The 144179-nt window shown below is 46.0% G+C and overlaps 2 long non-coding RNA genes and 2 gene segments (V, D, J or C); all 4 read right to left on the reverse strand.

Annotated features, from left to right (window-relative positions):
* Positions 1-6427: 6427 nt before the first annotated feature.
* Positions 6428-73860, reverse strand: LOC101827462. The segment is given in 5 exon segments: positions 6428-6911; positions 7492-7599; positions 8337-8381; positions 9692-9949; positions 73751-73860. Coding segments are annotated over 4 exon segments (486 nt in total).
* Positions 73861-86035: 12175 nt separating this feature from the next.
* LOC110343820 lies at positions 86036-103313 on the reverse strand. The segment is given in 5 exon segments: positions 86036-86726; positions 88281-88394; positions 88731-88796; positions 89252-89530; positions 102343-103313. Coding segments are annotated over 3 exon segments (423 nt in total).
* A 37975-nt stretch (positions 103314-141288) lies between these two features.
* On the reverse strand, positions 141289-142211 carry LOC121137827. Its single transcript, XR_005875102.1, has 2 exons — positions 142153-142211; positions 141289-141800 (listed from the first exon to the last, which is right to left on the reverse strand). It is a non-coding gene; the product is annotated as an uncharacterized LOC121137827 (long non-coding RNA).
* Positions 142212-143822: 1611 nt separating this feature from the next.
* LOC121137825 overlaps positions 143823-144179 on the reverse strand; it is a 2036-nt gene continuing 1679 nt past the window's right edge. Inside the window, exon 3 of one of the 2 annotated variants that reach the window (XR_005875098.1) lies at positions 143823-143973. This is a non-coding gene — a long non-coding RNA (uncharacterized LOC121137825). Of the gene's footprint in view, positions 143974-144062 lie in introns of those variants that run through there. The other variant, XR_005875099.1, reaches the window with a different exon arrangement.

Raw genomic sequence — 144179 nt, forward strand, 5'->3', positions numbered from 1 at the left:
TGCCCCGCCCCTGTCAAATTCATGGCCCCTTTCTTTGATTTTGATACAAATGTGTACATACATGCATGATTTCAGGACTGACCATTTGGTAGTTGCCTGTCCCTGGTTAGGTTGGGCCTGGGCGGTTCCCTCCTCCTATGCTGTCTATCTGTCTGTCTGTCTGTCTGTCTGTCTGTCTGTGCCATCTTGTCAGGTCTTGTGTTGGCAGCCATGTTGGTGAGACCCCATGGTGCAGCTCCTCTCACGTTTCTAGGAAAACTGACTGCCTGTTTCAATGCTTCTTAAAAAGCCTTTTGCCCCCTCCCCAGCTGTGTACGGGTGTGTGAGAGGACCTCTTTGCAGGAGCCCGTTTTCTCCTTCCGCCGGGTGTGTACTGGGGATCAAACCGAGGTCACCAGGGTTGACAATAGGTGCCTTTGTACAGAGCCATCTGCCAGCTTGCCTTTTGGTTTTTCCTTATCACCGAACTTTTGACTGTTAGGGTTGGCAAGATGGCCCGGTGAGTACAGACAGACACCTGCGCAGTCCGGGTGACCTGAGATTGACCCCTTGATTCCATGTAGAACAGAGAACCGGCTGCGCTGGAATTGTTCCTGACCCCCACATGCGGACCATGGCACCCCCAACCCTTCTGTCCCGAGGCGAGAACAGTTTGTACGCGGGGAAAACATTGCCTCAGCGGGTGAGCCCTGTCCGCCCATGCTCATTGGAGGGTGCAGGGCTCTGTTTCGGCATTCTAATCTAATTCTGAAGATGAACCAAGTTCCCAAGAGCGTGCACACAGTCACAGAGGGATCACTGGGCCAGAGCGCCGGGTCTGGCGCAGGTCCCTCGCCCAGCCCAGGCACTACACACCTGCTGCGTTTGCGGGGAGTCAGGGCACCGGGGCTGCCCGCTGTGGCCTTGTGAAAGCCAATTCACGTGCTTCCTGATTCGTAAGAGGCAGATAATACTCTGCCTATTGTGCAGGCTTGTGGACATCAAAGGAGGTGATGTTTGCTTTGGTGTTGCCGCTGCCAGCTGCCGTCACCTACATCTGCAAGGAGAGGGAAGGACATCCTAGAGTCGGTAAAAATAGTGTCTTGCGGTCTCCTCCGACAGCAGCCTCTTAGGCTTCCATCCGGGTTCCTCCTGCCCAGGCTGGCCGTGAAGCTCAGCAGCTGCTCCCACCACCGACACGCAGCTTTCTCTGACCCACGTCCCTCTCATAAGCACTGCCCCCCCCGTGTGCCGCCTCTCATAAGCACTGCCCCCCCCCGTGTGCCGCCTCTCATAAGCACTGCCCCCCCCCCCGTGTGCCGCCTCCAGCTATGGCTTTGCTTTTTCTTGGTTGATAACGTGGATGTTTCAGAGAGAGGGTAGAACCGGACAGCTCCACAGCGGCTCTCAGGAGGGCTTTGAAACTGTGATGCGGTGGCCTCTGGAATGGGGGTTACGTTCCCACTCCCAAAGCAACCGCACCCTGGGCTCCTCTCTCAAATGTGGGAAGCCCTTGGGGATGATGCGGGCCATCTTGGCCTGAGGGGGGATGCTGCTCAGAGACCCTGCCTGTGGGAGGTACTCAGAGACACGTGGGTGGCAGCTACTGGCTCACGGAGTCCTACAACCAGGGAAGCCCCTAGGTGCCAGGAGGGAAGAACGGTGTCTGCTCGGGGGTGATGCGGTGATGGGGGGGCAGGGAGTGCTGGGGGGGCCTGTGGACCTGACATTTCTCCATCATGACTTCCTGGAACCTGGAAGCCATGGAAGGAGTGACAGACGTGCATGACAGGGAGAAGCTGCTGGGGTCACAGTAATGGGAGAAGCGGCCGTCGCTAAGTGGGGACCTGATGAGCCCAAGCATACCTGGACGCTGGGTTCTGAAGTAGCAGCCCGCTTTTATCTCAGCATGGGGGAGCATGGGTGCATTTGACCAGACACAGTCGATCTTGCGTGCAGGGTATGGTCCATCCCTCTGCTCACTCTGGCATCTCACTTGCTTTATGTCTGCCACGGATTTCAGTTCGCTAGGCATTAGCATACCCATTATGTCTCAGTCCCTTCAACAACAGTGAGGAGGAGGTGGGCATGCCTTTCCGTCTCCAAGTGAATAACGAAAAATTGAGACAGAGAGAAGTTAAAAGCCCCAGGAAAGAAGGTTAGGGAAGGACAGTAGGACAGTGAAGCTTAGAGGTCAACCGCTGCTCTGCCTGCCCCCTGCCTGGCCCCTGCCCCCTGGCCCCTGCCCCCTGCCCCCTGCCTGCCTGAGGAGTGCCAGTCAGAAGCCATGAAATTACAGCCGCTGACGTCTCTTACACTCACACCCTGCCTGGACCTTGGCCTCAGGCGCTCGGTGGAGGTTCATTTATACACACTGAAACGCAGCAAACTGAGGTTTTCAGCTTGATACCCCAGTGTGCCCCTCACAGGTCAGCAGCCCTGAGTTCCAAACCCGTGTGCCCCGTTCCCACCATTCCTTTCTCTCTAGCCCGGGACGCCGGCGTGTGGTGAGTGTCTGCCATGGGCTATCCCTTTGGCCTGTTCTTCAGCTTCGTCTGTATGGTGTCACAGAGTCCCTGAAACAGGCACCCTGGGTGAAGGAAGCCTTGGTTCCTAAACTACCTAAGAGAGAATGTTGGTACAAAGTGGGAAACTGAGGCTGTGGCGTCACAGATTACACGGACTGAAGCCATGGATTCTGCGCCAGCCAGCTTCCCATAGTCCATCTGCCCGTGCCCTCCTGGCTTCCGGCAGGGTGGCTTCTCTCTGGCTTCCTCTTGTAGGTGGGTCTCACAAACCTGGGCAGGCAGTGCCCCCTGCTGCCTGAGTGCCTGACCCTAGACCCTCGTGGAGCGCAGGATCACACAAGTCTGGAGTCCAGTGCACAGGGCAGGGGCTTGTGAAACGGCAGTCATCTGCCATTTTATTTTCCCTTGGAAAGAGTTTTTCCTAGGCTGTGGGCATTTTCCTTATCCAGAAGAAACAGACCAAGGGAGAAGCAGCAGCCTTTTTGGTGGAGTACTGCTGCCCCCGTGTGGGCATCTTGGGACACTACAACAGAGTGGCACACCAAGCCTGAAGGTCTCAGGTTCTGTGACTTCCATGGACCCTGAAAGGCAGATGTCTGTCCACCAGGGCTATCATCACTCCACACTTAAGTGTCAGCCTGGAGTGGGAACAAGAGAGTACGGGGCTTCTTGCGGAAGGTATCCATTGGGGAACCGGCCTTAGCCGTGTGTGTGGGCAGATGCAGCAGCCTTCGCATCCTGTCCCGTGCAAGGTGGGCTGGACATAGGCTTTCTCCCTTACACTACGTGTGTAGAATGGTCTGATTTGAGGACAACAGAGGGCAGGGGAGGGGGATTTCTAGAGTGGAGAAGCAGCGGTTGCTGGGTACGGGTGTTAGCACCAGGGCCTGCGAGCCCCTCCCAGGGTGCCTTGCGGCCTTCTTTTTGCACCTGTGGTTGGGCTGCGGTGTAACGGCCCGGCCTACCTCTTCTGGGCACGTGGCCTGGAGAGATGCTATCTCCAACCCTGTATTTTTAACTCTTCTTTCCAGAGGATGTGGTTCTGCGGGAGAGCTTCAAAGGGTCCCCTGTTTGCCCCGTCAGCAACCATGACGTCACGGAAACGGGAGGAGGCTACTCAGTCCCAAACACCTGGAGGGAAGTGGGAAACTTTTTCCATTTCCTGTTCTACTTTTGGCGACTGGGTAACCATTTCAGGGTGCAGCTGTCTGCGTGGTTCCTGCATGGGGTCCTGTGCCCTACGTGTGTGTGAAAAGCCCCCGGGACTGGCCGCTCATGCGGCTTTACACGAGGCGGGGCTGGTGGTCCTTCCCACTGCCCCGGTAGCTGCTTTAGCGAGAGTAGGGTGTTACAGGCCTCTCGAAGCATCCCTTGCAGAAACAGCCTTCACTTCCTGCCCAGGGCAGGGTGGACGGGACATAGCCATTCCCTCCTTGTACTAAGTGAGCCCAAAGCCCTTCTTCCCACGTGTTGCTCGAGGGGAGCAGGTTTGGGGGGAGTCGTGTGGGTCACAGGAAAAACTGAAGCGAGCATCAAGCGACCTTTGACCCTCAGTGTCAGTGGTCGTGTGTGTAACCGGAGCCTGCTTTTCCTAGGCACTGTCCTCCAGGGCGCAGTGGGCGCTTGCCCGGGTGCCCTCATCAAGAGGTTTCATTATTCTCATAGCTTTTGCCGGCTTACTCCATTCCCGGCAAAACTGAAGCAGTGACTGGCTTGGTTTCTCCTTTCTTCCCTCTCAGGCTCGGTCCCCTTCCCAGTGACTACTTGTGGGGACCCTCAGTGGCTCATTCGTTGGTGTCTGCCGGGTGCCGGGTGCAGCACCCCCCCATGTCTCCTGGGAAGAAAGTGATGTCAGGGTTCCACATGAGGTTTGGGAGTCGAACCCTATGGTGTACCCCAAACTAAAACGAGACAAAGCAACCCTCTCCGCGTCAGGTGGCTGCCTGAGTGGTGAGACCTGAAGCCCCATGACCCGGCCTGTCCACTCTCTTTCCTGTCGCCTGAGCTGGGACTCCAGTGGGGGTGTGGGGAGGTGGGGCAAGTCTCTGGGGCAAGCTTCAAAACACAGTTCCAGTCTTGGGACAGGAGGGGCCCGTTTTTCTGCCACCAGAGCTGGTCTTTACAGCCCTCGAGGGAGCAGGGCGTTTGTCTAGACTCCATTTCACAGCAGGCCCTGGCTGGGGATGGGTGCCTTCCCTCTGTGAGTTGCTTCAGGCTGGCCAAGACGCAGCGGCAGTTTTGTGACCGTTGTGTCTTCGTTATGTCTTCAGGGTTCCTCAGTAGCCCTTCCTTCTAGACTAAGCAGTGGCCGGCCTAGAACCAGCCATGAAGGAGTTGCTGACTGCTCACGACACCTGTGTTCAATCCCTGTGGAGACAGCCCCAGCTGTGAGGGATGGTCTTGTTCTGATTGGATGGACATTTCTCTGGGGGTGAAGTTGACCCTGCTCTTCTGCCTGCCTGCCTGGGCCTTGTCATAGCCTTGCTCCCAGGGGTATGAGTGGATGGTCACCCCTGACTCATCCCTCACTCTGGTCCTCAGGTAACCATGGGTTCAATGACCTCTGGATGTTGCTGTCTGGTGGCACCGGGCTAGTATGGTCCAACAGAGGCCTGGGCCTCTTTCAAGTCTAGGGGAGGGGTCTGCCACATGGCCACAAGGTCCCCTTCAGCTTCTGCATAACTGTAGCCAATTTTCAGGAGCATTCCTACGTCCCCAACCACCCACACTTTCTTTGCCTGGATCTTTTTTTTTTCTTTTTGTAGAACAAAGTGAATTACCACTTTAGGAGGGGGAAAAAAAGACAAACTAATTTGCCCTAAGTTTTTTATGGTTGATAAAGGCTTGCTCTCCTAACCTTCCCAGGGGCATTTTCATTTAATACAGGGAAGAGAATGGTTTAATTAAAAGAAATTCCCAGTGGTAGTTCCTGGCACGGTGTCAGACAGACGGGAAGGGGCTTGGGGAAGAGGCCTGGGAGCCTCTCCTCCCATGTGTGTGCGGGTGGCCCTGTCATGGTGGTGTCCCCTGAGCCTTTAGTAACCTTAGAGGCTTCTGTGGCGATGAGGCAGTTTAGCAACAATGGGATTCCGTGGTTGCTCCTGGAGGGACTTTCTGCCATAGGTAGCCTCCAATCCCACCTGACACGTCACAGGCGGTGACCCTGAAGCTCAGAGTAGGGAGGGGCGCGCCCTAGACCACCCGTTGAAGCTGGTAGCCCCGTCTCTGTGAGAAGCAGGCTGGCTTAGGCTAGGAGGATTTGCATACTTGCAGCTGGTATGGTCTTAGACACATGGGTGAACCATGGAAGGACTGGGTGGTGGTGGTGGGGGGGGGACTCCTGGGAATTAGTGAGTGCTCCTTTTTGGTCTTGAACAGGCAGCTGTTCATTGGTCTCTGGAGTGCATTCCTATCAGAATTCGCCCCCTTGAGGGAAGACTGGCAGCAGAGGCTTGGCAGAGAGCCTGGAGCTCTGAGGCCCCAGGGACTTTCACTTATGCTGGGGGTGAGAGTTTAAGACATCTACTCCTCTTGGTCAAACCCCAGCCTTGGATTTGTAGGGTACAACACAGTTTCAGCAATAAGCCAATCTGAGCATGAAAGCAAAAAGAACGTGTCCCTGGAGGGCAGGAGCCAGTGGGTGACAACGTTGGGGGCACTTGTCATTGTTGGCTGGTAAATTTCAGCTACAGGTCGGGACACCCCCTCCCCTATTGTTGGCCTGTTATGACGAGTGGCCGGAGGCGTAGTAGGCATCTTGTAAAGGAACCTTTCTGGGCCTTGGCTCAGTGGAATGTTTAAGAGTTCATTCTGAGACGAGGCTGGGCAGGGTGATAGCACAGACTTGGGTTTCTCTCTGCTGGACTGGTGTTGAGCTGTGTGAAAATGCCCCCAATAAACCCAGTCACATAGGGTCACAGTTTCTCTTCTGAGTTGTCTTTAATGAAGTCATGGACAGCAGGACCATATACAACAGGGCTCAGATACACACAGTAGCAGGGAGGGGCTAGACAATGAGATAGCGTTTTCTACATCTTGAGGAAAGAGTGATGTGTGATTTTAAAAAGCAAACCAAAAGCATGTTCTTTACAACATTCTCCAGGAGCTGCAGTCCAAGAGATTCTACTGGGAATCTACAGGGGGTGGGGTGGGGTGGGAGGTGATGGTGAGATTGGGGGTAGGTCTGCATATCCAGGGGGAGTCGCAGCTTCCTGTGAATGGCCAGCAGCATAAGGGAGCAGCCTGGGTGCGCGTAGCAGCTCGTCAGCAATCTCCGGCACAGGTTCAGGAGATCCAGTTGGCCTTCTTTATGAGGTGGGAGGGCTCCTTTTTGCTTGAAGAGGGAAATGAGGGGTGGTGAAGAGGAAGGGTCTCGGGAGTCCAGCCTCCTTCAGTCTTGCCAGCCTGGAGTGAGAAAGAGCAGAGGTCAGGCTGGGTACCAGGACTGGGACTCAGGAGCGCTGTGGGGAGGGCTCTGCTTGGGGCCGTGCAAGGCGCCTGGGAACCTCGTCAGGGTGGAAGCATGATAACTCTAGCCAGGCTTAGGGATCACAGATATGGCGTCTTCAAGGACTGAGAGCTTGCTAGGGGAAAGAACAGAAGAAAAGGGTTTCCACACTGACGGGCAGGGGCAGAGGCACGAGGTACATACACATCAGAGTCGTAAGTTTTCTCCCCCTTTGTGTGCCCTTGATGCGACTTGGCCTCACTTTCTTCGTTTCTAAATAAGAATAATCAGAGCTGTTCCTCAGCTATCTTAGGAGGGGTTGGCTCAGCTGAGGGTGCTGAAGGGGTATGATTTGTGACACACACTTCAGGCCACCGGTGTCACAGCAGCTTGTAACAAGAACAGATAGAAAAGTTCTGAGGGTTCAGTTTTAGGATTTAAAGGCAGATTCCCGTGGGGGGAGGATTTGTTCTCAGGGCTGGGTCTTCTCCTGAGCCCCCCACCCTAACCCTTCTCCAAGCTTTGATGCCTCCTTACCTCAGCTGGACCACAGCCGCAGCGTCATGAGCAGGTTAAATCCGGCCACTTTCAGGAGGAGGATGCGGAGTCCCATCACTGACAGGTTTTGGAAGTTTAGGTTCATATCTGTGAAACCAAGAGGTCATAGCCGTTAAGGGTATGTGCACGAGAGGTCTGCATAGCAAGGCCCTATGAACTTTCCCAAGATCTGGGTAGGCTGGGTGTGGGTGACTTCAGCTCCTGGATTCGTGTCTCTAAGCTTCTGCATACATTCTAGGGCAAAGGTACTTGTGCATTCCTCCAGGGCAAGAACACTGTCTTTTAAGAGAAAAACCACCAAAAGGACTTAGGCCATATAATATTCTGAGGCCCTGTAGGCTTTGGGTTGGGGTTGGGGTAGAGGTGCTCGGAACATGTGTCACACCTCAGTGAAACCATAGGGGTGATGACTCAGTAATGAGGGGGCACTGAGACCAGACGAGCCTTAGGCTGTGTAAGTTCTACTGCCTTTCTAGAAAGGATCTTTCCAAGATGTAGAGGGACAGTGTCCTCAGAGTGACATGGTTAGTTCAGGGCTGCTCTGAAGGGACTCACACGCTTCACGGCTGGACAGTGGCAGCTTTCTTTGGCTAGCCTTACACAGGAGGAGGCTTGGGAGGGCTCACTGGCCTAGTGAAACAAGACACACCTTGCTAAGGACTTAGATTGGAGAATGAGGCGAGCCGTGCTGGAGGGATTCAAGACAGACCCTGGGCAGCTGGGAGCAGGTTCAGAAGTGCTGTTCCCGTCCCCAGATCCACCCCTATGCACTGAAGGTTATCATGTGCTCACTGCATGCAAAATGGGGCAGGTCTTTCTCTTACCTGTTTCAAAGCTTTTCTCTATCAACTTGGCATCGCAGGGAACGTCTAAAAGGAAAAAAACAAAAGAAATCGTCTTAGCATCTAAAGCGTGCTGGCTCTTCTGTGATGCTTTGGGAGAGAACTAGGGGGACATATCGCCCAGGGGCACCTCATGGCACAAAGGTCCTGATAGGACAAATACCCGGACTTCTGGGCACCCTTTCTTTCTTTCGACAAATACTGGCTCTGCGGAGGGGATGCTGCGTACCATGACCACAAAGCCAAGACAGCCAGCTCCTGGACTTGGCTGTGTTTCAGTCCAGAGACCAGTAAAGACTTGGAGACATATTCGCAGTGACGAGGGCTGTATATTTTCATGTATTGCAGAAAGTTCTGATGCCCAGTTTTTTTCCTTTGTCGTCTCTTACTTAGTACCTGATCCCACTGATTCAGAGGCTGCCGCTTCCCTTGATGCCCTATTGCCTTTTCATCTCTGGATGGTTCTATCTTTGAAGCCCGAGTAGTGTTGGCCACTGGAGTCCCTGCTACCACCTGGTAGAGCTTCCATCGTCTCTCTCCTGCATTCTCTTTCTTCTGCTGGACCTACAATCTACCCTCCACTCAGAAATCGGCCTTATATTTTATTGTATTTAGTGGTTTTTGGAGACAGGGTCCCAGATGGTCCAGGTTGGCCTTGAACTTGCTGTGTAGGTGAGGATGACTTTGAACTTCTGACCTTCCTGCCTCTACTTGTGATCTGGCCCTTATTTACATCTCTCAACTTTCCCTTGTTCTCAGCATTCTCCTTCCTGGGGCTTTGACAGGGTCTTTTCTGGCTTAGGCATTGCTGATCCCTCCTTTTCTAGTTGTAGTGTGATAGCATTTCCTCAGAGCCCTTCTCTGAGGTGGTTCTTCCCTCAGCTGAAACTTAATGCTTACATCAATTACAGCCCGACATAACTGGCTTGTCCCTCTGCTGAGAGACTGTCTTCCTTGATTAGAATGGTGTTCCCTAGGGGCAGCCCCTCATCTGAATTCTCATGTCACTGTACCCACACACTCTCAGCAGACAGAAACCAGGCAGCCGGGGGCAGGGAGGGCATGGAAACTGCCTGGGAGGACAGTGACTGCAACAAGGACAGGAAGGCCTGTGAACTCAAACCCGGGAGACCACTGGCTGGGCCAATGCCCTGTGCCATGCTCTCTTGTCTGCTTTAGGGCCAGGGCCTTTGTGGCCTGCTAGGACAGGCTACTGGTCAAACAGGATGTGGATTTTGCTGACAGCTGATGAGCACAGGACCCAAAGCAGCTTTTAGACAGCACAGACTTGAGCTGGGCCTCTCCTAAACTGGGACACAGCTTTGGGCAGCACGCACCTGAGCTGGGGTGGGAGGCCTCCTCTTTGAAGGCGTCTTTACAGTTGAAACCGTTTTGGTTGCTCCAGACAATGACCGCGTTGCTCTTGGAATCCATAGACTTCATGTCCAGCACAGTTTTGTCGGAGACGAACAAGTCAGGGGCCACTCCCTTCGTCACATTGACTTGAGAGCTGAAGTCGGTGAACAGGCAGATGCTACTGTTCTTGAACTTAGAGTCTCTCAGCTGGTACACAGCTGGCTTTGGGTCCTGTATATCTGTAGGCCAAGAGGATCGACGTTAGAAGGTGCTCCCTTTTTACTTTTTGTGCCCTAACCTAGGCCAGAACTCAGATGCCAGTGACCGGCAAGAGCAGAGCTCTCTGGGTTGGCTGGTACCGCTCTCAGGCTTTCTTCCGGAAGTGAGACCTTAGAAACCAGCAGTTCGTGATGGACTCGGGCTTAGGGACAGGCACAAGTCCTGAGTCCTGGCCAAGCTCTCAAGCTCTTGGTAGTTGCTCTCCACGAGGTCTGGAAAACCAGAACGGTGGGGCCACCAAACCATCTGCCATTCTCCGACTTAATGGCATCTTCAAAACCTCAGTTAAGTCTAGCCAACAATTTTGCTCTGGCAGGACGAAAACAAGCTTAGGAAAAGGGGCCCAGAGCACCAAGCTGTTCATCGAGAGTGCTCGCCCCCAAGTAGGCTGGACAAGGTGGGAAATGCCGGCCTGTGATATTTAGACACTAACTTGGAAAATCTATCATATCGCCAGGAGACTTCTCTCTTTGGTAAATGTTTTGAGTAACAAACCAAAAACACCCACATCCAAGCCTTGACTCTATAATTTACCACTGACAGCCTTGATTAGATCAACAGGCGGCCGAAGGCTCAGAACTTTTACCTATAAAATGGATATGTTGCCTCACCCACCTTTCCAACCCAGGCTGTGCTGAGAAATGACTATTTCTCCAAATCAAACACACAGTACTGCCTGGGTTTCACCATGAAAACATTCTCCTGAGCAAATAAATCACACTGTCCTTTCCAGGAAGCGGGAGTGGGGTGGGGGGTGGGGGCTACCGGAAGCCCTTCCTCAGTGCTGAGACAAGTCTTTACTTTTGTGTTTAATGTGACTCTCAATGACTGGCTTCCCCACCCTTCCACCTTCAGAGGAGGAAGCAGAGGCGGGCAGGCCAGGAGGATTTACCACAACAGCCCACCTAGGGAGTTTCCAGCAGGGCTGGGACAGGAACTTCCTGCCCTCCTCACTCCCACAGCTCTTCACTGTGCTTGGAAGTTTAGACCTGAGTGATGCTGTCTGCTCACTGAGACAACCAGGGTGGCCTTGGCAATGCAGACTTCCAGCTGGATCCTGAACCAGAGAAGTCAGGGCCGGGCCTAGCTCTAGGACGCTGAGTCAGGACAGCGCCGTGCTGCCTATGCGCAGCTGGGTGGGCGCCTTGGTCAGACGCGGGGCTTTAGCCCCTTCAGACAAGCGGAGAAGGTGGCAGCACACGAGCTTCCTAGTTTTTAGCCCCTTTCATTCCAGCCCCATAGATATCTGCTGCCACCTTACCTTCCCACCCCACCCCAAAACCAGGATCAAATCACCTTTAATTGGAGGTCTCTGGGGTTCTGTCTCTCAGAGCCCTGTGGTGAGAGACATCCCATTCCTACCTCATAAGAAAAACACATTTTACCACTGAATGGCATCGGAGGTCACTTTAGCAGGACTGGATCAATTTTTCAACTACAAGTTCAGCTTTCTAGATCCTAACCTGTCATCACAATTCAAAACGAATACAGAAGGCCATGTCTGAATGTATTAGCGCTGTAGGTCCCCAGGGACTCTGCAGTGATGGAAACACCCTCGCCACTAAATCTGTGCCCTGTCGTTAAGCACTGGGAACCCAGAAACCAGAGCTAGCAACACGGATGTGGGTCCCATTCAGGCTTGGCATCAGGAAACAGCACGCGGGCTTTTTGGGAAAGACGACACATCTACGGGTACACCCCTCCTAGTGCCCCCTTACAGAGAAACCGGTGGTTGCCTTCCTCAGAGACTGGGATTAACTCTCCTAGAGTCCGATGAAGATGGAGAGAGGAGTCCCTGGCTACCCATGGAAAGAACTGATCCCTCCCATTTCACAGCAGACTGCATTCTAAATTGGATTCTCACTTCTTGTGGCTGGTCCTGGTTCCAATTTCTGTATTCTCTGGAAGGTTCTAGCCTTCCTTCCTCCCTCCCTTTCTTCCTTCCTTCTTTCCTTCATCTTTTCTCTCTCTCTCCCTTCCTCCATCCTCCCTTTCTTTTTTTGTTTTTCTTTAAGGCAAGGTTTCTCTGTGTAGCCCTGGTTGTCTTGGAACTTGCTCTGAAGATACGCTGGCCTTGAACTCACAGAGATCTGCCTGCCTCTGCCTCCTGAGTGCTAAGATTAAAAGGGTGGGCCACCACCGCCTGGCCTGGTTAGTATCTCCTTTCTGTTTTGTTCTCTTAGTCCATTTTTATTATCAAATTTGCCTGCACAGGCCAAAAGGCCTGCACCTTGTTTATCCCAAGATCAGATCTTCCTTCTTGTTGCTGGGATTCTGCCTCCTACCCCTAAAAATTGTATCAGTCTGTCAAGGCCCAACAAATCTTCTAACACAGAAACAGCCTCTGTCTAGGGCACCTTCTACCAGGACTTTAACCCATCTGAATCCGTTTATCTACACCACCAGTTGTGGAACTAAAATAGTTTGTAGGTTGCTCAATGTATAATAGTTCCGAAGCTTTGGTGGTTTTTATGCTGTTTGGGGACAGATCAGACATCTATCTTAGGCTTTCTTATTTTCCACCTAACATTATCAAGAATGATAGCTACTTAGAAGGCATTTAAAAGTGTCCATTGGATGATTAAAGTCATTTTTTAATGAGTTTGACCTAGAGAAACACAGATATTTAAGATTGATAGTGATGCCTTCCCCTCTTGCAGACCTCTGTAAAACAATTAGTACAATGCCCCCAGTAAGCCTCACCCTGTCCTAGGAAAATGGCCATCCCCAGGGAAAGGATTAATGACACTGGCCTACAGGGTTGAAATGGTGCCACCTGGGATGACTCACCAGATATGACCGCCACTTGGGTCCCTTTCCCGAATGTTAATTTCCCACTTAGTCCTCCAGCATTCACACTGCAGGTGACACCTTTACAAAAGCTTAGGAGACCTGCCCATTCGTAGATGGAAGATGCTCTGGTCCCTCAGGTTGGAGAATCATAGTCTTTTTGTTTGATTTTTGTTTTTTCGAGAAAGGGTTTGTCTGTGTGGCTTTGGAGGCTGTCCTGGAACTCACTCTGTAGACCCACCTGCCTCTGCCTCCTGAGCGCTGGGATTAAAGGCGTGGGCCGCTACCACCACCTGGCTGAGCCCACCGGGGTCTCAGGACACTACCCTAAACTTTCCTCAAGTTCTTGGTTTCTTACAACTTCTATTTACCAAGGAAGCTGTTGCCCTCTCTTTATAATAATATAAACCTTAGAGGCAAGGCCATGACAACACACCAAGGATGTATTACACACTCTCCCGGTGAAGAATTTCTTGTTGTGTGCGGGCGACCTTATGATGTGGTGCTATCAGTTTGTTTCTGAAAGTGGAAACTGTTAAATACAGCTCGTGAGGGTGGGGCTGGAACTCATCCAGGCCCGTCATCCTCCTTGTCCATCTCCTGCTCTACCCTTATTACAACATGGAGCACACTGGCCATTCAGTCATTTTTACCCTTGGGTGAGGGTTCTGGGATTCAACTCAGTTCTGAGAAAAGTCTCCGTGAACTGGTGTCCCATTACCACAGTCATTAGCTAACCCAGGAGTTTAACTACCTGCTGCAATAAAAGAGAATTTGTGTTCGCCATTAACCCATCTCTTCCTCCCCAAGGGCACTTAGCTAATTTCCCCGAATGTTCAGGTTATCTGGTGCTCATCTTATCAGCTTCACTTCAGCACCAGTATCTGCAACTCTTTTAATTTCTTCCCTATAAATTATTCTGTTCAGATTTTCATTTATTCAGTTGCTCTTGGCACCTCTCTGACTTCAGTGGGAGAACTGGGAACACTTCAGGCCACCACAAGAGCCTGTGGGAATAAGAAATGATGCTATGTGCACCCCAAGTTTGCTAAGGATGACACTAACTAGTCATCACATCTTCTCGCTCTGGTCATGGGCACAGTCGTACTCACGTGGGCGCACAGTCAGTCTGGTCCCTGATCCAAAGGTCAGCGTATTGAAGCCACCATAAAACACACAGTAGAAGGGCACTTTACAAGAACTCTAGCCTGGGCTGGACTGGTCAGGATGCGGTACTTGCCTCCTGCCTCAGTTTACCAATCTCCCTCAAGTCAGCCTTCCTTCGATGAAAAAGAAGTCTCGCCACTGATAATTTTCCTCAGGAGTAGTCCCAAAAACCTTCCCGTCAGCCACCCCGGAGCCAGTGGGGCTTTCCTGAAAGGCAAGTACCCACTCTGGCTTCTACAATACAACTGAAGATGTAAGAGGCAGCTTGGAAGAATGCGATGGCTTCATTGTGAAATGATTTCTAAAGCACACGTCGTTTTCTTTTCTGACAGGGTCTTGCTCTGTAGCCCGAGGCTGACCTTGAGCTCCTGATCCTCCTGCCTCAACTTCTTGAGTGCTAGCACTATGGGTAGGCATGGGCCACCATGCCTGCTATGAAATGAATCTTGGGAAGATTGCACTGGCAACACATGGAAAACATTGGCACGGCTTAGCGACAGGACAGGTGTAGGAGGGCCCTCCCCTAAGAAGACGGTGTCTGTTATTCGAGGGTGCGCACACACTACAGCCGTCAAATCGATCCACAAGAGCACAGGCATGCCTCTTCCTGGGGTGCCATGATACGGACTGACTCCGTATGGGGCACAGACCCTAAAGTCTGAGAACAGTGTAGACAACGAGCACGAACTCTCATCGAGGACGCCGCAGAGCCCAGTCCTTCTGAATTTGTGTGAAAAAGGGATCCCAGAAAGTATGGGAAGTGTGCAATGCATTCCAGTCCTGAAGACTGACAATGCGCACTCACATTTTAAAGTCTGTGAAATCTTACAGTAAAGTAAGCCAGCGCTTCTCAAGCTTACTATGTAAGGTTAATGTTACTATTCATTAATCTGTCTCTCTCTCTCTCTTGTGCGTGCATGCGTGTGTATATGTGTTTAATATCTCCTGTGTGCATACATGTGCTTGTGTGTGTAATATCTCCTGTGTGTGTGTAATATCTCGTGGTGTGTGTGTGTGTTTAATATCTCCTGTGTGCGTGCATGCATGTGCTTGTGTGTGTAATATCTCCTGTGTGCGTGCATGCATGTGCTTGTGTGTGTAATATCTCCTGTGTGTGTGTAATATCTCGTGGTGTGTGTGTATGTGTTTAGTATCTCCTGTGTGCATGCATGTGCTTGTGTGTGTAATATCTCCTGTGTGTGTAATATCTCGTGGTGTGTGTGTGTGTGTGTGTGTGTGTGTGTGTGTGTGTGTTTATTTCAGTCTTTGGCTGTGCCTTCCCTCTCTTGCTGTAGGACATTAAGATTCCATTCTCAATGCCAGTCTAATTTTCACCGCTAGGCTCTCTCTGCTCTGAATCAGCTTGTTCTCCTATTCACTCCTGCGGCCACAATTAGGGGCCTCGCTGCTGCTGATTGTTCCTCTCTGATCATTATGAAACGGCTTCATTTCCTCCCACAATTGCACCTAGGCAGTAGGCTGCATCCACTCTGTCCCCTCCAGCAGCCCAGCCAGCCTCAGGGATCTGTACACACAGACAGGATGGTGTCTTCCCAAGGATGGTATTACCTGCCGGGAATAACATAGCTTGGAAGCCTTTTCCAAACATGCATTCTTGAGTTTCCTTTCGCGGTTTCCTGCACACTTGGGAGCTGTGCATTTCAAAGACAATTCTGACCCCAAATGAAAACATTTCCCCAGCGAACCTCTTTTCCCGGTGGACCCTCAGACGGACACACAGACACTGCGTCTTTATCAACACATTTTACTTTTCTGCTAAAACCCATTTGTGCTGCACCCTCATTACAGACATTTTTATCCCTTTGCCTCTAGACTCTGGTTCTCCAGAATATGGTGGGCTTTCTAATCAAGGTTAACTGACACTTGGCAGGGCAGAGGCTCTTGATGAAGCACAAAGGCAAACAGACCCACAAGGAGGAGCCTTCCCTGGAGAGATGGGAAGCTCCCCCCCCCAAAAGACATTCTGGCCTCTTGGCAATCTAAATTTCTACTCCTTGCTGCACCATACTCCATGTGGGTGGACTCTATAACCTCCCTGTTTTAAAGGTCAAACAATTTTCTCTGTTGGGGAATACTTACTAACGCCAAGCCCAACATGTTTTAAACAGTGATTTCCTCTTCTATCAGGCACTTTTGAAAAAAAATTTAGTGTGTGTGTGTGTGTGTGTGTGTGTGTGTGTGTGAAGGTCAAAGGACAATTGTTTTCAGATATTACCTCTCATTTTCTACCATGTGGGTCCCAGGGATTGAGCTCAGATCACACAATCAAGGGGCAAACACTCAAGCCCAGTGAATCACCCACCCTGTTGGCCCAGGAGGCATTCCTATTCCTAATGGTCATTTGCAATACTTACACCCCAGGCTTTGTGCTGAGGTATAGCAGTGTGAGAATGAAAGAGACTATGGCGGGAGGATGAATATAGATATGAAGCAGCCTGGGTAAGAGGTTGGCTATCGCCTTTTGTATTCATTGCAAGCCGTTTGTGTCTCCCCAGAATCTGTGATCCTGGAGGTAGAGACCCTGTGTTTCCTCATCTTCCCTCTTCCTTCCTCTCATCTAGCATGATGGATGCCATACCAGAGTTCCTCAATAAATGGCTAGTGCATGGGTAAGCCCTCTAAATATTCTCTTTCCAATGCAGTCCTGATATTTATATTCTTTTGTTATGTCTATTTAACTTGTCTTAAAACTTTTGTAGGGTCTAATTTTCCAACTCTTGTATTGTCTTTGGCAATTGGAAGGCTTTATGCTCCTCCTTTTCTCTCATCAGAGTATGGAGTTTCTTTAGAGTGTGTCCAAAGTTCACTGTCTTTGGGAAATTTAATCCATCATCTTTTATGAAACTAAATGGTAACAAAAGCAAAAATAAATCTTCTGTTTCACTAAGTCACAATTTCTTCTCTGATAAAGATCTAGAAACCACAAAAGAGTATCCCAGTAATGATGGAAAGGTTAATTCCCCTTGGCAACTATCTTAGAAAATACACGATTAAGCCAATGGCTGGGAATTTAGAATCCAAATCAACCGAATCTTAGGAGGAAACACACAGAATTAGTTCAGGAACCACTGGTTCATCATCTAAGAAAGCAGAGGGACTTCCCAAGGCCAGGCACTTACTTGGATAAACTTGGAGTCTTGTTCCACTCCCCAAAATGAGCTGGCCTCTACCTGTGCCCACCCTGGTACAGCACAGTACAAGTACCTGCCCTCTGCCTGGGCTGCTGCCAGTGGCCACTCAGAGCCTCTTAGGAACAAAACTTTTACGTGGCCCACTTCATGGTTTTAATATTAATTCTGCGTTCTTTGTAGGTTCATACCCAATGGTCCTAATGTTTCTGTTTCCTTCTCTTACGTACCTGCATCTTGTTAATACAAACATGACTCTATGTATGCCTCCAGAAATGCTGAGTCGCTATGCCATGGATTCTATGGTCAGAGGATTAGGATGTGCAAAGGTTGGACCAAACCTCCTCACCTGGGGAAAAATTTATGCCCAGGTGGCCTTTGAGGTGTGGGGTCTTCCTTCACACAGTACAAGTGGGGTGGTGGCAGCTGGGTAGTGGCTTGACCAATAAATAATAAATCCTGTAGTCAAGTAGATTTCACTTAACCTTAGTTCTGTTTTTCTGAGTGGTGTAATCTTAGGCAACTTTCTTACCCCAGGTCTCTGTTTCCTTACCTATAAAATGGGTCTAATATCAATCATCTACCAGAGGATGGATGAGTGTACTGGTCTGAGAAGTACCAGTCATTGGTATGCCAGCATGTTGTAAGCAGTCCCTAATGATATTATTATAAATCCCATCATGCTTTACAAGGAGAAAGGGATGAGGCTTCTTGTAGCCAAAGGAGACCCATTTTTGTTCAGGGTTCCTCAGCATCCTGGCTGGGAATCTGTGGTCTAGGAGGAAAGATGTCGTTGACTGGACAGGAGATGGTGAGTGTCTGAGGGAGCAGGAGGGTAGACTGTGTGCTTGCCTAGAAGAGAAGGTCTCGAGAAGCCTGACAAGAGTAAAATCTCTCCTTTAAATTCGGAGATTTACCCTTTGGAGCAGAGTCCTTATTCACTATCCAGCCCAGCTTCACTAGACCCCACACCCCGACACCCCGGCACCCCGGCACCCCGGCACCCCTACACAACAGTCACTCCTATTCAGCGAAGAACTCCGTTGATGAGTGTAGGTCACTCCACCCTCTCACAGTAGGATGTCCTTCCCCAGCTCAGTCTGTTCACAAGGGCCATTCTGCAGTACTCACAAGGATGGACAAGGAGGCTGGTCCCTCTCCCAAAGGTAAGTCGGTAGTTTCCTCCTGAGGTACACAGTGAGGAAAGCCTTTGATGAAACCTGTCTCCTGGGACCTCCCTCTGCTATCAGTCCTGCTGTGTTGGGACAGCAATCCAGGGAAACACTGGCTACACTCCTATGTTTGTCAGAGAGCTCTGAATCCTGGCACCTAATTGGACGGATGGGTACCAAGGATGGATACTGGAGACGTCCTCATCCCCAGCCCAGTTACACTGAAAACCTACCATCCCCTTGTCAGCATAGAAGGAATGGCCTAATACCACCACCACCAACCACCTTGTCTCTGGGGAGACAGTCTGGTCTGATTCCACTTCTATTTTTCCAGGGGCTTCTGAAAGTGCTCTGAGCCTGGGGACACCAGGGGACTTTAGACAGCATTTGCTGAAGCACCCTTAAACTTCAGTCAGGGCTCTCTTCCCTCTGTCCCAGTTTTCCTTCCCATACTCTGACCTTTTCCATTCCCGCCCTCCTCACCATGTGAGTCCCAGGCATTTGATTCCTGCAAAACCCTGTCTGAGGAAGGCTCCCGGCAAGACTAAGGCCCTTCCTGTGACCTGGGCTTTTATTCTGTCCTCTTTTCAGCCTGCAGATAGGAACCCAAGGCCATCTGATTTTCTTTATTTCCGGTGACCCTGATCCAGACAGGCCCCTGATTCTGTGAAATCCTAGGTCAGCAGAGAAGACAGTTGCAACTTTTGAAAGACACAAGGAAACAGAGCTCATGCTGCCTACTTCAGAGACGGGAACGCTCCCAGAAGTCACAGCCTAGGCTGCAGTCTGAGCCTGAGGAGGGTGCTTCACCCGTCTTTGGCCCTTGCATGCTTCTGGCTCCCTGCTGATCTCCTAATGTGGTTGAGAGCTGTCAGTGAGGAGCTGTGGGGCTCCACTGAGCTCAGGGTGAGAGACAGGGCTTCCCAGGACTCTGCATTGACCTGGGGCTCCACTGAGCTCAGGGTGAGAGACAGGGCTTCCCAGGACTCTGCATTGACCTGGACCTCAAGCTGTCCGAGCCACAGCAGCAAGTTGTCCCCAAGATCCCTGTGGCCCTTATTTCTGTGATCCACTGTTCATTTTGAAACCAAGCCTCAAGGAATGGTGGGGGAGGCTTTCTAAAGAGAACGGGGGCTGCTGATAGATGGTGGGAGAAAGCGGGATAGTTGAGGCGTAGGGCCACCCGAGAGCCTTGTTTGGAGAAAGCGGGATAGCTGAGGCGTAGGGCCACCCGAGAGCCTTGTTTGGAGAAAGCGGGATAGCTGAGGCTTAGGGCCACCTGAGAGCCTTGTTTGTGAGCAATAGATCACAGACGGATGGAGCGTGCTCTCCACTGTCCTGCAGTCAGGAGCAGGACTTGTCCAGCACTACGGTAAGGAGAGGGATGAGAGAGGAGGCTGTAGTAGAGGCCACTTACGGAAGAAGTTCCTAACTCACTTACTTGGTATCACCACTACTTGGGTTCCTGTCCCCCAAGTTAGCCTGTTGTTTCCATTGGCCCACTCTGAGAAAGGGCTTCACAAAAACGACCAAGTTTGGGCTCACATGGAGGATATACACCCTTCACAGTAGCTCTGAAGCAACAAGTGATCGTGAAGAACTTCCTGCAGTGGGTCTTATGAAGACACGAAGGAGCCCTTGTAATGAGAACAAACAGTGCCGGCCTTCACTGCATCCATGACCTCCATTTCCCTCAACACAGCCACCAATGATCATCCCTGCTTTTCCTCATCTGGGAAAAAGCAGAGTCTTTACAAAGCTCTGTGAAACGCTCTGCTTCCTCTGTGGACCTGGAGGGAGCAGGCAGCCATTTCCTCACCTTTACCTGCTACCCTTGCATGGAAGGGCCTGCTCTCTTGTGGATACATTTATTTTGCCATTTGCTAGGAAGAACAGAACCAAAAATAGGTGCAGCCCACTGAGCTGGGGCACATGCTAAGAACACGCATGGGCATGACTCAGAGCTGCCATGCTCGATGTTCCGGGGACCGAGCAAGAGCCGTGGGTGACTCATGCTTGACTCATTCCTGTCCTGTCCTCATCTCACTCTAGGTATTGATTGCTTTTTTGCCCTAAAAGGTCAGACATCTTAGTACAGAAGAGACTTGAGTACCTCCCCAGAAGCTGTCTGTCTCCTGCCAAGGAGTTTGAGGTGTCTGCTGTTAACCCTGTCCTACTTCACCTCAATTTGCTAATAGGACTGAGGGCTTTTTTCTTTTACTTGTTTTTATTTATTTTTGACATGGGAGTCACTATGCAACTCTGGATAGCCTAGAACTCACTATATAGAAAAAGCTGGCCTTGAACTCAGAGAGCTCAGCCTGCCTCAGCCTCTCAAGCATTGAGATCAAAGCATTGAGATCAAAGCATTGAGATCACCACCACACCCCAAGACTGAAGTTCCTGAGATCGGAGGTCACATCTCAGTTTTCTTTGTTTTTGAATCAACTGTGGTCCTTGGTTTGTTGGTGACACTCAGTAATCATCTACTAACCTGAACTGGCCTTATTTATCTATTTTTTGTTTGTTTTTTGGGACAGGGTTTCTCTGTGGCTTTGGAGCCTTTCCTGGAACTCGCTCTGTAGACCAGACTGACCTCACAGAGATCCATCTGCCTCTGCCTCTCGAGGGCTGGGATTAAAGGCGTGTGTCATCACCCCCCCTTCTTGAACTGGCTTTTGTTGAACATTATTATTGGGGCACAGAAGTCAGTTTAGGAAGAAACTGAAAGCTAAGTACACTCTGAATTACAAAATCTAAGGGCCTAGACAAGGAAAACCAAGGAAGCATTTCTGAGAGATAATAAAGAGACAAGTACAGCAAGGCACTGTGAGCAGAGAGATGGGAACCTAATGAGTAAACAAGAATTCACTCAAATCACTCCAAGGAAACAAATGTCATCCCCCTGCCGTAGCTCGACAGTGATTCCCGTTTAAGGGTAAAAAGAATAATACAGCAGAAACATATACTCTGAGTCAACAGCTTTGCCGGGCTCAGAAATAAGACGGTCCTAACGATGATCACTTGCACACCCGTACACCAGCTGCAAATAGCAAACAGCAAGTTGCTTTCCATCCCTCACCAGGGCTCTCTGTGACATAAATCCATGCAAGGTGGCACCTGTAGCCGGGCCTGGGATCCCAAGGGCACACGCAGGTTTGTTACTAAGTGTTCCAGGGTCTGTGTACGTACACCATAGTGGCGCGGGGCATATCATTTTAACCTTCATTTTCTTAAGTCTATTGGAAGATGAAATAAGGCAGAATCCAATAGGAGATCCTGCTCTTACTAGTATCCAGCCTAAAAAGCCATTCATGCAAGTAGAGTTTTCTTTCTAGATAGGACCTACGGCAATTTTCTCTATTGCCTTGCTCTATTTATTATATGCTGTTTCCAGGTATTACACTCATGATACTATATGCAGTGTAAGAAGATTGTCTACTTATTTAAACAGCACACAAAGCCAAGGGTAACTCCCTATCTCCCCTCAGAAGACAAAGACAGAAGTAAGTGAAAACAGATGTCCTTCCTTCTGTAATATAAATCAACTTACTCATTGTACTCACTTGGATCAACCAGCAGTCTTGTTCCTGTCCCAAAGATAAGTTTGTAGCCTGTATTGCTCACAGTGATTTATCCCGTGACAAAAATGGGCTATTTCCTTCACTTGCCACCTTCACGACACAGTTGGGCACAGACAGGCCTGGGAAGCCCATGGTAAGTCTTTAGAATAAGGCTTTGTGTGTTTTCTGTTCACGAATGAAACTTGAACTCAACCTGCAAGATGGTCATTCATTCAACAGTGGTCACAGAATATGGACCCAGACCAGGGTCCTAGCTTCTAGACCCAGCCTAACTTGTGCTAACTTTTAGAAAAATGATATTAGATGATTAAAGCAACTCTTCTGGGTCTTAACTGCCTTTCAGGAAGAAAATAAGGTTCTGAATTAGATGATTTCCAAAATAAGAGCTAAGTGGTCTATGACCTAGCAACACCCAAAGTGCATTTTCCTGTAACTCACAAGCAGCTAGGCACTTTCAGCCAGCTAACCTTGGCTGCTGTGCCTGGGAAGATAGAAGGAAAAATGAGGGGAGGGGAGAGAGTCAGCACGAGGAGTGCCTGCTGCTCCCTTTTTCCTTCTCCCCACCGGGGCAAGCTATCCGAAGAGCCCTGTGCCCTCCTGTGCTATGGAAAAGAGAAGAGAGCCCTGTAGAATGGGAGCAGCTAAACTCATGTATTCCCTACCCTCTGCGATCGGCATTACCTCTCATTTGTAAGTGAGTCACAACAAGGCCTGTGACAGCATGAAGTAGAAAGGACAGGGTTTTCAGATCAGACAGGGTGAGCATGTTTGAATTTGAGTCTTTCAGATAACTAGCCATAGAATTTGGGGCAGTAACTCCTCGGAGCCTCATCCCTCACCCCCATAAGATAGAGAATACTGCCCCTTACCTTACAGAGCTCTACACTCAGTACTGTATCTAACACTATACCCGATTATCATAGGCACTGATATGATAGCTACTGTAAGTTCTGTTCCCTTGTTGATGACTATGGTGGTGGTGGTGGTGGTGTGTGTGTGTGTGTATGTGTGTGTGTGTGTGTTCTGGGGATTGAACTCTCATCATCAGGCTTGTGTATGAAGTGTTTTACCCGCTGAGACAGCTCATGGGCCAGTTATTATTGTTAATAAGCGGAGTTAGATTGATTAGTGAGGCTATTCATTAAGGTTACATAATGCCCCCCCTCCAATTTGTCTCTGAAACATTCCTAAATCCATACTCTTGAATTGCATGAGCTCTAGGTTCCCAAAGGAGGGGGCTTCTGGACCACAGATGTCTGCATCACTTATCTCCTGGACAAGTCTGAGGCTCATAGAGGAGTGATGATTTGTTCACTATTACACAGCAAGTTAGTGCTAAATCAAATTTAGCTTCTTGTCTGAAACTAGAATCCCTGGGCTCCCTTGTTTGTACCTCACTGATTCTTTGAGGACAGCAGTTTGTGTAAATGGGCACTTAGTTTCTAGAGTGAATTTGGCTTAGCTTATTTGGGGCATAGGCAAAAGGACCTCGAACATTCTCAATGGTAGAGAAAGCATAAAAGGCCTATTAGATGGTGGCCATGTAATTTTCCAGCTTTCTCTGTCCACTCAACTCAACTTAGCAAAATTTTCAGGTTAAAACTCTAATGTTAGGCAGCGCTTCTGTCAGCCTCAATTCTTGGGAGAAGTCTTAATGGAATGCTAAATTCCACCTCAGAGAAAATGTACTCAAGTCAGTCTTAAATACTATCTGGAGATTACAATCTTAATACTTTGGCATTTGATTATAATTAATTAAAAATGAAATACAATGACAACATCACATCTTGTCACCATTCACCGTTCACCCATTCACTGAATACACTTACTCAGGTTCACTCTTAGCTGGGTTCCCCTTCCAAAGATGAGTTTTGTTCCTTCCCAGCTCCCACAGTGTCTGAGGCCTCACAGTAAACAGTCTTCCGTGTCACCCCTCTCCTTGTTTACCCTAACGACTTGGAAAAGACCTGCGATTTAATATAACTGACCCTTCACAACCTCAAAGGGAGCAAATTCATAGAGTGTTGGTGGAAAGGGGTAAGAAAGGCTATTTGAGCTCAAGTGCCAATTTAACAGAGAAAGAGAGAGAGAGAGAGACAGAGATAGAGACAGAGAGAGACAGACAGATAGATAGATAGATAGAGACAGAGAGAGACAGACAGACAGACCGACAGATAGAGAGAGAGAGAGAGAGAGAGGAGAGAGAGAGAGACAGAGAGAGAGAGAGAGGAGAGAGAGAGAGACGAGAGAGAGAGAGAGAGAGAGAGAGAGAGAGAGAGAGAGAGAGAGAGAGAGAGACTCTTCAAGCAAGAAGGCTGCTGTGAGTTACATTGCTAGTTGGCAGCATAGAATAGAGCATGGATCTTTCTGATTCTCAGTCTAATATTTCCCCCCTTTCTCTACATTCTTGAATGCCCTGTGCCATTTGATTCACACCCCCTTCCCTTTGGCCTGGAAATTCTGATGTCTCTGGGTGCTCGTTTCAATTAAACAAATATTGATCAGATTTATAAAAGAACCATATTAGCTGTTGCAAGGTCTGCGAACAATCTTTCACTTTTCTTTTTTCGAGACAGGGTTTCTTTGTGTAACAACAGTCCTGGCTGTCTTGGAACTTACTCTGTAGATCAGGCTGGCCTTGAACTCACAGAGATCTGCCTGCCTCTGCCTCCTGAGTGCTGGGATTAAAGGCGTGCGCCACAACCCGCTGGCACGATCTTTCACTTGTAACAGTGGATATTCTTAGTGATGAGTTTCTGTGTTACAGACGAAGACTGTATAGCTAAATTTGCAATACAGAAGGTAAGAGGACTATGAAGGATGCTCAAGGGAAGGAATGCACACTCCAGGCTTTTCACCGGAAGCTAGGTTATTTCTAGAGAGACTACCCTTTCCTGATTATCTCGGGTCTTCGTCTGCGCTCCATCCCGTCCTAGTGACTTACTCTACTATTACTTATAGCTCGTCTCTTACTTTTTTGTTCAGATGAAGAGCCCAGGAAGGAACAACTTTAAACTCACACATTGTCAACCAACAGAACAAGGATAGCGTAACCCATGAAATACAGCCAGAATGTGCAGAGGCCTTAACCCAGACAAAGGGACACAGGGCAAAGATGAGAGCAGCATTTACCTGGAGAGACTAGCAGCACCGTGCCCTTTCCAAAAGTGAGTTTGCTGTACCCCGAGCTCACACTGTAGCAAACCCCTACACAAAAATGGCCTGCAGCACAGGGCTTTTCAGCCCGTGATTTAGCTTGGAAGGAGAAAGCAAGCTCATCTTTTATGGAGAACGTATGATGTGCCAAGAAGATTAACAATCACATGCATGACATCACCCCCCTAGGATGGTGACCTTGGACATTATTACTCTGTTTAATAAGTGAGGAGCAGGAGACCCAAGGCTAAGCAGACTAGATGACCAGCACTGCCAATAAACATTAAAATATTTGCATCTACGTGATATTTTAGCAGAGGACTCACAAATCTCAGAAGACTCCCTTTCATCATTCCTTCTAGTGTGGGATTGTTCTCTCTCTCTCTCTCTCTCTCTCTCTCTCTCTCTCTCTCTCTCTCTCTCTCTCTCTCTCTCTCTCTCCCCCCCTTCCCTCCCTCCTATTTTTGTTTTGCTAGAACTAGTGGAACTCAAAAAAAATCCTAGTTTGTCCTTCATTACAGAGCCATTCCTTGGAACATAAAAGCATCTACCCTTCCCATTATTCCTCTCTTAGCCCACTTACCAGGGTTGACCAGCAATCTAGTTCCACTCCCAAAGGTCAATTTATAGCCACCACCGTCTCCACAGTGCTTCTTAGTCAATCAAAAACAGCCGTGGGCACAGCCCAGCCTCAGAGCTGCAGCTTTTCGTCTGCAAACAGGCGATACCTTAGCTCTCTTTAACACTCCACCAAGCACACTGGTCGTTTAACTCAAACCTGGGGCATTTGTGGCATCAAGTTTAACAAGTTGCTTTCTGCCCACGTCTCTGGGACCTATCACCATCACACTCCCGATTTTCAACTCTTTTTATCTAACAGAACCCTTCCCTCATCTCCACAACTGTTGTTTTCAGATTCTTGCCACAGTGTCTCCCTAACTTTAGCATCAATTGGCAACTTCATGAAGTAGTGTCCCCCAGATCATTATAAGTCAAGATTACCCCACCCCTGTCAACTCATCCTGCGAGCTAGGGGCTTACTCAAGCTGCCTTCTGCCTTCAAAGTCAAGTGACCCCCTGATTACATAACACGACACTTCACACTTGCTGAATACAAACAGACAAACACCAGCCCTCTGCTCTGGCTTTGTGAATCTGCTCTTCAACATTTGGCCCCACAGGCAACGTCTTAGCTTTCTTTCCTATTAGAAAATAACATGGGCGGAACAACACTATTAAATGTTAAGAGACAGATGAGGGATCCAATAAATGCTTTGCTCCAATCTCCTGAAAATGACCAATAAAGAGAAGGTCTATTGCATCCCATTATGTTTTCCAAGTGCTACCATCTCAGAGACTACAACTCGAGGGAGAAGGAATGATTCAGATAACGGACTCACTTGGGATGACTTGGAGTTTTGTCCCAGTTCCAAAACGCTGGTAAGTCCCAGAATTCACACTGCCAGAAAGGTCTTTACAAAATGGCTCCTTTCCCTTGCCTTCAACTTACTGCAGTTCCGTGAAAGAGAGAGGGTTTTTAACCAGTGCCCACGGCGACAGAGCCACATGAAAACAGCCCCCGTACAAAGAACACATATGGGCTCTTCATCAAAGAGTTCTACTGTCTGGCCCAGCTTTAATTTTTTTTTTGTTCTATAGACACGTATTTTATATGTGGGTAGCACTTCAGAATCTATGGAACAGTCTCACATATATTAACTCACCTTTATAATAACTCACGAGGTATTATTAAATACTTTCTTTTTACTGATAAAACTGGCCCGGCGCTCTAGTCAAACTAGATTTAGAGGACCTGGATGTGTTTGCTAAGCTGCCCTTTCTTTAGGATCAGCTCTCTGAGCTGTTGGTTCTTGGGGAACCTTGCTGACTTCATGCTCATATCCAGTTCTCCTATGCAGGGGCGCACCCGTCTGCACGAACCGTTAACTCTTTGACACTTGCAGCTCACAACAGGGCAGCAGTGTCAGGGGGCCTCAGTCACCACACTAAGCCTCTCTTTAGTGATGTCTTGTCCCACTCCCCAAAGTGAATCCGCTGTAAATCATAGTCCTGGGCTGTCTGACGAAGATGCCCAACCTGCTGTGATCATACATTCATGTGATCAGCACACAGCTGTCCTCCCTCATGGGAGCTCTGCTGGGGATTCCTCCCTTTGATTAATGGAAGAAAGCCTAAGCCACGGAATTAAACCCGGGAAAGCCTCTTTTCAGGGCTCAACAACAGTGGTACCATAGACGCAGCTGAAAGCCTGGGAAGGAACCAGCTGGTAATTCTCCAGACAATTTTGAATTGCACTGCTTTAAAAAAAGATTTGTAAAATTTCACTAGGTAGTTCCCCCCCCCTAGTCAAAGGCTGCCCCTTCTTATTCCCACTGTAACCTAGGAACCAACTTTCATTTTTACCAGTGGTTAGCAAATTGTATTCATCCCTCTAGTAATTTTTCTTCCATAATTTTAAGCTATTAGATAATTATGACATATAATTAGGCAGGGGGATGGAGGGATGCATCCATTAATAATATTCAGTCGCTTTGCTCATTAAACCATAACCCTGCTTTACGTAGGTGGTATGAAAGCATGCAGCCATCTGTGTGACATAGGCTATGTGATACAGGCATTACAACCAATGGCTACCAGGTACTTACTGGAACTGACTGATACCATGGTTCCCTTTCCAAAGACCAGCGATGTGCCTGCCTGGGAGGCACAGTGAAATGCGACCCTACAAATTCCTCCTGTGCTCACTCATTCAGACCTAGCCAGACACAGTAGAAATCATACTCTGTCCTCACTGTTGGCCAGGGTCTTGAGTTTTCAGTGTCTGTGTATGCAGTGACAAAACCACACGCTTTTGAGAATGGAAGGCAGGTTGGTGGTTGGATCTTAATTCACACAGCAACTTAACACTAGTCCCTGAGGAAACAATGAAAACAAATGTATAGATTGATGAGGCCAGGTGATCAAACGGCATGCATTAAAATCAGGTTGGGTAACGGGATATTGAGCAACCAGGCAACAGTGTGTTTGATGGCTTGTTAGGCTGGTGAGGCAGAAAATTTCTCTCTGGAGACACGGAGGAGTTAATCATTACCTTCACTGACAGACAGCAAACGGAGGGCAGGAAAGATCAAAGCTTGGCTCTGAATTATAGTGTGTCAGTGAGGGACATTTACATCATACCTCTTTCTGCTGATGTACTAGATGCGAATATCACCCAAAAATGCGTTCTAAGAAAAAGATAAAGACGGACAGATGGGCTAGGGAGATAATTCAGGCACTATTATGCAGGCATGAGGACCAGAGTTGCATGCATTGTGTGCATGTGTGCATGCGTGCAATCTAGCACCAGGAATGTGCAGACTCGTGGGGCTCTCTGGCATTCTAGCCTTACTTAATCAGCAAGACACTTTGTCTCAAAGACCGGCATAGATGACCCCCAGGAACAACATCCCCTGACCTCTGACTTTGGCACGAATGTGTAAACGTGTATGCACATCCATGTGCAGGAGAGACTGGGATGCTAACTCGGAAACTGAAAGATGTAGCCTTGGCTATTTAGGGCATTGTGATAATCAGATGATGCCAAGTGGAAGAAAAGGTGGCATTTCTGAGCATCCTTTTTCTCTGATTGGGATTGGTTTGGCTTCTGGAAATAGAAAGTATCTCCATTCTGCTTGTAAATGATGTAAACTATTGCCTGCTTCCCTAGTCAGTCTGGGGAAGGCACAGAGTGCACCTTTTTCTGTGAAACCTGGATTAATGGAGACATTTGAGAGCTCGCTTACCTGTCCAAAAAGCTTGCCACTTGTCTCAACAATGAAACCAATTCAGAATCCATAGAAATACTTACTAAGATGCACCTTTAACATGGTCCCCCTTCCAAAACTCATCTTCTGGCCACTTAAAGATGCCACAGTGATCTCCTTCACCACAAAAACCACATGGTGCCCGAGCACAAAACCCCCCTAGGGTTCTTTTGCTTGGCTGAGATATAATCCTATGATAAGCACACATTTTGTTAAATTCAGGAAAAATATCAAGCTCTCATGCTCTCTCTAATGGAAGGAGACCCCAGGAATCACTTAGTACACTCCACCAAACGCGTATTTCTCTACGAAGTGATTGAGGTTGTGAAGATCTCCAGAAAAGGCCTGGTCATTAATTCTTATGATTTCCCCCCCTCACAACTGGAAAGCCTCACCTTATCTCCAGATTCAAGTCTTTCTCAGCCATAGCCAGAGTCCATCGAGCTTGTTCACTCAACTTACCCTCAATGGAATTTTGCATAAAAATATAACTTAAATTTCACGAACCATCTGCCTAACCATACGGTTCCAAGGCCATTTCACAAACATTATCTCAGTCATGGAGTCCTGCGGGGTAGGCAGAGCTGGAATCATGGAGTCCATGTTACACATGAACCAAATCTTAGAGATCTCAGCAGACCTCATAGAGGCACAGTTATTAAAAGGATGGACTGGGCTTACTGTTGTTTGGCTGCTAATCGAATGCCTGGCACTCTGTGCCCCAGCTGTCCTCTTGCCTCTCAAGTACCGTTTCTGTCTTACTCCCCCTTCCAATCTAATAAAAAGCCCCTCCCCAAGAAAATAAATAAAACGAAACCCTTCTAGCTCAACTCCTTTTGAAAACTCGTTGTCTTTTTAACCCTTACCAATATTTCAGTTATGATAATTGAGAAAAATGAGACCCAGAGGAGATAAATCAGAAGGGTAGTTACAGAGGCTACAGCTGGGTACACACAGCAATATATTGAACCTTAGAAAATGTGGGTCCATTGTGAAAGTGTCTGAGTCACTTACTGCGAACAGAAAGAATCACCTTCTCTGCCTTTCTCTGCTTCTCGGGACAGTGAGACAGGCTTATTTTAGGAAATCTGATCCCAGGATACATCAAGATAGCAATATCTTTTATCTGCACGGAGTTCACCTACACATTTACCCACACTTACATAAGAGAAATGCTGATCAGTTTAAAGTCGAGTTTAACACAGATTAATTTGGGCCTAGCTATCATACTTCACGTAAAAATTGATGCCCAGGCTCCTCTTTCAAGTTTGGGAGTGGAGTTGTGGTTCAGGTCCAAACACTTACCTGGCTTGACTAGCACCCTGGTTCCTTTGCCAAACGTTAGCTTGTTCCCTGCACCGTAGTCACACAGTGATCTGCCGCCCAGCAAAAACACAGGGACCAAGGAAACCACATTCAGCAGATACCAGGCGGAGGATGTTCCCTATGCCTAAGGATGGGGACTTTCAGCGTTCATGGCAAACCTGTCTTCTCCACTGTACGCACCCTATGTCGAGATGGAATGGCTACCCACGGGCACACATTTAAATCTGACCTGTTTATTTATTTGATCATTTCCCAGCTTTGGCAGTTCAGACCTTGTTTTCAAGGGTAACAGGTCTGAATCATAACCTCATCCAGGAGCCCGTATGACTATGTTTAATACATGAGGGAACCAGGAACTCTGGAACCTTCAGAGTCAGGCTGTTATTCATCTAGAATGGAAAGGCCAAATGTGCTGGACAATGCACCTTCTAACCGAGTATCTCCATTTCATTGGTGCCCAAGGAAGAGGGAGACTTTAGTCCCGGGTCTGCTGTGTACTGTGTCTCAGCTTTACTCCTCTCCCTTAAACTTCAGACCCAGAGAAGGTGGTAAGCGGGCACCTTGGGGGATGTGCAGAAAGAATACGACACAGAGGTCATTCTCCACAAACAGCAGTCAACAGGGCCTCTCACAGGGAGATGGCTAAGAATCACAGGACCCAGGAAAAGCCAATCCTGTATGTACAACTGTTCTTCAGCTGGCAGCTGGGCTTGCCTGTTCTGGTTGTGGGCTTCAGTCACATGTTGGTCACATGTTGGTCACGGTCCTGCCCAGGGGTTTGGGGATGCTTCAAACCTTCCCAGCACATCTGCTCTCCTACGTTCCCTTTGGTAGGAACCACTATTTTCCTCTCCTGGGCTCCTACCAGGGACTTTAGGCTGTCTTGGCCCTTCTCTCTGCTTTATCAAACCAGACTGCCTGGCTGGGAGGTGGTGATGGAAAGAAATACTCCCATTTCCTTTTTATTTTTTGGTTGAGAATAATGGAATTCATTTGTCTCCACAGTAATTTGTCCCTGGAGTAGAAAGGACCCCACTCACCAGGCAGGACTGTCAGTTGAGTTCCCACTCCGAAGTACAGCTTCCCCAAGGATGTGCCTCGGTCTACACAGTGCTAGCCCCCTTTACGCAAACTTGCCCCTGGTGTTACCCATCCTTTCTCTCCGGCTTCCATCCCTTCTAAGCAGCCCCAAGGTTGTGCCCCCCCCCAGGAGCCAGCAGCCTAAGGTAGACAGTCTCAGAGGCCACATCTTAAGGAACAAATGATCTGTGGTAACAATAGTCTTTCCGCCTTCAGAGTCCTCTCCTATCAGAAAGCAATTACACAGCTTTCTGAGAGTGTTTAAATTGGAAGGACCTTCGCTCCCCTGGTCCTATTTCTCAGTCTAAAAGGCTGCTCAGATACTAGGACTGACATTATGCTTGGATCCTATTCCAAAGCTGAACTTGTGGAAACTTTGGCAGATCAGAAATATCCTCTGCAAAATCACCCCGCTTCCCTCATTCAACCTCTGGTCCTCCTTCAAGCCGTTCCCTTTCTCTCGTTCTTTTTCATCTCTAGTACCTCTTTTCCCCCATTTACTGCACCGAGAAATCATACTTCATTATCTTTTAAGTGTAAAAAAAAATCTCTGTAGGCTTCAGCTTGCGAACAATTTGATGGCCTATTTCTTGGCTTTCAAAATAATAAAAATAGAAGAAACAGGTTTAGCTCACTCCTTTTCCTTCTACGCTAAAGTCACAGGAGTCTTAGCATTTAGAGTTGACAGAATGTCAGAGCTGATTGAGTCCAATGTCTAAAATGTCACAGAAATCCCTTCCACAATGTCCTGCGCGTTGGCTCCGAGGACCCAGAGTGAAGATATTGCAGGGATGTCTCCTGACTATACAGAGTACCCTGCCTGCCTACAGCGCCTCTACCTGTTCAGAAGCTTCCATGGGAAGCTGGGACACGTTTTCATCTACTGCTTCTGATTTTGCCTTTGGTATCAACCCTTCCCTTATCTCCATAACAGTTCTTCATATATTGGGAAAAGCCATCGTCTAAGATTCTTAGTGTGGCCCAGAGACAGCCACAACAAACACGTCACTGTAAAGACTTCACTAAGAAGGAAGTCCATTTTCCAAGGAAGAAGTGTCGAGGGAGGGAAGAGAGGCAGAAAAGCTAGGGTTCTAGCCCAAAGGGAGAATGCATTTTGAATTTATTTACTGGTCATCAACCTTACTTTCCAAGTGAAATTTCTCACGCATGTATCCACCACTCTGTTTCAAAGCAACCTGGATTTTTAACATTTCACTTACTGCTCTTACAGTCATTTGATTCCTGTCCCAACATGAGCTTGCAGTTATCAGAGCCACAGGCTACTTCATCCTGGGCAAACCTAAGCAAGACCCTGGCTATGAGAGTTAGCTGTGGGCACATGTAGGCCTGCCTACTGGTCTAGCATGGCCCTCCATTGCCTCTGTACCATTTGGTAACTATTTCAACTTTACCCTTGAAAGTGGGAAAATGTCTGCCCCAGAGGGTCATCAAGGGGGTTAAATGAGATAAGGTGCAAGGGGCATTTACTCAGGGGTTTTGTATATAGCCAAGTTTCAGTAAATGTTAGTTATGGGATCATTTATGAATGCATACAGTATGCTATATCTGCTTTATGAAATCCTAGGTTCTCAGAGGTACTTTAAGTTATATCCATTTTTTTCTGTTGTGTGTTAATTAGTAAAAACTGTGGTTTCCCTTACATTGGGAATTTTCGTTATGCAGGATATCAAGAACATACTTGTCTCTTTCAGAATGTTTATGGAATTTGTTTATCCATATCTGTTGAAGAGATGTAGAGACAAGGAGCACTAAAATAAAACACTGGGCAAGGACCCAAAATAAAAAGAATTCAAAGCAAATATAGACTGAGAGGAGGGATTTAGCACAATGAGTGGGTTAGCATAACTTACTTGGTTTTACACTGAGTTTGGTGCCAGATCCGAAGTAAAATGCATTGTAATTATACACAGTGTTTAGCACTATTACAAAAAGTCCTCTTCCTCAGAGAGAGGCTCCTTATGAAACTGTGACTAACCAAGTTATGCGAACATAGAAAGAAGCCCACCAGTTCTTTGCTGTTCTACAGAGAAGTCAAGGAAGAGCAGTGAGGAATGAGCGGAGAGGACACATTCATTACCACAGACAGGCAAGATAAGGGCAACTGATTTTCTCCAGTGTTCATCGATTTCTTCTCTCTAGTTCTCTACTTGGCTTCTTTCTGTGCTCTGTGCATAAAGAATTTGGAGCACGGATGCTGTGAGCAAAAGCTCTTTACTCCTTGCCTTCCTAATCATCAGTGAAAATTCCCCTCGGGTGGACTAGTCTGGGAGGAAAATCTAAACTAAAGGCAGAGTCTTTAATTCCAGGGCTAGCTGAAGCTTCTCTTTTAACTCCAGATCTGGACCTGAATTGTTCTTGGCAATTGGCCCTGAGCTTCTCTTCAGGACAATCTGAGCCTTGCAAGCTAGCTGGGGGGGGATTTTGCAGATGCAGCCCTACCAAGACTGCACGACCCTGTCTGACAGAATACCTTCTTTATACAACCACCTGTATCTTGACATCCATACTGACAGTCCCCTTCTACCTCCATGAAAAAACTCGACATTTCAGTTTGGTTTTGCTTTCTGCTTGCAGATTCCCTTCAGGAAAACAGAAACAAAGAAAAAAGAGGCTGCTGTGTTGGCTGTCATTTGCAAGTCTAGATGAAACATTATTTATGGGCAAAATATTTTGCTGACAATCTCAAGAGAAAGGAACCCTCAGTGCCAACAGTTGCACACCCACGCTGTTTGAATTTAGACGGATCTCAACAAACGAACACAGTTAGGAGGAATAAAATAGAGGTGACTTCAGCCTAAGCCAAGTAATTATAATACTTAGGCGGCTTTGAAGCACAAGGGGCTTGCTAGCTCTGACTTGTAAAAGAGATAAGCAGGGTGTTACAGGAATGCTTTGCTGGTAGGGCACCGAGGACCACAGAAAACAGAGCTTAATTTAAATATCTTAAAAAGACACCGTTGTATGAAAGGACCTGTGTACCATAAACTGGAATTTCTAAGCTAGAAACGTAGCTGCCTAACTTGGTGAAGGTTTTTAAGACTGGGTAAAGCCATCTCGTAGCATTTGGTTTGGTTCTAGTGGAAATACAGTGAGTGTTGGAGCTCCCCTTACAGTCTACAGGCGTGGTCCAGCAAGTCTCCTCGGACGGCCTGGCTTTTGCCCCGCTCACTTCCGTGGAATCCCGTTCAAGCTTCTCTTTCTACGTGGTCTTTGGTGACTGACTCTCTTCTCTCTTACCCTCCCCAGTATACTGGCTGGTGACACTTTCTCATTCCTATCCCCAGGCTCTCAAAAGAGTTGTTTCCTGATCAGTTCGTGTAAATAGGAATTAACTGTAGTGACCTACCAGGTATAACTGTCAGATGGGTTCCAGATCCAAAGGTGAGTTGCCAGCCTCCACTAGAAGATGCACCGTGATTTGCCCAAACACAAAAACCTCAGCAGAGAGGTCAGGAGTACAGTGTAGAGTTGTAAGTTCCTTCCAAGAAGGTCTTCATCCTTCAGTCTAGGCTGGCTTGGAGTAATCAAATCACTAATCTACACACTCTAAATGAACCCTTCTTTGTCTTTCTAATTATGGCATTAGAAACTCCATAGGAATTAGATCCCTTTAGGGGAATCTTTGATTTCCTTTTTTTTTTTTTTTCACCACAGAGTTCTGAGCATCAAATATGGTCTCTAAACTCTATACAGTAAATGCTTTTTGATTTTTAGATGTCAAACCAGCATGCAGATTTAAAGAAACCCACAGAGTTAGAACAGAGAAATCTCCACTGTGGGCACCAATAAGATATGCTTGCAGAAAACTGCCCTAAGCTTCTAGAACCTTAATGTAGTGGTCATGGAGCTGGCATCAAATTAATTTGGTTCCTTCTTTCATATTGAAATAATTCTTTCAGGGCCAAATTACAAGAAAATTGCTAGCTTTTAATTTCAATTTTAGGCATTTTATTTCCCATTTCCATATCTGTGTTGACTTTTAGGCCCCAATGATTTTTAAAACTTCAACAAAAGTCACTTTTGATATTTCCTAAGGTAGTAAGAATAGCATGCAAGGATCATGCCCAGGAAGGGCCCGGATGTGCATTGGATCGATGGAGGACACAAGGGGATCCATGAGCAGCAGCTAGTTCTGTGAGGCCATCGTCACATTAGTTCTGATTCCTGCCTCCCTGGCATTAGCATGAACCTGACATGGGGTAGAGGCACAAGACCATCTGTCAGAATTCAGGCCCCAGACTTAAGGTCCAGTCCCAGCTCAGCCAGAGAATGGTTGTGTCATGACGATTGGTGCCTTCTCTGGGCTCGATTTTCTTATAAATGGTGACAGTCCGAAAGGATGATTTCGGAATCTCTGCTCAGTGAGTCTACGTCACATGGACTTTTGGCCTAATGTTCCAGACACGGGAAATATCCTTCAGTACTCACGAATACTTTTCAGACTTTGACAGAGACTCATCCCTTACTTTGGTCAGTGATAATTATTTACAGAAGATTCATTCTAAACATGGACGTAACCTCAAAGTGAATAGTGCCTCAGAGAGCTCATTAAGGAATTAGAAATCTTGTCACTGATGACTGCACAAATCCAAGGCTATGATCCCAGCCAAAGCCCAAGGCAATCCGTCATGTATCCTTAGTCCCAGCACACGTATTCTGGAAGTAATTCCCAGAGACATTCCTCCACGGCTCACTTGGTATGGAGCTGTCAGACCCTAACCAAGGAGACTCCCAGCCTCCTCTTTGACACTCATTCTCTCTCTGTAGGCATTCTTTATATAGTGTGTAATTGAGTCAAAGTCCTTAATCCACAGACATTGCTTAATCCAAGGATATAATTTTATACTTACTGGGCTTGATAGATAACTTGGTTCCCTGTCCAAAGATAAGCTTTCCTCCCTGGTTATAATTCACACTGTGTTACACACCCTGTCAAAAACACATCCAATCTGCCTGAACACATGTCTAATCCTCCACCCCCAAATCCGCAGCCGATTGCTCCCACGCCGCAGCATGAATCATGGCAACATTTCTTACTGTAACTTTTTCATATGAGGGAGAGTAAGAGTACTCACACACAGGAGTCTGATAAGCAATAATGAGGAATCTTATTTATCCAAGAATGTTTCTGTGGAATGCCAAAATGGTGTCTCATTTTTGCTTAATGGCTCTGGATATTGTTGTTTGGGGGAAAGGGCTTCCTTCCCAATGTGTTTCTCAAATGCTTACTCGGAAAGGAATGGTACGCAAAGGTTAAGATGAAGGGATGCTAAGGCTTCATGGAATCGGGCTTACCTGGGGTGACCATAACCTGGGTCCCCGTTCCAAACTGCAGTTTCCCAAAACCGGTAGTTGTCACACTGTGACAAACCCTTCTACAAAATGGTTTCCCCGGAGAAGACAGCTGCTAAATGAAGACAAACTGCTCTTAGGGAGACAATCTTCCTACAAAATGGGGAACTGTGCAACGTGGGATACAGGCATTTCCCTTCTCTTTCAGTTCCTCTTTTCTCAAGACACCGGGGACGACGTGTGCCCAGAGGCACACTCTCTGAGCAGCACGCCAGAGAGAGGCATCATGGGGTTAATAAAGCCCGCACTGCTTCGAGGCTCTGCCATGATGGGAACCCTCGCTTCTCAGAGCTTATCTGACCCCAAACCCCTTCCTTAGTGCCGCCGGAATGCAGCTACAGCGGGTCTCAGCTCTCTGAAAGTGCCTGTGGTTTGGATTCTGGAGCCCAGTGGAAAACTTGTATCAGTGCCAATTACTGAACTCGTTTTGCCTCAGTTGTTAAATCTGCCAAGTGGGGATGACTATGCTGGAGTGTACTGCCCAGCAAGACTCTGCCACTGGAGTTGATTTACTGCAAGTCTGGCAGCGTGGACAGACCCCCGGGGCTGGGTTCTTGGCGAAGCCCTTGTGAGATTCTTCCCCATTCCACCCTTGCCTTCTCCACAGACGAAGAAGGTGACAAGATATTGGGCTTTTGTCTGCCCATGTGCTTTTGATTCAAGGAGGCCCTGCCCCTGGGAAACAGACCGTCCTTTTGGAGATAGTCTCACTTATCGCATAATTCAAAGTCTTTGCCACTTACTTGGCTTCACGAGCAGCCTGTCCCTGTCTCAAAGGCAGAGGAGACACTTTGTCCTGCACAGTGCTTGCCTCAGCATCAAAACCCAGCTCAGGTCCCCCCCCCCCGCCCTGGCCCCATGAAGCACCACAGAGAAGGGAACATCTATTGCAATTCCTCCAGGGTTAGTCACCTCCAATAAGTAGACTCTCCTTCTCCGTCCTTCAGCCCTTCCTGAGATGACAGTGGACCTCTGGCCTCAGGTCCCTCCAGCTCACCTCTGTATCTCCTGTGCCTCTTCTCTCTTAGGCGTACCTACAGGGAAGGCTCACCCCCTCTCCCCATGCCAGCCCCATTCATTGTGTCTTGTCACCTAGGCGTACTTACAGGGAACCACAGATAATCTGGTGCCAAGACCGAAGGTCAGTCCCTTGGCATAGTTATTTCCACAGTGCTTCAGTGCTCAGCAAAAACTCACTAGCACTTCCTCTCTGCACCCCAGGGCATCTCAGCACCACAGATGACTCAGGACCTGGAACCTGCAGCTCTGGCTTTAGAATAAAAAAGCAATCCCATTTGTCTGTTGAATCCGGAGAACAAAGGGAGTGTGGGGACCAAACAAGCAATGGTTCTAAAACCTAGCCCAGTAAGCCGTGTATGCATCCTGAAGGCTGGAGCTCTGCATTAATCAGCCTTGTATTTTCACAGAGAGAGGCTCTGGAGGCTGCAGAAAGTTTAAAGAGGTTCTCTCATTCCTCCAAGTGCTCGAGGCAGGGCTGCACTTCACTCACCCCTGATAGGAGGTGTCTATCTCCTCTCAAAAACCCTCTAGAGAAAGCACTCTGGCAATGACTCCTGACAGCTCATTTTCACTGTTCAAAAACCTGTTAAGAAGGTTTTACCGCTAACGTTACTCCCTTCTTGCAGTATCAGCTGTATCTTATGCTCTGTGTCCTGGCCAGGCTGGAGAACAAAGCCCCTCAGTCTTATCTAATACATCCTTTCTCAGACTTAGAAACGGGACTGTACCCACCTGGCCCTCACCAGTTTTCCCCTGAAACAAACGGTTCTCACTGACATCCGTGGACTGTGCCGAGCCTACACCTCTAGGCTGGAGACCTTTGTCAGAGGCAAAAGTTTCAGAAACTAAATTTCTAATGAGCATCACCACCCAGAAGAATAGGACAAGGACAATTTGGGACATGTCACCCTTTCTCTAAAGTCTCCCTTGTTTTTTGTCATATGGAAGCCCCCTTTGGGAAAGAGGTCAGGTAGGTGGGTCATGCAGCTCTGCAGTGGAAACCTTGCCCCTGCCTCTGACTTTTATTGAAGTGAGTCAGGACTCCTTCTATTTTCAGTTTCAAATCCCATGTGAGGAATTTCCGAGAACAGGCTGACAATTCTCCACCCTCCCTTCTATTCCATCTCTGCTCCTGATGCGTGACAGAGCCTTGACAGAAGAGCCCAAAGGGTGAAGCCAAAGCTCTGCCATGTATCAGAGATGACGTGTGCCATTATTATTAATGGCCGGGGCTTAATGATAGCTCCCTGCGTTTCTGGGCACTATGCTAAGTATGTGAGCTGTATTATTTCATTTGATCTTCATAATAATTCATCGGGGTAGATGTATTCTTATCTTCATATTGTGGATGGAAAAACTGAAGCTCAGAGAGATTAAGGAACTCGCCCCAGATTACTCAGCTGGTTAAGGAGTAGAATTCAGCATTTTTTTGTCTGCAGAGATCATGCTATACTGCCCAGCCCATCATTGCTTCAGATTAAAATGTCCAGAGGGGCCATAGGACATTTCACAGGAGTCTTAGAATTGAACTAAACCTCGTGTTTTATGGAAGATATATATTTTTCTTAACGCAGATGTACAGAGTCCTCCTGGTTCTTCTCAGTTATTTAAATTGTAGCAGTGGATCAGAACTAAATGGGAGAAAGTACTTTCTGGCATCCAGGGTTGCTAGATTTTGGAAATGATTACATACAGAAGCCTGAGGACTTTTTTGCTCTTAACCTTTAGACAGAACCAAGTGTGTCCCACATGCCCAGGGAGCCTGCCAGGAAGTCTGGTCAAAAGCGGTGGGGTAGTGGATTCCCTAGAGCTGCCTCCTAAAGTCCTCAGTGGCTTAAATATTGTTTATATCTTTATTCCCTACCCCCCCTCCACTCCTACCTCATTTTAAAGCAGGGAAGAGAAACAGCTCTTTTTTGGCCTGAGGAAAGAACATTAATAAAGAGCCCAAGCAGATGCATAAGATTAAAGTCTTTTTCAAACTAATGATTTGATTGATTTCCCCTAAAGGCCCCGGCTAAGAAGAAGGCAACTTACTGGGCTTCACCGTGAGCATGGTCCCATCCCCAAAGGTTAATTTGCCTGTGTTGGTGGTACACAGTGCTCCCTGCTTTTGCAATAACCTTGACTGGAGCCTCTAGGAAGACAGGTGGAGGTGGGGGAGGGAGGCAGGCAGGAAAACAAAACCTGAAATGACTGCCCATGGCCAAAACAATCTCCTTGTAATTAGGTTAGAGCGTGGGAGGAATACTGATAACCAGCCACTTCCCGGCTCCATCCTATTTGCCATAATTTTCCTTGAAAGAAAGAGTCTTCGAGAGAACTCCTCCTGGGAAATTCGCAGTGGCTACTGCCAGTCTCTTGGGGCTGAGTCTTGTTACTCCCACAGGCCTTCTGTCCGTTTCCATCCAGCTCTTGTCTCCCCTCCTCTTTGCTTTCCCTGCGCCTCCCCCCTCCTGGTGGTTCACATATTTTCTCAGGGAGCGACTACATGGATATTAAAAGCCCAAGTACAATGCCTCAGGGAACATGCACATTAATAACCTTGTTTTCCAACTGGTGTTCCAAACCGCACAACGCAAACCAAGCAACGAAATCACCACCTGTGTTTTGACGCCTCTGCGTGACGGAGGGTGGGCTTCTTTCAGAAAATAATTAGCTCGCAAGAGGGACTTACTTGGTATGAGTGAGAGTTTGGTGCCTTTCCCAAAAGTGAGGTGGTTACTTCCACTGCCGGGTAGACACAGAATTTCCTTTCTTTGCAAAAACCCCTCAGATACTGAGAGACTCAAACTCCACAGCATAGGAGCCCAGGGAAGAAACTGACACTGAAGGAAAGGGCCACGGTCAATATTGTCTTTGTCCTTGCTTGGAGTTGTTCACAATAAGAACATTTTCTGTATTACTTAGGAAAACGAAAATGTGTTACTAATTAAGCATTAACTAGAAATCTGCAATGGATTTAAAAGTCACCCCGTGGCCCCTGACGATCCTTTCTGTACTTCTCAGGTTAAGGGGTCTCAGGTTCTCTGTTCAAGGCTTCGGACTCCTGGGGCTCCGGAAGGGGACTCCCCTGGGATGTGTGGGTGGTCAGGGGAAGTTAAGGGTGTTGAGACACAGCTCAGAATAGGGTCCTGTGCTTGCCCACAGCCCTCTGACTGGAGTCTGATTTACAGTAGTATGACTGCTGCATCTTTCTGCTTAACCCTAGTGACTTAGCCCCTAATAGACCCGATCTCTTTCTCGTGGTTGAACAGAGGACCTCATGTATGCTATATGGACTCCTGAGCTACACCCCCACCCCTAACAGACCTTTGTTGGGGGCAAAGGCATTCCTAGGAGCACCAAAGAATCACTGGAGGTCAGAAGCCATTGTTGATTAAGACTAGAGCTGGCTAGACAGTCAGCCATAGAAAGTCTTGCTTCCTTTCCTAAGACAAGCTCCCCACTTCCTGGATTCCCACGGTGACCATCTTCCTGCTCACCCCCATCCCGTTACCCCCCCCCCGTGCCTGGCCCTGTATTTTTCTTGGGTCTTTCTTCTTGTTAATCATTTTTTCCCGGTAGAATCGTCCAGAAATCTCCCCATTTAACCATAGCTGTTATTTTCCTTTGAGCTCTTATCTCTAACCCTTATAAATGACAGTCTAATAAAAACATGTCTGGCTTCGCCTGTCTACCCTGACCATAGAGTTTCCATAGGCAGAGCTGTGATCCAAGAAGGCGTTTCTGAGCTCCCCGAGAATGTCCAACCCATTGTTAGCCTGAGAAAAACATCCCAAAGGAAATCCCTGGTCCTGGCCTTATGTTGAGCACTTTGCTGTGTCTGAATGTATCACAGACATGAAAAGGAGGGGCCACGTCTCCAAAAAGAAACAATTGGGAGAGTGGTGAAGAGTGAAAAGACTCCATGTGTGTGTTACCCTTGGCCAGCAGCTAATCTCTGCTGTCTCCAGCATCAAAGTGGCTCTTAAAGAAGTTGTGTCCTGCCCAACCCTGGAACTGGGGACACCAGGAAGCATGGGGGCAGAGCCAGGATACCAGGAAAGGCCAAACACAGAAAGTATACCTTTTATAAAGGATGGGGGAGAGGCTGTGGGAGTCAACAAAACAAAACAAAACCCAGTGATTATTTTTAGTTGGAGCCAAAAATCATATTGAATGTACAGTCAGCTGGGGACAAGTGGGGGTAGGGTGGAGTGGGGTGGGGAGACTTGAAAATGGATTCTGGACAAAGTTTCTAGATTTCCCCTTTACTCCTCACACTAGGTAAACAATGAAAAAAAAAAGATCTTTGTGTTAGGTGGAAGAGGTAGAGGATGTGGTGTTTGACTAGCTGAGGAGTGCCCTGGACCCGAGGGCTGCCCCCCCACCCCAGGTCTCAGAGTCTAAGAAACTTTTCCCAAACAACACTCATCACACCTCAGGCTCAGGGGGAGAGAATGTCAGAACATTAGAAAACGGAGCAGCACTTACGAGGGAGAACATGAAGCCGGGTCCCTTTTCCGAAGACGAGTTTGTAACCGTTTGAGTCACACTGTGATTGGGACCATACCTAAAACTTCTGGTGACAGCTTTTGGGAAAGCTACATATTCCTTGATAGACATTTCACCTTCCTGGGACTTAGCAGATCCCACATTGCCTCTTTTGCTGTAATAAACAGTCCTCATTATCTATTTGGTCGTCGCTCTGTGTCTCCTCGTTATTTTGCCTGAATTTTATGCTGCTTATTGACCTCGTTTGACACCGACAGTGAATTGTAAAAGCAGCAACTCAACAAACTCCTTTGGGATATCAAACACAACTCTGTTATTGCAGGCAAAAGATACCTGGCAGGCAGCCACCAAGCTAGACAAGGCTGTGGACAGGAAAGGGCAGCTTGGGTGGGTCTCACAGCTGGAGGTCCACCGAAAGGAGCTGCTCTGCCGATCTCTCACCTCACACATGTGTACACATGTATCTCAGCATGAGATGTAAGCTTGGGAACAAGCCACATCACCAAACTCTCAGTCCACTCTCCTCGAGTCAAGCAAATATGTGCTGTGCCCATTATAGCCTTCCGTAGCAGGGGACAGTGGAGACCATCCACTTTGGCTCAGAGGGATTCCTGATTTTGGAGAAATGTACGTATGTAGCCCTCGGATATTCTTTTGCTACCAAGAGATGCTCATCAACTCTGAAAAGACCCCTGCCTGACACTCAGAGAACATGTTCTATTGTCTCCTCTTTCCCCTCCTCGTCCTCCTGAGCCCACAGATGCTCCTCATCACAGTCATGGAAAGAGACTGACATGGGACCCTTAAACTATCATCCCTGAAATAAAGTTAGGAGCCAGCGACTCACTTCTCTGTCTCTCAGCATTGCCCTCAGCAGGATGCTAGGAGATAAACTACCCTGGTTTAAATCTCCTTGATCGCTCATTCTAGACTCACAGTCATAGCCTGTTGTAGGCTTTAATAACCTGGCCAATCAGTTGGATAACACTTGCCTCTTAGTATTTACTGCCTGACATTTTTGTGGGTCTTAGCTCCTAAAATAGCAGCGTGGAGAAAACTGACATCCTGGGAGCACTCCTAGGGGTGCTAGGCTTCTGAATGCCTTTCTCCTCACCCCTCCAATGGGGTACATATTTATTCTACAAGGAAGCCTTGACTATTGAATAAGAATCTTGTCATGTCTGCCACTTTGGCCATGACGGATTTCCTTTCAGATATTTACAGAACACCCTGAACAATCATTTCCTCATGGGATGGCTTTTTAACCCCCCCCCCCATTTGAACAGTCAGGCTGCATTTTTAGTGGAATTTGACTTGCTTGGATAATGAGACAAGACATGGACATTTACCAAAAGAGGACAGTGCAGGGATTTCCTGTTAGACTTTTGGAGAATAAATATGTGTTAGACATGAGAGAAGAGAAGGTGCGTTATAAATATTATTAGCATTGAAAATGAGATAGATGCTCATTTTTAATACAAGACAAGTTTTGTGGGCAAAATCATAATAAACACACAAATCATTGCAGAATATAGTTTTGGAGATACCGAGGTTGTAAATAACTCATGGTTTCAGTATCTGCCTGGAGAAAGGAAGCTGAGTTACTATATTAAAGGCGATTTGGGATGGTCTCATTTCCCATCCATTTATTATTATTGCTGTATTCTCAACTATCATGAATGTTTCATGTGTTAAAATGAACATTCACTTTAAGAAAGACATTTTCTTTTATAATAAATTAAATGTCTGCTATAGTCACAGCATTTACTTGTTTGGCTAAAAATAAGTAGAACATGAACACTTACTGGGCTTCACCACCAGCTGAGTCCCATCTCCAAAGAAGATTCTGTTATTGTTATTCCCACAGTATTTCCTGCCTTTACTGAAACCCTTGGCAAGGCCCAGCCAAACACACAGCATCACAGAGAGCAGACAGTCAGACTCGTTGTGCTCTGTTTTCTTCTTCTTTGTTTCCGGAAGTGCCTTTGCTCGTAGGAAGAAAACGAGTTGTTCTACTACACAAAGCCAACCATTTCTCCTTTAAAAAGACTAGATATTTCTAAGCTGAAATCTACCCAAGCTGAATCAAATAATTGGTTTAAGATTCTGTCTGTTGTGTGGGTTCAGTCTTGGATATGCAGGTATATTTTGGAAGAAAAATTAAGATATGGCCTAAGGAAGCAAGTGCCTGGACAAGCTGATTGTACAAACAACTAGAAATGGTGTGTATTCCTGTATCCACAGGGATGTTCAGCAGCCACAGAACCATCTGAACTCACTTCTAAACTTGACCTAGTTTCCATGGTCTGGCCCCTACTTACTGGTCAACTTATTCTGGAGCCTTTTCAATGTACAATAATGCTTACTGATTGTCTACATATTTCCCTGGAGAAATTCCACCATGGGCTGCTATGTGGTTTCAGCCAGAAAGGGTTGGGAGTAAAAAAAAAAAGTCCATGATTTCTCACAACCTTAGAAAATGAATTGAAGAAAGGAACATCTTCCGTTCTAAAAAGGTTTGTATAAGAAAGGATAAGGGTGCCAAGAGCTCACTCATCTCCAACTCGTACTTTGGCTGGACTTTAATATGCATGAAGTCATTTTATTAAAGAGAGAAGGTGAGAGTCCAGGCAGGAACAGCAGGGCACTGACTTTCTGGGTTTAAAGTTGGTGCTCACAGCATTTATAGAGTTTGGAGAGAGGGCAACTTTATCCCACTCCCCAGGTAACTGATGCTGATACATCAGGGCTGAAGAAACAGTTCAGAATGGATTTTATTGTCCCTTTGTAGTCAGGGAGAAACATGTGTCCGGAGTGAAGAGAAATGGCTTCTCCCAGGCAAAGTGGAAAGTGAGCAAATGCAGGGAGCATTAGCCGGACCACAGTTCAATGATGGAGTTAACTTACTCCAGCCTTTGTCTCCCTCCCCTCCCAGGAATCTCACCAAAAATGACTCTGGAGTCTCTATGGGAAAAAGATAGAGCTTAAGGAAGCTGACAGGGAATTTTATGAACAAATCCAGAGTTTGCTCGACACAGCTGATCAGTGGCTAGAGAGCATGACCCAGAAGCAGACGCTCTGTAGCACATAGAGGAGAACAACTTCCCACAACAGAGTTTACACCCTTCCTAGGGTCGATCTTAAAATGAGCACAATCTCAACCCTGCCCTGGATGATATGACAGATCCCCCATGGAGGGCCTCACCATCCCTGGGGAGTGGAGTGGGGATTGGGTAGGGGGTTGGGGGATGGGGGGGCAGGAGAGAAGAGGTAGAGGGAGCTGGGATTGACATGTGAAGCAAGCTTGTTTCTAATTTAAATTAAAAAATAGCACCATCTCCTCTTCCCTGACTGAAGCTGCCATTCAGTAGAATGGGGGCATTTTTCAGAGTCCAGCATATTGTGACAGACACAGAAAGGCACAGCAGGTAACGAAGCCAGCCTTAGCCCTCCTCAGCAAAACTTCCCATTTGCCACAGGAAAGGTCTACTACAGAAATCTCATTATTCACGTACCTGGTTTGACAGAAAGCAGAGTGCCAGTCCCAAAGATGAGTTTGTTGCCACTACCCCCATAATTCACACAGTCCTCCAGAGCCTTACAATAACCCTCAGGGAGGACCATGGAAGATGGAGTTAGAAAAGCACTGTGCCCTTTCTTGTCAAGAATGTCTTAGCACCACCGTGGTGGAAGTCAAGAACCAGGGACCCTTTAACCTCCTGATTCCAGTAACACTGCCTTTGCATGATGTCTTTGTGGGGTTTGAGCTCCAGCCCCAAGCCCCGAGTAATCAACAAGTGACCAAGAGCTTTGTAGACATGCTCTCCGCGCAGGACAGTGGTAAAAAGCAAGGGTATCAGGAAAGCCACAGCCACACTACTTCTTACCTTTATCTTTGCCTTTTCTCTTTCTTTGAATTTATTTTCCTAGTGGCAAGGGCTAGCTTGTCTTTGGGGAAGAATTCTAAACATACCAGAGGGAATTAGACATCGCCTAACCATTTGGCTCTGCTATTTTAGAAGGCTAGACAAGCATTATTCATTCTGGAAGCAAGTAGATTAAACAAGGGAGTCGGTGGCTGACATTGCCTCTCTCTGGGAGTGAAGACCCCATTGGGCTGAGTGCATTGTCTCCAACAGGCTGGATTGTTCTTAAAAATATAATTTGCATGCTATACTTCATGTATTATTCAGCTAGTGCCTTCTTTCTTACTGTCATGTATCTGAGACTTACCTGCCTTTATAATTAGCTTGGTCCCAGAGCCCCAGATCAACCGATAGTTGCTATCCACACAGACACAAGAACCTTAACAAAAACATTTGCTGTCCTTCTGGGGAGCCTATTAAAGATAAAGCCCAGATAAAAACTCCAGAGTGGAGCACATAAAACAATGTAGGAATATTGACTATTGAAGATTATTTGTTCATTTAATTACATCTGATTCCCTTGCCCATTGCAGATCCAGACACAGATGACAAAATCAAATGACTAACCATCCAAAGTCAGTCTTGGTTTCTCTGCATATAAGGGAGGCATAATTCACAACTGTTTTCAAATTAGAGAAGCTGAACTTACTTTATCTTCCCTGATATTCTAAATAAAATTGTAAATGAGAAATAGATCATTTTCTTGGCATCCTAAGGCAGCCAACTCTCTAGTGTCTCATTTTCAGAAGAATTGTGTTCTCAAACAGATTAAACAGATTTGTTTACAGAAGGTTGTATCTGAGAGAAATGGCAACCTGTGCTTCCATGGACACAACAGCCAGAGGCATGGAGAGTGCTTGCAAAACCCAATGCTAGGCAGGGTGGCCTGAGCATACCAGTTAAGGCTGGGGATTTATAGAAAAACCTTTCAAATAGTTTCATAGTTTCAGAACTTACTTGGTGAAACTTGTAATCTGGTCCCCATTCCAAAGATGAGTTTGTTGGTATTGGAGTACACAGTGATATCAAGGTCTACAAAAACTCCTGACCCCATGTTCTCTCTGTTTCTGGTACCAAATGGCTACCAGGAGTAGGGCTTTGGGGTACAGTAAAGCTCCATGTGCTAAGTTTCATTTCCTGAAAATGCCCATGGCTTGTGTTTATTATGTTTCTAATTAACAAACAGAGCTCGATTGATTCACCCTGGGAAAGGGGCACCTCTCAAGCTCTACGCCCAGTTCTGAGCTTTTTGGCTTGACTTAAATTATTCAAGTCTTCTGCTCATCAACTTTTCTGCCTCTGGAATATGTTTGATGACACGTGACCCTTTTGATTTTATTAGAGAATGTGAAGATAAGAAGGACTGCTGCTCCCGTGGGTTACAGCACTTCCATGGGTTAATGCATTTTGAATAATGTGAGGAGAAATGTGATTGTGCAAGTCAGGGTACTGCTAATCTGAATAATGGAATATTTTGGCTCAAATGTGTTGTCAAGGCTACTAATTCCAAAACTTTCTTAGGGAGAAATAAAGGAGAGTGCATCTGTCTTGTGTGCTGTGGTGTGTCTTTCACAATACAGTTGGCAGACACAACCACTTTCATCCACCAGAAAAGATGATCTTGGAAAAAGGCCATAGAATTCTGAAGTCTAATGATGAGAGAGAAGACATGACTGTCCTCAAAGAAGTGATGAGCATAGATTAAGTACCTGAATAGGCTACTCCCCTTGGCTGTTGGCAGCATTAAAAGGAATTAGTCTAAGTTACTTTAAAAATGAACTTGACCCTTTTAATAGTTAAACTTGACCTTTTAAATAGTTAAACTGGCTGTGTCTGTAGGTCCAGAAATTGTATCCTGCCAGAGAGCAGCTATAAACTCATGGAACAAGAGAAGACACACTTACGTGGTTTAACAATCACTTTCGTGCCAGGTCCATATTGCAGCGCACCCCCAAAGCCTGTCTGCCCACAGTGGCTGAATCTATTACAAAAACCTCTTCAGAGCCGCACAGTCCAAGGTGGAAGCTGAAACTTCTTAGTCCTGAGATGACTCGGGTAATCTTGAAAGAGGTGCTATTCCTTATTTGTGGGGCTCTTCCTCCTCATGAACCCATCCAGTCTTCTAAAAGTCACCTAGGAGCCATGACACTGTAGGGGCTCTGCTGAAGGTCCACCAAAGAGGACTCTTCCAGGTCCCCAAGCCATCTGAAGATCGTTCAGGGAGCCAGAAACTGCTCAGAAATAAAGCAGACTTGCTAAAGAGTCAGGCAGTGGTATGTTCTTGGGTAGCGGCTAGGGATGGTAGACAGAAACTCATGAAAAAAGGGTCACATAGGCGTTAGAGATGAAGGGACCAGAATTGGAGTAGGGGTTGTGGGAAGAAGACGACAGTAGGACACTAAGAGCTGATGACGCCTAACTTGCCATTCCTTTCTGTGGGATACATGTGATTTCTGGGAGCAGCTGCCCTCACCTGTTTCGATTGTTCCTCCTGGGCAAGCAGTAAATGCTGCCGAGGAACCCACACCTCACACGCTGGCCACCTCCCGTTTTGCTCCTGTGTTACCAGGCTGTCTGACCAAGTGTTCTACATGAGTGGCTTGGAACTGCAGCCACAAAAAGACACTCAGAATCTGTTTCTCTCTTCCTAATTAGGCTGTCAATCTGTTTAGCTAATAAGTCGTATAAAGTGCTTTAATCTCTTCCATGGAAAAGAGTCATATAAATGCAAACTAGCAGCAGCAAGTCACGTGGCCGGCCGCACATCTTTTCTTTGTGTGAAGAAATGCTGTTTGGATGGGAACCTTTCTGTGAGGGGGGGCCACGAGGGGGAGAGTGGTGGGGGGAACACAGCAGCATTTGTTTTTATTAGGCCGAGTCTATACGGCACAAAGTAAAACAGATTCGGCAATTATTTAGGTAATGCGACAGTCAATTCAAGCAATGTGAGCTCAGAGAAGTTTGCTTAGAGGCGTGCCCAATTATTTGGATCAGTTACTGGCATTAATCAAATTATCTGAACATTGGAGGTGTAGGGACATGCACTGACAAATGCACCCTGATTTGGCTCTGATAAGAGGCTACTATTTTATAAATGTAAACGTTAGAACTGCCTAGATATTTGCACCTGTTCTCTACTTTCGTGGTATGGTTGGCACTTCTCACTTGTTCTTAGAATGCCTATCTTACAGACTGCAAAGGTAAGAGTGACCTTCTCCCCAGTGAGTCTTAGCAGGTGACTGCATGGAATCTCATTTAGTAGCTCATTAGTCGTTCAGGCTGTAAGAGCCCATTACAGATGAAGGGCTTTTTCTCAAGTGGTAAAGGACTCACAAGGAATAATGGCTGGTGTTGCTCTAGTCCTAAAGACGAGGCTGTTTGTCCCGTGTTCCCTCCCAGTTTAAAAAGCACCTTCTTACTCTGCTGAGTGTGCTCCGTTACCCTCTAGATGCTCACCAGGGACATGCTATACATAGTTGGACCCCTACTTACTCAAAACCACTCAATTGAAAACATGCTGTATTATGTTTCTTTTAACAACAACAACAACAAAACAAATCCCATCACAAACAGCCTCCTGCTTTTTCAGTGGAAAACTGGCCAATTTTCACACTATTTCTCCTTGTAGGACAGACAGTGCTTGAAGAATTTTGGAGGCTACAGTGGTAGCTTCTTCTTTAGAATACTATTATGCTAAAAAACAAAACAAGAGCAACCTTTTCTGCGAATCAATCAGACTTACATTCCCTCTACCTTAGCTAGGAATTTCAGAGCCAGCTCACTGTGACCTGGCCACCTTGGCCATGAGTTGAAACCAAACAGGCAGAGAAGGACCTGCTAGTTACTCTACGTGACTTCTCCTTCATAAAAGGAAAATAAAACCTGAAATCAACAGTTTTTAGTTAGACTTAGAAAAGGCAATGAAGACAAAAAACAAAAAACAAAAACAAAAACAAAAAACAGAGCCTAAGCCATAGTTGTGGCTCACGTGGGAGCGTTCAGACCCACCTGGTTGCACATGTAAAGTTGTCCCTAGCCCAAAGATGAGTTTCCAGTTGTTGCTAGTTACACCCCAGTGCTGAACTTTACAAAAACTGTCAGTGGGGCGCATCTTTATCTTTCCTTCCTTTTCTCTAGCTGTCTAATGTAGCCACAGTGAAAAGATACTAAACTATGCTTAGCACTGTAAAAACACCTCTAGACGGTTAGCCATCAACTTCACGGTGTCTTGGAAAGCGGTTATCACTCCCACCCCATGTTACAATTGGAGAAAATGAGGCATTGAGAGAGCAACAACCTAGTTAGACACAGCAGAAGGGGGGGAAGGGCCCCAAGGTGCTCCTGAATGTCCTTGGAGGGAACAGCTTCTCAGGAAAGGCCAGAGCTAGAGCGAAATCAGCTTCTTCTATGTTACATCTAGCAAGGTCACAATAAGGCTCCAAGTCACAGAGAACACAGGGCTGTAAGATCTCTGGGGAACCTTTGATGGGCAAGTATTCCCTGCATGGTCACTGACTTGGAGATGCTCCCAAGTCTTGAGAATTCCCAGAAGCACTTGGCTGGTGAGAAACAGTATTTATCAACAGCCCAGTGCAGGATGAACAGTCCAACTTTCTCCAACATTAGTGCTCCCTGGCAGCCCTTCTGAGGTGAGACAGCCTCGTTTCCCTGTTAAAAAAGAGCCTCACCCTTCACCTGCCTTCCTACCATAGCTTTCTTGATTCCTGATCTGCTTATTTTGATTATGCAGTCAGCAAGAACCCGGCTTCAGCGGGCAGGAGAGAAATACTAGCTAGAAGCGGACAGTTTAAACATTGGGACTGGAAAAGAAGGCGGCTCTGGGATTTTTCAAACGGTACAGACAGTTAACATGAAGACTCACTTGGATTTACTGCCAGACTTGTTCCCAAACCCCAAATCAGCTTACGGTTGTCACCAACATTACACAGTTATAGAGAGCTTTACGGAAATGGAGCAGCCAATGAGGACTAGGAAATCCCTTTCAATCCCCAAATCTGGATGGCATGCTCCTTCAGCTGGCACCCTGGCCAAGGAGGTCATGGGGAAGACAGTTTGTTATTGTGGTTAGCTCAGGGTACGGGCAGGGTGGAAGGCTCAGCTGAGATTAAACAGTATCCTTCCACCTCCAGCCCAGATGCTCTCTGGCCAGCGCAGCAGGGAGCGGTGCTGTTTTGACGAAGCTGCTTCAGGATTCCCTGGCTCTGGTGCTCATCTTCCCTGTGTTAAGTAGTCTTTAGGTTCTGAATGGCTCAGATGAAAACGACAAGGAATCTAATTTCTCCAGTGTACTTGTTCCTACACCACACAACTATACATGTGCCCAAATATGCTTCACCCATACCACACAGTCTCTAGATTAATAGGAAAATAAGGCTGAGTAGAGAAAGCAGAAAGCTGGGCTTAGTGCTATGGCTTCTTTATGAAATTAGAGTCCTCGTTATTGATTCAGTAGAGATACTCACGGGGTTTGACCATTAACCTTGTTCCCCCTCCAAAAGTGAGCTTGGCGCCTGCATTGTTATTCACACAGTGATCTTCAGTTCAGCAAAAACCTCCTACGAACTGAGCTAAGTTTTCCCTAAAGATCTGCTGGAAGGAGTGATGCTGCGAACATAGAGAATATTAAGTAATTGTCACAGTAATAAGCTGGCACAGAATCCTAGCACCAGCTTGGGTTTCAGGTCTGTTTCCGCATTGGACAAGTGAAGGGTATTCTTCCTGAATGTTCTAAAGAAGGCATTCTCACTCCCAAGCCCAGAACATTGACTGTCAAAATCCTAGTACATCTTCAGAATTACTTTAGATAGTAATTCTCCAGGGTTCTGGAAATCGTATACTTTATTTGGACAAAATAGGAGCAGTTTATGTCCATGGTACCTAAGACTGTCACCACAGCGAGAGGGATGGAAGGAAACTGTCACTGTCTCCCTGGTAAGAGGGGTCAGAGTGTTGATCCACAGGCATTTCGGACCACAGTCCACATCTAGCTCTTGGTATGTCTAAGAGGATGGCTTGCTCCTTCAGCACCCCGAAGGATAGTCAGTCACACACAATTCTCTGCCTTGGAGTTTGCCCCTGGGCTCAGATGCTCTTGGTCCTCTGCTTAAATGGTCACCAGATAAAGGACTTTCTAGCTCTTATGATCCTTGTACTAGGGGAGACTTCTCCATTCTCATCATCCCTTTCTAGGAGCCCACAGAACTCAGCAACTAGCCTGAAATCATTCCCTTATGATTAAGTAATTTCTTCCATTCTCTCTAAGTGCCCTCCACCACGGAGAAAAGAAGAGTAAGTACTCTTCCAGTTTTAATATAATCTGAAGGAGAATCTGAGTCAAAAGCTCCATGGTACGATACTCATTGCCAAGTGTCAGCGTGGCCTCCTCCATCCTCCTCACATGGGCCAATTTCAGGGTTCAGTGCTTAACAACTGGTAATCAGGAATCTCTCTCTCTCTCTCTCTCTCTCTCTCTCTCTCTCTCTCTCTTCCTCACTCTCTCTGTATATAAGAAACACAGAAATATATAGTAATGCAGGAACTCATAAATTTCTGTCCTGAATGTAGCCAAGGACCATCAGCCCACAAACCCCTCTTTATTCCCTCACACTCATTGCGGAAGCTGCTATTTCTCTCCCTCCCTTCCATTTGTCCACGGAATCCCTTACTCTGGCCTTCTTAATATTGAAATGAAGTTTACAGTTTGTCACTTGTGAAATTAGGTCTGGTGACAGCTGTGCTGAATTTCTAGGCTACATGATAGGAAACTCAAGTGTTTACAAGCCTGTACGAGTCTGAGTGGGGTATTAGGCCAGGAAGTTTGCTGTATGGACATAGGGCACAGGTATGGGTCATGCAACTGTTCAGGGGAAACAGTTTGCCAAGGGCAGACAGTTTACAAAGGGGAATACCTGGAAATCAAATTAAAGGTCAGGAAATGCCCAAGTTTCAGAGGATTTGGCAATGGATATGATCAAACCCTGAGATAAAACCATGGATGCCCAGACAAAGCCCTAGGTTGAACAGAGAAGAGAGACGTAGCAAGGGACAGGAAAGGCCAGTGAAAAATGCGGACTGAGAATATCATTATGAAAGGAGAGCATGAAGAACATGGGCTTTCTGGTTTAGAAGTCTCTTGTGGTCTCAGACGTTGCTTTCTGTTTGTTGTTTTACGACAAAGTCTTAGTGGTGTAGTCCTAGCTGGCCTTGAACCTGTGACCCTCCTGAACCTGACTCCCAAGGGCTGGGATTACAGATCTGTACCACCAAGCCTAGCTTCATTAGCATTCTTCTCCTGAATAATGAGAAGTTCATCATCATGATTCCCTAGAGCTCCTTTAACCCTTTCTGTCCAGACTCGAGGAACCCAGAGCCTCTTCAGAGAACAGTCATTTTAACCTCTATCATTGTTTGTGATGGATATTTATTTTGCTTACCCTGTCCCTCATCTGTACACATCAACAGTTTAAAATCAAGTCTGTTTTGCCTGTACTACTTACTTGGTAGAACCTTCAGTCTGGTGCCTGCTCCAAAGACGTATTTGTAGTTTCCTGTGTTAGCCACAGTGCTCTTTGTCTCTACATAAACTAAGGTAAGGGTGCTGTTGTTAAAAATTAATACCCAGCACTAGAACACAGTAGGTACTTCTTCCCTGAGAAGACTCAGTATCATGTTTTCCCAAAAAGGAATTTAGTTGACATTATATCTCAGTCTATATAGAAAGCCCTTGTTCTTTTTGTTGGGTTTGAGTTTGCAAAACTCCCTCAATTTCATGCTACTATCCTGTGTGTTCATGAAGTAAGTAAAGAGGCTGAGTTTTAGCAAATGTCCCAGGACTCAAACATCTAAGCAATTTCTTGAACTCTGTAAACTATTCTCCCTAGGATTCTCTCTGAGAGTCGGTGTATGAGCCATAAAACAAACCACTGACATTTTTCATAGACGGACTTCATTTTAGATTCCAAACAGTATTGGCAATTAGCTGGAGTCCCTTCTTGATTGATGTCTGTTTCTGAAAGCTTTTTGACATTAACAGTAGTGAAATCTACTTCGCAAGGATGAAACCATCATGGGTTGGCTACGGGAAGAAAAGGCTGTGTCCTCTGAGGGCCATTTCAGAAGAGGAAATGGCTAGTGGAAAGTGCAGAGCACTTTAAGCTGGGTGCTTTGACTGACCACTCACCAAAATGTACAAGTGCTGCTGTCAACACAGAACCCTATGACTGGATTATTTCACACACTGAAAATAATTGGTGAAATATCACAAAAACATGAAGTGGCAGCCACTTACATAAAAAGCGTGTCTGCATGGAAGGTACTTACTTCTGTAATTCTAGCAGAAAAAAAACAAAACAATTAATGGAAACCCTACCAACCCGGAAAGGTGGGTAGCCTGAAAATCTGCCATATTGCTTCCATTTACTTATCTCTATAATGCTCTCCCTGACAAAACACACCTCTCAAGTCTGCTGCTCCATCACAGATAACCCTGTAGAGGTGGGAAGCCATCTCAGCCACTGGGGTCCTCAGTCTCTCTCATAGGGTCTCCTTAGCCTAGACATACAGCGGTGAGATTGTCCTAGCATGAAGAGGAGGGCTGTGCACGGAAAAACAAGCCTATTGATGTGACAAAGCTAGGGTTGTCCTCTGTCTAGAGGAAATTCCATGGTTTGGCCATTTGCTTAGAATGAGAAAGCCAGGAACTGCGGCTGTCCTCTGCCCCCGCCCCCATCCTCAGTCCATTTGCCTTCTTTGTCAGTTTTGCTTAGATGACATGGCATAGACCCGACTGGGTCCTTGTCACTTATCTGTTGAGGACACGCTTCCCTGGCTAGGCACCGCTGCTCCAGCAGCCTCCCTTTTCATTCGTTTGCTTCTGTCTCTATCGCAAAGCTTTTCTTCTTATCTCTGCCTTTTCCCCAAAGCTGTAACGTGCTTTGTGGACCTTCGAGAGACACACTGATTGCAGTATTAGTATAATTCATCAAACTGCCCATAGACCTGATAACCAAATCCAGCCTCCAGGGAGACATGTATTCATATCTTGCTCACACATCCGACATAGTTAACAACTGCATGCTAAACGAAGCAATTAAATTTAGCTGTGTTTCAACAGGCCCCAGTAGATTTCTTTCCAGAAAGGATAATTAGTTAGCCACAAGAACTTACTGGGTGTGACCAACAATGAGGTGCCTTTGCCAACATGGACCTAGTGTTTGAGACCCACAGCACATTCTCTTGGAAAAAAACCCCTCATTAATTCTCCACTCTTGGTGTCTTATAGAAGCTAATATCTAAAACCTGGAGTCATAGATCATGGCTCATGTAGGAACCTCTTCCACGAACCATCACTGAAACCATCACTGTGACCCACAGTGCGATGGGCCCTTACTCCTGAGGAAGTGCCATCCCGGGAACGGGTGCTTTACTTATGAAGCCCAGAGCTTGCTTCCCTCTACTGTAGGGAAGTGCCAGTCTGGACTGAGAACCACCGGAGAGTGGACAAAAGTAGTTCTGTAGGATTTATGGGGGATACCTTATCCCCTCTGAAGCACATATACTTAAGTTACATGGCCTGGTGCAGGCTTCTGAATCTTTAACACTTACTTGGTTGAACAGAGAGTTTAGTGCCTTTCCCGAAGGTTAGTTCTCTTAGGCTTCCTCCAGAATTCACAGTCATTTGGGGCCTTACAGTAACCAGCCAGCAGGAAGGACCAAAAGAGACCTCATCTTCCCCTCTAGTGGAAGCCTCACTCCCTGCAGCCTTAGTTCCCAGGCTCTTGGCAAGCTTAGAACATTCTCTAAAAACAACATTTGAATTCTGATGGGCTTCTCTTGCTTAAGACTTACAAAGACAATAGAAAGGTCAGGTAGAGGTGGTTAGCCTAGGGGTCAGAGAATGGAAAAGCCTAGGGGTCAGAGAGTGGTAACTTTCCGGTGGGTAACACCATGCCTCCTTCACAGGCAAAGTGTTTACAAAGAATAACAGTAGCAAAAATCAACCAATAATCAATCAACCAGCTAATCAACAGAGATGACTGCACTTCTCCAGTGGAACCAGATGCAGTTGCATGGCCCTCAGAAAGGGAGTGTGTGTGTGTGTGTGTGTGTGTGTGTGTGTGTGTGTGTGTGTGTATTGAGGAAAACCTGACTTTTGAATTGTCTAGTTTTAATTTTATCTTCCATGAGCATACATAAATCACCCTTAACATTTCAGTACATCCTGAGCTAAAGCAGAAAGAAAGCAGTGACATTAATTACTTCTTGACCAAATTCTTGGAATGGCCAGAATTCATTAGCTAACAGAGGTCCACAAGAGAAGAAGTATTAAGAAGTTATATGAGTTCAAGGCCAGTTTGGTCTACACAGCTAGTTTCAGGATAGGCTCCAAAGCTACACAGAAAAGCCCTGTCTCAAAAAAACCAAAGAAAGAAAGAAAATGTAGACACCGATCGCGGAGGTAGTGATGTGTGCTCACTGCACAGAACAGCAAAGCCACCCATCCGTGTTGGCTTTGGGATGGGCTCGGTCCTCTACTTACTTGGTTTTACTGTTAGTCTGGTTCCTGCTCCAAATCTTGCAGCATTGTTGTTATTGACACAGTAATACGCACTCTAACAAAAACGTCCTGGGAGACTCTTGAAGTCATCTCCTAGGTAGGGACAGGGGACAGAGGAACTGACAGGCCACACTCTACAGGAATGCCGTATTTCTACAGGACTAGGGTTATTTGTCACACGTCCACACTGTGAGTGCCCGTATTTGTCAGTGCATTCAGCACACCTAACTGGAGCTCAAATTGGTACTCTGAGAGCTAATCAGCTTCAAACGGATCCCTGAACTCTACAAAAAACAAAAAACATACAACAAAAAAACAACGTAGCCAAGATATCATGCCCAGGTAAACAGACTTTTTGCTTGCACCAAAATTATACTGTTTTCATCTGAATTGTAGGTTAAGAATGCTCAAACTCATCTTCATCATTTTGTGTTAATTAGCATCAGTAACTTCACGACTAGTAAATAACGAAGATGTAGCAGTGCATTGGAGGAAAAAAATCTGTCATCTGGTTCTGCTCTCAGAGGGTCAAGGTTTTGCTTTGACTCCAAGAGTCCAGTGAGGTGAGCCCTCCCAGAAGGCCCCTGCACGAGGAAGCAAGCTTCCCTAGGGTCTCTCTAGAGTGCCCATTAAGAGATCACAGTAGCCCATTTCCCCCTGTTGTCATTCTCACCCTTGGGGAGTTGTCAGAGTGACTTGCTATTCTCTACTTGAGAGCACTTTCACCCTGTTGCTAAGTGACAAAGTCCTGTGATAAATTAATTTCCAGTTCCACTGTTCCAGGGAAAACACACAGCACAAGGAAGCCTGAAGAAGCCTGAGCAGAGGTTACCATCACAGACGGAAATCAAGACAGAAATTAAGATAGTATGAATAATAATTGAAGGCTGGTGTCCTCTTTGAGGTTTCCTCCCACTGGAAGGCAGGGAGGACTATGCCCAGCCAGGACATCTCTTTAATACACCTTCACTTAAAGGAATACCCAGAAGTTACCTCATGGTTCCTAGTACCTACCAAGGCTGACCTGAAGTCTTGTTCCAGTTCCAAAAGTGAGTTGCCTGCCACCGCCAGTGTTTACACTGTGAGACACTCCCTAACAGAAACCCCAAGCTGGACTTCCTAGCCAGTTTCCATTGCCTGTCTCAGAGTTCTCCCATGGCTTCTTTCCAGACAGGCAGCCCTGGGAAAGCTTTCCTGAACTCTGAAGTATCAACTCCTGCGAGGGCAGAGGACTCTGGTCAGATAATCGCTTGATGAGCACATCCTGCCGGCTACCCTTTTGGCCCCAGTTGGTCATAGGCACCGGCTGGTTGATTAAAACCAGGGAGCTGTCAAGTTCAACTCCGAACACATTGGGACTCGAGTCCTTTGCCCTCTCTCTTCTGGGTTTATGTTAATGGATCTGTCTTGTCATTTTTGATGAGTGATTCAGCTGAGAAACCAAATGATTAATAACTGCTCTACTTTAGGTCCCTAAGTCAGGCTGAGACGAAGCCACAAAGACAGAAATGGAGACACAATGAGTCCCTTTGCAAAGCTTCCCATGGAAACAGTTTTCATTGCAGACATGCTGCTGGCTAACTGGCTGATGTATCTTTATGTCTCAGTCTTGAGTGCATATCTTTTGTCTGTGGGAGTCTAGAATGCACCACAATGGGCATGTAGTCATATACAGAGACAAGGGGCAAATCTCAGGTGTCCCCTCCCAAAACACAGACTGCATGACTTCCTTCATCCACATGGCTCCATGCCTTCTATATACCCAGAACAGTGCTGGCGATGGTAGTTGTACCAGGTACTTGCAAACAGGATTTGAAAATGTCCCCACAGACCCCCTCCTTAAATTCCCACCTCCCAGGTAGAAGCACTTACAGGGCTGGATGATCAGCTCTGTTCCTTTCCCAAAGGTGAGGCGGTTTGCAACTCCTGTATTCCCACTCTGAGTCAAGCCTTGACATAAACCTCTCGCCCACAAACATGCATCCTGAACCCCCAAGAGCGTCTGCAGAGGCAGCACTTGCTTATTACCCCAGAGTATGCCTCTGGTTATTTCTCCGCCTTGTGGCTGGCATGAAATATTCACCATCTGTCACCAAGGCAAAGGCCCTGTATAGTTACCAATCACAACACTGTCTATGTCTCCCAGACATATCTGCCATAGACTCTCTGGAAGTTCCTGCCTACCTGGAAGGGGTAGGTAGAATGGAGGCCCTTAGCCAAATGTACTTAAAAGACTATTAAAAAAACAAACCAAAACCAAAAACAACATGGTGGCTTGCAGATCCGAATCTGAAGGAGGACAGATCAAATGTCAGCCCGGAGCAAACAACAGGAAAAGACACAGAAAAGACCTCACTTTGTGCTGACCTCATGGGCCTTACTGCTGTGAACGGCCCCATCCCGAGCGTCAGCATGTCTGCACTGCTGCTTCCCTTGCTGTTGTCAACGTCAGTATAGAAACTCGCCAACCGCCTCTTCTCACCAACCATCTGCCTGGGCTTTCTCCTCGCGCTCATGCAGAGTGCCCTACCAGCCAGCAGTGTGCAGCTTCTCTCTCTCACGGCCAAGTCACAGGCGAAGGGCACCAGCCAGCAGTGTGCAGCTTCTCTCTCTCACGGCCAAGTCACAGGCGAAGGGCACCAGCCAGCAGTGTGCAGCTTCTCTCACGGCCAAGTCACAGGCGAAGGGCACCAGCCAGCAGTGTGCAGCTTCTCTCTCTCACGGCCAAGTCACAGGCGAAGGGCACCAGCCAGCAGTGTGCAGCTTCTCTCTCTCACGGCCAAGTCACAGGCGAAGGGCACCAGCCAGCAGTGTGCAGCTTCTCTCACGGCCAAGTCACAGGCGAAGGGCACCAGCCAGCAGTGTGCAGCTTCTCTCACGGCCAAGTCACAGGCGAAGGGCACCAGCCAGCAGTGTGCAGCTTCTCTCTCTCACGGCCAAGTCACAGGCGAAGGGCACCAGCCAGCAGTGTGCAGCTTCTCTCTCTCACGGCCAAGTCACAGGCGAAGGGCACCAGCCAGCAGTGTGCAGCTTCTCTCTCACGGCCAAGGCACAGGCGAAGGGCACCAGCCAGCAGTGTGCAGCTTCTCTCTCTCACGGCCAAGTCACAGGCGAAGGGCACCAGCCAGCAGTGTGCAGCTTCTCTCTCTCACGGCCAAGGCACAGGCGAAGGGCACCAGCCAGCAGTGTGCAGCTTCTCTCTCTCACGGCCAAGTCACAGGCGAAGGGCACCAGCCAGCAGTGTGCAGCTTCTCTCTCTCACGGCCAAGTCACAGGCGAAGGGCACCAGCCAGCAGTGTGCAGCTTCTCTCTCTCACGGCCAAGTCACAGGCGAAGGGCACCAGCCAGCAGTGTGCAGCTTCTCTCTCACGGCCAAGTCACAGGCGAAGGGCACCAGCCAGCAGTGTGCAGCTCTCTCTCTCACGGCCAAGTCACAGGCGAAGGGCACCAGCCAGCAGTGTGCAGCTTCTCTCACGGCCAAGTCACAGGCGAAGGGCACCAGCCAGCAGTGTGCAGCTTCTCTCACGGCCAAGTCACAGGCGAAGGGCACCAGCCAGCAGTGTGCAGCTTCTCTCTCTCACGGCCAAGTCACAGGCGAAGGGCACCAGCCAGCAGTGTGCAGCTTCTCTCTCTCACGGCCAAGTCACAGGCGAAGGGCACCAGCCAGCAGTGTGCAGCTTCTCTCACGGCCAAGGCACAGGCGAAGGGCACCAGCCAGCAGTGTGCAGCTTCTCTCTCACGGCCAAGTCACAGGCGAAGGGCACCAGCCAGCAGTGTGCAGCTTCTCTCTCTCACGGCCAAGGCACAGGCGAAGGGCACCAGCCAGCAGTGTGCAGCTTCTCTCTCTCACGGCCAAGTCACAGGCGAAGGGCACCAGCCAGCAGTGTGCAGCTTCTCTCTCTCACGGCCAAGTCACAGGCGAAGGGCACCAGCCAGCAGTGTGCAGCTTCTCTCTCACGGCCAAGTCACAGGCGAAGGGCACCAGCCAGCAGTGTGCAGCTTCTCTCACGGCCAAGTCACAGGCGAAGGGCACCAGCCAGCAGTGTGCAGCTTCTCTCACGGCCAAGTCACAGGCGAAGGGCACCAGCCAGCAGTGTGCAGCTTCTCTCACGGCCAAGGCACAGGCGAAGGGCACCAGCCAGCAGTGTGCAGCTTCTCTCTCTCACGGCCAAGTCACAGGCGAAGGGCACCAGCCAGCAGTGTGCAGCTTCTCTCACGGCCAAGTCACAGGCGAAGGGCACCAGCCAGCAGTGTGCAGCTTCTCTCACGGCCAAGTCACAGGCGAAGGGCACCAGCCAGCAGTGTGCAGCTTCTCTCTCTCACGGCCAAGTCACAGGCGAAGGGCACCAGCCAGCAGTGTGCAGCTTCTCTCTCTCACGGCCAAGTCACAGGCGAAGGGCACCAGCCAGCAGTGTGCAGCTTCTCTCTCACGGCCAAGTCACAGGCGAAGGGCACCAGCCAGCAGTGTGCAGCTTCTCTCACGGCCAAGTCACAGGCGAAGGGCACCAGCCAGCAGTGTGCAGCTTCTCTCTCTCACGGCCAAGTCACAGGCGAAGGGCACCAGCCAGCAGTGTGCAGCTTCTCTCACGGCCAAGTCACAGGCGAAGGGCACCAGCCAGCAGTGTGCAGCTTCTCTCTCACGGCCAAGTCACAGGCGAAGGGCACCAGCCAGCAGTGTGCAGCTTCTCTCACGGCCAAGTCACAGGCGAAGGGCACCAGCCAGCAGTGTGCAGCTTCTCTCACGGCCAAGTCACAGGCGAAGGGCACCAGCCAGCAGTGTGCAGCTTCTCTCTCTCACGGCCAAGTCACAGGCGAAGGGCACCAGCCAGCAGTGTGCAGCTTCTCTCCTCACGGCCAAGTCACAGGCGAAGGGCACCAGCCAGCAGTGTGCAGCTTCTCTCTCTCACGGCCAAGGCACAGGCGAAGGGCACCAGCCAGCAGTGTGCAGCTTCTCTCTCTCACGGCCAAGGCACAGGCGAAGGGCACCAGCCAGCAGTGTGCAGCTTCTCTCTCTCACGGCCAAGGCACAGGCGAAGGGCACCAGCCAGCAGTGTGCAGCTTCTCTCTCTCACGGCCAAGGCACAGGCGAAGGGCACCAGCCAGCAGTGTGCAGCTTCTCTCTCTCACGGCCAAGGCACAGGCGAAGGGCACCAGCCAGCAGTGTGCAGCTTCTCTCACGGCCAAGGCACAGGCGAAGGGCACCAGCCAGCAGTGTGCAGCTTCTCTCTCTCACGGCCAAGGCACAGGCGAAGGGCAAATAAGCTCAACACTACAGTCCCTGCTTTCCATTTTGCAAATCTAGACACCAAACAGCGAACAAACAGCGTGGTCTGCAGACAGGGCACACATTTTTTTCTTTTGTTCCGAGTTTAAACTCACTTTTCAAGCCGTGGGCCACACTAGTGAATTTGGTGTGTACAGTGCTCTCCCAGGCAGTGTGTGGAAATTCTCACATGAACCACACCAGACATGTGCAGGTACTGCACCTGGAGCTTCGTTTGTTTCTTAGAACCAAATACTTCTAAGCTAGTCTGTTCAGTATGCAGAGAAGATTAGATTGCAGGATCACGGTAGATCAGAATGTGTTTTGTACTTACAAGGTCTGACTCTCAAAATGGTCCCCAAGCCAAAGATCAGCTTGTTTCCATAGCCCACACAGCCTCAAACTCCCGTACAAAAACTGCACTTGAGCGTGGGTGTGGGGAGTGTGCGGGCGGGAGGGGGGGAGTGGGGGGGTAAGCCGGTGGGAGGTGAGTGACTTGCTGCTGGGGACAGGAAAATTGTCTCCTCACTCTGTCTATCTAGAGATAAAAGAAGAGAAAACCACCTTGGAATCTGAAAGTGCCTTATCCAGCCTGGCTGGAAGGTGATTGATGGTAGACGTCTCACTGTAAGAGTCTGAACCACACGGATCCTCAGGATTCAGGCTTCTAATTTTCAATGCAGAAAAGCAGAGAATTCCTCTAGGAAACGCAGTGGTTTAGACAGTTGGGAAATCCCAAGTTGGAGATGTTCCATCCCTAGTTCTTGCTCCTTCAGTACGGCTTTCTCCTTTGTGATGCTGCCATTGGCAACATGGTGAACACACTTAAACTTCACAGCTTTTGACTGTAGTTGGGACTCTGTCTGCCTCATGTTTGCACATTTCTCTGTGGATATACAGCACGTCTTTGTATCTGCCTATTATCCTTATCTCTCACTTCAGAGGGTTCAGCGGTTAATTCTAGATTTGAGTTTTGCAAATCTAGACACCAAATAGTATGCAGCGTGGTCCACAGAGAGAGCAATTCTTCTTTTCAAGGTTAAGCTCAGTTTCCTAGCTGTGGACCACACCACAGCATTGGTGTGCATTGTGCTCTCAAAGGCATTGTGATGAACTACATGCATATCGCTGCCACAGTGACAGGCTCTGTTTGGGGGTGGCGGAGAACCTGGAATTTCTTCTAAGTTTATTTTCCCTTCAAGTTTGGTGCTTCCCTTTCCTACCTTGGGTGCCTCTGTCTCACCCACAGCACCAGTGTTCCCGCCCTTCCCAATCTTTGCCATCTGCAAAAAGAGACACAACACTGACCTGATTCTATAACATTGTTCTGCCAGGAGTTCTCTGTCTGCATCTCTGCATCTCCCCAGAGTCTCTTTGACAGCTTATGTTCCCACCATTTCTTCCAAACACTTCCAGCACCCAAAGATAAAACCATCACACACGATAAATGAGGAGACTCAAAGGCACTCTAAGTTCTCTGCACATGTCACTTTGGCACATGATGCCAGCAGCAAAAATGGAATTGTGAATCACGTTTTCCAGTTATGAATTAAATATTCACGACTGGAGATCCCCCAGAAAACTCAGATACTTAGCTGCCACCTCTCTTTGTCAATAATAGAAAAGGATGTGGAATTTCCCTAATCCTATATAGTCCAGTTTGATCCCTAAAATCTAACAGGCTGGTTTCCTTACTAGGATGAAGTACTTACTGGGTTTAACGCTGAGTCTGGTTCCAGCCCCGAAAGTCATTTTGTTATTTCCATAGTTGGCACAGTGTGCCAAGCCATTACAAAATCCACCGTGCCAGCTCTGTCATCTCCCTGCAAGCCTTACCCCGCTTCTTTGAGCCCTCTCTCTCTGACACTCCTCAATTGTTTCCTTACACTGCCTGCCGCACCAGCTGGGGCCACAGGCTGTCATCAGGAGAGCTTGGGAGGTGATTTTCTGCTAAATTTGTCTTTAGAGAAGATAGGAACCTCTTTTTTCTGTCTGGGTGCTTTCAGTTCTGTTCAGAGCCTAAGCTCAGATACAAGCAAGGGGGCCCCCGGCCATGCTTCTCATGCCCTGACGCCTCCCCATGCTGTAGTTTTCTGTGAAGTTTCCTCTCGTTCTCCCTGGCCTCTGTTGAGCCACCCCTGTCCCTGAGGTGCTACGCTGTGGTGCAGACTGATGTCTCTGGTCACCGCAGCCCTAGAGAATGAGCAAGAGCAGAGACGACTGCTGCCAGCATCTGTTGTCAGTTCCCCTCCCCTCAGGAACCAAAACCTCTCCAGGCATAGACCACCCTGGGGGAAGACAAGGGATCCTTGCAGTGTTCCCAACATTGTACCCAGGAGCAGGGGAACCCAGTAACAAACTTTTGATAGCTCCTTCTGCAGGTTCAGGATTATACAGAATAGCAATGGAAATTGATTTCACTTACTTGGAATAACAGTCAAACTTGTCCCTGTCCCAAAATAAAGGTTCTGGTAACCCGTGTTCCACTGTGACAGGAACCTCAACAAAAACCAGCAGAAGACAGCACTAGAATCTACACCTGGGCTCCCCATATGGGCATGTGGGGAGCGACAGACTGACTGTCACTTTCTCTGTAAGGACACTTGGCAAGGGTATTAGAAGGAGGAAGTTCCAGGGCTTAAAGCACCTTGGCCCTGTGCTTCTGGAAGGTGGCTTCCTCTTAGGAGAGGATTATAAGGGCAACTAATAGGCATTTGCTGTGGCTTACTTACTCTCTAATTTAGGTGTAGGTCATTTGTTTTACGCTTGGGTATTTAAATTTTTTTTAAGACTTAACTTCTCTCTTGTTGATCATATGATTCTGAAACACATTGTAAAACCAGGACTCCTTATGGATTCTCTGCCTCATTTCTCAGACACCTCGATTCTTGGATGCCCATCATTCTCTCCACCTTAAGCATCTCTCATATTTGGGGGGAAAGTAGTAGTAGACCATAGGTGGCCTTTTCATCACCACTATCAAGGCCCACACTCCCCAGGACACCTTTTAAGGACTACCTTACATTTGCTATTCTTTGACATCTTTTCTGATGAAAGTTAGTAGACCTCAAATCCTTCAGTGTTGTGTCCTCACTCACCCTGCCACTGAACTCTGTTATGACTGTGAATCCTACCATACTCCACAGGAACCGTTCTCAACCTATGGGTCTTGACCCCTTTGGAGGATGAATAACTTTTTCACAGGGGTCGCATATCAGATATTTATAGTACAATTTGTAACAGTAGAAAATCACAGGTATGAATTAGCAATGAAAATAATTTTATGGTTGGGGGTCACCACAGCATGAAGAACTGTATTAAAGGGTTGCAGTATTAGAAAGGTTGAGAACTGTTGCTCCACAGACAGCATGCAAACTTACTTGGAATGACTGATAAGGTTGTCCCCTGCCCAAACACCAGCTTGTTGTAGGAGGAGGATGTTGCACAGCAAAACAGCCCTTTACAATAACTGGCAGGTGACTCTTAAAAAGCAAAGATCCTAGCTTTTTGTGATGCAATGGGATCTGAGTCGGAGGCACATTCTGTTTGGGATAACAGTGCACTTCCTAGGAGTATGCAGTTCTCCTTGGTGTCATTAGAACCCCAGGCATGCTGCAGGCTTTAAAAGGCACCATGGAGCTCCCTCGCCTTCCTCTCCCATCTCAGATTTCTCCACCCCACAGCATCTCCGTCTGTATCTCATTTCCATCTCCAAGCTAGCTTGGTGACACCAGGTCCTCAGGCATCATCGATCTACCTTGTTGGAGACAGCGGATGCTCATCAGCACATTGTGATTAAAGCGCTAGAAATGCCGGGCTCTCCAAAGCCGGGATCTGGACTCCCTGTACCTTACCTCTGGTCAATATGTTGTTCTCATTTGTCTGGCTAATGAAGGGCTGACCTTTCTAAGTGGATGCGTTTTGCTGAAATGACAGCTGCCAGGGAGCTAACAACAAAGATCACGCTCTGGAGGCTCTCTTGGCCTTTCAGACCCCTTTGGCATATTTCAGTCAATTGGATCTGAGCAAAAATGTCAGGCTCTCAGTGCTGGTACTCACACTCCTGGGCTTCAGAAACGGCAACAATGACAACGATGACAGCAACAACAAAATGAGCAATATTGGTACAACTGAGACTCTACTCATAGAACCAGACTTTACTAGGGGGTATCATGGAAATTTGGGTCGTTTATGCAACCCCACATTGACCCTCAGAGCAGTATTGCTAACAGCCTCACTCCACACCCACCTGGTGTGAATCTGCACTGCTAAGATCAGATAAGAAGAATCATGTCTGATAGACACGTCCTCCATACACTCAGAATCCGTACTGTGCTCTCTGTCTGCAGAGAGCCGGTTCAGCACAGGGCTGGGCACACATCTCTCTGTGAGAAGACACTGTCCTTGGTAGAGATTCTGGGATAGCAACTATAGTGGTGGCATCCTTCTCTTGTATACCTTCCTCCTGATTCAGTCCTATCAAGCAGCACGGAAATGTCTATTTCTGCTTTTTAACTGTTTCCCTTCCTGTTTGCCACTCACTGAATTCATTACTTCTAAGCACCCAAACTCTCCAAGCTTCAGGATCTCTTTATTTCATGTCTATTTGGCTCCCTTAGGATCCCTGCAAGGACGATCTAAAAGGCCTGAAGTGGGGAAGTGAACAAAGATATGTGGGGGACACTGGGCTGAGCCTCTCTTTCCAGCTTGCGTCTCTTTCCACATATTGGCTTTGCCTCGCTGTCACACATCTCTCTGCAGTGGGGGTTTTACAACAGATGACAGATGGAATTTTATGCATCTTAAAAAATAGTCACATTTCCCTCTCTCCCCAGCAGGATCCAGCCACAAACACACCAGAACCAAGTCTTCCTGTCTGCTCTAATTGTTTGCAAGGATGAAAGTTACCATGAGAAGAAAGGTTTTAAGCCCTGGATCTGACACTCTTTGGAACTGATTGTAACTTTTTTGCCTGTGGTTTCTGTGATAGGGAATGGACATAGTAGCCACTGTTTTCTGTCTGTCCTTTCTTTGTTTTTGTAGTGTTGCATTTATAGATGTAGTTGGATACATGCAGAGAACATAGAAGGATTTGAAATTAGACCTTACAGTCCCATCCAGTTGTCTGTTTTTCCTTCTCTGCTTCATTTAAAACCCTTCCGAAACGAATACGACATAGCTATTCACGCTCTGTTCTGATTATCTCTCTCTGCTGGGGAGATCTCCTGTGCCAAGAAGAGTTTAAGATTGCTGTAAGGGGGGCATTTCTGGTAGGGAAATGCTGTGAAATATAAGATGGGTTACTCAGGGGTTTCTTCCTCCTTCCCTAAGAGTCCCACTTCCAGAGAAGGCTCCAAGAGTGGTAAAGATCCTAGTCTTCCACTGTCCGGGTCGCTGCACTCTCACAGGGGGAAGAGGCTAGGCGAGGCTGAAGATGACAAAGGACCAGAAACAGCTAAGCGTGGCTCCTACACAACACACAATTCTTTTAAACCCAGCACCAGGGATCACCCTCAGAATTCCATTGTGCAGCCATGTCCTTCCTCACTTACTTGGATGGACCCTGAGGACGGTTCCTTGTCCAAATGTCAGCTTGCCAGTGCCAGTGCCAGTGTTAGCACTGTAACAGAGCCCTTTACAAAAACACTAGGTGGAACCCCGAGGCTCACAGGTACCTTTCTGTTTTAGTTTTGGGGGAACATAAACTCACCCAGAAAGGCCTAGGCGTGTGAGACTGAGTGTAATTCCCTGAAAGTCAGGGCCGTTTCTACATTTGGTCCAGAGACGCTGGCTGACCAGCGGCACCCAGGCCCTGCCTCCCACCCGTTTCCTCTGGTTTCATAACAAGGCTTACTGATTTCTCCCGTTCAGTGTTCTCTTCCAAAGGTCTCATTTCCATTTTACAACATCATTTTCAGGACAATTTCTCTGTTCAGTTTTCAAGGCATGTCCTTCCCTCCCCCCCGAGGTGTCACACATTTCTGATGACAATGAATTGATTACAGGGAGACAGGAGGATAGTGTTCCGCCATTTGGAGGCAGACTAGAATGAGATGAGTTTAGATCCCAGCCCGGGAAACGCGTCTCCTCAGCTCCTTTCTTGCCTTAGCACAGGAGAGGGAAATGTTGGGCACACTGAACCGAACCCCCACAAAGCGTAGCTTTCTGTCAGTCTTGAACTGATGACATGTAAGAAGTAGGCCACAGGAAAGTTTACCTCTGAGCCTGGTTATCACAGTTAGCTATCTGTTAATATAAGGGGCTGTCTGGGGAGGCCTCTCAGTCTTGGAAAGAGCTGGTGACCCATCATCTCAGCAGAGGTGTGCAACCTTACAGAGCAGGTCTGGCACTACAGTAGGGAAATTAAGAGATGTCCCTATGGAGACATTCTTGTATAGTTTCTTGAGATAGCTGTACATTCCATTCCTTGATCAAATGAAGGTCCTGGTGCTGATAGTGACAACCATGGGAATCTGGGGCTTTGTTGGCTAGTCTAATGGATGCCACATGCAAAGAAATTGCAAAGAGCAAAATTCACATTGTTTTATTATAAGGCATATTTTAGTCCTTTAATTCAATTTCACTTTTTTTTTTTTGGTTTTTCAAGACAGGGTTTCTCTGTATTGTTTTGGAGGCTGTCCTGGAACTCGCTCTGTAGACCAGGTTGACCTCGAACTTACAGAGATCCGCCTGCCTCTGCCTCCCGAGTGCTGGGATTAAAGGTGTGCGCCACCAACCACTGGCTCAACTTGACTTTTAAACATCTCTTTTTTTTAAAGAAACTAAATTTATGGTAGCATCTCTACTCATCCCTTTAGCAATTACTAACAAAGAGTTAACGTTTTAGCTGTCACTAGGCTGGAGGAGAAAGAGACTGGGAAGTGTGTATCTGCTTTGAGGGGAGCAGTGAGGAAGTTGGGCCCTGTCTGGAACCCCCTCCTCATAGCACATAAGTCAAAGACTATGACTGCGTTAGCTGAAGCCCTCAGATGTGTGGGTACCTAAGTGCCACCATGGCAAAATTCATGTTCTGCAGACAGAAGGAAACAATTTCATCACGGGTTTGTTTAGGCCCAGCCTTGCCTTGTAGCCTTTGCAAAGAAGGGGCCCACTGCGTGGGGAGCCTTGCGTGCAGCTAGGGTCCAGCATGCCAGAAGGATGCCTGCCTTGCACAGCGGTTACCTTTGCGTGGCTAGGTTGGTTTACCAACACTGTAAAGTCTGGAGGTTGTTACAGCTCTCAGGCTCCAAAAAGTCAGTGAAGAACCGAGAGCGTGTCTTAGCTTCTCCATTCTGGAAAACCCACCACAGAATTCTGCCCTAATCTTGCAAGAAACCCAAAGTTAATACCTACTGCCTAGTCAGCAGCCTTGGGTGCCCACCCAGGAGTCCTGCTTCCATAAGCTACTGGAGTGCTTGGGGCTTAACCGAACCGTGTTTGTTTATTGTTTCTGTCTCTGTGGATGGGCTGATTCTGCCCCTGGTGAGCAGGGCAGCAGCCATGCTGTGTGCTCTGCAGCCTGCTGTACCCCAGAACTCTGTAAGCTGGGAGCCAGTGAATCTCCGGACTCCTCGTGGCTGCCTACAGCTTACCCTGAATCTTTCGTTAGTGTCCCTTTCCCGAGCCGCTCTTCTAAAGAGCCCTGCCTGGGCTGTTTCACCACAACCCCACAGAAGACAGAGCTGAATAAATGAAACCAGGAATTTGGCTTTTATGCAGCATCCAGACCATGCAGCTTATGCCAGGAAGGAGACTCATGCCCTTCAAAGCTTTCCTACTTTCATGCTAGATGAATTTTAAAGCAGGTCAGTTTTTCAAAAGTATAGTCTTAAAACCCACCAGCAACACAGATTTTTTAAAAAATTGTCAATAGCAACCACAGCTATCTATAACTTTGTTAAGTGTCTCAGTGCACACCCGAGAGAGTCAGAGTGTACGTGAGGCAGACACTGCCCAGAGGATGGTCAGATTCCTCCAGTCTTAAGTGAACTAAGCAGAGGCTGAATCATTTTTTTTGTTACCTAGAATATGAAAGGGTTAAATGCTCTGCCCAGGGAACCAGACAGTCTCTCCTACAGAGATCTCAAGTACTCCAGGAGGGACTGAGGACAGTTCTTTTAAGAGAAAGAGCAAAAGAAAACCAGGCTAAACCAGGCTATGGAATTCCAATCACTAGCCAATGAAGTCACAGGGTCCCCCATTATTCTGGGGGAAGTTTTAGTATCTACATTATGTTTGGGTCACTAAATTTGCATAGTCATAACATGCTAATTACCTTTCAATCTTTCTGGAAAACCTTCCCGGCCTTAGCCAAATCCCTCTGGACCCCGTATTCAATTTTGCCCCACAGTACCAATAATTTCACTTAAGGTGAATGATTGGGATATTTTTTGGCTAGAGGCAAGTTAGTCTTTGTGGAGCAGCTTTGGGCACCATCTCTCTATAATAAATCCGTTCAGATTTAGGAGCTAGGCGGGGAAGTTTTGGAGGGACAATGCTTGGAAAGAGAAGCATCTGAGGGCCCCTCCTGCCACCCCCTAAATACTTACTTGGATTCACAGTTAAGAGAGTTCCTTTCCCAAATGTCAGTTTGTAGTTGCTGCCTCCAGTATTCCCACAGCCTGAGGAGGCTTTACAAAAACAGGAACCCGGCTGCTCTTGCAGAAGGGCCCTGGCTGCTCTCATCCCCACACAGGCTTTGCCAAGACCTGGGCTTCTAGAGGCCATTGGAGGGTTGTGATATATAAACCCGAAATATATACATCTTTAAGTCTTAAATACGATATTTTTTTATTACTCTTTTTATGACTAAGCTGCCACCTTCATTTTGGCAAGCCCTTTCTTTCTCTTCCTTCCTAATTGTTTTCTCCTGCTCAGTGCTCATGTAGTTTCTAGTTTATTGCACTTTTGGGGGCCGCGATTTCTCTGCTGTTTATTGAATTACTGACAATCAATTCACAGGTTTCTGGTCCATGGGAAATGGATGTCAGAAGAGAAAGAGGCCAGGGGCACAGGTATTATGTGAGGCTGAGGACCTGCCCATCGTTCCTGGAGGAGTGGGCGAACCATGTGTGTCTCTCCAGCAGAGTTTGGAGGACACAGCCCAGAACGATGGCTATGGAGGCCTATGAGCAGCTTCTGCCTCTGTATTCACTTGGGTCAGCCTGTCCCTTGCCCACATGTGAGCTTCTAGAAGCCTCCGTAGGTGTTGTGCCCCATCACACAGCTTTACAAAGCTTGTACGTATACTGCACAGCCAAGCCTCTCTCCTCTCTCTTGAAGAAGCCTGGTCAGGTTCCTAGCAGCTGTGGAGAATGGCCTGAGCCCTGCAGACAGGAGGGCTGTGGCTGCACCACCCTGCTGTGCTCATCTTGTCCTTCACAAAGGCTGTTGTAGACACATTCTGGAAACTTCATTGCCTCTGTCAGACATTTAACATCTTTATCTTTCTCCCCTTCACAGATTTTAACTTCTTTTCCTCTCACCCTTCATGAAGCCTTTGCAGAGCTTTCCCTAACACAGCTGGATTAAAAGAGTCTTCACACTTAAAAGTCTCCCGAGTGAAGTTAAGCTGGCTTCCCACTTAAAGTTTCTGAACTGACTCTGGGGCCTCCTCTTCGGGGACTCAACACACTGCTCTCAGACAGGAAAGGCTAAAAGGCACATGGAGGAGCCAGGCAGGAGCCTGTTCCCAGAAACCCTCTGGCCCCTCTGTGCTTGGGTGGATTTATTTCTGAACACCTCCACCCTCCCCCACAACCCGAAGCTAGGTCCTTGTCACTAACAGGGAGCTATCCTCAAAAATGAAGCCCAGAGGACCCTTCCCACACGCCCTCTAGTCTTGAAATGAGACACGGCACCCTTCTCCACTCAGTTTCTAGTTGTGCATCATGAGAGGATTAGGAGAAGATGTTTGCCTCCACCCTCCTCCTGTCCCCCTTCAACAGTTTCAAACTATTTATAGAAACACCCCTTTAGGTTAGAGAAATGTGCTAAGTCTCTAATCGCTTCATCTTTTTTCTTGCTATCTATTTACTGCAGTCATATATTTACAATCTAAATTTCCATTTCATTTCCATTTCAGGAGCTCCCTAATGCACTTTTCTATTACTTCCGGAACACTGTGCAGAATGACAAACTACCTAAACAAAACAAAACAAATCACAAGGACTTTTTAGGGCTAGAGACTGACATTTCTGTCTGCTCAAGACAGGTCTGGGATGAACATATTATTATGACTGTTCCAGGCAAGACCAAATAGGAAGTCCAGGTAACTGGACACTGAGGCTCTCGGGGCTGACAGGCTATGTCTAAGGAGCTGTCTTTTGAGCATCACTTCTTGGGATTACTTTGGATTTCCTCTTTAATCTACTTCTCAAATGTCAGCTTCCTATCTTTTTTAGAATCCCTCTGGCAGGGAAAGCTTAAGGTAGATTTCAGGGATGTGTTTTGAACCTCAACTGATATTTCATCTTCACACACATCACAAATAGAGGAACCGAAAGAAAGAAGACTATAACACTATTGGGAAAGAATTTAAAACAGTTCCTCGGGAAGTATGAGAATTATAAATAAAATAGAGTTGTGTATATTCTTTACTGATTATAGTTCTAGTATTTGGAGAACTCTAAACAGCCAGTCCAGTCTGGAAATGTAGCATATGACCTGCCTGCTCCTCGGGCCCCTGCAAACCAGTAGACACGAAGGCCAGCATCTAAATGGCTTTCTACTTGATGACATTTTAGGCACGAAGGACTTAAGGAAGGTCAAATAGAGGCAGCACAATGGTTATGAGGACATTCTGATTCTAGCCTTTCTAATGTGGACAATAATTCAGCCATGCAAGTGGATTTACTTTAAGATGCCCAGCTGGGTAGCTGGTATTTTGGAACTGTGAGGCAATGTTAACCCCTAAATAATTGTTTGTTGTTTGGAATGAGCTTCCATTGGTGTAGAAAATAGAAATCGTCTCACAAAGCAAAATTTCAGCAAGACTGAAGTTAATTGAAATTGGGTTTGTTTTGAGAATGGTGTGGCAGCATTCAAAGCTTCCTTCTGGCCTTGTGGGGTGAAGAGAAGGGCTGTTAATATGCCTGGCCTAAGAGTCCCCTTTTAAGCCCAGTGGCCAGCTTGTCAGCAAGAGTACAGAAGTGAGAGAGTACCAAAAGGGTCTCCCCTGATGCACAGAACTCAGCCCAGGCAGGGATGCAGGCATTCCGGAGGACCTGGTTAGAACACAGCAGTGAGCAGCATCCCGGGGCATGGTTTCAGAAGCTCATGGTCATTCTAACTCATTTGAAATCTGCTTTAAATGTTGCCTGACCCCTAAATATCAGCTTTTCAACATCGTCAGTACCAAAGGATCTTACAGGACTTTGCTCAACTAGCTTGGCTCCAAGACTGTGCATTACAGAGAGCCCAGATAGTTCCTTCCCTAATTGTGTCAACATGGAAGCCTTGCCTAGTCAAGGATGTAAAAAGAAGGTGGTCATCCGGTGACTAACACTTACCTCACTGTCTCTTCCTGGGTCAGGCTGCTGCCTTGAGTCTAGCCTATGCTCTCCTCACCCTCCTTCCTCTCTGGATGCATTTTGTTCCTGAATACCAAAGCTTCAGTTCAGCAGTCGTTAGTCAGACATAACCCCCTTAACAGAAGCAGACTTAACATTCTCAAGTGTTTGAAAGTGTTGGCAACAGTCTCAAAGGTTCTCTTGTTAGGGGCCAGCCACCATGCCATTGTGACCAGTTAGCAACACAGTGAAAGGTGCTAGTAAGTAGGTAACTCAGTTGTTTCCATTGAATTTTTAAAGGTGATGGTTTATGTTTAGAAACAAGTAGCTGTCATCGAAACGTACCTGGAGTAACAGTCAGAATCGTTCCTTTCCCAAACGTCAGCTTATTGTTGGCACCAGTAGTCACACAATGACACATGACTCTACAAAAACTCAGTTGTCCAAACTTCTCCTGAAGCTTCAGTGTTTGCTTATTGGTCTAGAAGCCTCCCCAACAAAGCCAGCATTGTTTAATGAGGAGGACTCTCCACAAATCCCCGTTTCCTTGTAGTTATGGTCACTTTTCTGGGAGCATGTTAGCATCCATCCCCTGCTGCTGCCTGCCAAACTCCTTCTTTTCCCTCTCTCCAAAATTATTAGAGAAAAGTAGAAACCCAAAGATTCAGTTGGTTTTCTTTTAGCTCCATGGAAAATCCCACCAATTGCAATGTTAAAAATCACATGTTTAGTAGTCTGAATCCTAGTGCAAAGGTTCAGTATCATTCTCATCATGCCTCACATGTAAATAGCATGTAGGGTCAAAGGCAGTGTCCTGCGTGTGGCAGGAATACACCAGAATTGTTTGGATTGAAATCGGTCAATGGGACTACTATGGTATGGATCAGGGTTACAAGACTGAATATCAAGGTTCTGGAGAGAAACTTGGAGTATTAGAAATTAAAACTTACATAAATTCACTGTCAGTTTTGTCCCCTTCCCAAAGGTGAGCTTCTCAGATCCTCCTTGATTCACACATCCACACACTGCTTTACAAATACTATCTAGACTTCTCTGCCAACTGCCAGGAGCCAGAGTTCCACCAAGTCTCCCAGGGGAGGGACAAAGGCAGAATGGGGGTGCTGTGCAATTATGCAATTACATGGCTATTCCTGAGTGGGACAATGGAAAATATTTGGTCGCTCCTCTACCTAAGAACCCATTCGATTGCTGCCTTATTAATTAGGCAAGTAATCAATCCAGTTGGTTGGCAGGTACAGTTAATTTGAAGGAGCTCAAGGCTCTCGGGTCAGAGACAAGCCTGACACTAAGGACAAGGACTTTAACTTGCTTTACCTCAGTTTCCTTATCTGTGAAGCGGGAGAATGGCAGCAGCTTGTCAATGCTGCTTTAGGGACCAGGGGTTTATGACTGGGTTACAGTAGTCTGTCTGGTCAATCCTGGGCTGTCTGTGAGACACACTTCTGGTTTTTACAACTGCAGAGAGTGAAACGCCAGAGACTTTTCCCCAGACACAATCGCAGTAGTAAACATCCATCTCTGGTATCTGAATGTGGTGAGATAAGTTTCAAGTCCTTCCTTACTCCTTTTGTTTATTCAGTTTTATTCATTTAGCTTTTTTTTGTCTTGGTCTCCCTATGTAGCCCAGGCTAGTCTACAGCTCACAATCTAGACCAAGTTGGTCTTGAGCTTGCAGTGATCCTCCTGCCTCTGCCTTCCATGTGCTGAGCTTACAGGTTTTACCACTACTCCTGGCCTTTGAGTTCTCTTTCCTATTGCATGGACTTGATGAAATTACTTTGCCTCTCAAGCATCCTTAACAACAGAGGTTGTCTTTAAAATGCGGGCTATCGCTTTACTGACTGCAGAGCCCCATAAGGATTAAGTGTGACAATGCAGAATGGACATGGAGCAGGTGGGTAGCAAACCCTCATCGCTATTTTCCTCGACATCAAATGCGTTGTGCATGGCACTTCTTAAAATGGTGACCCAAAAGTTTGGAAACGCATGTGAGATTGTAGAATTATGGACTTGTCTCTTTACCTGAAGACCAGCATGGCACTGAGGGCACAGAGGAGCTGCTGGACAGTTTGATGTGGGGTGGAGTGGTAAGTGAGTCTGTGGGAATTTGGACAAAGCTCTACTCACTTGCAGGTGGATCTCAGATAATTTTTTTTTTCTTAAAAACCTGACCGGACTTGAATCTTGGCAGACATACGACAAGAAGCCGCATGCCCGTTAGTTGATGTAAAAAGGATCTCAAATCACATTCAGAAAGAGAGTTAGGTAGATATTCCCACACTTACCTGGATTCACCGTGAGCTTTGTTCCCTTCCCAAATGTCAACTTAGAGCCACTGACTTGCTGGGCACTGTGCTGAAGGGCTTTGCAAAAACCTGTGGCCTCAACTTAATGAGCACAGCTTTGCAGAGCTTCCCAAGGCCTAGAAGTTTCCTCTGCTGGCCGAGTTCCAGAAGAGGAATAAGGGATACCATTCTTTTAGGTAAACTGGGGGGCCAGAGCTGAGGCAGTGCCCAGAGATACGACTTTTACTTGAATATTCCAGAAGGCTTTGCAAAGCCAAGTCTACATATGTGATCCACGATCCAAAGCCATCACATTGCGCAATCCCAGCGAACATAGGTTCCTCTGGGAGAGAAGTCAGGTGTGCAGTGTTCGGTAGTTGTGGTTGTTATCTGAAGGCAAGGCTAGTGTTTCGCCCAGGGTTTTGCCTTTCCTGCCTCTGCAGGTAGCAGCGGCTCCTTTCCACTGTTACCTAGCTCAATCGTTGTCAGTCATTGTCCCTGTTTCTGCTAGCTTCCCCCCAGCCCCAAGGAGCACAGAGTGATGTTATCTCTTTTTTGGAATCAGAAATTCTACTTTGGCCAAACTTTGTATAAAGGATGTATTGTTTTCCTCCATTGGGTCTGGGCTGCTTAGGGTTACGAGGCATCTTGGCTCTGCCCTGGGCCTTAATATCGGGCTCTACTTTGTGACTTTGAGTGACTTTACTTCCTGTCTTGAGTCTCACTGTCCTTATTTGCAAAGTTAGGAGGTTATTAAGGACTTTGTAAGCTGTGAGGTTTTCGTTTGCTTCTCTGGATTTAATGTATTCAAAAATGCTGTGTCATTTTTACCCCCTGGTTCATCTAACTCGCCTCATCTCCTAAACAAAATCAAACAAAAAAGTAAAAAAAAAAAAAAAAAAAAAAAGGAAAAGTAGGTCTCTACTTAGCATACTGGGAAATGGTGGTTTCCAACCCTACCATCTGCCTTCCTGTTTGATCTTCTTAGAGTTTGAAGTCAGAATTTTGGAACCAAATCCTTAGGGAGAACTATATTTTCTTAATGGAATTCAGATAATTCAAAACCCAGCAAACAAACCAACACCTTTGGTTTAAACACAGTTCTTCTCAAGCTTTATGCCCTCCAGCTGTAAATGTAGTTTTAGCTCCTCCTTTTCTGCAGGAGCTGCTGTCTGCCCTTGAATTCTAGACCCATTGGGAAGGGAGACTGACCTCCCGTTGGATAACGTAATTCACCAGTCCAGTCAGGCTTCCCTTTCCACTACACAAAGACACAGAGTACTGCCTGCTCTCCCTTGGGTACCAGGAGCCCAGTGTCGGAAACACTGTTCTTCAGATGGGTTCTCCCTGTGAACTTCATACACTAGTGGGGGGATAACTCTACCCTGGAAAGCAAGAAAACACACGCTAGAGCCGGTCATCAAGTGACAGGCTGATTACCTTGTGTTGAAGGCTATCATGTTGTACACAGTTTTTCTGAAGCCACGCCACTCAGGGCCACTGTTAAATAGTCCTGGCTTTATGACGAAAACTGTCCATCCACAGCCCTGGCCCACTGACAAAACCTTTGTCTCTCTCTTGGGAAAATGACAGTGTCATCTCATAAATCAGTCTGGATGATCCTTGGGAAAACTGTAGGTGCCTAATAAGCATTTGTTAAGTTGAATATGTATTATGACTATGTATTAAATATCCATATTTTGTTACTATTCCTCAAGGAACACTTCAATCTCTCTCCAACAATTTTCAAGTGGAAAAAAGTAATTCTGTCAGGTATTACTTGCTGAGTTTCATGATTCTTCCAGTCATGGCTCCAAATGCTGGTTTCCTGTTAATTCAGTAATCACAGAAGCAAGCGCCTTTACAGAAACTTGCCATGTCAGCATGGTTCAAGGGCAACGGCTTTTCTCCTTCCTCACCAGAGAGATACCCTCTGTTACTCAGAGATGCCCACCTTCCCTGAGGAGGGGCTGAACTCTTTTCCTCTTTTGGAGTAGACATGGGAAAGAAGAGTCCATTTCAGGATGAAGATGATAAATAGGATTTCAAAAATCTTATCACACCAGGCAGATTTTTTCCTTCCAAATTGATGGTTTTGCCAAAGGCTGTTTTCAGTACTCGTCTTTCTCCCAGATGCAATAATAACTGGATTTCAAGTTGGCATCTGGACATGGGCTTCCAGGCTCCCATGAGTCACACACATTGAATCAAGACATTCTGCTCCCCGCAAGTATAGAAAGATGCTTAACTTTTTCCTCTTGATGGACAATGGGGATTCAAACAGTATACACAGGGTGATATAAACTCTTAAGCCTTGGGTCGGTGCTCTATACAGTGGCATACTGGAATGAGAGACCTGGAAGGTATTTCCCAATGTGTTCACTAGACAGATAAAGACAAATTTGTTCAAGGCCATGCAGGGAGGTTTGAGTCATAGCTAGGACTAGAATTCAGGATATTTTAGTCCCAGTACTGCCTTCTGCCTCTCCCTGCATGTGCCGCAAGACAGCAAGACTTTTCCTGGGCAATCTCTCCCTACAGGAGCTATTGGCTGGCCCAGGGAATTATTCTCCCTCTTAAATAGTGGATATGGCACCATGAAAAAGGACATGGAAAATGAGAGCTAGAACTTCTTCATTTAATTCTAAGGCCACAGGCAATAACAATCGATAGCAAGGGAAATGGCCCGTGGGATACCCAGGGAAGCCAAGGAAAAGACAGAGATAGAAAAATTTGCCCTTTACCAAAAGGATAATCCAACAGAGAGTTGGCTGTGATTAGTGTCTCTGCAGGACTCATTATGGAGAGTGACTGCATGCATGCATGGCAAATACAAAACAGGGTGGTCCTGCCCCCGCTTCTGGCTCCCGTAGTGGGGGCTGTGATTAGAAGAGCGCTCTTTCCCTCCGAGCATAGATGTGGCCAAAGAATGCTTCTTACCAGGGTGCTCCAGGGAGCCACTGCCAATTGTCAGCTCTTGGTGATTGAGATGCAACCTGTTGGCCCTCGCTGGCCAGGAGAACAACCGTGGAGTAGATCCTGCACATCGCCAAGAATTCTGACTATCGGGAGTCAGACACAGTTCCATCATAAAAGGTATTAAAGACCTGGTTGGATGAAGACCGTTCTTCCCACAGGCTGCCCCAGAGGTGGCATCAAGGGCATTGTGGTGGAGTGTCCCATCATCCTCTGAGTGTTTTTTTCAAAAGCCAGCTTTATAGAGGGTAGCACTGGGGGAAAATCATGGCAGGGTTCTTCATGCTTATTCTTGTCCAAATCTGAAAAGTCTTTCCCCAAAGCAGGAACTGGGGATATGCTGGCCCCTGTCTTCCTTTGGAGTGCTTCATGGTATTTGTCAGGCCAGGTTGTTCCCAGGCGTTATGGGATGGAAGGTGCCACAGGAAGATGGTGACGCCAGAGCTCTTTCTCTGGACACTCGCTCTGTAGCTACACATTCCAGATGCCCCCAAGGTTTCCCTTTCAGTTGCATGTTTGCAGTATTCCACAATACATCTAGTGCTCTGTGTCCATCCAGACAAATTTCCTTGCTCTTGACTGTGTGGCATTAGGCATTTTGAAGGCAAAAATGTCTACTTCTCTGGGTCTCTTAGAGTAATGTCTCATTTCCTTGAAGCCAGATCTCTTTTGGTGAATGGTGAAGAATGGGCTCATAGAACAGCTACAGAAACAGCTGTCAGGCTCAGTGATGAAAGGGATAGAAATAGAAGAGCAGCTTTGAGATCAGTTGTGAAAAGAGTGTTTTCCTTCTTTGACCTATTTTCTGTTGCGCTCCAGAAGACATATTTATGGAGATGGGCTAGTTAGAGCAGCAGAGGGCGCTGCAAGGTCAAAAACAAAGTCACCCAGCTCAAAGGACACTGGGAGGAAAAAACCCTCTCCCCGATTTTATTAATTAAATTTGTTCTTTGACAGTTTCACACATGTCTGCAATGCATTCTAGTTTCCTTTATTCCACCTTCTCTAGCTTTCTGCCCCTCTAGTCAGTCCCCTTCTGCCTTATAGGTCTTTTTCCCAAGGTCATGACTTTGTGTTTTGTTTGGTGACCCACCAAGCTAAGCCAGGGCCACCTGTGTGACTATGGATATGGAGCTATGCAATGGAGCCTGGAAGGCTGACTTCTGGGCACACATCTGAAGATAACCTGCTCCCCAATCCACCATTACTCAATAGTTCATCAGGGAGAGGTAGGGCCCCAGGAGACCCCTCTCCGTCCATGCCTGGCTGTTGATAGGTCCAGGCTTGTGCAGGCCCAGTGCAGGCAACTGTAGCTGTTGAGTTCCTGATTACAGTGACCAGCTTACCCTCAGAAGATAGTATCCAGTAGCCTTTCTCTCTGTCTTCTGGTTTTTACATTCTCTCCAACTTTCTTTTAGTAATAAGAATTATCAAGACTTGGAATGAAGGGTAGAGGAGGTTTTATTTACCCTTCTTGAGAGATGATTTCAAGCTAATGAAGGCAAGTCCTGCTTTTTAGGTGGTGCCTGCAAACTTCTAGTGCTCTAAGAGCTTCTCAGGCGGCAGATAGCAGCGTATTAGGGAGATGGCTAGATCTCTTGAGGGCATGAAGTTAGTAGTGGGCTACCACATCCTGATGGAACTTTGAGTTCACTCAGTCGTACAAAAGTTGCAACCCTTTGAAAACATTTTTTTCATATTTAGTTAGCATCTTTTCTCTGGATAGTTTTGTGAACAATGCCCTTAGGACTGTATTAATCTGTCTGTTTGATAAGTAGGTGCTGAAGGTGCTATAGACTGGCAGGCTGACTGCGAAGCCCAGCTGGCTTATGTGTGAACTCCTCAGAAGTGCCCTTTCTGAAGAACGCCTTTCAGGAAAAGCCGGGAAGACACCAGAACTGGGAGATGTCACTTATGACACCCAGCATCCATAAGCCGGGAAGACACCAGAACTGGGAGATGTCACTTATGACACCCAACATCCATGCCTCAGTGTGAACTGGCTGCATGTGCCCTGCGTGACTGAAGCCCATGTCCTGTGTGTGTCCTGCGTGACAGCCCATGAAGCCCGTGTCTGTGCTCTTGCCTATGGTCAAGTATCAATGAGGTAGTGCAATAGCAGAAGTCATCAAGAAAAATGATTCAGTCCAGGGGTGGACTGGGGACCTGGAAGTTCTGAAAATGACTTCTGCCAGCAGGGGCTGGGCTGTGTGCAAGGGTCTCTTCAAGCCTCAGCCTTTGAGAAGGAGGGCAGCCCTTTCTCTCTGAATCTTCCTCTCCAACATCCAGGGCCTTGGGGATACTCACAGTGAGATGTTGGCCCAGGTGGCATTTCCCTTGAGAACTCTCCATGCCTATGGTTGCCAGATACAATTCAGGAAGTCAAGTGAAAACTGAATTCCAGATAGATAATGAATACTTTTTAAAAAATGTAGTGTGATGTCCCAAACATGTTCCAGATATTGGTAAAATCTTAGCTGTCACTTATTTGCAGTAAACATTGACTGCTCTCTTGTATTTTTATTTGATACACCTGGCAACTTAGTTTGTGTTGTGGGTGGATTCTTTCCTCTTTTCTTACCCCTCATCCTTTCTTCTTTTCTCCCTTTCTTCCCCACCCCCGGAGATGGAGCCCAAAGTCTCAGTATGCTAGGTAAGTACCCCACCATCGAGTGAACAGCATTCCTATATTGAACATCTGGTTATTGAAAGGCAGGCTGGGGGTTAGGGACACATCAGTGAAAAGATGAATACTTTCATTAGGTCATGAGTGTGTATGTGTGTGTGTGTGTGTGTGTGTACGTGTTGAGATTGAAGAAAGAAGTTAAATATATATACATACATACATCTCTATATCTATCTGTCTATCTATACTACAAATCTGATGATTTCATCTGATGATTTCAGACAGCAATGTGAGGGAAAATTTCTATAATCCAGGGTGGTAGTGAGTATGTAACTAAGTGGAGTGACCAGGGACATTTCACTTGAGTGACATTAATGAAGAATTAGGATCAGAGTCTTAGATGGCTAGACTCCAAGAAAGGCTATTCCCGCTGAGGTAGACTGAGAAAGCAAGGAATACACGTGAGTAAGGCTGGAAAGGTGGCAAGGGCCAGAGATTTGCAGAGTCTTAGAGACAAAGAAGAGCAGTTAGCATTCTAAAGACGTGGAAAATGGATGGTCCAGACAAGAGCAGAAGCAGGGGGACCAGTCAGGACTCCTGGCAGTGGTCCTTGTAAGAGATGATGGTGTTTGCATGAGCGGGCGGTGGGGATGGGAGAAGGAGATGGGCTCGTGATTAGAAGCACTGACAGGTCTTACTGATGAAGCAGGTGTAGGGAGAAGGGAGGAAAGGAGCCATTGTAGACACTTGTGGGGGTTGAGGAGTGAATTAGTGTTTCTGACTCCAGAGCAGTGCTTCCTAGATACTGTGTCCCGGCTTATGTGGAAAACCATATTGTCAAGGCACGTGACTGGAAGGGGACGGCTCAGGGGCTCCAGCCATGCAGGCATACAGGGCTTCTCAGAACAGTGCCTCAACAAGCTCGTAGCTCTCTCTCATTGCATTTCACCTGCCAGCAAGCTCTCTTTGAGGGCAGTAATTTTATATCTGTGACCAAGTGTAGGCTGTAGACAGTTCCAAGAGACAGGAAGTCATGTGGTGTAGCACAGTAAATGCTGCCAGGGTCAGCAAGCACATCCCCCCCTTCCCCCTCCCGCAAGCATCGGACTTCTAGGACTCAAGCGGGGAAAAGGTTTTAGAAACAATATTGTCCGACCATCTTCCCACCTTTATGCAGAGGAGTAAGAGACTTACTCGTTTATTTCACACACTGCATACTACACAGGTACTTGCTAACTGGTTCTGTTTATTGAGCTCTGCAAGGTGGATATACAGATGTCAGGTAACCCGAGACAGGGCTACTTGAAGAGTGATTCCTGAACTGGTGTCCGTCTGGGATCAGAGAACACAGGCATGGAGAGTGAGTTACTTTATGTATTAAGTATGCCAAAACTTGCTATCGTGGGGACCACAGTTTCCTTCCCTTATCCCACTTTCTCAACCCCCCTCCGTCCTCCCTCCACCCTTTTATTTTTTTAAAGCAATTCATTTCCATCGTCAGAAGCATCAGTTCTAGACGAAGACCATCATTTCTGTAGACCGCAACAGCCACTTGTGAAGGCTCTCACCCTACAGTTTCAGTTGACCTAGTCACATGACAGTCATGTGAGGGGCTGCCTGCCTCCTCTCCTATTTTCCTCCTGGTTCCTTCCTGTCCAAAGCCCAGTGATGGTTCAACAGACCTGGGCGGCCCTCCTCCAGGCTACGCCTCCTGCCCTCACCAAAAGGATGATCCTTGGCTTGACTCTCAGCCTTTTGTTTGCCTGTAAGAGGTTTCCTTCCTTTGCTCTGCGTCCTGTTCCCCTTTCTCTGACCTTTAGAGGCTTGGTCCCTTTTTCTTTCATTCTTCGAGTCTAGTCATTCTCTGACTGTCACTTTCATCCCTGTTCTTCATTGAGTTCCTCTGGGCTGCTCAGTGTGTGGGAATGCAGAAGCTACCGCTGTGCTGTTTCTTCTTCACAGACAAGGGTGCCCTGTGTATCACATTGACTCAGAGCTCCCCGGACAAGACAGTGGCAAGTGGCAGCCAAGTAACACTGTTTTGCACTTACGAAGGGAATTTTCCCAATCCAGATTTATTTTGGTATCGCAAGAGGCAAGACCTGTCCTTTGAGTTCATCCTTTACAGGGACAACACGAGATTCCACAATGCAGATTTTGTTCAAGGTCGATTTTCTGTGCAACACAGCAAGGCCTATAGAACCTTCCACCTGGTGATCAGTCCAGTGTGGCTTGAAGACAGTGGCACTTACTACTGTGCCTCAGGTGCCACTGTGATGCGGGTGCCCAGGAAGCCTGTACCTAAAACCCCGGTGCGCAGTTTAGGAGCAACTCCCTCCCACAGGAAGTCACATGGCAGTGACCCCCTCCCACAGGAAGTCACATGGCAGGTTGTCAGGCGTCCTTCTCAGTCATTTGTATTCCAGTCCCCAAGTGACTGCTAATAAAAAGCCTGGTCATAGCCAGGAAGGACTCTGGCTTCCAAGGAGCAGAGCATCTCACTTCGGGTTCACTGGGTCTTTGCCTGTGGTTGGCTGTGGAGGACTATAGCTTGAGGAAATACTCTCTCTGTCCTCATGTCTGTGCTGTTTGCTGTGAGGGTATCAGAATGGTGCAGGTGCCAGGCCAAGGACGTTACCATTACTGTTTTTAGTTTATCTCTGCCATTGCTTACTCATTACCGTGTATTAGTAAGCTTTCATTCTGAGACTCAAGTGGATTCTTAGACTCACCCCTATCTTACCTTCACTGTGCCTTGTTATGTCTAGTTGTACTTCCTGCTGGGTGCTCCCCAAAGCCTCCATGTTACTTATTTCATTTGGATGATGTTTCTCTCTCTTTGCTGAAGAACATGCCTGGCCAGTTGTCTAAGAACTAAACACATTTTCTAAGGTGCTGAGTGTGGAGCTCAATGGTGTCCCAAGACAAGACCATTTTCTCCAGGAGAAGCTAGCCGTGTGATATTGAAACAGATGCTCCTTTAGTCTCTGAGACAAGGACTCACCTTACTCTACTTCTCTATTGATGTCTGCATCTTACATATACCATCACAGCTACTAGATAAAACCCTAGGGATGGAAGAACCCAGAAGTAAGACATAGTTTCACAGTCTCAGCTGGTTCAGGACAGCCAGGGACTTCATGCTGTCCTTCTAGAACTCTGTTGCAGCTATACCCTACGAGGCAGAAGATTGCATGTGCTTTAGACACAGTGAGTGGATGTAGCCACTCTGTGGAGCAACAGAGAAGATGAGGTCAGGGAGCCACATCTTTCCTGGCTCCTGCACGCACGCACGCACGCACACACACACACACACACACACACAGAGAACAACTTCAGGGAGGGAGATAACCGGTGGGAGGGGAGGGAATGTGAGAGAGTAATGGAGATGATGCTGGATCTGAACAAGATAATGACATGCCTGTAGGAAAATCTTATAATCAAACCCGCCATTTGTACACTAACAAATATTAATTTAAAAAATTGGGAGGTTCATTATGGTGGGAGCAATTTATAATCCCGTCATGTGGTAGGATTTTATTTTTCCTGCCGTGCTGGTCAGAGCTGACAAGAGGCAGTCCTGAAGCTCAGTGAAGTGACACTTAGATTGACACAGCGTCCCCACTTTGGTGACGCAGTGAGCTCATGGGACAGTAACAGTCTTGAGACCTTGGTTCAATTCCCAGCAATATCTCTGCCTCACTGAATGACTTTTGACAAACTACCAACATTTTCTTCGGGGCATGGGGGTGAGGCAGGCAGAGCAAATGTTTTGTTCCAGCTGAAAAATGAGGATGTGATCTTTTCCAGCAACTTCAGAGTAGCACTCCGATGTCACAGCCAGGCAGCAGAAGTGAGTGTCTTGGGACTAGGCACTCTTCCTACACACCAGGTGAAGTGTGGGATGCTCTGATTGCAGTTCCCTGGGTAGAACTGGCTTAACCATCTGGATTTCCTGAACCCAATAACTCCCAGCATCACTTCTCCTTTGGTTTGGAGACTGTGGTGGCGATGGAATTGCCCGTGATAATTGCTCTTTCCCGTGTCACACCACGATCTCTGCCTTATGCATCTCATAGGAGCTGAGGAAACCACAGTGCCGAGTTGCTAAGCCTGCTACCTCGGTGGGTATATCAATAAAGCTGTGGCCTTACTGAGCTGGGATTAACAGAGCCGAACGCCACGGAAGGTGTTGCTGCTGTTCTGACAGAGGCAGGAAACCAGTCCCCTAGATAGGCACCTCGGGCCTGCGGATCAGGAAGCTGTGGTGTGACCGTCTTGGTCAGTCTGGCTTCCAACCGACTCATAGCTCAGCAGAGCTGAGTGCCCTCTTCCCCTGGTAGTCCACGATGAATGAAGGTAGAGGTGAGCAGATTAATAAATGCAACAGAAGCAGGCCTGAGAAGAAAGGCAGGAGAGCACCGGCATCAAGGACCGAGGCGGAAGGATCTGTGCCCAGTGATGTCAAAAGCCCCGGGCACAGACCGGCCCGCAAAAGACAATAAAGGCGCTGCCTTTACAGGGGTCACATTCCTGTCCCAGCTTCCGAAACACTTGCACAGTGAGTCGTTGGCAGGCCGGGCACAGGTCTGAATTCTGCACCCTCCGTACTGCGCCTGGGACTCAGCCAGTTTGAACTGGTGAAGTCAGTTTACAGAAAGCGGTGTCCTTCCTCTCTGTATTTTACTTTCATCTTTGGTAACAGAGTGGAGAATAATTAGATGTGATTGTAGAAGCTTTATTGCCTACTTGGAGAGCATTAAGGAAGCCGATTGCAAAGTATCAGGAGAAACACAAAGGGCTAAAGTCGTTCAGCACCCCAGTGCTGCTAGGAAAACTCTCCTGCATGACTGAGAGCAAGCACAGAGGGTGGGCCATGCCTACCACAGGAGAGGGGGAGGGGGCGCTACCACAGGAGAGGAGGAGGGGGTGCTACCATAGGAGAGAAGGAGGGCGGCGCTGGTTAGGAGTGGGCTGAGCCCAGCTTTCCATGTTTAGCTAGAAAGCTACATGTTCTCTCTCCCAAGACCATTTTCCTCCTGGGTAATTAAGCTGGTGATTTACTGGTCCCTACTTTCTAGTTCTGGGTAAACAAAGGATGGAACACCATTCTCCAAGCCTACCAGTTATAGGGGCAAAATAAAGTAGGTCTATGTTTTCATAGCTTTCCATGCCTTTATAAGGCAGCGAGTAAAGCCAGGCCCACATACCCCACTCCCCAGGCCTTTTGCTTTTCAGTTAGACTGGATGATTAGCTAGGCTTGCTGCCTTCACAGAAAAGCTGGTTTTGTTGGCAGCCATTTAGATGCCATGGTGATGGGTCAGTTTGAAGCATTAAGGAGTTGGTAACCTTGGATATAGCATCTTTGTAAGCTTTTCTTTCAGGAACTGTAGTCTCCTCATGCCAGCCATCCTGCAAGTAAAGGCAAGTTGTTACAGAATCACAGACCCTGAGCACTGGAAGGGGTTGTAGGGGTGATAACATTTTGGGATGGCGGGTATCTACCATGCAGCACCACTACAGACGTCGTTAATCAATTGTGGAACTTGCCAGTTGCTAGCACGGCAGTGGTTCTGCTGGTCAGTATAGTAATCAAACCCATTTGCTTTCTTGTAACCATTCTTAAACCCAAACCCAGAGGGGATAAGCAAATTGGCCATGGTATCAGGAATCTAGTCAGAAGGTCAGGACTAAAGCTCGGTTTTCTGGTGTCTAGGGTAACAATCTTTATACTGCTGTGCTGCCTGTGACCTCTGAACTGTGAGTGAAGAAGTAGGTGGGGGCTAGATACCCGTTTGGGAATGACCTCAAAATCTAGGGTCATTCCTTGAGCAGAATTGATGAACGTTTGGATATACTGGGAAAGATAATGGAGAGGACTATTTTATTTTATTTTTGTGTGTATGGGTGTTTCACCTGCATGCACACCTGTGAACCATGTGTGTGCAGTATTTCTGGAGGCTAGAAGAGAGCATCAGATACCTGGAACTGAGTTACACATGTTTATGAGTTGTCATGTGGTTGCTGTGAATTGAACTCTTGTTCTCTGGAAGAGCAGTCAGTGTTCTTAGCCACTGAGCAATTTCACCAGCTCCCCCAGGGAAGAGTCAATTCTCTCTCTCTCTCTCTCTCTCTCTCTCTCTCTCTCTCTCTCTCTCTCTCTCTGTCTGTCTGTCTCTCTCCCTCCCTCCCTTCCTCCTTTCTTTTTGAAATAAGGTCTTGTTAAATAGTCCTAGCTGGCTTGACCCTATATAGACCAAGCTGATCTTGAACTCACATTCATCCTATTGCCTCAGCTTCCCAATTGCTAAAATCATTGGACTGTACCACCATACTTTCCTTGTTTGCTACTGTTTCCAAACCTCCTTTAAAATTTATAGCATAAAAATTAGGGTGGAGCCGGCCTTTAGTGGCGCACACCTTTAATCCCAGCACTCGGGAGGCAGAGGCAGGCCGATCTCTATGAGTTCGAGACCAGCCTGGTCTACCAGAGCTAGTTCCAGGACAGCCTCCAAAGTCACAGAGAAACTCTGTCTCGAAGCCCCCCCCAGAAAAAACCCCATACTTTATAAAGACTCCATGAATCTAGTGCCAGGGAGGAGGCCACAGAAATCACAGGGGCCTTCGGTAGTAAATCAGTGTTAACCATAGTTTATGAATGAGCTTTGGGAGCCCATTCCAAATGGAGGGATGCTCTCTCAGCCTGGACACATGGGGAAGGGCCTAAGTCCTGCCCTGGATGAAATGACAGACTTTAGAGATTCCCCCCAAGGAGGGCCTCACCCTCCCTGGGGAATGATGTGGGGATTGGGTGGGGAGCTGGGGGACTGGTGGAGGGACAAGGGAAGAGGGGTGGGAGAGGGAGCTGGGACTGACATGTGAAGCATTCATGTTTCTAATTTAAATAAAAACATATATTGAGAAAAAATAGGGTGGAGCTGGGAATACGAAGCAACCAATTCTTACCTTAAAAGAAGAGTAACTTGACGGTAAAGAGAAAATTGATGGCAACACTCTTGACAAACAGCATTCGGAGCCCCAGCACCATGAGGGACATCATGTTTGCCTTCTTGGTGTGAACTACGATACAGAAAAGGTAAAACAGTGGCTTCAGGAAGGACCAGACTTCTTTCTACAGTGCCAACAACTGTCACCAATGTGCTCCAAATGGTTCTTGTGGGCCTGCACACCCAGCATGGTGCCACACAGCACCGTGGGCTCTCAGGCTCCCGTGCCCACCCAGACAGGCCAGTTTGAGAAGTACGGTTCACAGCATGGCAAGCTCTGCTGCGGTGGAGGATAAGGGAACCAGTGGGCCACTGGGCTCAGTATGTTTTTTTTTCTTTTGAAATTTGATGCTTTGAGGTCTCCCGTGACAATGACAGAATTTGTTTTAACCACTTGATTTGAACTAACCTTTTGAGCCATGGCAAGTCTCTGAAGTGTGTGTGACATTTTCCTCTTCTGGTGGTTTTATATTAGCTAGAAAAAAAGCAACAGTGGTCAAGATTATGTTGGCAACCAAGAGGCAAAAGGAGGAGAGTAAGTTGGTAAACTGAGAACAAGAGGGTTATATAACTGTTCATAAAGACAGGATTCCTCCTGTTTGGGACCTTTGGCATCATCAGAACAACGTCAAGATGTTCTCTAACTTGTAGGAAGAACAAGGATTTCCAATCCCGTGGAATTCTGGGATTGTGTTGGAGTAATGATACCTTTGGTGCCTGACATTTCTATGAAAAAGACTACGGTTAGTGAAGATGAGGGATGGGGGCTAAATGAGAGGAGAGATGCACAGTGCTTGCTTCTTAGCCAGAGATGAGCACCTTCTTTTTTCCGGCACAATGGTAAATCAAAAGTGATCTATGCTGGGTTCACACCGATCACTTCCTTTTCCTCCAGTTTTCCCGTTCTTGTTCCGTTAAGTTAGTACTCACCAAAAGAATTTTCGAGTGGTTCAAAGTCAGTTGAGTGCACAGTTTCACTGTTGTGCTGAACCGAACATGTCACTGAATTTGAATCTCCATACTGGCCGAGCTTGACAGCACTGTACTTCCCGCTGGGGGAGATGACGATAGCAGGGTCAAATTCTGCTATCTTCTTGGATGATTTGAGACTTATATTCACATCCTTGGGGTAGAAATCTTTCACCAGACAGGCAACATTCGTTCCATTTTTCATGATGAAAACAGATGGTTTGGTAGGAGGCTGAATTTCTGAAAATATAATCAACTAAGATGATAATTTACAGCCTTATGAGAATTAAATGAGTGTTGCCTAGAATGTAGAATGCTCTACACCTTGTTAGTTTCATCCTTGATAGCGTTTCATGGAAGTGTGGACAAGGTGAGAGGAAAGAAAGGACAGTATGTTTGGCTTCTAACTGAAATGAGACAGGGTTGGAAGCATGAAGGGGTATAATGACTATAAAGAAGTTTCTAGAACAGGGTCCTGGGTGTGACCCCTGGCACTGCATAAACCCACCATAGTGCTGTATACTACTTATCCCAGCAGGGAGGTAGAGGCAGGAGGATAAGGAATTCTAGGTTATCCTTGAGTACTAATCCAGTCTTGGCTATATGATAAACTGTGTCAAGCCAAATCAAAACCAAACCCACAAAAGGCTGGATAGCTCATTTGGTGAAGTACTTGGTCTGCAAGCATGAGGCCTGAGCTTGATTTCTAGAACCACGTAAAGATGCCGTGCGTGGTGGCATGTGCTTGTAATGTCATCACTGGGGAGGCAGAGACAGGAGATTCTCGGGGCTTGCTGGCCAGCCAGTCTAGCCTAATAGGTGAACTCCAAGTAAAAAAGAGACCCTGTCTCAAATAAGGTAGATAGTATTTCTGAGGACAATACTCAATGTTGTCTTTGGCTTCTGTGTGCTCATGTGTGCATGCACCTACACACACATGTGTACATGTGCACATACAAACTGAGGTTAGGCTAAATATGTATCTGTGTCAGTTGGTTAGTTTTAAATATAAGTGCCCTTGGAGGAGATTATGGAAGCGACTAATATTTTGCATTGTGTCAGTTAAAAACACAGATTTCTAGAAAGTTCTGCAAAATCAATTCAAACTCAGAGGGTAGCAGTTTGAGTTATTTGTTGACGGGAGTTTCTGTTTACTGCCTGGTCCTGCAGCAGTTTGGTCCCAAATAAACATACAAAGGCTTATATTAGCTATAAACTGCTTGGTCAATGGCTCAGGTTTCTTATTGGCTAGCTCTCTCTTAATTATTAACCCATTTCTATCAATCTATGTACTTCCACATGGTCTTGGCTTACTGGGGAATGCTCAGGTATCTTCTCTTCCTGGTAGCTACACAGCGTCTCTCTCTGACTCCTCTCTGTGTCCCTCTTTCCAGAAGTCTCCTAATCTGGTAGCCCTGCTTATACTTCCTGACTGGATACATCTTGCCTGTCCATTGGTCAAAACAGCTTTATTCATCAACCAAAAAGAGAAACATATATTCACAGCATACAGAAGGATATCCCCCATTACTTATTGTAAGGTGTTTTCCTTATTTTTGTAGACTGAAAGAGATCCCACTGAAAGGAAATTTCTCTCCATTTGGGTGGATATTGATTCTTTCCTAAGGGCTAGCTACTGTACAGTTGAAGTATTTTTTGTTTATTTATGTTTGTTTGAGATAGTCTTTATGTGTACATCAGGCTGTATTCAAACTTTTGATCCTTTTGCTTCACTCAGCCTCCTAAGTGGTAAGATTACAGGTATTTGCTACCTTCTTGGAGTCATTTCTTTTGGGACAGGGTCTCATGCATCCCAGACTGGCTTTGAACTTGCTGTATAGTCAGGGGTGATCTTGAACTTGTGGTTCTTCTGTTTTCATCTCCTGAGTGCTAGGGTTATAAGCACATACCATCAGAGGGTAACTGTCATCCTCAGAAAGTGCTTGTAGACATAAAACAAGCCAGACCCATTTCTTGTTTTATTCTAAGATGGGCAAGGAATGAATGCTGGTGGCAGAATTAGATCCTCTACCTGCCTCCTCTCCTTCTGTACCTTGCTTTGGCTACAACCCACTATTATTCTCGGTATGCACCTTTTTCTTGCCTTAAAAATCGGAAGTCTCAACGCTTTGAGAAAGACAGTGATGATTCTCTCATACTGCCTATTAAAGCTTCTGAACTGTGTGTCCACAGAGACTTGGATTTTGCATCATCTTTAAATAATCACTAAAGAAAGAGTCTTGTTACTACCTACAATAAGGAATGGCCACTGAGCTGGGAATAGATTTCTAATCCTAAGATTATTTTCTGACTTTCAACAGTAATTTCTCTTGTGAACAGAGCCATAGTATTTACTAACCAAGAGCTGGGGTTGTTGGTGTCAAGTGAAAACCATGTTGAATTTCAATGTACTTAAAAAAATATCTCATGGGTTATGATCAAGATAGCAGGTCTCTTTCTAAATAGAAAATCTTGTTTGTGCATATGCAAATAGAAACGAATTGACTTTTCCAATGCTTTTTCCAGAGTCTGGGTTTGAGTTTTAGCAATGGAGTCCATGGTAGTAAAGCCACAACTAAATCCCTTGGCCCAATTGGTTGAGAGGAGTGACTATTAGTGAGAAGGTGCCTGCTGATCTCCACAGCATAGTTAGATCATGGCAGATCAGGGATATCTCAAAAGAACAAGCTGTCCAGAGAAGGCTTCCTCATGACTACATCATGGTTCCACATTTTCTTTTTTTCTCTCCACCAAGAAGCTGAAGTGAAAGATTGGGATCTGTTTTAGCACCCAGGGCAGGAGACAAATTGCCAAGATTTTGATTATTTGGGCTTTAGTACTAGACAAGATTTGGTTTCTGTTTTTCTTTTTTTTCCAAAGAGTTTCTTAGAATTATCCACTCTCAACCCTCACGAGAAAACCTTTGCTTTTTTCTTTTCCTTACACACTGAAGTCGCTGATAGTGGAACTGATAACCCCAGCACTAACGGCTGAAAACCACAAGTTTTCATTACTTGTCTCTTTGCAGGAGCATGGTATTTCTTGTTCATTATTCTGTTTGTGACTTGAGATGTATTGTGGTTGATTTTCAAGAGAGTTAGGAGTTACAAATTTATTCAATAAAAAAATCAAACTAACTAAAGCAAACTCAAACCCATCTTGTCAGTACTACTCAATTTGAATAAGTTGAACAGTGAAGGCTTGGTTGGATTTTTGCTGTTTGAGATAGGATCTCTCTAAGTAGTTAAGGCATACTCAATCTTCCTGCCTCAGCTTGCCAAGTGCTAATATTATTGGTGTGTGCTGCTGGGCCCAGCTGCTTTTGCGGGATTTTAAAATCTATGTGCCTCAAGAAGTTATCATCAATTAACACTTTGGGTTAGGGAGATTACTTCTGAATAACATGAATATGATAATATAGATGATGAGGTGGATGTCCGAAGACATCTATGCATACACATTCTGAAAACTGAATGTATTTATTGGGGCTTCAAATTGAACAAAGTGCATTGATTTAGTAAAAGGTTTTCTCAGTCTCTCTCCATAGGTTAAGATCCATATCCTTACAATTGAAAGAAAAGTTTATTCAATCAATTCATTGGCTTTTGATTGGCATGGTAACTAAAGAAAACAGCTACCTGGTTTGAGTTGACCCTTGTTTTTAAATAAGTAGGATATACTCCATGTAGCTGTCATATGGACTTAGTCTATTTTGTGTTTGATTTAAACAAATATTTGAAGATAACACTTAAATGGAAGATTCATTGTTTATCTTTTGAGAGCAGTCTCTTATTATTCCACGAATATGACTATATTTCAGCACTTTCCTTCAAGTGTATTTACTTGGACAATACTATTTTATTTTCAGACATTCTCTTATGAGCACTTATACAGTGTTAAAATTACATGCTGGCAAACAGCAGAAATGATGAGGGAACGCCCTCCCCAAATGCTCTTTATGACTTACAGACTTAGCTATCATCCACTGTAGAACTGGACAGAGCATCCTATTGGTTCTTTAAGAGTTGTGACATCTATAATACTGCCACTCAGAATTTCAAGGCTCTTTGCTAGTCTGGGATTTCACTGAAATCTTAAAGTTCGCTCTCCCTGGTTATTCTTACCTGGTTAACAACCTGTCTCCAAAGCCTTCCTAGGTGCAGGATATTTGTGCTCTGTAGGGAGGCATGTTGATTAGTCAGCTTAGCTAAAGGAATGTGCAGGAAGCAAACCATTTCCTGGGGAGTTTGAGCCCAAGTGCCCCATGACAGCCTCCCTTCCTCCCACTGATAACATTTATTAAAGGTTCCTCTGTTTTCTAGGTTGATCTGAAGATTTAAGAAATAAACGAGGACTAGAGTTTTAGTATCTATATATTAAAATAAAAATAGTTATGGACGCAAGTTCTCAGTTCGTTGTCCTCACCCTGGCTCACTTTCATCTGCTCCACTCTATCTCTGATACGTTAAGTGAATCTACTAGTGATAATTTATAATATAAACTGGGTGCTAGCTCTAGTCTCAGGGCTCAAATTATCCACAGAAACATAGAAAAAAAGTCAACTTACGGGGCTCCACAAAGAGCTTTGTGCCAGTTCCAAAAAACATCTGCCGGGTGTCCCAGGAGCACATTACAACATTGCTTTACAGATAACCAGTCTGAGACTAGCCCTGGGCCTGAGCTTGAACATCTGTTCTTTGACTTGCAGCCCGCACCTCAGTCTATAGAGACTGCATTTCAGAGAATTACAAAGTTATGGGGTTGCGTGGCAGAATGTCCTTTTCTAAGAGGTGTCTGGACAGAGCTGAAGCAGGGCAAGAGAGGGCGACAGGCAGTTGCCTTCAAGTTGTAAAATTTACCTCCCAATTTATTGAGAAGGCTTTCCAAGAAAAACACAATAGCAGAATACTACATTTCTTATCCTGACTGAAAAGCGAGGAGAGGAGGCCTTAGATAGAAACATCATTTTCTCATACTCTGGTTCCCTTCTCTTGAACCACAAATGATATATCTTGATTTGAGTCCTATTTTCCCTCCATTATTCAGATGAGTTTATGGTAGTAAAGGGTTTGCTTTCTAATTAGTGAGCCTAGAAAAGGGCCAAGGACCTGGGGGTTGACGAACAAAGTGGCTGTGTTTGGCAGGGCTCATTGGTGCTGCACAGTGCATGTAGTGCTGTTGTCCTCAGTTTTGTCTTATAATTTCTTCTGATTCTGGAGCCAGATACAAGTCTCAGGAATGCACAGCAATCATCACGACTACGTGGATCGCACTATCTCATCATCAAACTCAGGAGTAGAGCTAGAGCCAGGGAGGAGAGAATGACAGTCAAGGAGGACCATCATTTCAAGTTGAAGCTCTCAGACCTGAAGACTTGGTTTGAAATTCTTGCTTTGCCCACCCAGGCTTTGCATACCACATTAACTTCCACCACTGTGTGTAGAAACCAGAGAAGAAAGTAGAATGTCTTTGGGAAGTGTGGTCAGTCTCCTGACAGAGAGTAATCATTTCAACCTCTTTTCCTCCAAGGCTCTCAAAGACACAGCCTAGAAGATTTGCCTCTTAACACAGAGGATAATTCTGAATTTCAAGTGGAAACAGTTTAAAGAGAAAATGAATCATAGTACTTTTTGCTCACATGCAATTTGCCAAGCATTCATCAGACTGCAATCAGCTATAATATAATTTTGCTCCCCTACTTCCCTTCATTGCTCTGATGTTCTTCTTAGAAATAAGAACACTAAGCAAATCCCACCGCTTCCCTGGAAGCAATAGGCAATCGAGAACCCTTACTTATTAAATAAGTAAAAACCCTTAAGTTTTTTATTAGCCTCTGAGAGGCAGAGACCAAGCTGACAGTACCAGTCACTTAGGAATGCCAGATTTTCTGTTTCCCATACCTTTTCCAATCTTTTATTTCCTCTAGAATGAGTAAAACTCATATGGAGGAGGTAATGGCTGCTTCATTGGACCTGGCATTTTGGAAGTCATTTGAAAGACTGTCATTCTCTGGCTTGGCTTCTGAGCTTGACTGTTGGCATAAAAACCACTGAATACAGACCCTGGATTTCCAAATACTGGACCAGGTTACCAGTGGGCAGCGCTTCCAGGAGAACGCCATTACTTCTCTATTGTTCTAGAGTCAGTGGCTGTGATTTTGGGTGAGAATAGGGGTTCCTGATGCCTAGTGCAGAGTTTCCAGATTCACAGTTAACAGAAGAGGTTAAGCATGACCCTGGCTGGATGGGATCTTGGGGTTCACTTTGTCTGCAGTCAGTTTTGCTGGTATAAAGCACAGTCTCAAAAGAAAGAAGGAAAGAAAAGAAAAGAAGCCAAGATGAGATAGGTAGGTAGGTAGATAAGATAGACAGATGATAGACTATATTTAATGGCTTCTTTTGTGCCTTTTAATTGTTTATAAGCCTCCTTCTTATACCATGACCACAAATCTTTTTCCTCTGAGAATGAGAGAGACCCCTCTCAGCTGGAGCTTCTGAGTTCCTAGGCCTTGAACCAGAAACTGGCTTTTCAAGGTAGTTGTAGGAAGTTTATTCTTATTAATCTTCGGGATAAAGTTTTCAGTTTTGCATTGAGTATTTTCTTAAGAAAAACTCATTTGCCCTCAAATTTTATTCTAATTCATTGCAACAAACAATGAGTTTCAAATTTAGATCCCCACCCCAATGTCCTGAGAAGCTTCATTTATTGAAACTGCGCTGCAATGACTCTGAGTCAGTGGTTCTCAACCTTCTCACTGTTGTGACCCCTTAATGCATTTCCCCATGTTGTGGCAAGCCCCAACCATAAAATTATTTAATTGCTGCTTCATAACTGTAATTTTGTTACTGTTATACATCGTAATGCAAATAGTTGATATGCAGAACATCTGGTATGTGACTCCTGTGAAAGGGTCGCTCAACCCCCCAAAGGGGTCATGACCCACAGGTTGAGAACCACTGCTCTAGGAGATGTTCAGTTGATTCTGTGATGAGTGGGTGCCCACTTCCACAGCAGCATGGTTACAGTACCAGCTTAGGCATCAGTTGAATTCCTGGCTCCTCATCCCTTTCAGTCCATCTTACCTGTTTGGATAAGGCTGGGGGATTAGGATGAGGGTAGCATGAGGAATAGAATCTTGAGATGGTTTCTGAGAGCTAAGCATTACACTTTGCAGCCTAACTCCTTTTATCTTCTAAATGCTTACATTAAGGATGTCCCTAGATTTTAGGCTACTAGATCCTTAACCTGCCATTTTTTCTACTTAAATTTTGCTAAAGATTTCATTTTCCCTAAGAGAAAGGAAATGTCTTGGTTTTGATGAAATGTTAAATGGCCATCATAAGCAAAAATAATCATAGGAAGGCTCAAGTGAGCCGATGACCAGATCATGCATTAGATGGACAGGGAAATGCTCTGGGGTGAGGGTCACTGAGTGTTGGATCTGCTCAAGAGTTCACAACAAGGGAGTTGGGTCTGTTCAAGAGTTCCTAGTAATGAAAATCACCACCCACATCAAACCTTATACTATTTGATAAACACCAGTGTCTACACTACTTTAGGAGACATTGTAACCAATTTCATGAGCTAATGCCGTCCTTGGAGGTAAAGATAGCAAGTGTGGCTGGGCCCTCAAGAACCCAGTTTCCATTCCCTGAGCCAGGGGAATGGGTGGCAGAACTGGAAATATCACTAGCTCTTTATTTTTCAACCCCCTGTGATCATACGCAGGCTGATAGAAAGATACATAGAGAAAGTTCAATCTCTTTCTGCCTCATTTTGCACAAAATCACAGAATTTCCATTGGTCCCAAAATATCCCAGCACTGGACTTCCCTGTATTTCTTGCCAAATTTGGCCTTGTGTGTCCAAGCCAAAAGGTTCCTTGGAGGTCTTTCATGTAACCATAAGAAATTAAGAGTTTAGTGATGTCAGAGTTGCCAAAGAGAAAGAATGAAACTTGGTTCTGAGTTGTCACTGAATAAGTTTCTCATCACCCTCATGACCACCACCTTCCAGGACGACAGCCATGGCCTGGGCCAGTATGTGGTCAAAGCACAGATGTTGAAGCATTCTCTGGAGGACAACGAAGCCTTGCCAGAAGGGACCTGAGCTTAAGAAGACTAGCTGAGGCACAAACCCACCCTACATTTTACCAGGCATTTAGTTCCTGATCCTAAAATCATCCCCTGGGTAATTGCCCCACTGGAGGAAGTTGTCAGTAATTTGAGACATCTGATCTGGCAACTTAGGGAGCTAGGTGACAAAGATATTGTCAAAAAGCAGTGGTCACAGAAGAAAGTGACTTATACGATTCGACCTCTGTGAAAGACCAGTGTTTGCCAGTAAGCCTGAGCCAAAACCAATTTGTTTTTTTTTTTTACAGCAACCCCCACTTCAGATGCCAAGGTATGTGAGATCCACTGGGCGGGATTTCCTGTCCCACTGTTCTTGAAGACAAACAGAAGGGATCGTCTACATCATAGAGAAATCCAAGCTTCTCCCATGTTACATTTTAACAAAATTTGTCCTCTGAAAGAGAGACAAGGAATGCAGACTGGAAAGGAGTTTTATTATTATTGTTGTTATTTTTATTATTGTTGTTGTTTATTTAATAGTAACAAAAGGTACAATGTTGATTCTTAAGCTTTGGGCCACATGAAGGTGTGGCAAAGCTCTACTGAGTTATGGACTTCCTGGGCCTGATCTTTCACAAATTCGGCTTCAGTTCAGTGAGAGCACTGTGTCATTGCCAAGTGATGGCAGCATCTGTACCTTTAATAATGTCAGAGTCTCCTGTCCACGGGAGTCACATGTTCATGAATGCCACATTTTAGCAAACTTTAATGCCATACTTGGAAGTGACTGCTAAATTAGTTCTGTTATTTGTAAAACATCCCTCCATAAGATATTCTAAATGTCTCTCAAAAACCCAAGGAGAGACTATACATTTCAAATTAGTTTAGGACCCCTGGAAGACTGAAGTACTTTGAGAATCACTAAAATACAGGGTGGGTCTTAGCTGTGGTGAACAAGATGTCAGAAGACCATTAGTGATTATGATCTTTATGACGTGTGGGGAGCTCTGTTTGTTTCCTGATAAAGAGAAGAAATGCCTTCTCTTTTGGTAGGTTATAAGACAATGAGAGAGTAAGTATAGAGCATTCTGCAATCTACAAAGCACAAATGTAACTCTTAGAATTTTATTAGGTCTAGACTGAGGGAAGAGGAATTTTACTTGAAGGAGGAGAGATTTCAGTAAGGGCAGAGCTCAGGCTCAGGAGGAATTCTGGGAGCTGTTGCGGAGGGAGAAGGAATCTCACTTTTGGTGTTCTTTGATATGAGGAAGGTGCTCACTTCCTAGGGTTACAGTTGAAGATGGAATCCAGATCTCTCTATTCCTTGATCTTTCCTCCAAGTCAGTTATGATTTCCATTCCATTTTCTAGCCTTCCCTCTCAAATCAGAGTACAAGTCCTTACTGTAGCTTGTAAACTACCCTTTCCCGCATCATTATCGGCTTAATTTCTCTGTCTCTGTGTCTCTATTCCACACCACATAGTCTATGCATGCAAGTTAAATTCCTGTATACACAGGTGTGTGCATGCATGCGTGCGTGTGTGTGTGTGTGTGTGTGTGTGTGTGTGTGTGTGTGTGTGTGTGTAAGCCAGAGATAGAGGTCCTCTATCATTCTCTACTTTCTGAGCTAGGATCTTTCACGGAACCTGGAACTCATTGTTTAGGCAAGACTACCTGGCACATGAGTTCAGAGGTCCTCCTGTCTCTGCTTCCCCAGTAGTAGGACTGCAGATATGTGCCACCGCGCCAGGATTTTACATAGCTTCTGGCGTTCTGAACTCAAGTTCTCACATTTGCATGGTAAGCACTTTACCTACTGAGCCCTCTCTCCAGTCTCCCTTTCAAATTTGTTCCCTGGCACTCTTTCATTCAGCCATAGCCTCCTGACGATTCTTCACACACTCCAGAGAGCACCATGTCCCCTTTGTCCACTTTGCCATGTCAAATGCCACCTTTCCAACCAGACTCCTTCATTTAAAATTGCACACTGGTCCTTTCTACTTGTGCCTTTTATCCTGCTTCTTGGATCTTGGCTTGTTGTCACCTCCAGGACTATTTTACCTTGTGTCATTTACCTTTACAGAGTAAGACTTTTGATCTGCTCTGTTTGTGCTGACTCTTTGTACCTAAAATGGTGCTTGGCACAAGTGACAGTGACATACCCCCAGGCTATAGAGCTGGGCTCTGTTTTGTTGCTGCAGTTTTCTTTTTTTTCTTTTTTGCACACTTCCATTTTGTTTTCCTTTTTCTTTATACCACAACTGAGGTGTCACTCATGTAACAAAACATATTCAATGTCTTAAATGTCCTTGTGAATAACAAATCTTCTCATGTTTATCTCCAAGGACCAAGAGAGATAGATAATAAGTCAACAGATAGTTTTATATGGACAAAATGACTATAAATAATAGAGAGGGAGAGGGACTTTTTGGGTGTGTGTGCTGGAAAGGCCTCCCATTTTAAGCAGGAGCTGGGAGAAAGCTATAGCAGTCCCTGGTGGAAAATGGCTCTAGGTAAGCATAAAGACTCTGTTCTGGGAGATAATTATGAGACAGGAATGGGGGAGGGGGCACCTGTGACTGGGAAGAATGAGAAAGTTACTCAGAAACCCCTGGGTGGAAGGAAAACATTCTGAACTCTGTCTAGGCCTAGAAACTTTCAGGCCCTAAAGCCACAATGTCCTCTACCTCCAGGAAGGGATGACTCTCTGGGTATCTGGTTTGGACATGGGGGTAGGAGCTCTGCCTTAGTGAGGGAGGTGTTGGAAATGGTGGCTGGAAAGTCACAGCACAAAGTTCTGAAGGGGTGGCTCTTCTGAGTGGGAAGCCCTTCATGTGTGGAGATACAGCAGGGATCTCAAAAGCAGGGATGCTGGAACCAACAGGCGAAAGCACTCAAAAAGGATGGTACACGATAACAGACAGCACTGTAAGACATCTTACAGCCCCCTTCATTCAGGAGGATGTTTCTGGGGACTGTAGTCCTTTTGCGAACCCCTGTCCTGGACACTTTCAAGCACATATTTACGTTTGGGGACTTCACGCATGGTATCCCCAGGTTTATTCTCCATGTAAACTCTATCCACCAGCCTAAGAATACCTGGTGGGGCCTGGCGCTGTGTGTAGATAGGATCAGCCAGTCTAGGGCTTCCTGGGAACCTTGCAAGCAAGAGCTTGAAAGAGGCTTCCAAAGAAAGAATCAAAAGGAAGTTGGCTTCAGAGAAGACAAAGGCCCTGTTTGCAGCTGTACCTCATTAATCCAGCACTGGTTGGCTAAAAAGGAAAGCGCCATTCAGAACTATTCTGGACCCTACCCCCAGATTCGCCTTATCTTTTCTAGTTCAAAGAGTGATGTGGTGCACTGGCTGGGTGTCTGGCAAACTTCAGTCAATAACGCCTCTTTTTTTTTTGGAGGGGGAAGAGGGTCACATCCATCTGTCACAGTTTGCCAAATCACTTTCCTTAAGTTCACTCACTTTTGAAGTTAAAATATAATTAAAAGGAAACTTTAAGCCATATGGATTTGAGAAGTGATTTCCGCTATTCTACACCTGGGGAACACTGGCCCAGTAGATCAGAGCAAGTTGACTCATTAAGGAGCCCCGAGAACAAAGGGGGATTAGGGAAATTGGTCACTACCTCACTGGGCGTGGGGACATGCTGTTACTTTAGCAAGAAGTTTCACTGTCAAAGAAATTGAAAGGCCAATTTTGAGTCTCTCGACTTTATAAACTTTTACTGTAACAAAAACAAAATGGCAGGCTTGAGTTTCCCTGCCTTCCTTTTAGTTTAGCTTCAGGTCTGTCTCCTTTTTGCTCCATGTCTCTACTGTAGGTGACCTTGGGGGGCATCTGAAGGTACCCTCAGGCTTGGATTTCCCTTCCTGTCTCCAGACCCTTTGATTTCTTCACTTCCCTCACCCAGGAGCCCCTGTTCTGAGAGTTATTTGAGTGAGGGGAGCCTGCCCCACTATAGTCTCCCACCTGGCCTCTCCAGAGCCTTCACTTGGAAAACAAGCTGAAAGTCAAAACAACAGGGTAGAAAGCAGTTGTTTCTTTCCTAGATGCCAGTCTGGTGACTGTGGCCACTGGTGTTATTGCTAGACTTCTTTAGCGGAGTTTAGCAGACCTCGGGTTTAGGGACGATATCCACTACCCAACTTCAATAATTGACAGCTTCTACCAACTGGAAACCACTATCCTTGTTAATAACAAGTAATTGCTGAATTTAGATGGCAACTTAAATGACATTAAAAGACAGCTTTTGTGTAGAACATACTCTTTCAACACTTTCAGTGTGACTGCTTTAGAACAGCTAGGAACACGGAATCTGAAGGTCCATAGGGAGTTCCCACAGACTTTTTAGTGTCTCTTGGTTGGAAGTCCTACAAACTCACTTACTTTTTATTCTTGGATCTGATCTCCCTGGGAGCCACAAGGCTCCATCCTTGTTTCTCTCTAGTAACAGTTTCTATCTGTAGTTTGAACAAATGGACATGAGTGTCTGGACACCTCCCTTCCACAGAGGACTGTGGTCACAAATTGTAGTGAATGGTCACTTGTTTTGGTTCCACACACCATGTCCATGACACTGATTTCATTCTGTGCTCTCCCAGGAGCAGGTGTTTAATCTATGGGAGGTCAGCATTATTGAAGTCTGGAGCCACTGCTATAGGATCACCTGGGCTCAGAGTCATCCTGACTCTGATGAAGCTGCCCCGCTTTGGTTTCTACAGTTTGACTTGTTTCCACGGAGCGGGTACAATTCTCTCAGGCTCTTCTGAGCCACATACGTAATTTCAAATCCCCCAAATACTACTTTTTTATAGGTATAGGTTAACCATAGTTCACCTCTTCCAGACATCTTCCTTGACACTATTGGATCACTGGTTTTGTCCATATTATTCCTTTCACATTTCTTTATACTTCCACCTAGGTGGAAGACCCTTAGCCCCAAATCCAGACAAATAAACAACTTACTTGGTTCCACGGTCACTTGGGTTCCTTGTCCAAAGATGAGCTTGTCTGTTGCGCACAGCCATGGAGGCCATTCCAAAAACCTCGATGGTTCTTCCCTGCCTTCATTCTGTTGACTTCATGGCTGGAGGGTTTTCATGCTTCTACGCTTTAATGATGGAACTGGTCACTCATCCAGATGGCCCATCGTCGACTTAGCAAATGTGTATAAGGATGGGTTTGTTTACAGGAGGCGGGTGCTTGAGCAGCGTCTGGGAGCAACACACTCAAAAGCAAATGTCACCGACATAGTACATATAGAAAATTCTCTTAGCTGGGGTGTTTGCTGTTTTAAACTGTTTTCATTTCTTAGACCCACATACAACTATTTGTCTCCAAAGCCAACAGTATCAGGTCTTGGATCCATGACTACTCCAGAGTTGAGACTTTTATACTAGTGGCGCGACTTTAAGGTCACAAGGGAGAGGGGCAAGTGGTATGAGATGCTGGTTAGTTCCATGATTAGAAAACTTCAAAATTGCTACGTGTGGCTGGTGAACTGGCCACAGACGAATCAACCTCTCAAGTCCATCTTCCCAAACTGCAAAAGAAAAGAACTTGGGCAAATTTCTCCAGGGACCCGACTTCACAAATTCCGCATGGAATGGCTCATTTAGTTCTCTTAATACTGTAGACCCAACATGAAAGCATGACAAGGGTACGCCTGTGAACGAACACCTTGCGTGTTCCTCATTTACCCTGTAAGTAATGATGGAATAACATTTTTACCCGAGGAACAGGTGTGAGGCAGAGAGCAGCAGTTGGGCTCATCTCTTGTCGAGTCAACTTTCTGACATTTTCCCAGGCTTCCAAACATGGAGAACAGGCTGCCCCACTGTGTTTATATTCCATGGTACCTGACTCAGGCAGGACTCTTCCCAGAGAGATGGTTCTTCACTCTTGCAGTTTTTGTACGGGTTCCCAATGGGGTTTGTAACACTGTGCGCGTATCCCCCCAATCACGGTGTTGCAGAGCTTTACAAAAACCTTCCCTGGGCTTTGCATCATGTGTCTCTGAGAACCTCAGCCAGATGCTTTCTGCAAGTCAAACCACAGCAAGATCAAAGGAATTGGCAGTTAGTTCAGGCTCGACTTGCCTGGTGCCACTGCCTAATGCTTGCTGCCCTGCTGGCTGGATCTAGTCTGGGGTCATAGTGGACTGTTAGGAATTGTCATGTGCCCTCCTATCCACCCCCTGTGGCCAGTCTTCTCTCAGATGACTTCCCACAGAGGTGTGTGTTAGATATCTGAAAGTCTCCTGTGTATTCTGCATGCTGGGGGTTAGGCAGAAAATGTTTGGGACCAATGTAATTTTCCCTCTCTCCTGCTAAGCCCCAGAACCACCTCTGCCTGCCTTGCTTTTCACTTGAATAGTGTTACACAGTCTGCAGAAGGCTTTCATGTAAATTAAAATTTTTATCCTCTCCATTGACCTCCCAGTTGCTTAATTTGGAGCCAGTAGCCCATATGGCGCTTTGTGTGAGTCAGAAAGGACAACCTGCTGGGCTTGCAGAGGCAGCACCATGGGTTCAAGCTTGTCCGTGGAACTCTCTTTTGTGGGCTTTATAAAAGGTATTCATTTCTCCAGCTCATGCTGCCCTGTCCTGGGGCCTCACAAATGCCAGTTAGGTCTTTTTTTTGCCCAGTGCCCTTGGTCAGGGCAGAACCAGAGCTAGCAGAGACAGTAACTCTCCCTAAATACAAATAGGTACATTTTAGTTATATATATGCTGGACTTCTGGTTTTGGGCTGAAATCTTCCCTGGAGTCTCTCAAATACTGATCTTGTTTGTTCTTGATCACTGTGAGGCAACACAGTAGATTCATCTAAAGTGACTTCGTTAAGTGTTGAGTATTGATGGGAGTGCATGAGTGTTGTTCTTGTTGCTTATCAAAAGGGAGTAAGGTTGAAACAAGGTTGGAATTCACTCCGTGGAGGCCTTCCAGGAGCCCATGGCTTAATTTAGGTGTTGTTATTTTACTTTCTGATGACTCCTGCTGGCCTAGATGTGATGACCACTTACTTGCAGAGGTCCTGAGCAACCCGGCTTTAGCCTCGTCTTTGAAATGTCCAGAGGGGGATGGTCACTGTACGGAAGAACTGATCAAGCTGATTAACTAATGTGGCACTCACAGACTTTTTCCCTAGGATTAAGTGTGTAAACTTTACCAAGAAGCAGCCGTGAGAAACTTCTCTGAGTGAGACTGCTGCGGGAGAGAACAGGCCGGGACCCCCAGTGTGGATGCTGCTACAGTTCCCAGCTCTTCTTTTCCTCCTGTCACAGATGTTCACATCCGGTTTTGCTGCCACATGCTCTGCTATAGGCGTGATGTACCCCTATTCTTTGACACTGGTGTTTTGCGTGCACATGATAGTGTTTCAGTTCCAAGCAGGGACTCCTTGTTGTGGCTTTCTGCCCGTGTTCTGGAACCTTCTGTGATGTAGGAATTTATGGCTGCTTCTGTGTGGGTCCTTTTATATCATGGGGAATAGACTTGAACACAACCCGCCTCTTGAAGCCAAATCCAGCTGGCCTGCTGTAAAAGCAAGACATTAAACAACCGAAAATTTAGAGATATTTGTTACACAACATAGTTACAACAGAAATAGCTGAGTACTACAGATTGAGAGTAAAGATATACCCCCAAGCCAAGACACCACACTGAACTCAAAAGTCTCAGGAAGCTAGTCATTTGGATACTGCAGATGAGAAGCAGCTGACCCTGACCTCAGACACCAGCCTTGCAAAAAGAGGCGAGAGTCTGCGGTTCAAACACAGCTTATCTGAGAAATCAACCAACTTCCCCATTCTGCCCTTCAGAAACCCTCCTTCCTGACAGAGAGGGAGAGCAAGGAAAGAGAAATCTTGGTTGAGAGAGATGTTATGGGGCTAGCAAGAAACCTGGCACTAGGGAAATCCCCAGGAATCCACAAGGATGACCCCCAGCTAAGCCTCTAAGCAATAGTGGAGAGGGTATCTTAACCATCCTTCCCCTGCAAACAGATTGATACTACCTTAATTGTCATCATAGAACCTTCATCCAGCAACTGATGGAAGCAGATGCAGAGTTCCACAGCTAAGCACTGGACCAAGCTCCTAGAGTCCAGTCAAAGAGAAGGAGGAGTGATAATATGAGTAAAGGGGTCAAGACCATTTTTGGGATACCCACAGAAACAGCTGGCCAGAGCTAGTGGGATCTCACTGACTCCGAACTGACAGTGGGGAAACCTGCATAGGACTGAACTAGGCCCTCTGAATGTAGGTGACAGCTGTGTGACTTGGGCATTCTGTGGGGCCACTGGCAGTGGGACCAGGATTTATCCCTAGTGCTTGAACTGGCTTTTTGGAGTCCATTCTCTTTGGAGGGATACCTTGCTCAGCCGAGATATAGGGGAGAGGGCCTTGGACCTGCCTGAAAGATGCGACAGACTTCATTGACTCCCCATGGGAAGCCTTACCCTCTCTGAGGAGTGAATGAGGTGTGGGGTGGGGGGAAGGTGGGGGGAGTAAGAGGAGGGAGTGGGAACTGAGATTGGAATTTAAAAAGAGAAAACATTGTTTTAAAATAAAAAAATTATAAGAAATAGAAACCCTCCTTCTCTTTCCCTATTGTATCCTAGCTTGAAGTGTGCAATCCACATTCTCTAGAACTCTGGCCATTGTGTTTTTAGGTCTTGTGTCTTCATCATTTCACCTCTCTGTCATTATCTAAAGCTGCTCTAGCTGTCTGGGGCCATCTAAACACTCATCCTTTATTTCTTCCTACGCATTGACACCGAAACCCAAGAAGGGCTTCTAACCTGTCTGCTCCAGTGTCTTATCTTCCCTTCCTTCAGAGGTCACTCCACCCTAAAACTAAGGTTGAACGGAGGTCAGTCAGTGTGTTGTTCAGGGACCTCACCCCATCAGGGGTCAGAGTTTCTAGCTCACTGCCATGCGAGCAGGAGTTTTGTTTTAACACTATTGGCAGTAGTGGTAAGCTCACACTGTCTTATCCTCTGACCGCATCTTCAGGCCCTGAGGGGGCCATCTTTGCCGTGTGTGTGTGTGTGTGTGTGTGTGTGTAGCTCATCATGCCCTTTTTACTCATGCAGCAGTTCATGCCTTTTCACTCACCGTGATTTTCACTGGGTGAATGATATGCACTTATTTAGTCCATCCTACCAATATATAGGCAGTATTCAGATTTTGCTGTTGTGGAAAATGTATTTTTTCTTTTTTTAATATAAATTAGAAACAAGCTTGTTTTACATGTCAATCCCTGTTCCCTCTCCCTCACCTCCTCCCCTGCCCACCACAGACCCTCTATTCCATCCTCTTTCTGCTCCCCAGGAAGGGTGAGGCCTTCCATGGAGGATCTTCGAAGTCTGTCATATCATTTGGAGCAGGGCCTAGGCCCTCCCCCATGTGTCTAGGCTGAGAGAGTATCTCTCTATGTAAAATGGGCTCCCAAAGTGCATTCATATACTAGGGATAAATACTGATTCACTATCAGAGGCCCCATAGATTTCCCAGGCCTCCTAACTGACACCCATGTGCAGTGGGTCTGGATTGGTTTCCCAGCTATCAGTCTGGGGTCCATGAACTCCCCCTTGTTCAGGTCAGCTGTTTCTGTGGGTTTCTCTAGCCTGGTGTTGACCCCTTTGCTCATCACTCCTCCCTCTCTGCAACTGGATTCCAGGAGTTAGGCTCAGTGTTTAGCTGTGGGTGTCTTCTGTTTCCATGAGCTGCTGGATGAAGGCTCTAGGATGGCATATAAGGTAGTCATCAATCTCATTATTGGGAAGGGCATTTAAGGTAGCATCTTCGCTATTGCTAAGATTGTTAGTTGGTGTCATCCTTGTAGATCTCTGGACATTTCTCTAGTGCCAGATTTCTCTTTAAATCTATAATGGCTCCCCTCTATCATGGTATCTCTTTCCTTGCTCTCCTCTATTCTCCCCCATCTCCCGACTCAATCTTCCTGCTCCCTCATGTCCTCTTCTCCCCTCCTCTTTTCCCCTTCTCTTTCTCCTAACTCCCTCTCCCGTCCCCCGTGCTCCCAATTAGCTCAGGAGATCTTGCTTTGCCACTCCTAGTCCTACATTCAACACAGCCATTCCATTCCACTGCTCAGCACACAAGCAGGTAAGGACTAAGCTGCTTCCTGGGGGTGCCCTGGGACATGCCCTGTTTCAGCTCCCAGGGAACTTGATTCCTTGGAGGCTTCCTTCTGGTGACACTTCCGTCTCTGGGAGATACTTCAGAACAGGAAGGTAGCCCTGGTCCATTTTAGACCCTCAAACATGGGCAGTAGCCCCTCGATTATCAAAGACAGTCCTCTGACTTGTCCCCTAAAAGGTTTCAAACAACCTTCAAGTCAGATCTTGGGCTGACCCCAATGTGTCCCTTGACAACCCAAACCTCTGGTCTTAATTTGGCACCCTTTAACCGTTCCTTTGTAGGACCTCGACAAAACTCCTCCAGTGAAACAGGAAATCGAGGTTCCCCGTCTTCAGTCCTCCTTTAATCTCCACTCCCGTCCTTCCCTTTGTTTTTCCGCTCCTTCTGCATGTCAGATTTTACTAGGTCCAGCTTCCAAACCTACGTCTCTCAGATCCCGATTCATCAGATGAGCCCCTCCCGGTCAAACTCCACCAGGGCTGCCTCCCACCCTGCCTCTCACACACTTCTCCCCTGCTCCCATATTTCCCTTCCCACACTCTACCCACTGCCACCTTCTGACTCTCACTGTGTCCATAAACCCTGCCCTTTATGTACCTCAGGGACAGCTGCTGGCGCCTAAATTTCTTTGACACAAAAGGTCCTATTGGAGTCTGGGACTTCTTCCTTCCTGAAGGACTCTGACACTATGGGTCTAAGGATAAATATTTAGAAGGCATTTTGACAGCATGTCTGGCTAGCAAAAGGATGGTAGTAGGTTTTGAAGAGGTTACATTAAATGACCTTAAAAGAACTGTGACTACAGGTTGTTTTGTGCACGTGTGCTGATGCAGTTTACTTGTATTTTAGAGACAGAGGCTCACTATGTAGCCCAAGCTGGAACTCATTTTGTAGCCCAGGCTAGCCTTGAACTCATGGTGATCCTGCTTCTTTGGCCTCCATACTGTTGGAACTACAGGCATGAGTCACTAAGCCTTGCCTGTGGCAATAGTACTTTTGATAATATGACCAAAATGTGGAAGAGATAGTTTCTCGAATGTTAGAACCTGGAGTTGGAAGCCATATTAGTGAACTCATTGTATTATGTTATATTTAAACAATTGGCCTTCCAAGGTTTGAATGAAACTTTCACTCAGGGATGGCTTTGTGAGCGCATCCATCATTAATCAGGGAAATAACTGATTCAGTGAGTAAGGCAACTTCCATAGGTTTATACTGTATTATATAATATAAAAACACAACAGTTGTTAAGGCTGCCACCACCAGCATCTTCTCTGTTTTCATGAGTATGTGGTATACATGTGTGTACACATGTTTTACACATGTACAGGTGTATTTGTGCACATTCACGTCCATGCAAGTGGAGGAACAAGGCTGAGGTGCAAAATCATCCGTAATTTCTCTTCCATTTCTGGAAGAAGCCGGGTTTCTCAGGCAGACTCGGAGCTCACCCACATGGCTAATCTTGCCAGCCAGCTTGCTCAGAGGAGCCCGTCTCTTCCTTCCAAAGCTGGGATTGCAGGCGGTGTCACGGTGGCCAAACATTGACAGGGGTCCTGAGGATGCAAACGGCAGTCTTCACACTCCCACGGTGGCCACTTTGCTGTGCCGTCTCCGCACTCCCACGGTGGCCACTTTGCTGTGCCATCTCCCTGCCTTCCTTTACTAGCTTTCCGTATTTGCTGTTACATTGTTATTTTCACTGACATCAGAGGACTCTGGGAGCTAACTAACTGGACTTAGAAGGTGCCCGAAGCTCACAGTTTACAAGGCTCCTTCTTAAGATTGTATAAGCAGCAAACATTCTCTGGGGAGAGGAGAGTCTGCTGAATTTGACTGTGAGTCTTATAGCAGGCTCTGCGGGTGCAGCTTTTGTGCATTACCAACAACGCTCATGTGTCTTTTGGTGATGTAGTTGCCGATGAGTTACCAATGTGCTTGTCAGTAGCCCCTCCCCCAGGCTGTGTGAACAACCCCAACAAACTCATTGATTCATAGACTTGGAACCATTTTCTTTGTCTGTCATCTGTGCACTATCTGGGGTTAATAGATGTCTGTCCACATCTCTCAGGAAAAGTCATACAATTGGGACCAGCTCAGCTTATTCATTTTAAAGAAAATGCCTCAATTTTGAATAGCCATGACTGCCAATCATTCTTTCAAATAAAACTGTTACATGAAAAAGGCTAGTTGAGCTTGCAACTCAAATTTATAGTGCTTCCATTTAATATAATGACCGTGACCTAAGTCATGTTGCAAAATGCTTTACGCGCGCTTCCAATTTTGTCACACAGAATACTGAGAAGATATATTCCAGTGTTGAGAATTTTTCAAAATCAATGTTTTTACTCCTTTGTTAATATTATGGACTGAATTATGCCCAAATCCTCCCATATTCACATGTTGAATCACTAACTCCAGGTTTCATGAACTTTCCTTTCCTTCCTTCCTTCTTTCCTTCCTTCCTCACTTCCTTCCTTCCTTCCTCCCTTCCTTCCTTCTTCCCTCCATCCCTCCCATCCTTCTTTATTTTTTTACAGGCAGCTACAACATTAGAGAATAAACTTTCCACCATTTGGCAACTGTCAACTCATACACACCTATACATCAACCTATTTATCTCTGGCTCTGCACACTGCCTTTTGAGTTCCTCTGCCCACTCTGCCAATGGGTATCCTGCAGGAATTCATATATGCTCAGATTTCAAGTTAGAGCTGTTCATGTTATGCCCCAAAGACAGAGTCCCACCCTCTAACTTCAGAACACGACTGTACTTGGATCTGAAGCTGCCAGGCTGAGACCTAGTTCAGTATAGCTGATACCCCCGACAGTTTGTTTGCAAGCTCTAGTCACAGCAGTGGCTCATTTGTGTGCCCTTAACCTAAAAATGGTCTTTCTCTGTTGGGGGAGGTTGTCTTTTTCTATCAAGAGCATGCTTCTGGAGGGATACACACAGCACTACCAGGAGGAAGGAAAGTGACACTAATGTAGTCAACCAGATCAGCTAAATCAATACCCAGATCAATGGCGAGACAGATCTCATAGTTACATTGTCTGGACACCCAAATGATGCCCTTAGAAGAGGATAATTTGTAATGTGTGCACACAGAGGAGAGCCCACGTAGGAATGTAGCAAGAAGCTGCCCACGTTGAAAACAACCCTGCCAGTCCTTGACCTTAGATTTCTAGACTCAAGAAGGGTGAGAACATAAGTTTCTATTGTTTAAGTCCATGGATTCACTCATGGCAACCTGAGCAGACTGATGTAGGGCCCTAGGTTGTTAACTATCCAATACACTAATACATGCACAGTTCATACAAACAGGCACACACAACCCCAGAAAGCTGATAGAGTTAATAAAATGTTTATCTGAAGTCACTTTTTTTTCTTGCAAATATGAGGCAGTGAAGGACACAGCAAATATTTTAGAAAACTGATGTGACTCCGTTGCTTCATGTTAAGGCCCATGACATTTGACCCAACATTGTATTTGCAACATCAGTGCAAATGTCAGCATGAGGAAAGAGGAAAGAAATACTGTTTTGGTTTTATGAAAATAGACCTGAGTGTCATGTGTTCTCTGAAGAGGTCTTGAGGTCCTGAGGGCTAGCCAGGCTGTACTTGGAGAAGATTGTCCTAATTCTCTGCTGTTTGTACTGTCAAAGCTGCAGGGCTAGTGAGAGACTCCGGGCTTTCTGTACCATTTCATCCCGCCGCCTGCTTGCTAGTGGCTGCGGATTGCTCACGGCTTGTGCTTCCACTAATCATTGCACAATGATCAGGAACTATTTGAGTGACAGCTTCCTGTGTTTGTAGGTATGATGGATTTGACCTACACATTTTGGTGGAAACTCTAGTGAAGGGCTATGAATCTAAGTGTTGTTCACTGTAAGTGCTTCTTTCTGGTGGTACTCAGGAGGTCAGATGTTGGACCCGTGGTGACTGTGTTTGGTGACATAGGCGTGGCACAGTGATGACCTGAGAGTCTGATTGTGTTATATTCAATATGCACAGTATGTTCCATTAAACCCTTATTTAAGTGACAAGTTTGCTGGCATAGGGAGTTTCAACAGTGATCTAAGAGTTTGACGTCATATCCTGATATATGTACCATATTTCTTTAGCAATAATTCAGTATTCTCATTAAGATAAATATCCACTCATTTAGGTGGCTGGTACTTGGAACTGCTGATGCAGTTTTACAAAACCATGAAGGGGAAGAATGGAGCACCATGGCTTGTAGGGTTTTGAGCCGAATAATAACTTAGCAACCTGACAAGAATGCAGATTAACCAGGTCATCGGGTCGAGACTCATCTGTGGCCTTAAAACGTTTCAGTTTTATTGTGCTAGTTACTTGTATTCTTGCTATGGTGTAATACCTGACAATAGTGGCTTGAGAAAGGAGGGGTTGAATTTGGCTTATTGCTCCACAGGACACAATCTGTCATGCAGGGGAGGTAAGTGACAGCAGCAACAGGAGGCAGGTGGTCACGTGAGTGTCTGTGCTCAGCTGACCTCCTCCTTTTGCTTCAGTCTGTGACCCTGTCCCATGGAATCGCACTGCCCACATGAGGACTTGTTTTCCTACCTCACTTAACCTAATCTAGACAGGCGTTTCATAGACATGTCTAGAGATTTGTTTCTATGGTGACTCTAAATTCTGTCAAGCTGACAGCTTTAACCATCACAACTGTCAAGTTCTCATTTGGGAGACTGAGACACATTTTGGTTCTGACAAAACTTCCTCCTACCATCTCCATGACTCCTGCTCACCTGAAAGAGATGTGAGCGGGACAACCAGCAGACGGGAATGCACTGGTAGAAGCGTGGACGTCAGGAACGCCCCCCTCCCCACTCCCACCAAAGTGTAACACAGCTTCACTTTTAACTGCTGTTATTGCCTCAGATCTTGAACGTATTCTAAGGCACCCTCTCCCCCCCCAGGTTATGCTTGTGTCCCTTAAAAGAATAGTAAAATAATTATGGACACATAATTATTAGTGGTTTTCTTATTGATTTGATACTGAGTGTAGTTATAGACAGGTAGACAGGATTCATTGTTATGTGAGAGAGATATGTCATGGTTTTTTTTTGTATGTCATAGGGACATAGCGTGGCCATCATCCTCTTGAATGGAGGAGACCCGTACATGACTGGGGCCACTGACGTGCTCGAATAGTGGGGGTGTTGCTCATGAGTCCACATAGCTCTCTAAGAGTTTATAGGCAGCTAATTGTCGCTCGGAGGGAGGGTCTCATACAGTTCTACCCCTCCACAACGATATGTAAACAGTTATCAGTTGATGGAGAAATATTTTCTTTAGTGATACAGCTTCCCACAAATTGTTAGTGGTCCTAAGACCTCTCCCTGACACCCCTGTAAGTATCACTAACCACATTCACTGTTTTTGCCAAGTTACACTGATTGGCCTGTGGTTGTGACTCTATCTAAGGTGAATAGGAAGCTACTCATTTCCACAGGAAAAGTTTGCATAGGATATGTGTGAGCACAGAGTTTTAATTGGTTCTGACTTCTATAGATTCAGGCAGAATTCTTAAAGGAGTATGTGAATTTTCAAAACAATATCACATTTCACTTTTTAATTTGTTTAAATCTGCTGCAGATTAAAAAAATTCTATGAAAAGATTTTGGAACATTCCAAAAGGGATTAATGTATCATAGACTTGTCATCTAGCCTTAACAATTGTTAACATTTGCTATATTTTCTATTTATTTTGTTCAAAACTTAAAAGTACATAACAGACATGGCAGTTCATAACTGCACACTTCAACATACACTAACTGTGGCTTTTTGAGGCAGGCTTTCATTCTGTAGCATGGGCTGACCTAGAATTTACTATGTTGTCCACATTGGTTTCAAACCAGCAGCAATCTGGGTAGCTCAGCCTCAGCCAGGATTACAGGTGGAGTCATCACGATTGGCTTTATTATACAGTAACAAAGGAAAGTTTTTTTCCCCATAGTCACAATCTCATTCCAATCTACCAAAGTCAACAGTACATTTCCTCAAGTTACTTAATAACATCTCTGTAGTCAGATTTGTTCAGTGTCCCCATTTTTTCAAACAAATTTAAAAACACAGAGATCCATTTCAAGACAGTACAGTTCATTTGGCTAACGTGTTTGCAGTTTTCTACGTCCCCTTTACACACGTGTAGCCCTGCGAGGGTTCCTACGCTCTGCTTCCCCCTTGTTGTGCATCCCTGCTTCTCACCTCACTGTGGGAGTGGCTGGGCCTGTTATTCTACAGAGCATCTGGCCTATCAGCCCTGCAGAGTATCTCACACCATCAGTCCACTTTCCTTTGCTACAAGGAAATACTCCAGCTGAGTGCTTCATGAAGTAGAGAGGTTTGTTTACTGACAGCCTTGGATCAGGAAATTCAGACAGCAGGAGGCTGAGCCTGTGAGTTCCCCGTGTCACGTGATAGTGTACTTCATCAAATAGGACAGCAAGCCAGTAGGAACACACAGTGCCAGACCAGGCTAGAGAGAGCCCACAGGGACCAGGTCTTTTTCAGGCTTGGTTATTTTTCAGCGTTTAAGAGGACTTCCTGCTCTTGTAGGGGACCCAGGTTTGGTTGCCAACACCCTCCTGAAAGCTCACAACTGTCCATCACTTCAGTTCCAGGGCATCTAACATCCTCTCCTGGCCTCTGGGCACCATCACACATGCATATGGTGCGCATTTGCACAGGCAGGCAAAGCACACAAAAACAAATAAATAAAAGTAAATCTTATTTTAAAAACCCAACATTTGACTTGGGCCCGAGAACTCCATTAGTTCCTTCCAAACGGAGGCCCTTCACCAGCCGTTTTACTTCCCACTAGGCTCCGCTTCTTAAAGGCTGCACACTGATTCCCAAAGCCATGAACAACATCTAAGCCCTTGCCCTGAATTCAAACCAAATTCAGACCAAATCCAAACCACAGCACTGGCTGTCTGGGTTTGATTAGCTGGTTCCTCTTGCTTCCTTGTTTCCCATTAGAATTGGAAAATTAGATTGGATTTAACTTACTCATTTCCATCAATAATACTGTGAAGGTCATGTGCACCAAGTATGAGTCATGCCGTGTCAAGATGGACATGGGTGGCAGATAACACGGGCATCATAGTGATAGATAAATCTGCTGTTTTGTAAGGTTACTCATTCCCACTCCAACCAGCCAGAATCCTGAGTCTTTCACGTGTTTTAATCCTTCTATCTTGGCATGGTTTGCCTGGGTAAGGCAAGAAGTTCATCACATTTATTTCTGTAACTGTGAATGTCTACAGTCTGCTGTAAAAAAGAAATTATAAACCATTACTCTATTCAAAAGTTAATATCTATGAGTTTGCACTTCCATCAAATAAGCAATCTATTTCTGCATGAAAAAATGAGAATTTCATTAAAATTGTTATGTCTGTGAATTGCTCATATTCTCTGAAAATGGGCTTCTTTGATTTTATTTTGATTGGGTTGATGTTTCTATCACTGGAACCATATGCCCAGTTATTTTCAACAATACAGAAAGGAGCCCTTGACACAGTTCTCCCTTGTGCATGGATTTTGCTTTCCTGGATTGAAAAAAGAGGAACATGACCCCGTGTGCTTGCTGAAGATTGTCACCCTGTGGGGAAGAGATTAATTTTTGTGTCCCTGGACCAACTCACGTGGATCAAGAAGAGAACTGAGAGTCTGAGACTGGAAAACCCTCAGGTCTATGGTATTGGTTTATCTCTGGAGTGAAGAGGACTACTGCTTAGTTCCCAAGAAACACCTCACCCAAAACTAAGCTCAAGGAGGTGGAGAGAAATTGTGTCTTTAATATGTAATGAGGGAACTTCTGCTGGATTAGTGAGCCGGGGGATGAGGTGACGCTGAAATTCCCAGTGATGCTATGCCATACTGTCTGCAAGGACCAAATAAGGTTCATCTTCAAAAGCTCTGCTTGCTGTCTCTACCCAACAAAAATTTCTTCTATCACATTTTTTTTAAATTTCCCAGTGGTTTAGGTTTTTCCTAGGCAGGGTTTACATTTTTCATCACAGAGACTGTTGTTTCTGTGCAACCTTCTGGCTACATTATTACCTCATTTGGCAATTTTCTCATCAGAATGAGGTAACATGACCTGTCAGGGTTTGGGAATTCGGTATCAGAGTGTCCCCCCTGGATCCATTTCCAGTCAAGACTTGGAAAATGCATCATTGTGAAAAGCTGGGATTCTGCGAACATGTCATGCTCCAGCGCTGAAATAATTTCACAACTGCTTTTCTGAGCACTTGCTTTGTTATCTACAAGGTTTAAGGTCTTTGGAAGAAGGATTGTGTAACCGATACAGATTTGGATTCAGTGTTTTGGTTTCTCATAAACACTGTATGACCTAGTCTACTGGTACTCATCGCTGTCATGTCAGTCCACTTGATATGCGTTCAGGATTCTATTACTGAAGACTTTGGTGATACCTTTGCTATTCACTAATTATTGCAGTAGTAATACAGAGTAAACATCTCAAGAAAAGACTCAGGGTGGTGGCGGCACACACCTTTAATCCCAGCATAAGGGAGGCAGAGGCAGGCGGATCTCTGTGAGTTTGAGGCCAGTCTGGTCTACAGAGTTAGTTCCAGGACAGTCAGGGCTGTTACACAGAGAAACCCTGTCTGGAAAACAGCAAACAAATAAAAGCACAGCAAGGAGGCACTGAAGCACCCATATTGTTTCGCTGCAGCACTCAGTAGCCTCTGAAGTGCCAAGGCATGCACAGGGGACCGCAGCGGACCGCAGCGGGGTGTTTCTGAATGTAGGTTCAATATGCTTCAACCTGTGTGATTGCCAACACCATGAAACACAGCAGAACAAAAACACTCTTATCCCTTTCCTTGGCGCTTTGCCATCACCACCCTCTGTGTCAGAATCTTCCACCAGAGCTGTTCTTGTGGTTTAGTGTCTTAAAACTCAGGTGCATAAAATCATTACAGTTGTAAGCTAAGTACTAAAGACTTTTTTAAAAAGAGATGGACAGTGGCAAAATGAGGAAAGCTACTCGTTATCAAACTTGGAAAAATCAGTGTAAGCCATTAGCAGTGGAAATACAGAGTATTAACCAATTGCTTCTTTGAGTTGGTAATTAAGCAATGCTTTTTCTAGAAAAGGTGATGACTTTGCATGCTAGGAGGATGTTGGTGACAATGTAAACCATTTAATTTTTTGGAAGCCAATTATCAAGATCCAAAGAAGGAGTTGCTTATATTTGATTCCTTCAAAGATCGCAAAACCAATAGTGCAGTGTTTATTCAACTTTTGTTCTTTCAACAATGAAATAGAGTTGAGTGCAGACATCCTAACTTAGTGCTTGTTCTTGGATGCCCATTGGAAAAAAAAGATACTAAAGTAGTTTACAAAAACAGAACAATTCAATGTTTGATATTGTTTAAGAAGTCATTGAGATGTTTTATTGTGGAGATTAGGTCTATTTTTTTGAGGGGAGGAAAATAATTTTTAAAAGACTCACAGACAGCCAGGGTCCAGTTACCAATAACTGGAAATCAAGGATGCTCTCAAAAGACCTGGCACAAGCAGATGATATTACTCTGGTTACCAGAGTCCTCATCTTCATTGTCCTGTATGCAGAGAGATCAAGTCCTGTTGCATGTAGCTTTGAATGTCTATCTAGTGTATGCTTACTATGTGGGACTCAAAAAGTGAGGGGACAAGGGTAGTGACATGGGGGCATTATGTCAGGGTAGATTTGCAGATTTCCAAGCAGTACAAATAAAATTATAGTACCCACTTTCCAGTAACTTCCTCACCTCTGTCTAAGTCTTCTTAAGTCTCTGGAATATTTCAATCTTCTTAATTCCCAACAGAATGAATTAAATATCAGGAGAAAGTAGACCAGCTTTTTCTCTCTGAGCAGGTATTAAATTATTGAAGAGATCATGATTATGAGAATTTCTAGGAAGCAGATTCTCATGCTTGCCTCGGTGGAAGCGTCTTGGGTAGTTGGTGGTTATGGCTCACATCTGTTGTTGATTGGCTCCATGCCAGCAGCTCTGATTCTCCGAACTGGAAAGGAACTCAAACGTGGGGTTTTAGGGGTATGGAGAACCACAGGATGTGAGCATCCTGGGCCTCGGGTGCCTCCTAAGGAAGCAGCATCTGCTGGCCTAAGGAGCTGGAGAGACGACTACGTCAGCAGCCGATGTGAGCAGTTTCCCAGCACTTGGGCCCCACGTGTCCCACCGCTCTGCACTTCTGCTGGAAGACGGGCCTTTCCAGGTCGGTTACCCAAGCTGCAGAGTCAGCCTGACCAATGGTGTTAGTGGGATGGCAAACACAATGCTGAGCAAGGACGTCCTTCCTGCAGATGTGACAGAGACCAGACGTGGAGGTTGAAGGCTATGGCAGAACTGTCTTGAGCCCTGCTGGCAATCAGTCTTGAGAGAAAGTGAGAGTGGGGGGACAAACTTTCTTTTTCCATATTTTCCTCATTAAAATAATGGCTAGTGAGTTTGGGCCCCAGAGTATTTTCCCTCCATGTCAGTGTGTACTGACGGTTGAGTTGGTTAGTACAGGGGCAACAGAGTCTCAGTTTTCATCACTAACTTGTTGTATAAGCAGAAACGATGTACAGGAAGTGCACTATGCGTATCTAGCCGGAAATGTAGGCTGTTTAAAGACCAGCTTTCTGTAGCACTCCTGGAGTCTCAGTATTCAAAAGAAAGATTTTTCTCTGTGTTAGAGTCACTTAATTTTACACTTGTTCTCCATATCAACAGCAGCTGGTGCTGTTATCAATTGTGTCGGAAGAGGAAGGCGTGATGTTAGAGAGGCAAACGTGGACTGGGAAGTCAGAGCTGCCTAAGGGGTCAGTGTTTCTTCTGTCATCAAAAGCCTGTGGTCTGAGTGTCTTCCTCAAGTCCGCAGAACTTACAGTCTTTTCTTCAGAGCTTTGCAGAACCAGTACAAGTTAAGATTCAGCTGTGATTCTTCAAGGTAGCCTTAGCTCAGCCACCCAACTTTCCCTAAAGACACATTATAGTGACAAAGTAAACAGACCTGGTAATAATTAGAAACTCTAGGATTTTTCTGACCAGCTCTTCCAAGGATGACAAGGTTGATGGAGCTCAAGTCAATGCTGTTCTGTGGACAAGTCTCTGAGAAAAGCACCCCAAAATGATGTGAAAAGATGCCAACTTCCAGCCTTGGGATGGGAGGGGACTGTAAGATATATCATCCAAACCCCAGAGCAGTTACCCCCAACAAAACCAAATAAAATATCCAGGAGTGAGATGAGAAGGGAGTTGGTCTGTAATTAATCCAAGATGACCATTGTTGGAAGACTGGAAGGCAGAACTGAGATGTGGAAATCATGGGGTATAAATATCATTGAGTAGAGTTTACAAAGGGCCTAAATTTAATAAGCAAAGGCCACACACAGGAGAGAGAGAGAGAGAGAGAGAGAGAGAGAGAGAGAGAGAGAGAGAGAGAGAGAGAGGAGAGGGAGAGGGAGAGAGGGAGAGGGAGACAGAGAGAGAGAGACACACACACACACAGAGATAGAGACACAGAGAAAGAGAGAGACACAGAGAGAGAATGATTTGATTTGGAACAAAATACAGAGGATTATTTTTACTTGTGTTTGTAATGAGTGGGTTTTTGTTGCCTAGAATAACGGAGAAATGAAAGGAGAAATCTCTCCACAGAGATTTCTGAAGAGGTTGTACAGGTTACCTTGTGCTTTGGCCTTATAATGGAAATGAGAATACATAGAAGGCCCTGATGGGAGTGATCTTCAGAAGGGAAGTTCTGAGAAATACAAATAAGTAATGGGATTTGCATAAAAAGATAATTCCATGCTTAATACACACGCAGTCCTACTTAACGTAGTTTGGAACATGTAAATTAGCATTGGAATATTAGTGAGTTTTCAGTTCCAATGAAAAGCTGGGTCTGGATGGATGCCTCTGAGCTCAGTCAGGAGACATGGCATGACACATCTGGCCCTTGGTTCTGTTGTTTAGTGGAATCTCATGGTCAGAGTCACTGTGAGGTGCCCTGTGTTTTCAGCCTCTGATTTGAAAGCTGTTCAGGGCTGTCATTGTACTTGTAGACTTTGCTTTCTTCGTACCCTGTACAAGTGCGCCACCTCATTCTCATGATACAGATAGCTTACTGAAAACCCTGTCTCAGACCTGGTCAATGTCATTACCTCAGTCGGTTATAGGACTGAATTTTGAGGCCACAGTGTAGGAATAGACACTTTCTGGTTTTCCTTACTATTCTCAAATATAAACAGATAATGCTCTGTCTGGTTCCTTAGCATCCAGCTGTGCGCTACACTCTCTCAGGGACATTTCTGAACGACTCCTTTAGATGACTTGGGAAAGGATAAGACGAAAGAGGACGCACAGCCGAAGCCCCAGATGCTGACTTGAGCACCGAAGGGAGAATAACAGCTGAGAAATATGAGGTCTTTGGCCCTTTTCCCAGAATTGCCAGGCTAAGACCTTGGCAGAGACTCAACAGGAAACTGAACTCTATTTGCATATCCTTTTATACATGGGAGATTAAAAGCTTCAACCTTGAATGATCACAGTCTCTGAGAACCATGACAAGGCGTTAAAGAAGAGGTGGTGTCCCGAGGGGGGTGAGCAGGGGGCTGTGCAAGGTAGGCGTGAGGCTGGCAATGACTTTCAATTCCCTTTGATTAATGGCGAGTGTGTTTCATTTAGTTCTCTGAAAATACACTATTCTTATGGGTGTGTGTGTGGGGAGTCACATAAAGGAATAGCAGGGCAGGGATCCTTGCTTCCCCAAATCTTGGGAATCCATCAAAGTTGACCCCTTTTGTTCCATAGCTAAATCCTCTTTCTGTGCAGATGCCTACACGGAAGGAGTCTTAGAGGTAATCCAGTACCAACTCAGTTGTACAGATGCCATCAGAAACCCAAAGTGGTCAACTGACTTGTCCAAAGTCAGACAGAAAGTTCAAAGTGGAGTTTAAATCCCACACGGGTTTCTAGCTCCCCTTAGCGGGTGGATGGTTCCTCAAGTCTCAAGTGGCTTCTCTCAGACTTGCGATTTGGCACAACCACCCTTCACTACTGTCTCTCACCAGACATGAATCTCTCTGGCAAGTGAGTGACTCCGATTCCCTGGCTCCTCCTCCAATTCTCCTGGACCAGTTCCTTGTGATTTGTTAATGGAAGAATGAACATATTTATCCTTGAGATTCATTTAGGGGAACTTGGCTTTCTTGGCCAAGTAGTACTGTAAAAACTAACCTTCTGTAGACAACATGGACAACACAAGGATGTGTGGATGGCACCCTTCATATTAGTGATTAACTTGATCCATTTCAAGGATAGGAAAAGCTCTGTTCTTAAAAGGGCACATTGACTAAGACCAGGGATGAGGAGGTCCCTGCGGGCATCTTGGCAGGAAGGGAAACAATACACAAAGAGGTGGGAATGAAAACTTAGTTCACCCTGGCTTAGGCTGGATCAGACTTCTAAAGAGTGTGATGCCAGGAGGTTTATTGCCAGCATATTTAAACACAGTACAATTTGGGATAAAGTTTCCAGGATACAATCATTCCCATTCCAGGTGTACTATAAAGCTTAGGGTGTGACTACATAGAAACTCCTTTGCAAAGTACATGTGGCTGTGAGGGTGGGTTCCATAGCTAAAAGGCCTAGAATCTAGTGTTGTCTTTGACCAATAGAGGTTAGAAGGCCACAGAATACAAGTGACATCTAGCCTAAGGATGGGATTTATTACTGGGAGCTAAAGATAAAGATCTAGGCATGGAAAGTCTGGGATGATCAGTCTGGGGGATTTGGATGAGGTCTGCTTCCACAGAGAGCCGAGGTCACCAGGTCATTAAAAACACCCACTCTTAGCTTTCTGGGTAGAATCAGACATTTTCTCTTTTCTGTTGAGGAGACACCCCTGAATGTTTAACATTCCTGCTTTTCCTATCATCTGTGGGTGCAAAGACCTCTGTGCCCGCAGCATGGGGAGGCCCTGCATGAGAGAATTCCTAAAGCTAGGCAAGGCCAAACTTTCCAAAAGTTTAGATCCTATGCCTAGTTCTTCTTATCCAAGATTTCTGCTCAAGTCTAAGGGAAAATGGTTCATTTGAAATTTTTTTTCTTTTTGCTACTCTAGTGAAGCAGAGACATGTTCACTTGGCACAGACAAGCAAACTTAAGGACCAATATTTATTAAGGGCTATCCCTCTCACACCCCCAGTGATGATCTGATCTTTAGAACATCCACTATCAATAGCACAGGGACTTAATTTAGAGTAGTACAAAGAATAAGCAGTAACTACTTGGTTGGGTTACCCATAGTGAACACCCCAAAGGTGTTCAGCAATGTTAATATCCCACAGTGAGGAGATTTACCCAGAAATCATCAAGGATCCAGAATGGGATGGAGTTGAGTGCCAACAACTATTAGCATTTTCCGAATCCAATGTTCTGTGAACTTATTCTTCCTATTTTATGGACAAAGGATAGAACAAAGGCTTAGAGAAGTTGGACAACCTACTGCGAGATGTGGAACTAGTAAGAGAGGAATCGTGATTCTCACTGTTTTTGTTTGATTATTATCACTAGTGAAGCACATACACAATTTATGAACCAAATTCTTTTTTTCTTTCTTTTTTTTTCAGACAGGGTTTCTCTGTGTTGTTTTGGAGGCTGTTCTGGAACTTGCTCTGTAGACCAGGATGGTTTCAAACTCACAAAGATCCGCCTGCCTCTGCCTTCCCAGTGCTGGAATTAAAGGTGTATGCCACCATCGCCCGGCATGAACCAAATTTTTCAATATGTTCATTTAAGATAAATGAAACAACTTCCCCATAATGTTCATATTATGAAAAAATAATTTCAACACATGCTAATATTTTTGTCAACGGTTATTGCATTTATTTTCACATACCACTTACTTATCTGTACTATTTGGCAATTCTGAGAGGAAAATATACTTACTTAAATTGCCACATGAGATTTTTTTGTTAGAACAAGAAAGAAGCTTTCATGGACCTGCAAGCATGGGAGGGTCAGAGGTCATTATCTGAGACTCGGGGGAAACTCACGGATTTGTCCTGGGATGATCATACCTTTGGCCCTTCTAGTTTGTTTCTTCCAGTGTCCTGCAAGACTAGGGAAAGCAACTACAATGGGAAGCCAACTCCATCTAAGAAGGAGGTATTGGACTTTCTATTTACCTGGAAGTCCTGTCCTTTGGCCAACAGGACTCTAAAAGGGCAACTTAGGACCCTTGTGACTGGACATGCTCCTCCTTACCCTTTGGCCCAGGCAGCTCTGGATATAGTTATTAATAGGGGAAAGACAAGTAGGATCTGAGGGAGCAAAGTGAGGAAGTCGTATCCTCAGAGAATAAGGAAGTTGTCTAGGTAAAATCATGATGGAGATATACTGAAAAGAAACAATCTCGGGGTGTGTATCGCTGGTCATACTTGTAGATTTTACTTTGCTCTGCTTATTGGGGGAATTTCAATTCCTGTAAATTTTTCTGGATTCCCAGTCATAGAAGTATAATACACAACAACAGAGTCTTTCTGTTTCATTCCCTCAGTTAATAAATACAAGTGAGTATGAGCATTCTACCTGGTGATAACAAATATCCTTCTATGCAAGATGTTCAGTGATTAATATTTCCTGTCTTAGTTAATTTTCTATTGCTGTGATAAAACACCATGAACAGGGACTTACAATAGAAAGAATTTAATTTGGGCTTCACTGTTGAGAAACACACACACACACACACACACAAACACACTCACACACGCAAGTGTCTTTTGAAACCTCAAAACCCAGCCTAGTTACACACCTCCTCCAACAAGGCCACACCTCCTAATCCTTCTCAAACAGTTCTAGCAACTGGGGAGCACACATTCAAATAAATGAGCTTATGGTGCCATTGTCACTCATGCTATCATGCTTCCCAAAGGGGCTAAGTTTGCAAATGTATTCATGTAGTTTTTCTGGAGCTTGTTAATACTAGTTTATACAGAAGAATCCGAAGTTAAGCCCCTAGGAGTTGCCACTACTTCTCACTGTTAACTGCCCCCTACTCCCCAAGAGGTTTACTGACCATTTGGACAAAAGGAACCACGGGTAAGGCTCAACAGACACAGCCATCACATCCCATCATCTCAAGACAACGGCCACTGCATCTCCACAGAGAAACACCACAGTTCAGGCAGATACGAAATGCTGAAGGCTGAGGGCTTGAGAGGGCCACAGACTCACAGGAAGCTGTCAGTATCATGGGGGCTGAACGGGGGAGGCAGTCCTGCCTTCCAAACACACACTTCTTTGGTAGAGTCTGCTGAGGACTCTGGGAAAGTATTGAGCTCATGTTTTGGCCACCATGTGGTTTAACAAGCCAGATTTTGATACACACTGGCATGGCAGCGTGCAGGAAGGATGTCTGCGCGCATGTCCTGGCTCAGCTTTCAGTGGCGTGGCCTTGGGCAATCTCGAAACCTTCTCGAACTTTGGTTTCTTCATCTGTGAAGAGAGACAGTAGCAGCACTGCGTTGTTGGGAGGACTAAACAAATAGAACATGCGATGACTTTGTGCAGAGGTTCTTGGAGACTGCAGGCCAGCATTATTAACCTCATTACTGGAGACTCTGGAGTGACTAATGATTCCCACTTCAAGGGGAGTTTTTTTTTTTTCGTTTTTAACTTCTTATTGCTGAAAGTCAAAAAGGGTTTCCTTTTTTTTTCAACTAATGGGAAATGAGGACAGCTGCTCACAGAAGGTGAGAACTGGAAGAGACCTTGGCTGTGCCAGACCCTCCTTCTTCATCTTACAAATGAGTGAGAGGAGAAAGGATGTGCTCAGGTCCTCACAGGGCAGATGCAGGTTTGGAATGAGTCGTAGTCATGGGGGTTTCTTTCCCATTCCGCAACAACTCTTTATGTGCAACAATTCAGTCCTGTCTAATTTGTTGTCTCTCACTGGAGGTAACTCAAAAATTGTCCCCGACTGTGTGCCTACAGAAGTCTGATCAGTGTTGATCAGAATGAGCTGTTACTATTAAAGTATAAAAACATTTTTAATAACCTGACTTTTTCTGACTAATCTGACGTTGCCATATTGGTAAAGGTGCTGGCTAGGTGTGTGTCAACCTGACACAAACGACTGTCATCTGAAAGGAGGGACCCTCAATTGAGAAAATGCCTCCATAAGATCTGGCTGGCCGCAGGGCATTTTTAAAATTAGTGACTGAAGGAGGAGGGTCCAGTCAATTGTGGGTGGGGCCATCCCTGGGCTGGTGGTCCTGGGTTCTATAAGAAAGCAGGCTGAACAAGCCATGAAGAGCAAGCCGGTAAGCAGCTCCCCTCCATAGCCTCTGCATCAGGCTCCTGCCTCCAGGTATTTGCCTGTTTGAGCTCCTGTCCTGACTTCCTTCAATGATGAACAGTGATATGGAGGTATAAGCCAAATAAACCCTTTCCTCTTCAAGTTGCTTTTTGGTTATGGTGTTTCATGGTGGTAACAGAAACCCTAACTAAGACAAGTAAGTTGCTTTTGTTTTGACAAAGGCAGAAATGGGAGAATCTTTGTCTCTGAATGAAAGCAGGGAAAAGCTGCCTGGAAGGCTCTGGCCCTTGATCGGCTTGTTCCTCCTCAGAGTGAGTGAGAGGCCCTGTGGTGAGGGGCAGGGGTTACCGGGGTTGAGATGAGAGAGGAGCCTGGGGGTTGAGATGAGAGAGGAGCCTGGCCTTTGTTCTTTTACCGGCTTGGTGCTCAGTGTGATGCTAGTACAGCAGTAGTGCGAGGAATCCTGGGTGGGGACCGGGTTTCGAGGATCTTTAGAGTCAGAAACCACAGACTGAGCATTTAGACACGCACTCTGACTTCATCAAGATCTTTGTACTCTCACGAAGAAACTACTTACTCGGCAAGCCTTGAAGAAGCTAGTGGGGCAGGTGCTCAGCCTGGCGGGGTGGAGAGAAACTTTGCAGTTGACTGGCAAGGACTTCCTTAGTAGGGATGTGGGTGGGCAGCGCGGGGCGGGGGCGGGGGCGGGGACAGCAGAGTGCTTTCTCCGGGCTCTCAGATGTCAGGGTCTGGAGGAAGCTCTGATCCGGATGGGAAGGTCACCCAAGTCTTCATTGTTATTTTTGACAAGCTTAGTGAGAGGGGCTGTGTCAGGTGGCGATTTAAACTTCCTTCACTTCTAACACTGTATGGCAAGAGTGTGGTAGGATGGCCAGGATGCCGAACTGCAAGGCTTTCCGTTGACTCCTCCCGCCCGCCAGAACCTTATCCCCAAGCTCCTCTGTGACCTCAGTGACACTCTGGCCGTGTGGAGTGTTGTGTCCTTATTTCTAACTTGCTGCATGAAGCCTTATTTACCTTTTTAGAAGACTGGGCAGCTGCCCCTTTACCAACTTCTCAGGGTTTAACCCCAGTTGTGACATAAACACAGCTGAGGACTTTATGCAGGGGGGACACCTTTGATGTGACAGAGCTGTGACCACACACCCAGGCTGTCACCCTGTCACCCTGTGGGTGCTGACTTCCTTCTCTTTGCCTCCCGAGTCAGAAGACAAACGGAGATGGAAGCAAGCACTGGAGCTTTCTCTGGGCTTTGCGGTTCCCGAAGCCCCAGAACCTTAGGCTGGGTAGGGATTGTAAAGGCATCCCCATCTTTCTCAGAGTGACCCCGTTCCCTCCAAGTGCCTGGAGGAGGAGAACCCAAGAACCTCCCTTCGGTTAGCATTCTTCATTTCAGCCTCATTGCTTATTAAGGCAGCTTGGGGAGGACCCTGATCTGCAAATGCAGAGGAGGAGGTTGTGTCCCAGGGAGACTGGAGTCAGCCTGGGATGAAGCAGGGAAGTAGTTCATACTCTCCACATCCTTTCCTTCTGTGGCAGGCAGGGTGAGCTTGCTAGTCTGTAGTCTCTTAAAGAGGGAGACAGTGGCACACACCCCATGCATTTCCCACTTGTCAACAATTGAATTCTGTCTTCCTCTGGATCCCATCCATGCTGTTGCCTCACGCTTGTCCATGGGCAGTTTGTGCCAATTAATCACATTTCATCATTCAGTCTTAAGTCGAAGAATGCTTAGCAAGATAAGGGAGAGCCCTCTGACTTACAGAAAAACTTTTGTTATATCCTAAAACTGGAAAAAAGTTAATTTTGACAGATGTGTTTAGAAAACAGGTAAAAGTTAGGCCATGTGGAAGCCTGTATCACTTTTATTTTACAGCCTTTTTAAGAAGTGGTAGAAAACTGTACTCTTACCAGCCTTCAGAACACCTTCTGTGAGTCTTCCCTCCCTCCCTGCCTGCCTCCCTCCCTCCCTCCCCTTTTCTTTCTTTTTCCTTCTTCCCCCTTACTTTATTCTTCTGTTTAGACATTATCACCATGTAACATTTACTTTTAAATTTAATTTACCAATTTATTTCCACTAAAATATAAACTCCGGAACTTCCAAAAGCCACATTCCCAGCCCTTTAAAAAATGTACGCAGCACACAGTAGGCACTTAATAAATTGTTATTGAATGAATGAATGAATGTTGTTACGTTCTGTGAAAGCAATTTTAATCTCCAAAAGTCTATAGTTGAGATCGATTTTTCCCTCTTAATGATTTGTTGTCATAGTGATATATTTATACTGACATTTCTGTTTCTGAGAGTTATAAATACTCATGAGGCTCTGCCCTTAAGCTGGGGAAGGATAATTTAAACGTCCCTATTGTATCATATGCATACAGGTGAAGAGGAAACGTAAGATTGCTGGATTTATTAGCTAAACACAGCACTTGAGAATATGACCTTCTTTTAACGTATACAGCTGTTACATTCACTCGGCTTAACTTCCTTTGTCCTGTCACCAGGTATTTTTTTCCAATTGAGTGTGGCATGATGGACAGGCGGACAGCTCCACTGACTGATGTCTGCTTCTGGAGCCCTTGGGCATCTCTAGGTCATGTCTTTGGGGAGTCCTTTCCATATTTGTCGCATGCTGCTGCATGCTGTTACTGCTCATAAATGTATGTGTACAGTATTTGAAACATTGTAAAGACCCCAAAAGATTCCGTATTCTTGAGGCGTGCCCGAATCTTGTGGTTGTGGTAGGGTGCAAGGCTGTTAGGAATCACACACAACAGCTCTTTCGGTACTAAGGATGGAACGGCCTTTTGTTTAGGAAAATGAGTTATTAATAAGTTTTAATGATGCAGTAGCAGGCTCTCGTGTGACTGTTTGGGGAGAAAGTGCAGAATTCCTTCGTGAAATGAAGTAGAAACAGTCAGCGTTTCTCTGACAGTCCAAGACACGGGGCATACGGCACTGGGACTCACCCATGAAAAGAGTTGGTAAAAGGGGAAACCCTAGCACCCTCCCATTTTCCATGGTTACCATCTGGTGTCTAGGGAACATGGAAGGGCGGAGGGCGGGCCTCACAGAGCCATGTCGCTGGTGTTTGGGATTGCTGTTCGTCAGCTCTTCAGAAGATCTTGTTGCAGCCAATGGCCTTTTGGTAGTGGGCAGTCAGCCTGAGGCAGAGCAACTCAGAGGACACTGAGCACAATCTGGTGCCCACAGCATCAGCACAGGGCAGAGCACAGGCTCTCACGGTGTTAGATTCATCCTTCAGTGAATGTCTAACGTGGCTTCCAAATGCTGGAGCCAAAGAAAGGGCAAAACAGAAAAGAAACCAAAAAGGCCCTTGCCACCAACGACCTGTATTCCGCAAGTAGGCAGACATGAGAGGTATTATTTGCTCTATCAATAACTGAAGACTCTGGACAACAACAACAAAAAGACCAGAGCTTTATCACCATGTCGTTTCAATTAATGTTGAGGGAAATGTATTCAACTGAAAAGGAGAGAAGGCGGTAGATTCTGGAGTTTGCTCACCTTATTGGCGTGGAAACGTTCCCAGGCAGCACGCATGGCCTGGGGCACTGCAGTGTGCTTATGACCTGTCTCCCAGCAGGGAAGATTTGGTTAGAAATTAATTTCTGCTCTTTGTACAGCTTTTCCTGCACAAGAATCCACCACAGTATGTAATGAGCCCATTACTTCATTTCTCAATGTGAGGGTTACTGAGATCAGATCTTAAACGATTTGTTTGCTTGTCTAACTGGATGGAAATAAAAAAAGACAATTTGAACATTTTGCCTTTGTGTATGGATATATACGTTTGGTAAAGATAGCAATCCTGTGGACTTGACAGAACCCACAGAATTTTCCCCAACCCTTGTGACTCCTATCACAAAGCTTGGTCACCATTGTTCCAGGCCTCTGTGAGGATAAAAAGGCACTGAATCCGTGAGAGGCCAATAAGATATTACCTTTGACAAGCATCAGCAGCAAGAGGCATATGGGATCATTCCTCATGTTTTGGCCTGGGAGAAAAACAGGGCAGATGGAGTGTTACCCAGTGAGAGTAAGGCCCCCAGCAGAACACCTTCTGTGCTGAAACTGCAAATGATGTTTTAAAGAAGGGAAGGAAGATTGAGTGGTAGCAAGAGTCACATTCACATCCCCTACCCCCTGGAGACTGTCCACAGAAACCTTTGCATCAGCCAAAATGATAGGATACCACACACTTGATCTCAGCCATTCTTTAGGCAGGTAAGGCATTTCTCCAGCCTATCCCACAGCCAATATCCCAGGACAAGAACAATCAGCCTTCAACCATATCCAGTTTCTGGGTCTGCTTCTGAGGTAAATTGTCCAGTCTGTACAGGGCTCAGTACCCCCATGTATACAATGGAGCTGATAACGACCTTACAGGGTTGTCACAAACACAATCGAAGTAAGGAGACAGAGGTGGAAGGGAGAACAAAAGGTCTAGTAGGGTGGATAGTCATTGAAGCATGCAGGATGCTAGAGAAGGAGCCTGGCCCTTGTTAGACAAGATGAGAGTGCATACTAACTATTGGGAACGGAAGGAATAGAGTGGTTCCCCCTCACTTTCCCAGGCTCTCTTGGTACAGTCGGAGTCAGAGGGTAAATGGGGAGAAACTGGATGTCATCATAGACACACTTCAGGCAGTCTTTTTAATTACATCACAGCCTTATGGGTATATAGCTAAATGCTTTGTGAAGCTTCAAGAACATTGTCAGAGTAAATGCAATAAGTAATTCCTTTCTCTGTGGCTGAAACCCACAGAGGGGCTGCCTATCTGAGCAAATAGGAATGCATAGATAAAATTAAGAGTGGCTGATCCCCAAGTAAATTATAAATTCAAGAAAGCCACTCTCTTATTGGACAGCTGTTTACATAGATCTCAGTGGCTTTTCAGCTGCTCAGAGGTAACCCTGAAGCAGGTGGCAGTAAGATCCTTCAGATGCCTGGATAATACTGAGCAGAGCCTGGATGCTGGCCATCAGTTTCACCTTGGAACCTGTCCTTGAAATAGAGCCACAGGTGTTTTCACTGCATGAAAGTCTGCATTGGCCTGCTCTTATTGTGCTAGTTATTTGCAAGTGGTCCCTTCTATGGAGTATCTGAGGGCTCCCTAGGGTGCCCAACTGACAACTTGAGATATCAGCACATCTTCTGTGAGTCTTGAAAGACGAGGTGTGGAGGGCCCTATGAGGACGGAGGCTGAGACAATTGCACAATTGCCAGGAGGCACTGTCTGTAACTGACGCGTCCCAAGACACCAGGTGCCTCTTGGCAACACATCCTAATCTTCTTTCTTCTTCCCCTCCTTCTCCTCCTCCATCTCCCCAAAAAGCTTTTCAAGACAGGGTTTCTCTGTGTAGCCTTGGCTATTCTGGAACTCACTCTGTAGACCAGGCGGGCCTTGAACTCACAGAGATCCACCTGCTTCTGCCTCCCAAGTGCTGGGATTAAAGGTGTGTGCCACCACCGCCAGGTACCTCTTGGCTTCTTAATCATGCTTGGTTTTAAAGTTCTGGCTAAACTGCAGAAGGTATGATGAACGAGGGAGAAGATTTCTTCTTGTAGTTCCTCGCAGGGCTTCCTTGGCTGCTTGGGTATCTTCCTTCACTCCCTGCCTTTGCTGTGACAGGCTTGCATCTGAGAGTCAGCTCTTGTTTCCAACTGTCCCATTCCCCCTTTCCCATGGGAACATTTCTCCCTTTATTCAGGGAAGTACCGTGCAACCCAGTCTGACTCTGCAGTTTTATTTCTCTTCCCTCAGCCTCCCGAGGCCGGGATTCCATGTGTGCACCATCATACTCTGCCCCAGAAGAATCTCCTTCCGAGCACGAGGCTTGCAGTGCCTGCCTCCCGGTAATGAGATGATTAAAGCACCTTCAAGATCTGCGGTATGACCCAGTGAGGCCACTTGAGAGGCGGCTGAGGCGGCTTATTTGACTGATGAATTGATGGCAAGGCTTCTGTTTCCTTCTCTAGAAGTAAAAGTTGATATAGTTACTCTGTTTTTAATTAGATGTTCCTGTTGGAGGGTCTGCTGTGATGCTAACAGCTAGTATAAAGAAGAATCGTTGGCATTTCCGATGTAATCAAAAGAAACATCAAGGAGATCGATATGTGTGCAGTGACTGGGGATGTTGTAATGATTGCTGTGCAAACTCCCTCTGGGCACAGTTGGACAAGGATGATTCACTTCTGTGTAAAAGAACAACCCAGTGAGACATCATCTCCTAATTTGAGCCGTTTCCTGATCTTTATTAGTTTATCTGTTCTCCTCCTCCAGAGTCATCTATGCTGAGTTAGGTAAAACACTGTAAAAATTCTAGACACACCAATTGGTTGTCCAGTGCCAAATGATCAGTCCTGAAAACATACACACAAGTAGTGTTTATGTATATACAAGTCATATATGCATACAATACTAACTGATGAAAAAAGAGGCTATGAATTGGGAGGAAAGTGGGGATGGGTATATGGGAAGATTTGGAGGGAGGAAAGGGAAAGAAGAAATGTTGTAATAAGGAAAATAGATACTACCACTGTATCCCGATTTATGCCAAACTAAATTTATACTAATTTTAAAAGAGGGAAATATTTGAATTCTTATCCTTTGGAAGTTGAAAACTATAATCTTTGAAGTCAAACAGGTCAATTAATAATAGGAAATAGAGAGTGCAGGAGGAACTTGGAATTGAGTCTGTGGCAAATAGAAAGGCAAGAATGGGGGTCTCCCACATTGTCTCAGTGGATCCAGGATCTACATTTCCATGCTAACTGTGGAAACACCACAAGTTCTCATTACTTCTCCCACGTTACAGGGACCAGTGAGCGGTCCTGAGGAAATTTAGGTAGAAACAGTTGAAGCTTGCTGGCTCCTGTGGTAGTTGCTGTTTCCATTCAGCACTGTTGTCCTTCACTTGGCCCCATGCCTACTCTCTCCATGAATTCTGAAGGACTGTAAGGATGCTCAGGGTGGGCACATTACTTGCTATTACAGATTATGTCATCAGTGCTCACATGAAGGGTATAATGGTGCTTGCTGTCTGTAGCACATTAGAAGTCGCCAAAGACAATCTCCCTGGGTTTAGTACTTGGTCTTCTCATATCAGGTGTCCAGTTGTTGGTGTATAAGTCTAGGCATTCTACTGTGTATCACACCCTGAAGATCTGCTAAAGAATGACAGGTGTGGTCTTTTGTCTCACGGCGATTATGTTTGAATATCACAGCCAATCATCACTCAAATATTTGCATAGTCAATTCCCTCATCACAGCAGAGGTGAGTATACAGCAGAAACAAAGATCATGAGAGCTTGGTGCATAGCACAGGTTCTGGCTAGGAGGGAGGGCGAGAGACTGTGGAGTTGGCAGAGTCTTCTTACCTTAATGGGTTACATCCGCCTGCGTCCTTTGCTTCTTGGCCAATGAGATGCAGGAGGAGAGTTTGGAGGAACGAGAAGTGAGGTACAGATTCCCTTCTGTAGGGCTGGTGTTGGCAGAGGCTGCCTTCCTCCTCTGAGACTGCTTTTAGTGACCCTGCCTCCTGCTACTTTTCAGATGCAGGGTGTTGCCAGTCCCTGGCTATTTCACCATCTTTTTCTTTTTGGTTTCTTTCTTTTCTGTGTACCACATACATCTCTGATGTCCTGATCTCCTAGAATTAGAGTGACAGGTGGTTGTGAGCTGCCATGTGGGTACTAGGAATTGAACCCAAGTCATTTGGAAGAACAGTCACTAGTTCTAACCACTGAACCCACTCTCCAGCCCCATTTATTTGGTTTCTTACACACTCACTGTGGTAGTTTTCTGTAGCTAGGTGGTTTAAATTTTGTCTCAATTCTGGAGTCTAAATATCTGAAGTCAGGGTGTTAGCAGGACCACGATCCTTGTGAAACAGGATTGTGGGGGACGTATAGGGAACACTTTCTTGCCTTTTCCTGCCTCCAGTGCTTTGTGGCCAATCTTAGGTTCTTTTCCAGAGTGTAATACAAATGGTTTCTGGTTCCCAACAGGGCCCTTGTTTCCCTCAGAAACCCCAAGGGCCCAAGTCCCACTCTATGTGTTCCTATCTGGCCTTTTGGATTTCCCCAGAATCTCCCATTCATCTCTGTTTACAGAACTCTGGGGTTTTCTAGCCACATCTCCAAAGTCTTCCATATTCTTCCTGGAAACCAGGTTCAAAGACATATGAATTACATGGACAAGATAAACAGCGCTGGGCAATGTCTCCATATTATGGTACCAGTCTCTGTATTTGTTGACTGTCTTATTGTTCTTACCAAAAACCAAAGCAAACCAAAATGAACACCTGGTAAGCATCAAGGGAAAGAAGGATTTATACTGGCTTGCAGTGAGGGAGCAGCTCATCATGGTGGGGAGGCATGGCCGCAGGGACTTGTTCATATCTGGGCGGCTGCCAGGCAGAGGAAAGGGTGTTCAGTGGGCTTTTTCAGTGTGGGGCTTTAACCCATTTGGTGGTACAATACACATTCAGAGTGAATTTTCCCTTTTCAGTTAAATCTCCCTGGGAATGCCCTCGATGCACCAAGACATGTGTCTCCTAGGTGACTCAAAACAATGTCAAGTTGTCAATGAAGATCAGCCATCTCACTGGGCATTCCGGTTGTGACTCCGAAAGTCAGGCCATCATATCATATCATATCATATCATATCATATCATATCATATCATATATCATATATCATATCATAGGACCTTCCATTGCCTCCTACAATCCTAGGCAGAGGATGGTTAAAGAGGAACTGCTGACCCTTCTATGTAATCTGTCATGGGTTTGTCTTGTTTTTCTCTTGGTGTAGATGGGCAGCGATGGCTGTAAACATGTGGTTAATATATCATTTTCAGAGTCAGAGTGCTTTCTTTGAGGACCAGACAAATCAGCCAACAGATGGAAATATGCTGGGAAGATGCTATTTTACCTTTTGGGGGAATAGAAGGGAAAATAAGGATTTAAAGGTGGAAGGGATCTTAGTAAGCCTCTAATCCCCATTTTAGCCTTCACTTCTCTGTAATTTCAGGCACAGCTTTTTTTATATCTTCTTCAAGTGAATTCCTTGAACTCTTGCCCAATTTTCATTAAATTTAACTTTTAAAATGACTATATATATATATATATATATATATATATAAAACACTAGGTGATGCTTGAAACATGTTTACATGGTGTTATTTTTTAATTGGGTTAAATACATCCTGGAACATTTATTGTTTGATATATTGAAAACATGGATGTTCCTGTCTGCTATTTTGGAATATGCAGCTCGTAATTGCTATCCATATCTTCTTTCTAACCATAACTTGCAGTCAGCTAATCAGTCTTTCTTCATCTCTCGGTCCCAATTCTCACCAGCCTCCAATAGCCACCAACTTCAATGAGATCAACTTTTGAGAAGCTTCATGAATGGGATCACGGAATACTTGTTTTTCTGTGCCTTGTGTATTTCACTTAATAATTTGCACAGACTGGTGAGGGGTCAGATGATCTACCTCTGTTCACACAAGCCTCAGGCTTGTCTGGAAGTGGTCCTTGAGCTTTGCTCACTGCCTACCCCAGTTTTCAAGCACAAGTTGTGCTGCTGTGGAAACACTGAATTGAAATTCACAGCACGTGGGTCTGAAACTGACTCCATTACTTACTCCAAGTCTCATATCACCAGGCTTCAGTTTACAGGACAACTATATAAAAATAGTCCTGTTCCACACGGGTGTTGGCAGTCATGAAATTGCAGATGTGACTAACCACTTGAGTTGTGTTAGGGGACAACTGGTCAGTGAGAAGGACCAGGCTGAAGTCTGTGACCTGGAGGCAGAGTAGTGGCACTGAGGGTAGGATGGCACAGTCATCATGTGCCTTCTCCATCATGGTGACTACAGCAGTCTTTGGGGGCTGGCTGAATTCCTACATTATCAAGAAAGGAAAGAGGAAGAATTTGCACTGCAAGTATTTACTCCTTCTAAAGGGAACAAATGTATCTAGCCCTTATTATTCAGGAAAACTATCTGGCTTGATTCTTGGGTGAAAGGAAAAACACAGTAACAGGAGATGGAGAAATTGAGAAACTATACTCTTTCTCAGTGTGTGTGTGGGGGGGGGGGAGGCTACGTGTGCTGCTGGGGGAGAATTGCCATCAGTAATGTTGATCAGCTGTGGATCCTATGTGCAACAGTGTCAACCAGCTAAGTGAGATGAGTCAGCTGATGCAATCGTGACAAGTCTGTTTTTGGGTACCCAGCTTTCTGACTAGATTTGAGGCTTACTCCACAGGTGAAACTTCATGTTTGATACTGTAAGATTCGTCAAAAGCATGTGGCTAGGGAGGTCATGTGTCCTAATGTGGAAGCTACTGTTGTTGCTTTGCTAAATGGACATGGTGCATCTGTCTTATTGGTTTCTAAAGAACTATGTTTCTGCCCATAGGAACTGCATTTCTGCTGCTGTCAGCTTTGGTTCAAGTTAGAGAAACTTCTTTTGTAATGATCAGTGGTGATTTCAGAGACTTAAAGTTTAGAGAAAAAAAACCTTGCCATAAAGGGGACATCTACAACTGCTCCAAAGTTCAGGGAGCATCCTGGAAGGAGTTGAAAGAATTGAAGAGCCAGAGAGAATGGCCATGGGGAAGCAGTGTGGAACACTGACTTCAGGTCATGACGTGGATTTGTACTCCTGAATTCAAGGCAAATATGAGTAGTTGCACAGTATTTCCACAAGACTAGGTCTGTCAAGGAGAGGGGAGGAGCTTGTAGGGCCCCACAAGCTCTGTGGGTTTATTCACAGTTAACAGGTAATGGGGAAAGGAGAGACATTTTCTTCAATGGTGTAGACACTGCTAAGGTGCACATAGTGCTGTAAACAAACTCATCCCTGCTCCTGTAAACAACCCTAATGAGGCCATATAGAAAAAATGGAAGTAGGGCTAATGGGGAAGAGGAAGGGGTCGAATGGGACTGAGAGGAATACAAGAGGTTAGTAGGGGTGAATATGATTAAAACACATTATGTACACACATAAAATTGTCAGAATGAATCATATTGCTGTGTATAATTAACATATGCCAATAAAGGCATTTTTAAAAAGGAAATGGAAGAGCAATGTTAGAATATTAAGGGATTGAGACATCAGTGTAGGATTATAGAGCCATTTTCCTTTTCAGTCATCCCTTAAATTCTGCCCAAGGAGAATTTCCGGAGAGTCAAATGGAAGCCATGTGGAAGGCACATGCTGACTTATGTAGTTGCTTAGTCTTAGCCTGGGTCTATAGGGAAGACAGTGTTTTCAGCTTTCTGGAATTACCAGACCCAGGAAATTACACCCTTGGGATTCTGAGGTTCCAAGGTGGCATTTCTTATATGGCAGGGCAGCAGGAGGATAAATGGGAAGGTGCCCTGGGTGGCTTCCGCTAGGAACTGAGGAGTTCCACCACCAGGACTACCTCCTGGCCCCTCCCCCTCTCCCATGGCCTCCTCCCCATTTCTTCCTCCTCATTCACCCCATTTGTCACCCCTCCCCCTCTTTCTCCTCCCTGTATTTCACATTTCAGAGGCTGACCAGTGCTCTGACTTGCTTTTAGACCATATTAGTCAAGATTCTCTAGAGTAACAGAAGTTATAGAATGAATCCCCATATATATTTAATTTTTATGAGAGAGAGAGAGAGATTATATGTCCTTATATAGGCTTTCAGCAGAAGGAGTGGCCCAGATTAGAGGTGGACTTTCCAAGATCAAATGATCTGGACTCAAGGTGTTTCTTCCTACCTTAAAGATCCAGATTAGAAGAGGATCCTTCTACTTTAAATTAAACAAAATCCCTCACAGATGTGCTCTCTTTATTTGGGTCTTAGTTAATTCCAGCTATAGTCAAGTTGTCACTCAAGAAGGGCCTCCATCACACAAATGAAGAGAAAGTAGCCTGAATCAGCAGGTATTCTGTCCCTAGAAGTAACCTTGCTTGTTGTGCAGTCTGGACCTTTTTCTATCTGCTGCAAATTGAAGCATCTCCTTCCTAGAATAAGGTCAAATTGGTTAGAGATGTTGATATTTGGTTTCTGACTGCTATTAATGCTTCTTTGGCCTCTATTTGTAGGTACTTCTTTAATATTTTATTGCAATTTATTTATTTTGTATTTATTATTTATGCACCAGGGCAGCTGTTAGCTTCGAAGAGAGATAGATTATGCAAAATGCCAATTGTTCATCAGACAAGACTCCATAGCTGGCACATGGAGCTTAACAGAGAACATTATTGCATTAGATTTGTTTTTAGCAGCAGCTAAGAGCTTATCATACTATTCTACTAGTATCAAATGCCTTATAAACGTTGCTATGGACTAAAGAAAATAGAGAATCAAACAAACAGAATGGAAAGATGAGTCAGCAGAATAGACACTGAGATTAAAGGAGGAAAATCAAACCTAAAATGCAAGAAAACTTAGTGGAGTGTTATAGACTTATCCTCTGAAGGACAAGGTATAACAAGCTAGATATGAAAGGGACTAGGGTAGCTTAGACAACAATAGAGAAGTGGAGGGCAGCTGATGAGGTGATTATCACAAGCTGTCCAGCCTTGACCCCCCACTGGGACACCCAGGAATCTTGAGAGTTACTAAAGATTGGCTATTACTTCTCTGGAGTCTCCTTAGCCAATCCCGGAAAGGCTCTGGGAATCAAGATCTTAAAAATTCTTTGCAGAGGCTAGGGAGATGGTTCTGTGGTTAAGAGCATTTCCTGTTCTTCCACAGGACCTGAGTTCAGTTCTCAGCACCCATCTTGGAGCGGGGTGGGATGGGGGGGGATGGTGAGGTTCACAATCACTTGACTCTCCAGCTCCAGGGGATCCAACGCCCTCTTCTGGCCTTCATGAGCACTGCATACATTTGGTATGTTCTCTTTCTCTAAAAATAAATCTTAAAAATATCTTCCCAAGCTGCAGTCCTGAGATAGAAACAATAAACAAGGTGGCTACCTAAACAAGACCTTCATAATGACAATACCAGTTGATGTGCCAACATGCATGGGAAAAATTTCACAAGGTCCCACCCCTAGATGAAGAGATATAGCCCATCAATGGATGCTGAGGGAGGGAGAATCTGATTTCTCCAGAGGTAAGCACTGAGAGAGGTTATCCAGTCCCGTGCTCAGCTCTAAACACATGTATGTGTGAGTGACACTAAATGTATTCAGCATATATATGTGTGTGTGTATATATGCATATGTACATATGCATACACACATACTCATATAGGTGTTATGGAATTCTTGATCCCAGGGAAAGGACTATAAGCTCAATCCCATTATAATTAAAGGATTTATTGGTTACTGCTAGCAGGGCTACAATCTCTGAGCAAATTTGAAATTGCCATGAGAAGAGGGGTGAAGGAGGACTTTTTAAAAGGCAAAAACCACAAGAAGACCTTGAGTGTGTGTACAAACAAGCCAAGAGCTGTTTAGACTTTTAGCAGACCATAGTTATCCAAGGAGACATGCCATAAAGAGTGATGTGTTTGGTTCTCGTGGCTAAACATTTTCTTTAAGAGACTGACAGATTACTTTCTGTTTTCCTGGAATTTCTGACTTCACAGAGAAGATTTTATGACATAGGATGTGAACTTCATGCCATTTGGATAGAATGTTAGTTTTTTGGTATTATTTTTTAATATTATCTTTATTTATGTGTGCAGGTGCTTTGTCTGTAGACACGTCTGTGCACTGTGTGCGTGCAGCACTCATGGAAACCCAGTGAAGGCATTGGATCCCTTTGAACCGGAGTTACATATGGCTGTGACTTGCCATGTGGATACTGAGAATTAAACTTGGGTCCTCTGGAAGAGCAGCCAGTGCTTTTAGTGGCTGAGCCACTTGTCCAGCCTGGAATGAAGAGTTCTTTTTGACTCTGGAAATCTTTGTTTTCACTGCTTGCTGGAAGCGTGGGGAATGTGGTGATCTTCAGACAGAACCCAGAGTAAAGATGGTAGAAGATTTCATGTTGTTGGTAGATGAAACTTAAGTTTTTATTGATTGAAGACCAGTTATTAAAAACAAACAGCATGCGATTTTTGTGCTTCTGTCCAATAATATCCCCAAAGAGAGATAAAAACTGGAAGAACTTGGATTAGAAGCACAGACTACTTATTTCTTATTTCTAAAGAACCTCAATAGGCCCTTCTTGTTTGAAGTGTTCTTTGTGTATGAGGAAAATCTCACAGTTCAAGGTTGGGAAGTCGAGGCCTCAGGACCTTGAAACAGCTGGTCACATTCCACCCATGAACAGGAAGCAGAGACGATGAACGCCCATGTCCTGCCTCCCACTTTCCTCTCTCTATTTTACATAGTCTAGGATCTCCTGCCTAGGGAATGGTGCCACCCACCATTGATGGGTCCTCCCACTTTAATGAATGCAATCAAGATAAATTCTCCACAGGCACACCCAGAGGCCCTACTCCAGGTGACTCCAGTTCTGCCAAGTTGACCATCAACACTAACCATCATGAGTGTCTCCCCTCCTATGGCGGTGAGACGAATAAGAGTAGAACATGGCTGCTTTAGGGCGCTTACACTTTGTAGCTAGAATTAAACAGTGGTGGCACTGAAATCTGGCTGTACAGATCTTATGTGTTCCACCTCTACTTATCCTGTTGAGTACAGGCTGGTGAGTCTGCTGTGCTCTCTCAGAACCCTGGGGGAAACTCCCCCACTTTATCTTCCATCTGGAAGCAAATAGCAGCCCTTTATTTTTCAATCAAAGGAAAAGGGGAAAGGCATAGGAGCCTCTTTGGGAACAAGACATTTCCCACTTGCTACAAATGGAGAGGACGGTGTGACGCTGCCTTCTGGGTAGGGCTTCAGATGGCACTCTGGGAAGATGGACGGAAAAGGACTTGTCCTCTTTTCTTGCACCAGGTGTTGGTGGTTCTGACCCTTCGTGCCAGTGCTTCTCACAGCCACCAACACACATTTGTGTCACTCATGGTTCCACAGCATGCCCGGCTTTTGGGCTCTGTATGAGCGAAACACACCTAGTATTTTTCAATTAGTTTTATTACAGATTGGAAGGGGAAAAAAAGGAATGAGGCTGAAAGAATGGCAAGACAGAGTTAGAGCTGAGGAGATAATGGGAGAAAACCAGGAAATCCCTGTGGGGACTTTTGTGAAGACAGATGTGTAGTAAAATAAAACGGTGCCTCCAAGGGTAGCCTTGGGACTAGATGAAGAGAGTTTTCAAAACCGAGTAAGCGGGAAAGTTGGTATTCAAGCGGCAACTTGGACTACAACAGCTCGGATCATTACCACCCAGTGTCCTTGTGGTGTCCCCAAAGCTCCACTCATTCTGTGTCTGCTGCTGTCCCATTGTCATGACCTGTGTAGCCCAGGTGCTCTGGCAGAGTCTGTGGGATTTGTAGGGAATTTTGATGATAGGTAGAGACAGGTTCAGGGACAATGACAGGTGTGTATGATTTGTAACATTCAGCACAATTAGAGATGCTGTATCAAAGAGTGGTTGTTTTACAATTACCACTGTACTGCTGTGCTAGCACCTAGTTTTGAATGCATGTGCTGCTATATACATCATGTATATGACAAGTTAAAGGGCTCTTAACATTGAGCTGTGTAATGAATGCTCAGTGTGAGTGAATGAGAAGATTAGTGAATGGGAGTACAAACTATCCTGCTGGCAGGGCTCTAATTGCAAAGTGATTTGAGAGTCAGTGCACACACTTGACTGAAAAGTGACTGTGGGAACTTGGGAAACTACCAGAAGAGGGCAAAGGAAATGCCTCAAGACTGCCTTAGTATCATGAGCAACCCCCACCCCTCCCGCATCCATCAAACTGAAACAATGTTGCGAGGGAAACTACAATCCATAATGTAGCATCAGTCTACCCATCGGCAGTGTTCAGGCTGCAGTGGGAATCTGAGGGTGCGTAGGTGAGACTCGTGCCAAGGAGATAGACCAGAAGAGCCCAGGGAAATAGGACTTTTGTAAGACTAAAATGACAATGGTTCCATTCAGAACGCCATATTTTAAAATGTATCAGCTCAGTTTCCAGAACCGTGACCCAGAGGGTGAGCTGAGAATCAGGGTTGCAGAATGCCAGCATTACTGTTGCCTTGATTCACAAATGTGCTTTGTCTGAGCTGACCTGCAATATAGCTGGGGACTCCGCCGGGCAGCGTTCCAAAGGCCATCACAACACCACTGATGGCCCAGAGGACTCCTTATTAGTAATAAACATCATAGCACAAACTGTTTATCTAGGGATAGGTACAGAAGGGACGTAAGTGGAAAGGAAAATAAAATTCAAAATGCTATTGCAGCTGAGAAATGTTTATTTTTGCAATAGAGATGCAATCAGACAAATGTCCTCTATGTTGATAGAGATTAAACCCTGAGCTTCAAACACATGGAAGCTTAGGGCAGACTTTTTTTATGGCAACCAAGGTGAAAAATAATTAGCCTTTGCACATAACACGTAGTAGCTGCTCAAACACATGAGCCAGGGTCTTCTCAGCTGACAATCAGGGACCTCTGTTCATACAGACAGATCAAATACAAAGACGTTCTTAGTTTCTAGCTAGACAACCCAGTAGAACTTGGGCTCTCACTGCATCTGAGAACTAACTAAATGTAATTAGTACAAGAGGCCACGGGAGAGAATGGGATCAGAATTCAGAAGCAGTGAGGTTGCCATGTGTCCCAGACATGCTGGGAGATATCTTTCCTGGTCCTGCCAGTTTTTCTCTTTGGCTCTTACTGTGGGCCCAGGTCTGAATCAGAGAGCAGCCTTGCATGGTGGGTGACTTGAATTGCTGGAATTGCTGCTCTGGTGGAGCAGGAGAGTTTTTTTTATTTAAATTAGAAACAATCTTATTTTACATATCAATCCCAGTTGCCTCTCCCTCCCATCCTCGAATGTCCCCCACAGACTCCCCATCCCATCCCCCTTCTGCTCCCCAGGGAGGGTTGAAGCCTTCCATGGGGGATCACCAAAGTCTGCCACATCAATTGGGGCAGGGCCTAGGCCCTCTCCTGTGTGTCTAGGCTGAGAGAGTATCCCTCTATGTGGAATGGGCTCCCAAAGTCCATTCATAATACACTAGAGATAAATACTGATCCACTCCCAGAGGCCCCATAGACTGCCCAGGCCTCCTAACTGACACCCATGTTCAGGGTACCTGGTTCTGTCCTATGCTGGTTTCCCAGCTATCAGTCTGGGGTCCATGAGCTCCTCCTTGTTCAGGTCAGCTGTTTCTGTGGGTTTCTCCAGCCTGGTCTTGACTCCTTTGCTCATCACTCCTTCCTCTCTGCAGTTGGATCCCAGGAGTTTGGCTCAGTGTTTAGCTGTGGATGTCTGCTTCTGCTTCCATCAGCTGCTGGATAAAGGCTGTAGATGGCATATAAGGTAGTCGTCAATCTCATTATCAGGGAAGGGCATTTAAGGTAGCCTCTCGACTATTGCTTAGATTATTTGTTGTGGTCATCCTTGTAGATCTCTGGACACATTCCTAGTGCCAGATTTCTCTTTAAATCTATAATGGCTCCCTCTATTAAGGTATCTCTTTTCTTGCTCTCCTCTATTCTTCCCCTGACTCAACATTCCTGATCCCTCATGTCCTCCTCCCCCCTCCTCTTCTCTCCTACTCTTTCTCCTAACCGCCTTTCCCCTCCCCCTGTGTTCCCAATTTGTTCAGGAGTTCTTGTCCCATTCTCCTTCTCCGGGGGACCATGTATGTCTCTCCTAGGGTCCTCCTCATTTCCTAGCTTCTTTGGAGGTGTGGGTTGTAGGCTGGTAATCCTTGAGAATTCTAAGAAAGCCCAGTGTTGTTGCCTTGTGTCTTTTCACATTGGGGTAGATCTGAGTGGACCGTGGTGAGGAGTGAGTTATCTTTGCTGTCACATACCAGCTCACCAACTGGGGTGGGGAAAGTGGGTGGTTTAGGAAAGCTTTGTGGCACTTTCCATACCCACATGGGATGACACTAGCTCAGTTTAGCATTTTAAACTCAAGCACGAATCTCACGACAATGGGTTCTCTCATTTGAGATTGTTCGTTTAGAAACACACAGGAATGCGGCATTATTTCTTCAAATAAAACGTTCTTGCCTGTGTCATCTGTGTCTCAGTGATCCCTAGGGCAGAAATTCAGCTCAGACAGTAAACTCAATATTCATACATTAAGCACTTACTAGTAATGCACTGTGGAAACTGAAGAGAAGACTGAGGTGTCCTGCCCCCTAGGGGGTTGTAAATTGGGGGCAGGGCAGATGAAGAAAAGTGCTAAACAATCACAACATGATAGAAAACATGTGAAATAAGCCAAGACAGGCAGGTACTTAGGGGGTCCTGTTGAGGTCAAATGCTATCCTTAGAAGAGAATTTTGCATTGGAAATATAAATTCATGAGCCATGAGCACATCTGTGAAATGTAATACTGTGAGAATGAATGAGATCACTCAGGAAGAGACAGAGAAGTGGGGGCCCAGTAGGAGCACTGGTACCCTAGACACTCCATCGAGGAGTAAACTGATACCCAGGGGCCTATGATAACTGATGCTGAGGGCCTATGATGGAATGGTCTGCAAAGTGTGGCGGCTCAGAAGCTAAGCACAGGAAGCACTGGAAGGAGGAGCAGGTGGCCCACAGCTGAGAAGTGGCGTGTCCACCGCTACTAGTCATGTGTTGGCCTTAGGTAAGTTTTCTTTTATTTTAAACAAAGCCATGAGGGCAGAGTCCACATCTGTGAAATGTAATGCTCATGTTATATGCCTGACGCTGGGCACGGCATTTGGCACAGGACAGAATGCAAGATACAACTCTTACAAAAGAACAGAGACATAAAAACTAGTTTCAGGTATTTATAATTTATCTAATAGCAATTTTCAGGTTCCCAATATGGAGTTGAGTCTTGGCAAAGAATAGATACTTCCTTTAGCGTTCTGGGCAGATCTGTTGGCTTCATGTGTAACTCATTTCAATGTCATTAGATGTTCTTCAATCTAGATTATAGAGAAATGAACAAACAATAGTAATTTGTCTGGCTGATCCTCCCCAACCCCCCCATGCACACACACACACACACACACACACACACACACACACACACACACCTGATTCTGTGATGCCAATTCTGGCTTAGATAGCTGTTTGCAGTAGTGGTTTTCAGAACATTTAATATGGCAGCAGAAATTATGAATATTTGGGG

The sequence above is a fragment of the Mesocricetus auratus genome, unplaced genomic scaffold, assembly GCF_017639785.1.
Source record: "Mesocricetus auratus isolate SY011 unplaced genomic scaffold, BCM_Maur_2.0 Super-Scaffold_100707, whole genome shotgun sequence".
NCBI classification, from domain to species: domain Eukaryota; kingdom Metazoa; phylum Chordata; class Mammalia; order Rodentia; family Cricetidae; genus Mesocricetus; species Mesocricetus auratus.